Source organism: Hibiscus syriacus, unplaced genomic scaffold (genome assembly GCF_006381635.1).
Source record: "Hibiscus syriacus cultivar Baekdansim isolate YM2019G1 unplaced genomic scaffold, ASM638163v2 tig00110940_pilon, whole genome shotgun sequence".
Taxonomy (NCBI): domain Eukaryota; kingdom Viridiplantae; phylum Streptophyta; class Magnoliopsida; order Malvales; family Malvaceae; genus Hibiscus; species Hibiscus syriacus.
In genome coordinates, this window is record NW_024062923.1 from 1 (window position 1) to 105,426 (window position 105,426).

At 34.7% G+C, this 105,426-nt stretch overlaps 9 protein-coding genes, 1 non-coding gene and 7 pseudogenes across 11 annotated transcripts; 3 read left to right on the top strand and 14 right to left on the bottom strand.

Moving 5' to 3' along the window:
• Positions 1 to 8,118: 8,118 nt before the first annotated feature.
• On the top strand, positions 8,119 to 8,190 carry TRNAM-CAU. The gene has a single exon. It is a non-coding gene; the product is annotated as a tRNA-Met (tRNA).
• A 402-nt stretch (positions 8,191 to 8,592) lies between these two features.
• Positions 8,593 to 11,958, bottom strand: LOC120147448 (annotated as a pseudogene).
• Positions 11,959 to 26,153: 14,195 nt separating this feature from the next.
• LOC120147630 (thiol protease aleurain-like) lies at positions 26,154 to 28,094 on the bottom strand. The gene is made up of 8 exons (XM_039160952.1): positions 27,850 to 28,094; positions 27,644 to 27,765; positions 27,427 to 27,542; positions 27,253 to 27,326; positions 26,911 to 27,175; positions 26,709 to 26,840; positions 26,504 to 26,639; positions 26,154 to 26,421 (listed from the first exon to the last, which is right to left on the bottom strand). The coding sequence occupies exons 1-8, from the start codon at positions 28,038 to 28,040 to the stop codon at positions 26,384 to 26,386; spliced, it is 1,074 nt and encodes a 357-aa protein (XP_039016883.1). The 5' UTR covers positions 28,041 to 28,094; the 3' UTR covers positions 26,154 to 26,383.
• Positions 28,095 to 32,165: 4,071 nt separating this feature from the next.
• Positions 32,166 to 33,779, top strand: LOC120147450 (annotated as a pseudogene).
• A 460-nt stretch (positions 33,780 to 34,239) lies between these two features.
• Positions 34,240 to 36,061, bottom strand: LOC120147626 (annotated as a pseudogene).
• An 11,784-nt stretch (positions 36,062 to 47,845) lies between these two features.
• Positions 47,846 to 49,253, bottom strand: LOC120147451 (annotated as a pseudogene).
• Positions 49,254 to 53,199: 3,946 nt separating this feature from the next.
• On the bottom strand, positions 53,200 to 54,923 carry LOC120147623 (annotated as a pseudogene).
• Positions 54,924 to 60,349: 5,426 nt separating this feature from the next.
• Positions 60,350 to 62,063, bottom strand: LOC120147628 (annotated as a pseudogene).
• Positions 62,064 to 62,560: 497 nt separating this feature from the next.
• On the bottom strand, positions 62,561 to 63,121 carry LOC120147452 (trimethyltridecatetraene synthase-like). The gene has a single exon (XM_039160833.1). It carries the CDS (start codon positions 63,119 to 63,121, stop codon positions 62,561 to 62,563), a length of 561 nt encoding a protein of 186 aa, XP_039016764.1.
• A 33-nt stretch (positions 63,122 to 63,154) lies between these two features.
• On the bottom strand, positions 63,155 to 63,538 carry LOC120147453 (flavonoid 3'-monooxygenase-like). The gene has a single exon (XM_039160834.1). The coding sequence runs from the start codon at positions 63,536 to 63,538 to the stop codon at positions 63,155 to 63,157; it is 384 nt and encodes a 127-aa protein (XP_039016765.1).
• Positions 63,539 to 69,579: 6,041 nt separating this feature from the next.
• On the bottom strand, positions 69,580 to 71,252 carry LOC120147625 (trimethyltridecatetraene synthase-like). The gene is made up of 2 exons (XM_039160949.1): positions 70,309 to 71,252; positions 69,580 to 70,226 (listed from the first exon to the last, which is right to left on the bottom strand). Exons 1-2 carry the CDS (start codon positions 71,230 to 71,232, stop codon positions 69,597 to 69,599), a joined length of 1,554 nt encoding a protein of 517 aa, XP_039016880.1. The 5' UTR covers positions 71,233 to 71,252; the 3' UTR covers positions 69,580 to 69,596.
• A 4,395-nt stretch (positions 71,253 to 75,647) lies between these two features.
• On the bottom strand, positions 75,648 to 77,435 carry LOC120147627 (trimethyltridecatetraene synthase-like). Its single transcript, XM_039160950.1, has 2 exons — positions 76,478 to 77,435; positions 75,648 to 76,394 (listed from the first exon to the last, which is right to left on the bottom strand). The coding sequence occupies exons 1-2, from the start codon at positions 77,399 to 77,401 to the stop codon at positions 75,765 to 75,767; spliced, it is 1,554 nt and encodes a 517-aa protein (XP_039016881.1). The 5' UTR covers positions 77,402 to 77,435; the 3' UTR covers positions 75,648 to 75,764.
• A 3,863-nt stretch (positions 77,436 to 81,298) lies between these two features.
• LOC120147682 (guanine nucleotide-binding protein subunit gamma 3-like) lies at positions 81,299 to 82,840 on the bottom strand. The gene is made up of 5 exons (XM_039160992.1): positions 82,694 to 82,840; positions 82,061 to 82,113; positions 81,902 to 81,946; positions 81,771 to 81,815; positions 81,299 to 81,657 (listed from the first exon to the last, which is right to left on the bottom strand). The coding sequence occupies exons 1-5, from the start codon at positions 82,838 to 82,840 to the stop codon at positions 81,351 to 81,353; spliced, it is 597 nt and encodes a 198-aa protein (XP_039016923.1). The 3' UTR covers positions 81,299 to 81,350.
• A 4,045-nt stretch (positions 82,841 to 86,885) lies between these two features.
• On the top strand, positions 86,886 to 88,024 carry LOC120147593 (annotated as a pseudogene).
• Positions 88,025 to 88,273: 249 nt separating this feature from the next.
• LOC120147412 (copper transporter 5-like) lies at positions 88,274 to 88,923 on the bottom strand. The gene is made up of 2 exons (XM_039160789.1): positions 88,415 to 88,923; positions 88,274 to 88,369 (listed from the first exon to the last, which is right to left on the bottom strand). The coding sequence occupies exon 1, from the start codon at positions 88,842 to 88,844 to the stop codon at positions 88,419 to 88,421; it is 426 nt and encodes a 141-aa protein (XP_039016720.1). The 5' UTR covers positions 88,845 to 88,923; the 3' UTR covers positions 88,274 to 88,369; positions 88,415 to 88,418.
• A 2,054-nt stretch (positions 88,924 to 90,977) lies between these two features.
• On the bottom strand, positions 90,978 to 91,351 carry LOC120147611. The gene has a single exon (XM_039160939.1). The coding sequence runs from the start codon at positions 91,313 to 91,315 to the stop codon at positions 91,007 to 91,009; it is 309 nt and encodes a 102-aa protein (XP_039016870.1). The 5' UTR covers positions 91,316 to 91,351; the 3' UTR covers positions 90,978 to 91,006.
• Positions 91,352 to 92,605: 1,254 nt separating this feature from the next.
• LOC120147638 (proteasome subunit alpha type-6-like) lies at positions 92,606 to 95,945 on the bottom strand. Of its 2 annotated transcripts, XM_039160957.1 has the most exons (9): positions 95,732 to 95,941; positions 95,541 to 95,635; positions 95,357 to 95,438; positions 94,835 to 94,931; positions 94,559 to 94,617; positions 94,293 to 94,375; positions 93,672 to 93,767; positions 93,521 to 93,580; positions 92,606 to 92,879 (listed from the first exon to the last, which is right to left on the bottom strand). In XM_039160957.1, exons 1-9 carry the CDS (start codon positions 95,805 to 95,807, stop codon positions 92,787 to 92,789), a joined length of 741 nt encoding a protein of 246 aa, XP_039016888.1. In that variant the 5' UTR covers positions 95,808 to 95,941; the 3' UTR covers positions 92,606 to 92,786. The 2 variants fall into 2 exon arrangements, with proteins under 2 accessions (XP_039016888.1, XP_039016887.1); XM_039160956.1 differs by having other exon boundaries at positions 95,357 to 95,635; positions 95,732 to 95,945.
• Between the last annotated feature and the right edge of the window lie 9,481 nt (positions 95,946 to 105,426).

The following is a 105,426-nucleotide window of genomic DNA, read 5'->3' on the forward strand; positions in this document are numbered from 1 at the left end:
AATTCTGGGGCTCACTGCTCCAGATCCACTTACTATATCAATGCGTTCCACAGGATTGCAACCCTGCAGAAATTAAATATTTTATCAGTGCCCGAAAAGCACATGCAACAGATCAAATACAATTACTGCAAAGTATGCTCAACTTTGGAAATAAGAAAGTTTAAACAAATAGCACCTCGGATCGGAAAACCAAAACTCATTCCAGTATTTTATTAAACATAAATTGAGTTCTTACTTCTTATAATGTCATTCCGCCACAGTAGGGCATCATTATATTCACTCCATTATTCTTTTCCATCATAATAATCTTACTTTCCATCTTAAATCATTTCATCTATGAATAACATCAATTGATTTGAGCTTATTAATTGTGTCATATATATTTTTAGTGACAAATTACTCATAACTCATTGACATTGTTACTCCATTATTTCACATGCCAGACTCAATATTTTCCCTGAAAAACTCATATTTCGGTGCTATGATAAAAAGGGCATGGTTTTTATAAATATTTTAACAAATTTATCCTCAATTTTCTTAGGAGTAAAAACCGTCAACTGTTTTATCATGATAAAAACCTCCATTCTCCTTTAAGCTACAGTCTAAGATATAGTCCATCTGATTCGAAGTTCTATGCAATAGTAGGCCTTACTAATTAAACTAGTAACCAAACTAAGAACACCAAAACTGTTCAAGGTGTTGCTATTTACAAATACAGTCAAACAACAAAAAACATTTGAAACATAAAATGCACCAAAATCTATATAACATGATTATTAAGGATTTAAGGCATAATATATCTCTAACTATATGACACCTTAAACACAATTATAACCAAAAAAAGGAATTTCCAAGTCCCAAAAACCCCATATGATTATATGAGCAACTGAAAATGAAAGCTATCTCAAAGTGGGAATCTGTGCAAAATCCCTGCAAAAGGACTCTTTGTTACTTAGCAAAATATCGACCTCACTGTAAGTTCATATGGTGCAGAAACTACCCTCACAATCAAAATTTTAACAAGGGTAGTTAGGTCTTCTCCAGATATATATATATATATATATATGCAAGGCGACACAAATTAGCACATAGGCCGCAGTTTTATTTGATTTTCCTTTTCTTTGTGATTATTAATTCATTATTACTCCTCCACCAGAAACTAAGAGTTTCGTGCTAAAACACGCCAGAAAAAAATCAATTAAAAACGGTAAAATTCCAATCCGTCGTGTTATTATGCCGGAAATGCCGAAATAGAAAATTTTCTATTGCTTCGATATTTCAAGATTTACACACAAAATAAAACAAGCAATTTTGAAGTTCAAACAAGCTACTAATAATGCAAGTTTTTAGCGAATTTACATTTTCAAACAAGATATAACCGTTCAATCAGCATTATCTTCATCTGTTTCCTACTCAGATTAAAAAAATAAAATAAAATAAAAGTTAAGGTGATGATAGTACTTTACCTTACGATAAGTAGTGCCATCGGGTTCGACAGTCCAACCGGCCTCGTTACAAAGAGCTTTGAGAACTTCATTGTTATCGCAGTGCTTTGGAAGCTTATAGTTACCGTACATCCGGAGTCCGGCGAAGATCTTCGCTGCTATTGCTCTTCTCCGTCGCTCTCTCCGCTTGTTATTCTCTCTTTCTTTCCATGTCGGTAGCCTCGTACCCGACGTTATTTCAAATCAAAGGAAAGAAAAATAGATGCTATATGTATCGAAAATGTCCAGAAAAAAATTAATTTCTGGTTAAAAAGGAAAAACGAATAATAGAATTTGATTAAAATTAATCAAAAGATCAAAGAAAAACAATAGGAATCCTGTGTATGATGAGTCAAGAAAAAGGTGAATTAAAAACGATGATTTTCTGCTGCAACGACGGCCTTTCAAATGAAAGTGATCGGAGAAGGATCTTTAGTTTTCGAAATTGCAGATCGACGGCCGGAGATACAAAACGCCGGCGTTTACTGACGGGTGAATTGATGGGGAAGTGTAGAAGCAGATTTGATTGAGATCTAGATGGAAGTGGATTCGGATCGGCGGATTAACGGGTGGACCGCAAACAGACCGGGAAACAGCAAATGTTTTTCGGGTTGCTAATGTTGGAAACCCGGGAGGAAAAACGGAAGATGTTTTTTTCTAGGAAGCTTGAAATGGTAGCGCTTGGAAATTAACACGGATTTGCGAGGTGGTCAGCTAAAACTGCACTGATTATATATCATTGCCCTTGGTATCTTTTTAATTTACAAATTTGCCATTGATACTTATTTATCAAAGGGAAAGTTCAAAATAGTCACTAAACTATCCCAAAATGATTTTTCTGGATACTGAACTTTCAAAAATTACAAAATGAATATTAAACTTTTGAATTTATTACCTCTCTTCGGGCTGAATGTGACGCGGATAGAGATGACTACTGTACGAAGGAAAAAGTATGGGGTTCTTTCTTTCCTTTCCCTTAGTCTGTGCATTTGTGCTCAAAATCATTTTTGTTTTCCGATTTCTTCTGGTTTAGTTTGCAAAAATCTTTGCCAAATATGCACAAATGGATGATCGATACTGGTTGATGTTCATACATTGTCATAATGACAATAAACTCTTTTTTCCTTGATCTTAAAAATAGCATCATACGAAGCCAAATTTTTAGTTCTAAAGAAACCTAATGTGTGCGCTGTGCATAAAGCTTTGGCGTCTATGCAAGAAGATATATTTAGCATTGACAAATACGGTTTCATCATGCAAATGCCAAGCTAGTTTTAGCATTACAAAAGGAAGCATACATACTGTAACAACGATTAGAGGGAGTTGTGGCTTATCTGATACTAGTCTTCGAGTTTTTATTGCCCATGTGGGTTAAGATCCTGCTGATCAAAGCTTCCTTCTTCCCATTAACAGGAAGGTTGTGTGCATTTAAATAAATTTTCAAAGCTGCTGCTGTCAAATTGTTCAACTACCAAATGAAGAATAACGAGTATGATAACCATAAGAATTATGACTGCTAGAAAATCTATATTCTCAAAAAGGGAAAATTATTTTTTCTTCTGAGATATTATCACAATGGCCAGTCGGTAGGCCGAAAGATTTTATCAAAGACCAGAACGGGATGAAAGAATTTGAGAATACAAGCCAAATCCTTATTACCAAGCTAAACCTTCCTCATCGGGTGCCGTCTCATCAATGGTCTCAGGAATGTCGTCTTCTTCTAAAGCTAGAGCCTGCAATACTGCATAATGTCATCATGAAATAGTGACCAAATCAACAAAGTGTAACACAAGAACAAGATGAGCAACTTGGTTGTCCACTTCAACAGAAAAATAAAATAAAATTTGACTGAAATTTTATTACTATCAAACCTTAAATTTACCCAATACTATCTGACAAGCGGTAACTATACAAACTTGCACGTGCAGAAGAAAAAGAAATCAATTGAAATTTTGTCAATTCATGATTTAACTTTGTCCGTATATGTATTTATATTCAGAGTGGTAAGCAAATTGCAGTTCCATGATACAACTCCAGAGTAACTGTCGTGTATTCACAACTTCAATCATGTTGAAACAGAAATCAGTGAAAAATCTGTAAAGCAGCAGCCTTTTGAATTTGATCGTCATCAGCTCGAGGTGTATCATCTTCTGTATCTGGAAAAATCTGTGAAACATCCCCAATTCAATCAGTGGTAACATGAAAATCTTTTAGCATAAACTCATGATATTTACTTGACTCTTCCTCATCTCTGATGTCATCAGAGTATGGAAGGTATATCATGTGCATTCCAGGCGGCTCCACTTGAGCACCAGCACTAGTAACCTCATCCTGTGAAGTTTCAAGAAGATCAATAAACACTCACAATTGTCACTATAAACAAAAATACAAAGGAAAAAGTCCCATTTTATCCTTCAGTTTTGAAAAGCATAATTTGCAATTCTAATTGTGTCATGTGTCGGTGTGCTTAGTCCACTAATGGTGCTTATATTATCTCAGCATTTAATGATAAGGGAAAACAGAAATAAACAAGAAGTTGACAGCATATAGCTAGACAAGCAATGAAGAACAATTTCCCAAATACAGACTTTCACATGAATGACCAGATATATTAAAAATAAAAACATGAATGACCAGGTTTATATTCCCATATAGCAAGAAGTTGAATTTAGAATTTAACAATATTGTTGGTAATATTCCTCCACAAGTAATTAATATTTCAACTCTGGGGATTTTTTCCTTTGGCATCAAATCATCTCTCTGGCCATCTTCCATGGGCCTTTGGCTTCCAAACCTAGAAGGATTATATCTTGATATGAATCACCTTGTTGGTCCATTCCCAATGTTTATTCTTAATTCATTCAACTTATATTTTTATTTTCAATAAAATATTGCCAAATCAGAGTAGTGCAGCAGAAGCGTGGTGGGCTCATTACCCACATGTTCTAGGATCGAAACTTAGCTCTGATATGTTGAGTAGGTTGGCTTCATTCTTTACTAACTTTCATTTTTCCTTTTTCCTTCAACACTTTACTTTTTAATTGAACAAACTTTAAATTAAGTCCTCAGTAAACGAGCCAAATGATCAGAGAGTGCAAAGTTTGGAATCTGCACCTCAAGAGCTCTAATGATGTTCCTAAACTACACACACTCTGTTGATTCAATTTGGTATACTTGATTCGTTTTATTAAAATGTTATACATAGTCTTCCAAGTTCGGACGAGGGTCAAACAACAACCATTTCTACATTAAAAGCCTAATAAACAACCTTTGCCTATCCATGCCCAAAGGAAAACTGTGACCCCTTTCTTGGTTCAAACCAATGTAAAGTCGGAATCTATGGATTTACACGTTCCGTTTTGGAGGTGCAATTGACTTAATTTGATCCACTCATTAGATATCATCAAAATGAAAGAAAAAGACAGATTTGTTTGCTGCATTACCCGTAGCAGGGTTTAGCTTTGGAAATAATTAGGTGATGGTGTGATACTTTTTCTTGGTCTTTCTCACCACTGCACCCTTCCATCTTGAATTTATGTTTTGCCTGTTTTACGCGTCCCTGTTCTGTCGCCTAGTCATCTTTCTAGTGTATATAAAGAATGCATTATCTATCTACCAAACTCAATTGTGCCTTTTTTGTTAGCTTCACAAAATCAAATGGCCATCACTTTTCTCAACTTAGTTCTTCTCATCATCTTCCATTCTTCTATGACTACTTTCTCTCTGAAATCAACCACCATAGTTACAGACCAATCAGCACTTCTTGAATTGAAAAACCATATCAGTCACGACCCTGAAATGTATTAGCAACTAATTGGTCAGTCTCCACCCCTGTTTGCAATTGGTTCGGTGTCAGTTGCGGATCCAAGCACCGCAGAGTCACAGCTCTGGACCTCACCGGGTTGGGACTCGTTGGCACCCTTCCTCCCCACTTATTAGGGAATTTATCATTCCTTTCTCTTTTTTCCATCAGGAATAATAGTTTCCATGGCACATTACCTGTCCAGTTATCCAATTTGCACCGGCTGAAACATTTAGTCTTTGGTAACACAGCTTCAGTGGAGAAATCCCATCGTGGTTGGGATCTTTAACTCAACTTCGAACTGATTTGTACCAAAACAGCTTCCAAGGTGTTATCCCATTCTCTTTAGGCAATTTGTCAAAGCCAGAGAAGTTGAGCTACCAGATTATAGGTTCAATACCCTCCTCCATCTTCAATATATCTTCGTTGCAGGTGTTTTTTCTATACAATAACATGCTCACTGGTTCCATACCCTCTGTTTCACGCGATTTACCTTCGCTAAAAATATAGATTTCTCCTCAATAATCTCACCGGTCATATTCCAAAGGAATGTTTGATCATCTTCCAAATTTGAAAATCCTGTTCTTGAGTGTTAACAGGCTTTCTGGTGGAATTCCAGCTAATTTATTCAAGGGCAGAGAGTTGCAAGTTTTATCCATATCGTATAACCAATTGGAGGGGAAGCTACAAGGAGAAATTGGCAATTTGAGTAAGCTTCAATGCTTAGCTATTGATCATAATCACTTCCAAGGTAATGCCTCCAAGCTCACTTTGCTTGAAATGTCAAGTAATTACTTTTCGGGGTCCATTCCTAATGATCTTGGGAATCTACGAAATTTAAGGTCACTCAACCTGGAGGAAAATAATTTGATTTCCTTGGAAATGAGATTTCTCTCTTCTTTGACAAACTGCAGAGGCTTAGAAGTTGAAATTCGGCCACAACCCATTGATTAGTGGTGAACTCCAGGTTTGTTAGGGAATCTCTCAGGTTCTCTTCAGATCTTCTATGGTTTTGGTGCAACATTAGTGGTAGGATCCCGAGTGAACTTGGTAACTTAAGTAGCTTGATAAGGGTCGAGCTAGCCAACAATAAATTGGCGGGATCCATTCCTCCCACAATCGGAAGATTAAAAGAGTTGCAGGGTCTTTCTCTTGAGGACAATAAGTTAGAAGGAGCTTTTAAGAGCTTCGATGTTGAATGTGAAGTTCTCCGCAATATTCGTCACCGGAATTTAATCAAAATCATTAGTAGCTGCTCTAATGATTTTGATTTCAAAGCCTTAGTGCTTGAGTTCATGCCTAATGGGAGTCTTGATAAATGGTTGTATTCCGATAACCATTCTCTGGACATCCTACAAAGGTTGAACATACTGATACATATTGCATCCGCTCTGTAATATCTTCATCATGGTAATGAAACACCCATTGTTCATTGTGATTTGAAAACCCAGCAATGTTCTGTTAGATGAAGATATGGTTGCACGTTTGAGTGATTTTGGAATTGCAAAACTCTTATGCAACGAGGACTCGATGAATCAAACCATGACAATGGCGACAATTGGGTATATGGCACCAGGTGATATTATTTCTAATTAAACCCCAAGTTTCATTTTTTCCCTTTATAATGCTAGTTTATTTATTGAATTTGTTTTTCACTATCATGATCATTCAATAATGATGATGTTCTTATGCATTCATACACAGAGTATGGAATATGGAATTGTTTCGACAAAAGGCGACGTGTATAGTTTTGGTATTCTTTTGATGGAAACCGTCACGAGAAAAAACCCACAGATGAAATGTTTGCAGGAGAAAGAAGCTTGAAGAGTTGGGTGAAAGAGTCGATATCAAATCCGCTAATTCAAGTTGTAGACATGAATCTGCTTAGCACTAATGGGGGGAACGTTCAGCAATCAACAACTGTGCCTTGTTCATTTTGCAAGTCGGCTTAGAATGTTCAGCAGAAGTACCAGATGAGAGGAATGATATGAAGAGATTGTGATAAAGCTAAAGAAGATCAAAGTGAAGTTTTCTAGATGATATTAAACGGAAACGATGAAGAGGTTGTTTGTTAATTTAACTAAAAAAACATGAGATTTATTTCCAAACATATCTTTGATAATTATTTATCAAGCTATTTGAGCTTTGTTTATGTTAACATCTTTTCTTGGTATCAGGTTCGTGTCCATTACGCTGTAAAATGAAGGAGACTGGTCAGTGCTGGTGAAGGTCAACATCTTTTGTTCAATCATGCTCTGCAAACTGGTTGTATTATAGGAGTTCAATGTTCAATTCAAATAGGACAATGCATTCTACATTCTAACATAGGTAGAAGTGAAATATAGCATTGTTAAAGTGTTTTTTTCATGGCTGAAAAATGTGTATTCATGCCTGTTATCTATTATGTTAAATATTTACTTAAATCTATTTAAGTACATATTTACAAGTTCGTGATGTAATTTTTCAGTATTTCAATCTAATAGTACAAGTTATTGTTTATAGAACAAATTCAAAATTTTACAAATGAGCAAGATTAAAATATAAAGCTACAAATAAAAATTAAATATTATATAAAAAAGATTAACCATAAATTATACTATGAACATATATTTTTTTTCCTGAGGTTCATTCATAGGAGTTAAAAAGATATATATTAAAAAAGTTTAAATAAAAAATTATAATGATTAAAACAGTTAAAAATATAAATTATTTTTTAATATAAACATTGGGATTGATATAAATGTTTTTTAAAGAGTGTTACTGAACAAAAAAAATGAGAATGATGTCAATTTATATAATTAAATAATATTAGTTTCAACAACATACCAACATATCAGAGTGGCGCAGCGGAAGCGTGGTGGGCCCATAACCCACAGGTCCCAGGATCGAAACCTGGCTCTGATATTTCAGGGGAATTTTTCTCTTTCTACTAGTTATGCTGTTTTCTGTTTAATTTTGCTAATTCTCATTTTTTGCCTTGTAGCAAGAACTGTATTTTCACAATTGCTTATCATGTCTGTTTCCTTTTGCCACAAATTGCTTGTCTAAGCAAATACATCTTTTCTTGAAAATTGGCTGTAACTGCTCGGTTTCTATTCCCATCTTCCCGCTAGTGACCATTCTGTTTGGTTGTACAGGTTGCTAGGCCCGGCTAGTTATTCCTTTGAACAAAATTTGAATTTCAGACCAAAAATCCTCAATAAAACCAGCCAGATGATCAGAGAGTGCACAGTTTGGAATCTGCACCCCAAGAGCTCAACCGATGTTTCTAAATTAGAGATATTAAGCCATTGCACACCCTGTTGATTCAACTCGGTATACTTAATTCGTTTTGTTAAAATGTTATACATAGTCTTCAAGTTCAGACAAGGGTCAAACAACAACCATCTCTACATTAAAAGCCTAATAAGCAACCTTTGCATATCCATGCCCAGAGGAAAACTGTTACCTCTTTCTTGATTCAAACCAATGTTATCATTTTCATCAGAGAAACTTACAGCAACCTAGTGAACATCAAAAGTAAACACAAGTTAAAACAGAACATAAATGAGCGGCCCTAATGTTTATAAAGCGTTTCAAAGAAGATGAAGTACATGATTTACATTCAACCCTTGCATGCATTGCATTCTGTATCTCTCTATTTTCAACTCTCTCGGATCAAGTTGGTTGGCTCACTCAAAACATACTTTGGTAGTTCATACTTGGCACCTGTAAAAAAGAGTTGATAAGTTAGAAGAAATTTCAAGCTGGAAAATGTGACGTTTGCTAAGTTAATTTTTCAAGTTTGGTTATAATATATCAAAGTTCGAGTCAAAAGAGTAAATTTACCTCTTTCATCGTAGCAGACAGTTAAATCAGATTGCACTATGACCCCTGCACTGTCCACAATAGCTTGAGCAAGGGTTAAATCAGCTTCGGCAGCAGCTCGAAGTGCATCCCAGATCTCTAGCGTCAACGAAGTTGACATTTACAATCCAGATCCATGAGAAGTAAAGCAAATTAATTACATCATACAGATTAAAAGTAAAATTGCTCTACTAAAAGTAGGCTATTAAGAAAACCATACCTGTCAATTCACTTTCAATCATATACTTCTAGTGTTTCAATTCTACAGTAAACTACATAGCATTTTAGCAAAGAAACCAGATTCTTGTTGAGAAAGAAATTGAAGAGATACAGCATGTGTTATTTATTCCTGATTCTTTTTAAAATCATTTTATTGTTTGAAGTTCTTCCTTGGTTCTCTGTTCTTCTCCATTTCTATTAAAACTCTCCCCTTAGTTTCTCCGATTCTTTTCTTTGATTTCTTTCAAAATATCCTACTTATGTATTTGCCTACCTTGGAAGACATCATCCATCTTGCAATCATAGTCAATAATTAGAATCTCAATTGCTGTCACCAAGTACTGAGAGTTTGTACTTAGTCTAATGATTTTAAAAAATCCTATAAGCTTCAGTAAGACCTGATTTTGATTAAAGTGAGTGTAACTAAAAAGTCGTTTTCCTGGAACATGTGACATAAGAGTTATAAACTACGTCATCTTTCACTTGGTACAACTTACTCTGCCTGTGTATTTAACTGGAAGTGAATTGACGCTGCTATCAGAATCTCCTAAATATCAATGTTTAGTTGACAATCACATACGTGGAGAACATTCTAATGAGACCTTTAGTTCCCATTAATAACTCTACTTTCATCAATCAACACTAAAACAAGTTATCTTTAACGTATAGTTTAAACCCTCTCAGAATTCATGTTTAATGGACTGATTTGTGTTCCAAGATTGGTCTAAATTTCCAAAATTACAAGATTTTCAGCTGTTCATTAACTTCTTTGTCTCAGTTTTCCTTTTATTTCCTTCTGGGATATAAAATTGAAAGTAGCCCGATTAGTAAAAGAGTTGGCCTACGCAGTTTATACTTTTCAGTTTTAGTTGATTCCCATGCATTCTTAAGTAATATTTCAGATAATCTAAGCTCTTAACGTTACATATGGGGGACAAGGGGCTTAATGGATGTACAAGAATACACATGATTGCATGAATCCAAGTATATAAGTTATAATTTCATATTTAAAATCCAGGGTCTGATTTCAGAACCAACTTGAAAGGAAGTAGATCAATTCAGTCTGATTCAGTTTTCCATAAAAACATATCCAAACATGACTAGCTCAGCATATTGGTGGGTTAGTTGCTTATAAGAATCATTCACTCAGTGCTTCAGTATTTTCTGAGTTACTCATTAAGTAAAAATGACAAGTTTTCTCTATTTGGTCAACTCAAGATCAACAAAATTTCTTCTCACCTATAAAATTGATAATCATGGATAGATACTCATAATCTTATGCATAGAACCTAACAGTTGATTTCTAGTAACAGAGTCATTAGCGGTTATATGTTATAGGTAGCAATTACCTTCCCTTCCACCATAATGAGGTGCAGTGTCCCAGAACTCTTCACGCATCTGCACAAGTTGAGACTTCGTTATCGCTGAGGATGTTTCCAAGGTTTTGGCTTCCGGATCTTTTTCACATTCCCTATTGGATCCAAAAGAGTTCACTGTATCATTTACTACACGTAAACTTCAAATGCAAATCTAAAAGCGTGAGTTCATATTGCATGTTTACCAGAAAGAATTAGTTAATTAGTTCACAGATGTTAACAAGAAACTAACCACCCAAATACACAAGCACTACTTGTTTTGAAGATACCAAATAAAAGTTTCCTACATGATAAGAATTGGGACCTTAATCAATGGATTCATATAGCCACCCTTAAGAGGTGGCGTTCAGCGAGTTTGAGATTAGAATTCACATCTAATCCCTTCTCCTCACCCCAAACCGAGACCTTCTTTAGACCAAAACAAAGTTCCTATATGATTATGAATTGTGCTAACTGATCCGCCAATATACATATGACAATAACAAAATGAAAATATAATCAAATATAGCCCATTTCATGCAGCCAATACCTTTTTCTCCTCCTCCTTTTTGTAGCATAATTTGATCATGAATCTCCAAAGTTTCAAATATTGAATCTCAATACAAAAGCAAAATAGTACAGTAATAAACTAACTAACAATGCAGTTTCTTGCAACTCCAAAAATGCCATATTTCTTTATTGAAAAGCTGAATGGAAAACATTAGAAAATTCAGAACTGCTGGGAAACAAATTCAGTACTAATAGCAAGCTAATGATCGAACATTCAAAAAATCATCCCAAATTTAGCAACTCTCAGACCCATTTTTTTTCCTTTTTTTCTGAAACAAAAATAAACAAGTAAATGAAATTCAAGCAGCAGCCTTTTAGCTGCTTAGAAAATATCAGAAACTTTTTCCAATTAATCTAGAATTTGACTAGTTTAGCTCAATGTTTTCTCGAGCTCAAACAATTCACAGATGTTGTCATTGTTCTGTAAGCTTCCAACTTTCCCAACGATTTTCATAGCAACCAAGAAAAAGACCAAAGCAAACAAAGAAAAATAGCCTCACCGTCACCTTTGGCCGGCGTCGATCCTGCACATCCCATTCTGCTTTTCTTCTAAAACCCCAAACCAAAATCCCACAATTTCCGAAACCCAAAAAAGGAAATTTCTGTTTCTTTTTCAAAGAAAATTTGTGTTCATTGAAATTTGATTGAAGTCAAAGTTTATTTTGAGAAGAGAGAAAAGGAGAATAAATGTGTTCCGGTGTTAAAAGGCTCGGTTTCCGGTGAGTTGAATTAAAGGAGAAATTTGATTTATGATTGAGTAAATAATTATGTAATAAAAGGAGAAAATATATATAATAATAATAATCGTGAATCGATTGAGAGTGGTGGTTAGGGATGGCAAAAAAACTCGAATCCGACGGGGAAAATCGAAAACTGAATTAAACCGGTCGGGTTCGGGGATGATAAACGGGGACGGGGACGGGGACGGGAAAACCCATTTATTTTAAACGGGACGGGGACGGGGACGGGTTTGGTAATCCCCGCCCCGATTACCCGATTACCCGCCCCGATACCCGACCCGATAAATATTAAAAATAATTATTTATATATATATAATATTAATAAATTTAATTTAAATGAAAAATATATATTTATATATTTAATTTAAATATATATATATATACCCGGCCCGATTCTAGGCCCAATACCCGACCCAATACCCGGCCCAATACCCGTTTAAATAACCGTTTATGCTAAACGGGGATACCCGTTTCCCCGCGGTTTTCCCTGATTACCCGACGGGGATCACCGTTTAAATCCCCGCGATTTTTTAAACGGGGACGGGTACCGGTTTTTTAAACGGGGACGGGGACGGGGGGACCAATACCCGGCCCGAACCCGGCCCGTTGCCATCCCTAGTGGTGGTAGGCTGTCATGTTCCTTCTCCGTGACTTTATTTTTCGTTTTTTTCTTTTTATTAATTTTTCTAACTTTTTCTTGGGCTTCAATTCATTTATTTTGTCCTTTTAACTTTACAAATAAATCCATTTAGCTTTAATTTCTAACAATTAAGTCCTTCTCAAAACTTTTTCCCCATTTTTGATAACGCCTAAATGTATAGGAAGCCCATAAATTATGCTTAGGGTAAATAACAAATGGTCCCTCGAGTATAAGATGTTGCTTTGCTGAGTCCCCATACTATTAAAAGTTACAAAATGATCATTCGACTATATGATATTATTTTGTTGTGTCCTTTAACCATTAAAAATAATAAAATGGTCACCTGACTATTCATTTGTTTCAAACTCGTCCTTTTTCGTTAAGAAAATAGTAACTGGCTGAGCTGGACGTTAACTTGTTGACTTGGATTTGATAAAATCTGATCACATAATCGTTGAATTGTATTTTGTAGATCGACTCTCCATTTACATTATGTTGTTGAGCCAGTGCTTGAAAGCAACAACGATGCTACTAGACATCATTAAATATGATTTATTATATCACAATCACATGTTTAAAGTCTAGCTGAGACGACTGTCAATTTTTTTAACGAAAAATGACAAGTTTAGACAATTTTTATAACTTTTGATAGTCAGTGGCCTCAACAAAATAGCGTCCTATAATCGAGGAACTATTTTGTAACTTTTAATAGTCGGAATACTCAACAAAACAACATCTTATAGCCAAGGACCATTTATATGTTTTACTCTTATATTTATTAATTTAGTTATATATTTTTTAATTTAACCATATACTTAAATTGTAATTTCATATTGGGTTATATTGTCATCTTTGTCATTTAATTAAGAAGTCTTAAAATAAATGAAATTTATCTAAAAATAAACATGTATGATATCTGTCAAAATATATTTATACGAGTATAAGTCGAATAACAAACGTATATTAGTTTTATTTTTAATCATTCAATATATGCATGCTTAAAAGATAATATTTAAACAATTGAAACTGTGATAGACTTTTTAAATCTCATATTGTTTAGATATAAGAGATTGTTGTTTAATATAATATTTAAACATACATTTATCAAATGATTGAAGATAAAATTAATATATGTATATCATCTTCACAGTTTAGTTTATGTAACTACGTGTCTGTGACACACTACGTGTGGTTTTTTTAACAAAATTCATATAATTTTTTTATATTCATCATCTCTTCTTTTTGTTTCATTCATTTTAGTTCAATTTGTGCTTGTACATAAGCATGACACACATCTTTATCTTAAGCGATAAAAAATAATTTAAAATAAATTTTATTTTTATTTTTTTTATTTGATAATATTTGAGTAAAAAAAAGCCGATCATAGACGTACGGTACATTTATGTGTATCAGATTTCTTAACAAAAACGTCCAAATTAGGATTATATCCAAAAAATGAATGAAGTGCCAAGTACTGCAATACGGTGGTTCTGCGTGCGGCGCCTAAAAAAACGGTTAATATACGGCGTGACCGGTTAAACAAGTGACCGGTTAAAATTTAGACCGGTTATGTTATATTATTTAACCGAAATATTATAAAGTACAATAACATACTAGGTAGAGCGCTTATATAATGTAATAGGTAGCACTTATATTTACCTATTTTATAAGTAAACCGTATATTTATACCGATAGCATTGCAATTTACCTATTACATTATATTATATTGAAAGTGTCCATACTTTTTATAAAAGGATCGATACTTAACAGTGTTTCATGTTTTCCACCTACAATATTAATTTAATAATTTCATTTGCACAAAAATTATTTGATTGTTTTGATATTTTATAAAATATATTTAGAATTTTTAATTTAATAATAATATATATCGTAACGTAAAAATAAATCATTAGACGCCTATAATTACTAAATTAATATCTTAAAACTCACTCAAAAGATAACCTTAAATTAATGTTTTCCACAGTGAAAAAGTATGGACACTTTTATAAAAAGGATAGACACTTTACAATATAACCACTACCTATTACATTATATAAAACGATACCTATTACATTATAAGGGCTACCTATTACATCATATGTTTACCTATTATATTGAAAGTGTCCATACTTTTTATAAAAAGATCGATACTTTTTTTAAAACTTATGTAATTTATGTTTCAATTTTTTTAACAGTGTTTCATGTTTTCCACCTACAATATTAATTTAATAATTTAATTTGCACAAAAAATTATTTAATTGTTTTTATATTTTATAAAATAATTTAGAATTTTAATTTAATAATAATATATATGTAACGTAAGAAATAAATCATTAACGCCTATAATTACTAAATTAATATCTTAAAACTCACTCAAAGGATAACCTTAAGAACACTTGAAGAAGCAAGAACAACTATCCCAAGCAATCAAAACGAGAAATCCCAACATGATAACAACTGAACATATCATATCAATGTTCAAACTCAAGTTGTAGATTTTGATTTCCTTTGCTTGGCATCATAAGTATCAACATCACTCCTATTGTATGTACATATAAATATTTTGAATGAAGGAAGAAAACGCGTTACTTCAAATTACCGACACTTTTTAAATGGTATCGACACATTTTTATTCCAATCTGGACATAAAGTACCGACACAACATTATAAGTGTCGATATAGGTTGTAGACCTATTCGCTCATAAAACCGGTATATTTATACCGGTTATATTACAAAATTATCTATTACATTATAATTATGAGTTCCGATGTGTAAAATGTCGACACTTTTTTAAATCGTATCGACACATTTTTCTTCCATATGGACCTATTTTATTATAATATGTTGAAAGTGTCCATACTTTTTATAAAAAGGATCGATACTTTTTTTAAAGATATGTAATTTATGTTTCAATATTTTTAAGTATGTTTCATGTTTTCCACCTACAATATTAATTTAATAATTTCATTTGCACAAAAAATTAGTTGAGTGTTTTGATATTTTATAAAATAATATTAAGAATTTTTAATTTAATAATAATACCGTAACGTAAAAAATTAATCATTAGACGCCTATAATTACTAAATTAATATCTTAAAACTCACTCAAAATAACCTTAAATTAATGTTTTCCACAGTGAAAAAAGTATAGACACTTTTATAAAAAGGTATCGACACATTTTTATACCGGTTATATACAAAATTATCTATTACCTTATAAATCTGGGTTCCGATGTGTAAATGTCGACACTTTTTTAAATGGTATCGACACATTTTTCTTCCAATCTGAACATAAAGTACCGACACAATATTAGAAAGTGTCGATAAGGTGTAGACCTATTCACTCATAAAACCGGTATTTTTACCGATTATATTACAAAATTATCTATACATTAAATATGGGTTCCGATGTGTAAATGTCGACACTTTTTTAAATGGTATCGACACATTTTTCTTCCAATCTGGACATAAAGTACCGACACATATTAGAAAGTGTCGATATAGGTTGTAGACCTATTCGCTCATAAAACCGGTATTTTTATACGGTTATATTACAAAATTATCTATTACATTATAAATCTGGGTTCCGATGTGTAAATGTCGACACTTTTTTAAATGGTATCGACACATTTTTCTTCCATCTGGACATAAAGTACCGACACAATATTAGAAAGTGTCGATATAGGTTGACCTATTCGCTCATAAAACCGGTATATTTATACCGGTTATATACAAAATTATCTATTACATTATAAATCTGGGTTCCGATGTTTTTTCAATCGACACTTTTTAAATGGTATCGACACATTTTTCTTCATTCTGGACATAAGTACAAACACAATATTAAAAAGTGTGAAAACTTTGTTGTGGATATCGAAAACAATGCTATAGTCATGTGTTTCGATACATTTGCAAGTAGATGTAAATATATTAGTATTGATATTTCAACAATCCTCAAATGTATATGTACATAGAAGCGAATATGGAATAATTAATGAAAATATACACACAATATAATCACACCAAATTATAATACACAAGAATGTTCAAATAATGTACCGACAAACAAAATTAATCCGATGAAAAGGGTTGTTTCTAACGAAGTCCGGAACATTAGAGGCCTTCAACAAATTTTCCAAATACTCTCGTATGTTTCCGCCTTTTTCTGAGGACATACATAAATAATTTCAATTATCAAACTAATGAGGTGCAATTTTACTAACATAAATTAAATTCGCATAAGCATGAATAAATTTGTGTCATACCTAGAGCTTTGTCGTTCGAATGGGAAGCAGCGTCAAAGGTATGTGGACATATGTAATTGTATTTCTATAAACACATAAGTTGTTAAAATAATCAATGTCTGAACACCTGTTCAACTGGAAAAACATATTGCATAAATGCAACTTACCGGATTATAATCATTTTTTTCCGCTGAATCATCGACCAAAAGTGTATTTAGCTCGTTAAAATCTGGACACGCGTTCCAACATCATTGAGATATTTACAGTAGGTAACAGAATCGTATGTTTTGCATTTTTTTTGATCCTGTTCACAAACAGTCGAACATAAATATGTAGGAATCATAGACAACGAAAAGTCAGCAAACTGTAATGACATTCATCTTACCCACACGAATAGAAAATGCTCGGAAAATACAGGTAGTTTCTCAAGTACACGGTCGACGTTATGCCTGAGATTGTAATCAAGTTTGAATGTTAACATTCAAATGTATATTAACGATTTTGACTACAGTAATTCAATTGCCTCAAACATGTTCTAACCTCATCTTTGAAGACCAAAGGGCAACAACAAAATTGTCGACACAAAATTGCATAAATTCAATAATCCTCTTCTGAGGACAACATCTACAACATGAAGAAAATGAGATTAAAGTTCTACGCTTATGTTAAAATAATGGATACAAATATAATAGAATTAAAACCTGGCAGTCTTGGGATGTAGGCAAGGACACCATTGAGATCAAAATTAAAAGTTTTCTTGAAGGCGGCGTTGCAGACACGATATACTTGTTTGGATCATCATCTTCATCATCATCAACATCATCGTCATCATCTTCATCGCCAGCTTCATCGTCATCATCATCATCATCGTCGCTTCATCTTCTGCGACCGCTTGGTTGTCCACATCTGTTTAAAAGAAAAAAATAAAGTTCAGAACGTGTAATTTAAGAAACATAGATAATGAATTACCTAACTCGTTTGATGTCGTTGACGTAATTTGTTACGCAACATGGAGACTTCACGTTGCAATGATGAAATATCGGATCGCATTCCACTCACAAGGGAATCATATGCTCCCGAAAATTGACCATGTATTCCATCACGGTCTTAATTGTGACATCCTCTGCAACTGGAGCTTCTTCCATCATTGCGTCTCCACTTGGTTGCTCTTCTTCATGGCCAACGGGGTCCATTCCTCCCTCTCTTGATCTAATCCGACCTCCTTGACACGCTTCCAACCGAGTTTTTCAACAAATCATATCCCGCTTTTTTAATAAATACCATGTCAATCTTGCGGGTTAATCGAACAGGGGCGTCATGCGAAAAATCAACTTCCTTCTTCTTCAACAGATGGGTGATGACACATCCATATGGTAGTGTAGTTGAAATTGTTGCTTCCCTTTGTGACCATATACAATTGTATTAATATGAGTTTTGCATGTTTGGAGCCGTTTTGGATTTATACTTTGCTATCCCCAAATAATTGCTGTCTCGAAGCGTTGAATGTTTTCCCCCACTAGGCCGGATATACCATGTGAGCATTTTGTGAAACACTCTCGACTCTACATCGAGGTGATTGGGCTATTTCTAGTAACCCGTTTAATTGTAGACCAATCTACACCATTTTCATCTGAATCCCCTGTATTCTACAGCTAAACCCTCCGCAATCGTTTCTGGAGATATATATATATCCTTCCCCATGTATGTGTATTAATTCCTATTATATTAGTCTTATTAGGCTCGTGCTGTAAGGAAGCATTGTTTAGAAGACTCTAACTAGGTTGGATAATATCTTGGTTCTACACCAAGGAATTCAAGCCACCCCAAGATGTAAATGTGGTTTAAAACTAAATGCATATTATCATCAAACAAGAACCCAGGTCAATGACACGTTCGGGACGAATCTTCCTTACTTTAAAACTCGTATGCCATCTTTGTTTCTCCATGTCGGATCTAAAGTTCAGTTTCGAAGGACCTGATTTCCTCAGAAGAATCGTTTGTTATAGAAGGAGGTGGTTGAGAAGAACTGGGTTGAGAAGAGCTTTGAGAAGACCTCGCTTCTGACGCTGACGTTTTGGAGCCATTTTGGTTGGATGCTACCCTATTACAATGGAACACAAACATTCAGGATAAAAACTCCAATATAGAATCAATCAAACCCATAGAATATCGATAATTTACCTGAATATCTGATCGTCACTTATGATAACGTAGAAGAAAGAGGAAGATCTGCCTGCTTGTATTTATGTTTAGGGTTTCTCGATTAAGAGTACTATATATCGTAAACGATGGAAAACACTGATATTTAAATTAGTATCGACACAAACTATTAGTGTCGACACATTATTTAGACATATTCTCTCATAAAACCGGTATAATTGTACCGGTTAGATTGAAAAATTACATATTACATTATACTTTTGGTTCGATGATTTTGGGATCGACACTTTTTATATATGGATCGACACTTTATGGGTGCACCCTGTTTTCCATTAATTCTGGAAAAAATATCGACACAAACTATATTAGTGTCGACACATTATTTAGACATATCCTCTCATAAAACCGGTATAATTGTACCGGTTAGATTGAAAAATTACATATTACATTATACTTTTGGGTTCGATGATTTTGGGATCGACACTTTTTATATATGGATCGACACTTTATGGGTGCACCCTGTTTTCCATTCATTCTGGAAAAAAAATATCGACACAAACTATATTAGTGTCGACACATTATTTAGACATATCTCTCATAAACCGGTATAATTGTACCGTTAGATTGAAAAAATTACATATTACATTATACTTTTGGGTTCGATGATTTTGGGATCGACACTTTTTATATATGGATCGACACTTTATGGGTGCACCCTGTTTTCCATTCATTCTGGAAAAAAATATCGACACAAACTATATTAGTGTCGACACATTATTTAGACATATCCTCTCATAAAACCGGTATAATTGTACCGGTTAGATTGAAAAATTACATATTACATTATACTTTTGGGTTCGATGATTTTGGGATCGACACTTTTTATATATGGATCGACACTTTATGGGTGCACCTTGTTTTCCATTCATTCTGGAAAAAAAATATCGACACAAACTATATTAGTGTCGACACATTATTTATACATATTCTCTCATAAAACCGGTATAATTGTACCGGTTAGATTGAAAAATTACATATTACATTATACTTTTGGGTTCGATGATTTTGGGATCGACACTTTTTATATATGGATCGACACTTTATGGGTGCACCTTGTTTTCCATTCATTCTGGAAAAAAAATATCGACACAAACTATATTAGTGTCGACACATTATTTAGACATATCCTCTCATAAAACCGGTATAATTGTACCGGTTAGATTGAAAAATTACATATTACATTATATGGATCGACACTTTATGGGTGCACCCTGTTGGCCATATTGTAAATTTGCCTTTTACTTCCAAGTATCGACATGACCCTAATGTGTATAAGAAACATGTACAACAACATACTGCTAACTTTTCTCATCTCATTCATAATTATATTCACATACAAAAATATAAATCGTATACAAAATTATAATCTTATACAAAATTAACTCGACATTTACATCATTGCATCCTTTTGTTATTCTTATGTAATATTGCAGCTTTTGTTATCTCATGTCTTCGTTCATTTTGATTGTGGCTTACGAGATCATTTAATACTCGCGATCGATCCCAGTCTCCAACAACCTATATTCAAATTGTCAGAACGTTAAGTATTGTCAACTACAGCATTCAATCTACGACTTTTAACAATTTTACCACAACCAATTTTTTCTATCCACTTACAAATCACCAGTTGCCCCTGTAGAACCGATCGATTCCATCCACATCATCACATACATGCCGCAATCATATCTGTTACAAAATTTGAAAACCACACATGTCAATTATGATGAATACTGCATAAATTAAGCTTTCTATTTGTGATAACATCTCATACCCATTCAATTGCTTATTCTTCTTATGCTCCACAAATTTGAAGTTTTTCAAGGGATACTTTCCTAGAGATCCACATGACTCAACCCAAATGCGTTTCTTATTATAAGAATCTAATATTTTAATCTGCATTAAAATAGAAGAAGTTATGCACCAAAAAATTATGCATTATAATTTACATAATGTCCTTTCATACATACATACATACCAATCTCTTAGCATCCTTCACTCTCTGTTTAGCTGCTTCAGTTGTAAACATACTATCATATTGTTACAACATGATCTACCATATCCAACACCAACATATACCAGTGTGAATTATGGTAGTTTATTGTGATCATTATCTGCAACAAATTTCACACCCAATTTGACAAAATTCAACATTCTATATCCGAAAACATCATTTGCAATTGGTATGGTGTCTTACCTTCTCACAGTCGGTGAATTTCACATAGTTATCCAATATGACACCCCAGAAGGTAGAAATATTCTCAACACTTTCTTTATTGTTGGCTTCCAACGCCTGTTGCTGTAATTACGCAACAAACATTATTAATTTACCGTCTATAACACTACTTTTCAATATTTATTAATTTAACTCACCACTAAGAGGTATGGAAGGTAGCCAATCCTCCGGTGTGACTTTTGAGAATCGTAGCATATGGTCCAGGCGAGCAAATCGATAACCTAACAAAATTAATTACACAATCAGAACATATTCAATAAGTTTTATTTATTTTCTACTTTCTACTTACCACACCGCCAACCCATTCTGTAGGCTTCAACGTTGCAACGTCGTATACAGTAGCGAATTGATTTCCCATTGATATTACAGAATATCTGTATGAATCATTAGGATTAATATCTTGTCATGAAATATTTAAATATCACTCACAAAACAATATATTTCACTTACCCCGATTCTAACTCGCTATTCCATAAATAATCACAAATTGCAGCTTCGATGTCATCAATTCCGGTTGGAATGTCCGCTTTTTCAACCTACAATTTTGCATACAAATTTTTGTCACAACAACATAATAAAAATCAAATTAAGTATTCTTTTATTAAACTTACCTTCTGCTTCTTCTTCTGGGGTGCAGGACATTCCGAATCCAAACTGCTGCTATGACACTCTCCGGTGTATAAGTGACATCGACTTCCTTCCTCCTCATTTCTTCCATCTCTTCTTCTTCCTCCTCCCTCTTTTCTTCTTCATATTTTTTTCAGTTCATCGTACTTTTTTCTACATAGCTCTTCATATCTTTTATTTCACCCTTCAATTGAGCTCCTTCATCCGAGTATTTATCACCACCCCCTTCACCCCCGTAAGTTCACTCCTCAAATCACAACCTCCTTCACCACTCCCTCAAATTTTTCTCCCGTCACCATCTTAATATCACCCCTTAACACCGAAACTTCTTTCACCACTTCACCCCTCAACACCTCTACTTCTTTCACCACTCCATCTATTTTTCCTTCCACTACCCCCTTATGCCTCTCGAGTTTCTCTACGACTTGATCAAGTTTCTCTTCGACTCTTGATTGTCTTTGCATGATTTCAAATTGGATTTTTTTGATATCAGCCAATTCAGACATCAAAATGTCGAAGTTACTCTGTTTTGCTTCACCGTCGTCCCACTCACCTTCATCCCCCAATACAACCATCCCTCCTTTCTTCTCTCTGCCTCCACTGCCTCCTCTACATCCTTGCCAATACCTTCAAAAATTAAATTACAATATTAAGACATTGATTATATTCTTAATATTATTTAATTACATTTATTACCATTTCTTGCTTCTTCCCTCTATCCAACTTCAACTTCACCATCACTCTAACCACCTCTTCCTTCCCCCATGCACGGATGCGTGCCACTCCGGTTCTTTCATAAGCCGGCACTGCCTCACAGCCCGACCAAAAATCGAACAGTGCAACCTGCATTTATAATAAAATTTATATTTTTATAAAAACACAAAAAGTGATTCAACTCATTTACCTCTAAGATTGCTATGCGCCCTTTGAGGTATCTCTGGCTGCCCTTTTTAAAGGTGATAATTGATTCAATCAATCTCGAATGGATATATTCAGCCCAATTGAATTCACCCTTCAAGCCTTCATCGCAAATGAGCTTCATATATTCCTTGTTCGTTGACGTATCACCCGTTGGACAAAGAAATATACCGACAAGGTACAATAGAACTCGGGCCTTCAGCTCATCCCCCAAGTAAGATCCACTTTGATATCCTCTTCAACTTCAGTATATGTCACCTTATGATTCAAACCATATTTGGAGGCAAGTGCTTTCCAGTTCTTACTCCTACAGACTTCTATAACACTTTTGCCTTTGTTTTGTACCCCCAATACGGCTGCAGCAGTCGATACCCCCAGAGGGAATGAATAATCACCATACTTAGCCATACATTGACTGACGTCAAATTGTGCCATCAAGGATCGACACAATTCCCTCCGAATAGGTCGATCCCTTACTCCGATCAACGATCCAAAACCTATTTCTCCAAGCACATTCAACTGACCCTTCTCCTTAAGGTGTTTAATTAATAAATTCACCCTTTTAATGCTGCATCTTGTCGACACTTCCTACATTTTTTAACAATATATAATGTTATAGTTCTTATATATTTTGTATCAACGTATTTACAAGTTTAATGAATACCTTATTTTCATGTGCTTTCCTCCGTTCTTTGTATTCTTTACTATCATTCCTTGACTGTGTGATGTAAGGTTCCTTTTCAGCATCACTCATTGAATTCCATTTGGACCTCACATCTTTTTTCACCTAATATTAAACATAAACGTTTCTTAATCAATACATTAACACTAAATACTAATACTACTCAATGTCAATTTCATTTTACATACCGAACCGCTCTGTGTGCCATCTCCCTTCATCCTTTTGCATTCGGCCATACTGTTAACATTTAAAATTTGTAATCAATTTAAAGTTTATCGATACTTTAATCCAATTACCATTTCAACAATAATAACAAAAAGACATTGATACTTACTAGAAGTACATATATCCACCCTTTGGTTGCTTTCGAGTCTCGGCCTCAATTTCAAAGTCATCTGCTCCACCAACAATTTTCCAACCCATTGACTCCATTTTTCCTTCATATATCAGTTTACGCAAATCAAATTATTTTGTTACATACACTTTTCAATATACAAATATAGATAACTACTCTTGTGGTAAAACGGTTTTCTTCAAAAGAATTTGAATGGCCACACCAAAATGTGTCGGCACATTTATACAACCTATAATATCATTTTCTACCTATAATATTTAATAAAAGTATCGACATTTATATTTTTCCTTGAATATCTATTTCTACCTGCAATCGGTCCCAAATGCTTCCTTACTCCAAAACCCCAAACAACACATAAAAAACCCTATCGCGATTACTGTAATAATAAAAAATTAGGGTTTCGACAACATACTTTTCAATTCGACTGCAGCAACAAACAAACAAACTTCGCTTTAGAAACGCCTTCTGAAATGCAGCAACAATTACTCTTCGATTTCAAAACTCGTCCGTTCTATCTTTTTTCAGAGGATATTAGCTATGGCCTTTATATTTTCATCGGATATGTTATTTATATTTAATCGATACAAATACAAAAGTGTCGATACTTTTATGTCAGGTGTCGATACTTTCGAAATGATAATTACCTATTTATTTGAAAGTGTCGATAATTTATTACACGTACTTACGAAAGTATCGACACTTTCAATATATCCGGTATCATTTTACCGGTTTTATCATTTTGATACCGGTTTTATCATATTTTTACCTGTTATATCGTTGTGGATCGATATATTTTTTTAAAGTATCGACACATTATAGGCGCTATAACTGCTTCTCTTTTAAATTCACAAAGTGTCGATCCTTATATAACGTATCGACACTTTTAAATTTACCGGTTTTATCATTTTGTTACCGGTTTTATCATATTTTTACCTGGTATATCATTTTGGATCGATATATTTTTTAAAAGTATCGACACTTTTTAGGATTTAAAACTGCTTTGAAAGTTATGTAATTTATGTTTCAATTTATTTAATAGTGTTTCATGTTTTCCACCTACAATATTAATTTAATAATTTAATTTACACAAAATTTTATTTGATTGTTTTGATATTTTATAAAATATTATTTAGAATTTAAATTTAACAATATTAACCAAATATAATAATAAATATGTTTTCAACAGTGAAATGAGTATGGACACTTTTATAAAAATGATATATACTTTTTTGAAAGTTATGTAATTTATGTTTCAATTTTTTTAATAGTGTTTCATGTTTTCCACCTACAATATTAATTTAATAATTTCATTTACACAAAAAATTATTTGATTGTTTTGATATTTTATAAAATATTATTTAGATTTTAAATTTAACAATATTAACTAAAGATAATAATAAATATATTTTCACAGTGAAATAAGTATGGACACTTTTATAAAAAGGATAGATAATTTACAATATAACAGGTAAAAATATGACAAAACCAGATTCATTATGACAAAACCGGTAAAATTTACTTGATATGTTAAACGTATGGACACTTTTATAAAAAGGATAGATACTTACCGATAACCAAAGTTTACCGGTTACCAAATTTTTTAATAGTTTTTCATTTTTTCTACCTAAAACATTATTAGTTGTCAACATAATAGGTACCGCTAAACCGAATTTATTAAATACATTTTAATGTATCCGGTAATGCTGTATATTAGCCGTATATTAACCCGCATTTCCTGAGACAATCCCGAAAGCACACCGTTTGGTTGACAGAGTAAAAAGACAACACACAATTATTGTTAGTTTTTTTCTATTTTAATATTATATCGTTAAAAACTTAACGGATGAATTGAGTTTTTGTTTTATTTTAGTATCCGTAATTAAAAGTTTAACAGATGGACTGACGAAAGCATAACTATGGTTGACGGACGACCAATTTGAACAGTGGACCATAAGAGAATGACGAGTTGACCAACATAGTCTAGTTTCAGGCGCATTGGATGGTCAACGACAGAGATCAGAGGATGAAGAAGTTGAAGAGTTCATCGTCGATTTAGAAAAATTGAGGTATTTTCTAGTGAAACAGATACCAGAATCACGTTCAGAAAATCATGTTTGGACTTTATCGACTGACGGATACGACGATCAATAATTATAGACGTAATAGTCGACGAGTCCGTGCATTAAATTTTTAAGGATGAGATACTAAGATGAAATAAAAAACTCCAATTGATTTCCATTGTTGGGCAAACTATTACACAACAAGCGTTCAAACAGAGAGAATTTACACCATGTCTTTCTTGTGTACAAATATTGCATCCTACATACGTATATCTTTGAACTTTATTGTACATGAACCCATCTGTTTCAACTAGACCGTGACCCTGAACACCGACTACAACTCAACGTCCAAGTAACGACCTGATCTGAGGCTGTTTAATCGATCGGATCAAGCAACAACCGGGTACGATGCACAAGTTGCTACACCTGTTTATGATGACGTGAAAAAGTTTCAATCTCGTACTTAGAAGAAGATAAAATGGAGATCTAATGGGGTTGAGCTTCTTACCACACATGTTCTTGCCCATCTCCATCTTGAAGTAGCCATTGTTACCCCATTCTGCGCCCCACGAGTTCTTAATGAGCCAATAAGGAACGCCGTTTTCAACTCCGTATCCGACCGCAAGGACGGCGTGGTTCACATCCTGCCACATACCCCCATTGTTAGGTCAACTCCGAGCATACAAGTATCCCTTGATGAAGAAGAAGCTTACCATGGATGTGCTACCACATGTGTTGCTGGTATAAACTCCGCTTTTGTAGAAACGGAAACTCGTGACGACTTCGAATGCCACACTAACTGGTCGGATCATGGCGACTGCATGCTTTAATTCATCTTCAGAACCCTGTTCGTTTATACATTTAGATTCAAAAGCGGCTAATACCAGATGGGAGATGGTGTTTTTGTGAACTTACCAGGGTGATGTTGACAGACTCAATGACCTTAACACCAACATTTTGAGGAGAGTATTTGCATAGACCATTCCTAGCAGTGTAAGGGTACGACTCCTCGGTGTCGAGGCCACCGTTGTATTTGATGTATTCGAAGGCTTGGGACGGCAATCCACCGTTGCAGCCGAAGTTATTAAAAGCTCCTGCACAGTCCACGAGCTGCTGCTCGGACAGAGAAATCGATTTCCCGAATGCTTGATGGTAAGCTGCCTCGAGAGCTCCGGTTGTACTGAAAATTTATACAATTGAATTACAACAGATATCTATACAACGTGACCTTAGTTGCCTGGTGAAACAGCAGCTAACCTGAATGTCCAGCAAGATCCACAAGAACCTTGGTCTTTTACAGGGCTGACTATGCCGGCTTCCCTCCAGTCTTTCTGCACATATCACACGCAGAGTGTCCGAATTATGTCCTAATATCGAACTTCGGAAATAATGTCGGATGGATATCAATAAAAATGGTTAATTTTTTTTTACCGATTCGGGGAGGACGACGCTAGTCAGCTGATGATCGCCCTTGGTGGTGGCAGAGCAGTTTTGAGCAGCTCCCAGTCTGTGTTTCTGAAACTCTTCCCATGTCCAATCCGCAAACTCTTCATCATCGAAACACAGATCATAGATAAACTCTTCATCAACTGAAATAAACTCAAAATTATACCCAAAAATGGGAAAAAAACTAAAAAAAGTAACGTACGGTTGACAGCAAGAGTGTAAGGCAATCCCTTGCTGTTAGTTGATCTGATTAAATCGTAATTGTCTTTAAAAATCTGAAACCGTAGCTTCATCTCCTCCACGTTTTCGTACCTCCTCCCATGCCTACAGAAAAAGAAACCCAGAATTTTCATCTCAGTTTAGCACTCTTTTTTTCTCTCCTTTTAGTTCTAAAGATGATCGTGTTACTTGTAAGCAAAACGGGCGAAGGAGATAGCATGGCGACTACGACCGATGACACGAAGAACGGTGGACTCGAAGCCGAGGAGACCGTCGGATACCATCAGGATGGGGTTGGAGTCCTTGAAGGTTGATGCGGCGGCGGTGGCGGCGGAGCATAGTAGGAGGACGATGGAGGACACCAACGTTAACGGAGCCATGATTAAGTTCTTTTTCCCTTTGCTTTTCTTCTTGTTGGTGATATGATTCTGTTGTTGTGGAGGCAAATTTAAAAGAATCTCATGATCGACAAACGTCTCTCTCTTTTAAATGGTCAAATTCCATCAACTGTCCTTGTATTAAAAGTTTTTGGTGAATTTAGTCCTTACTATAATTTAGTGACTTTTTATTAGTATTTCACTTTGTTGGACGTCCTTATCTTGAATGGGTTCTGCTTTGTTTGTTATTTTCAACCTGACGTATTTCCTTGCGTCCAATTATCAAACTATCTAACGTGTTCTCTTATGAAAAAATCACTTTAATTTTAAAAGTTTTATAATAATAAATTATTGTTATTTATTGAAGTTTCGAATTCGAATATCACATCTGACCGAGTGTATGACTATTTATTATCAAATAATTAAGAAGATTTCCCACAAATAATGACGGTGGTAAAATTTAAACTTTACCTTACAAGCTCAAATTCTTGAATCTCAACCACTTATACCAATACTTGTTGACCGTTTAAATATATATATATATATATATATATATATATATATATATATATATATATATAGAGAGAGAGAGAGAGTACCAAACAATGACGGATTTAAAAATATTTTTTAGAGCGTACACACATATATTAATAATATAAAATTTATAATAGGATGGACACCATCATTAGAATATATAATTAACCAAAGAAAATTCAAGTTTCAGGATATGTACAATTTTTTTAAAGTAAATACCATTAATATAATAAGTAACTAATCGAATAAAATTTAGATTTTAATCTGCCATTGATACCCTAACAATGAAAAAGTTAATACTATTGTATTAATAATATTATTTTTAATGAAACAAGTAATATGACGTATTCAAAACTGTGAAATGATAATATTTTCTAAAAAGAGGACCGTGGTTGGGGCGGCGCAAACTGCGCGACCGCGCAGGTCCTCAAAAAAGCTCCCAAAAAAGTATATATATAGTGACGTTTTTTCAATAAACGCCACTATAGATGGACCTATTGCGACGTTTTAAAAAAACGTCGCTATTATTGCGGTTTTATTGATAAAACGCCATTATATATGGATCTATCGCGGCGTTTGTAAAAAAAAACGCCACTATTATTATCCTAAAATTGAATATATCTAGAAAATAGAGACTCCTTTATAAGAATTTGTATAGGATCCCTAAAAACCCTGTCTCGACCCTGTCTCTTAATCACACAAGTATAAAAAAAATATATAAGGAAAGGGAAATAAGGTCATGGGCAAGACGTAATCATCCGAGTACCAGAAGAATAGATTGGAGGGGGGGGGGAATAATGTATGGGCATCAATATTTTTTTTGTACTCTCGATTTTTGAGGTTTTTTTTTCATTAATTCGAATTGATTCACGTCGCACATTTTATTTTAATGAATAAATCTTTTTAATTTTTTACACAACAAAGACTCAAATATAGAATTTTACTAAAACAATATTAAAATATTTACCACTTAAACCAATCTCGTTATTAAAGAAATTAATACTTCAGGACAACAAGACCCAACTCTTTGGACCTGAGGGACAAGTATTAGCGCATTATTATATGATGATGGGCCATGGAGAATGAATATAGGCAGATATTTATTATTTTCAAATATTTCTTTGAATACCTTTTAATTTTTTATTTTAAATGACAAATAATTGACGTTGATATTGACAAAAACACGAAATAGTTTATGATTGTTTAACGGATCCATTAATATTTTTTATAAATTGGTTTAATTTGATAAAAAAAATTATAAATTCGATAATTAAATAAGACAAAGGGTTAAAGGATTAAAATGATATTTCTCGAAAATTTGAGGGCCAAAAACGCCTTTAAACCCTTGAATGATTCTAGTTTCCAGGCTACTTATCTGGGATGATTTGGTTGGACAACCAACACACACTTGCTCTTCAATGCCCTCACTTAATACGACATTTTCGATGGAATTGATTGATATTATTAATATATACTTACTAGATAAGTTTCAAATGCAACTTTGATTTTCTCGTCCTCAATATAGTGACTGAATTGACGTTTTACAGCTTCTTATATTTATGTTTCGGTCCTCCAATTATACTTTTTCTAAAATTATATCTGATGTTATGTTTCATTTCTGTTTCAATCACCCCTGCTATTACGTTCCACAGTTGATTTAACATAAATGATGACGTGGTGTGGTGCAGTAAAATTTTTTATCCTCAAAATTTACACATTCTATCTTTTTTATCCCTGATCTTTCTAGGTTTCAATTTCAGTCCTTAATAATACTTTGAAGTTTTAATGGGGGTTTAGGGTGTGAGTGTTTAGAGTTTTAAATTTAGGGTTTTAAGGTTTTGGTTAGTGGATACATGATGTGAGGGTTTAGGTTCGATCAGAATGGGTGCTTGCACGCTCAGGCTAGGCGCTCAGGGTTTGAGTCGCTTGAGGGGGGACAAGGGCGTGGTTCGAATCTCTTGAGGGTGAAAAATGGAATAGTGATAAGGCAGACTCAGTCCAATGAAGGATAGTTTAGTTTTAGTTTTTGTTTCGTTTTAGTACTATGTTCAAAATTTAACGTTAATTTTTTAAAAAAAGTAAAAGTTTAGTACTAAAACGGACCAAAATTGATAGTTCAAGTACTAAACGCTTAAAGTTTTTAACAGTAGAGGTACTAAAATGAGATAAAAAAACTAAACATTAAGAATAGTTTTGAAAAAAATGAAAGTTAAAATACTAAAACGAATCAAAAATGATAGTTTAGATACTAAATCTATAATTTACCCTTAATTCTAATGTATACTAGATTTATTAAATATGTAATAAGGGATAGACATGAATTGAGTTTGGTCATATTTTTTATTGATTTGACTTCGACTTGAGTATAATACCATTCACTCGTCATTTGATTCGATTTTGATTTAGGAAAATTCCACCTAGCTTGAAACTCGATTTAGTTTTTGAAGTAAAAACTCGTAAATTGACTGACTCGATCCAATCTTACACAACATATATAGATCTAATAGAAAAAATATATAAAGATATGAATATCATATCTCTAAATATATAAGAGATATGATACTATTTTCTAATTGAGCCCTTCATCTTTATATAATTAATTTATCATCCCCGCAAATTCCTCTTTAAAATGTCAACAACAACTTTGTTTTTTATGTACAAAATCAAAGAAAGCAGTGTCTTTTGGTGGAATTGTTTTGAATTTGTGAAGAAACCATGCAATTATGCCCATTGAACATTTTTTTTATATATATTTTGTTCAAATGTAATTGGTCTAAAATGACTTTCATTTCATTCATACGAGACGCGGTCGTCATTTTCCCCTTACGTTGACAATATTGTCCGTTGACTTCTTTACGTGAAGACATTACATTACAATTTACACGATGCCAAGTTCTGTCTCGTTGAGGCATTTCCCCTTTTATCATTTTAATAGATGGAAAGATTAATATTAGATGAAGACATTCATCTGGACATCGAATCCACGAAAAAGAAAATGATGGAGAAAAAGTCTCCAGTTCACGCGGTGGTGATCAAGCTGATGATGATCCGCATGTGGTTTGATCGTCATGCATACAGTATACTTTCATCATATTCATATCCATGTCAACCATCATCTTTGATCAAATCTTCTGGAAGATAAATACGTTATTGTTATTGCAACTATGCCAAGTGGCAACCTCTTTCGTTTAAGAAGTCCAGAAACAAACGCAGAGTTTCCGAGTTGATTAACAAGAAAAAAGTAGAGATAAAATGGTCCTCACCCCGGGTTTACCAGCTGGTACACGCTGTTCTCTTCCTTTCTGCAAGATTAATACCTAATTCTCGTTTTTTAATTCAATAAAACAAGCCCACACCTTTGAATTTTGTATCGTTATTGTTACCTTAACGGGAGTCGATCCTGGGAAAAGCACAACCACCATCCGACTGTGCTTTCATACAAATGCCAGAAACAAGCTTCTCCTTTTCATGGAAAATAAGAATGGGAGTCAAAGGGGGCAGCCGCGTCATTTTGTTTTGAACCTACTTTTGTGGACTTACCTATTCTTCTCGACATATAAATATATATATACACAAATGTCAAACTCTTGTATGTATGCATAGAGAGCTGAATTTGCAGATTCTGGGGGGAAAATGACAGTGGTGAAGATTATTTTGAGATCCATCATCCCGACCTGTTCGAAGGGTGTCGTGAAACCAGAAGGGAAGCCGAAGAAGGAAGATTCAAAGCAAAGTTCATCATTCACAAGGTTTGCCATGTTAGACTTGAGTTATCCAAGCTCCTCGATGTTGTCGGAAGATTTGTCGACCTCGCTTGTCGGTTCCAACCTTCATGTGTTTACGCTTGGGGAGCTAAATGTGACAACACAGAGCTTTTCACCGGCGAATTTTCTGGGTGAAGGTGGGTTTGGAAAGGTTCATAAAGGGTTCATTGATGACAAGCTTAGGCCTGGGTTGAAAGCTCAGCCTGTTGCTGTTAAAAACCTGGATCTACAAGGCCTGCAAGGACACAGAGAGTGGCTGGTGAGTATATTATATGTGTATCTTTTTCGATCAATATTTTGGTTGAGGTTTGATTATTGAGAAATGTTTGTTTTTTCGAGCAGACTGAAGTGATCTTTCTTGCACAATTGAGTCATCGGCATCTGGTGAAGCTGCTCGGATACTGTTGCGAAGAAGACAATAGGCTGCTGGTGTATGAATATATGCCTAGAGGCAGCTTGGAGAATCAGCTATTCAGAAGTATGTATGAATAAGATATCTCTGCAAATCACCATTTGTTAATGAAAGGAACTAATGATCCGAAACTGACGTCCATCGATCTTCCTCGGTGCAGGGTATTCGGTTTCTCTTCCATGGGCGACCAGGATGAAAATTGCTCTAGGAGCTGCCAAGGGTCTTGCTTATCTCCATGAAGCAGAAAAGCCAGTCATTTACCGTGATTTCAAAGCATCAAATATCTTGTTAGACTCTGAAAGTGTTGTTGTTTTTTTCCAAGTTCTTACCTAAGTAACATGGATTTTCCTAGTTTATTGATGTCCATGTTTTTCTTTTCCAGGATCACAATGCCAAGCTTTCGGATTTCGGTCTCGCGAAAGACGGTCCAGAAGGGGATGACACGCATTTTCCACCAGGGTTATGGGGACAGAAGGTTACGCTGCTCCTGAATACGTCATGACCGGTCATTTAACGGCGATGAGTGATGTGTATAGCTTCGGAGTGGTACTGTTGGAGCTTTTAACAGGGAGGAGATCTTTAGACAAGAACCGTAGCCCAAGACAGCAGAACTTGGTAGAATGGGCAAGGCCGATGTTGAATGATCATAGGAAACTTGGCCGGATAATGGATCCAAGACTCGAACGATCATACTCGGAAACAGGGGCACGGAAGGCGGCTGCATTGGCCTATCAATGCCTTAGCCAACGCCCAAAGCAAAGACCAAAAATGTGTGATGTGGTCCAGACATTGGAGCCACTTCAGGACTATGAAGATATCCCAATTGGTCCATTTGTTTATACCGTTCCATCCCAAAGTGGTTCACCAAAGGAGGACAAGGACACTAAGGAAAGTGAACCAAAAAAAGAGTTAAAGAAAGATAATGGAAATCATCAAAGAAACCACAAACTCCATCATGGACATCGGCATCAAAACAGGTCGCCGAGGATGTCTCCGATCCACTCGAAAAGCAAGGGGGACAAAAGAGTATAGATTAACAAACCTATAGATCATACTGTAAATAGGGTTAATTATACAGATTAGCAAAGTTTTTCTTGAACCCAAAGACATGCATTACTTACATTGATTCATTCAAATACAAGAATTGTGTTCTTCTTTGAATGATGGGAAGAGTTTTTCTTGAACACAAAGTTTTATTATTTTTGTGAAATTCATTTAGTTGAACATGATTAATTTTTATTTAAATCGTTAAACATAAAATTAAAAGGCGTTTGTATTTCACAAGAGCCGATTCAAATCAAACATAATGTATTTTAAGTTCTGATTTGAATAGATATCGATCTTTCTCGAATTTCTTCTTTTTAATTCAAATTCTTTCAAATTAATTAGTTTCGTACTTAAAACCTTACAAGATCTTATCAACGTAAACGGACTTACATACTCATAGACACAAACGAACCATCAAACTCGAGCATGTTTTACCATCTCTACTCCCGTGGTGTCATCCATGCATGCTTGTCTGTCTCTATTTTTAGGGTTCTAGCATACTCTCTAAATGATAACATTTAGACAACAATAAAATTCCTATATTTAGAATATATTTATAAACATCATACAATAATATCAGATCTTATAGAGATGTAGAGGGAGGCGAGGTTCCATGACAGCAACAAGTGGAAACTTCCTTGGTGTTGTCATTCCATAAGTTTCCTCCATGCTCAAATCTTCTGCTTTAGTATCATCAGGCAATTTCCAGTTGAAGCCATGCAACAAGTTTGCTAAGCTCAATTGAATCATCTTTAATCCAAGGTTGTAGCCAGGGCACATCCTCCTCCCAGCGCCAAATGGCAACAACTCGAAATTCGTTCCCTTCACATCGATGTTCCTCCCTAAGAACCTCTCAGGCCGGAATTCCTCCGGTTGTTCCCATAGGGACGGGTCTCTCCCTATGCTCCATGTGTTTACGAAGACTCGAGTTCCTTTGAGGATATCGTATCCGGCAACATTACAATCTTCCATGGCCAAGTGCGGTGGAAGCAGTACACAAACCGGATGTTTCCTCATTGTTTCTTTCATGATTGCATCTAGGTAAGGAAGTTGTGGGATATCTTTTCTTCTACCCATCTCTCTCTGCCGATCACTTTGTCGAGCTCTTCGGTTGCCTGACTGATAAGTTGTGGTTGTTTGATGAGTTCAGAAATTGCCCATTCCACGGTTATTGCTGAGGTCTCTGTGCCCCCGGCTATCAGGTCCTAGTATCCGATAAGAAAATTATACATCGATATCATGCATATTTTGCTAATTCTTTGCTAATATAATGAATATGGAAAACATATTTACCTGCGTGAACCCCCTGAGATGATCATAAGTGAGCTTAACGTCAAGATCAGGATCATCAGCTAGCTGCAGCAGTAAATCCACCATGTCTTGTGCCACGAAATCCTTTGCTAATTCTTTCTTTTTTCGCTTATGTTCATCGAACACATGATCGTGAAATCGGTCAAGTTTTTTCTTCAAAACCTTCATTCGCTTTTTGTAGCCCTGCAAGTCCAAAAAATCTAGCCAAGGTATCCAATCTCCAATATTGAATGCACCATTCAGAAAGAAAAACTCATTTATAATCTCTTGAATCTCTTGCAGGCTCACTATCGAATTCGATACAACCTGATCAGCACCGGAAACACCGAAGTAGTTATTTCCCAACACCATCCTGCATATGACACTGAGTGTAAGACGGAAAAGGTGCTCAACAAGCACAACCGGCTTCCCTGATAATCCATACAAGTGGTATAAAAAAGCTGGTATTTCCTCAACTCGGATGTACTCGGAGGACTCGAGTCTTTTGGCATTGAACAGTTCATTCATGAAAATTTTGCGGCCCAGGCGCAAATGTGGTCCATATGGAGCAAGCCCTATATCGGAGTAGTTGTAATTAACGTACTTGCCAGCAGCAGTTAGGGGTCTAGAAGCAAAGACTTGGTCATGGCTCTTCAAAAACTCCTTAGCCATCGCTGGAGATGATGCAATCACTACAGGGTAAGAACCAAATTTGAGGTGCATCAATGGCCCATATCGTTGGGATAGTTTATCAAGAGATCGATGAGGGAGGGTACCGATGAGATTAAGGTTGCCGATGATAGGCCAGGGTTTTGGACCCGGTGGAAACTTTAGTTGTTTGCACCGACAGCCGATGAAAACTCTGGAGAGGAAGACTAGAGAAGCCAGCAATGCTATGAATAGAACAAGCCAAGACGGAACCTCCATTGATTAGATATGGGTTCAGTGAAGGGGATGGCGAATAATTACTCCTTCTCAAGGTTTAAATATAGAATATGTATCACCATAATTATGGCATAACATAATTTTTCATATATATTACAAAAAATAGTTAATTGCACATAAGGTCTCCAAACTATGACCCTTATTCTAATTGGTCTTTAAATTTTAATACATTTTATATCAGTCTTCAAACTATAACCCATCTAAGATGGTGCATAAACTTTAAAACTTATATATCAATCTTCAAACTATAAGTATCATTATAAATTGATATTTGACTATTGGCTAAAAATATTAATAAAATTTTGAAGGTCCTAATTTTTTTAAAGGTCACGAGTAGGGATGACAATTTAACCCGAAACTGAAGGTTTCGACCTGACTCGATATGATAGGGTCGATTTTTTTTTAAAAAAATTCGAGTTCGGATTAGGTCGGGTTTAATTTTTTAAGGGATTGAGGCAGGTCGGGTTTGGGTGGAGGGTGAAAAAACTCCGACTTGACAGATCCCAGAGATAATAATGTAACTTCTTTAAATAAATTTATGGATAATTGTTATAATATGTCATATATGTTTATTATTTTTTTAATTAAGTCCTTATATTATACTGGGTCGAGTCGAATTTAGACTCTAAAAAATCGGGTTGGATCGGAGTTGGGTGGAAGATATATATTTTTTGGGTTGGTTTAGGTTGACCAAAAACTGACCTAACCCGACCCTTTGTCATCCCTAATCACGAGTTGGACTTTGAACAATAAATTATTTTTTAACTAGTTGATGGAAGTATCAAAATGTAATGATATTGATAGTTTGAGGATTGATACAAAATATTTTAAAGTTTATGCACCAATGATATAGACGTTTTGGGGGACTGATATAGAATATTTTAAAATTTATGGACCAATTTAGAATGAACCTCTTGTGTAATTATCTCTATAGAAAATCAAGCTCAAACTTACATCACTAAATGTGGATGTCATACGGACGATAAGACAAGAAAATGGCCAACACAACAGGCTACATGTTTGACAAAAGTTGTGGATAAAATTAAAATAGCCTGGAAAATGATCATATATAGATATCTACTACAGTAATAGTATATACAAATTGTGGTGACAATTCAATTGCTAAATGTTTGTAAATATGTTTTGTTATTTTCGATAATCATGTTTGCTTTTTTGTTATTTAATTTAAATTGATTATTATCTAAATTTATTATTGAGGTGATATTTTTAATTTAGTAAAAAATGCGAAGAAACTAAAGGGACCAATAAGTAAATAAGGAATTAAATTGGATGTGTGAAGACTGAAAACTTAGAGGATGAATCTATAAAATTTCAGAGACAAAATAAAATTTTAATAAAAAATATATAATAATTTTAAAATTCAAAGAGACGACTGTAAGTATCCCTAGGTCAATCCCTGTCCATGGGGGAAAACAAAGACGGAGTTACGCCTTGACTTGTTAGAGTCCATAAAGGATCAATTCAAGGACGAAACATGATGAGTTCTCATCGATGTAGATTGAAACCAAGCAGAAATTAATAAATGAAGTTAAATTGGTTTCTCTAATGTAATTTTTGTACAAAGTCTTCATTTCCCAATTTTCTTATTCTTTGATATTCCCATCAATACTTATTCTCAAAATATAATTTTTAAAAATTAAAATTTATAATAGTAGATGATATGATTTATTAAATAACATTATAACGTAAAAGATAATACGAAGAAATATGTATCTTATATGATTAGAGAAAATCGTTAGATTGATCAATCAACTCACACAATAATATTATAAATATTTAGATAGTATTTGGTTTATTTTTTGAGGTAAAATGTTTGGAAATTGTTGAGTTAATCGATCGATGGAATCGGCCAAGAGGGGGTGAATTGGCAATAAAAATTTTGGTGGAAGCTTTTGCAGAAAATTGAAATTAATTGCACAGCGATTTAGAGTGGTTCGACTTTCTCAACCAAAGTCTATATCCACTACCTTAGCTATCCACACTAAGGATTTTCCACAAATTCACTAATTTGTCTTTCTTTTGAGGACAAAGAGTAACCTTACAAACCCTCAAGAATTATACCCCAAATTCTTGAGAACACTCTCTCCCAAAGAGAACAATACAAATTTGCAAACTTACAAGGAAATCCTCACAAGGTAGATTGTTTGCACAATTCTAGAACAAAGAAAAGAACACTAAAAAATGAATACAATTGAGTACAAGAAGTGTTCTTGAAAGCAAAATGAATATTGAATGAAAAATAGGATTGAAATGCACAAACTTAAGGTTTGATGTTTTCTCTTTGATTCTCTCTTGATTCTAGTTGCTTGTTGTTTCTTGTTATTGATCAATGGCTTCTAAGCTTGCTTAAATACACATTGAATCACTTCTGAACGTTGGGGATCATTAATGAAGTTATTGGAGCCGTTTAAGTGTGAAAACAATTAATATTTCTGCTTGGAGCGTGGGGGGAATCGGTACCCCTGATGGGGAATCGATTCCCTAAGTGTAAAATTCAAATATTCGACCGTTGAACAGTGGGGGGAAATCGATACCCCTGGGGGGAATCGGTTCCCTCCGAGCATACTGGAATTCTCGGAGCCAAACCATTCAGGGAGAATCGGTACCCCCTTGGGGGGAATCGGTTCCCTCTGGACAAACTGTAATTTTTAGCTTTGAAACGGTTCGAAATATTTTGTAAAATTGTTTTGAAATTATTTTAAGATTAAAACTTAATTTTACACTTTAGTAAGGATTTAAAATGAACTTTGAAATACTTTGAGTAATATTTTGATATTCGATTTAATATATCTAATATGCTTAGAAAAATCATTTTCAAAATTAAAATTCTTTTAATTTAATTTGTTATATCGAAACATCAAAATGTTTTCAACAATCTCCCCCTTTTTGATATAACAAAACATTTTAAGATTTTCTAATTTCAAAATGAATTTTGATTTTGAAAAATACTACTCCCCCTTACTCTAACACTACTTCTCTTTAAAACGCTTTTAACATTTCTCCCCCTTTTTGTTAAATCAAAAAGATTCGTAAAAGATTTTAAACAAAGTTTTAAAAACATTTAGCCAATTGATTATATATATATAGCTTAAGCTGCTAAGATCACAATCAAGAGAAACGTTAGCCATTAGTTTCATAATCAATATTCATAAACAATGTGACATGGCAAAATTGGTCATAATGCAACTAATATGGAAATGATGCAAAAATTAATAAACATTAAGCTCAAAATGAAAGTTAAAACCAAACCTAATATATAAGCATGTAAGTTCAAATATCCAATTATCCATCAAATTCAAACATCCAAAATAAAACAATCCATGAACATCAAAATGTTTCACAATTCAAAGTTTTGAGTTCGGGATGATAAATCCATTGGCCCGTTTCCTTATCCTTTTTTCATCTTGCTTTTTTCAAGGAAGTAAGATTGATTTGGTTTTGAAGAGGGATAGGAATATCAGAAGAGACCCTAAGACCGAGTTTGATAAACAAATTACTAAGGAGACAACCATAAACCAATGTTTCTATATTCTTGGAAGGAATAGTGTTTATAGAAACTCACTAAATATGATATGTGGCAGATTAATCTTCTTTTTATGTTGGATACAATATATCCACCGTATATCTATGTTCCTAAGGGATGAGTACCTACCTCCGGATGGTCTAAACCACCAGAGATCATATAATGAAGGAATCTATCACGATAAGATCTTAGGGTACTCTCACTATCCTTAGACTTATAGGGTGAATCCACAGTCTCTTTTTCATTAAACCTGAGTTATCTAGTCCAAAATGGGTAGCGATTGTGCCGGAGTCAATAAAAATGAATTGTCCTAAAAGATAGGATCGAATTCCTATAATTTTATATCGGCGCTCGTTTTGGATACATACCACAATGGAATAGAAAAATGCGGACTGATTGATGATAAACCAAAGGTTTGAGTTTAAAGAGTTTATCAAACTTCTAGGATTTAAGAGTAGGAAGATATTGGAAGTCCATATCTTCTATAGCTTGAATCGAAGGGATACGTTCTTCCCGGATTTTGTATGACTCAAAACAAGTATGGTACTATGATATAGATATTGTCTACGACCAGGTACGTGAAACAAGAGTTCATAATGGTCATATTTGGGTTATTTGGATTGGGTGGAGGAATAAGAGGTAGGTTTTGACTTGAGCGACTAGACAATGTCCTAGGTCGTTTAGGATTTGACATGGTTTAAGAATCGGAATAGAATATGTAACCTGCAAATTTAAACACATGTATGCAATATAAACAAACCCAATACTCAAATGAGTTCTCAATATTTCAAGGTTCTCTAAACCGAATCCTAAAGGGCAATGTTTTGAAAAACTATTTGGAAAATAATGTTTGAAAAACATAATACGTATAGTTTTTATTAAAACAACATAATTGAATCAAAAACATCAATTAAAACAACAATTTTTGAATTTTTTATTTATTTCAAAATTTAAAGATAATTTTGAAAAATTGAGTGTTTTTGATGAAATTGGTTGTAAAATCATCATATAACCAATGCCCGATGTAATGTTCATCTTAGAACTAATCAAAACTAGTCCTAAGTTCAAAAATCAATGAAATAGAGGATTTTGAAATATTACCTTGAAATTTTGGATTTTATGAGAATATGATGTTGTTTGCAAGGATTTAGTGATGTTAGCAGGATCATAAGTTGAAGAACTATCTAATTCCGACTTGTATTTGATGATTTTGGCAAAAGTGGAGATTTAGAGAGAAGAGAGGGTTTTGAGAGAATATTGGGTTCTGTCTGTGTTAAAACCAGAACCCCAGGGGGTATCGATTCCCTAAAGGAGGGAATCGGTTCCCATTCAAAGGGGGAATCGGTTCCCTTATGAGGGTATCGATTCCCTTTGCCAAATATTTAAAAAATCTGTATTTTAAACATCCAATAGTGCTAAAATAATTAATCCTAGTGGTATTGGCAACTCATATTTCGAAAAATAACTATGTTCAAACAATCAAATTTGTCATTAATATCATTTGAACAAACAATTAATTTTCACTAATAATCATAAACTCCCCCTAACTAAAAGCAATGAATACAATCAAAAAATTACTATTATGCATTTTTCATTTATTCTTAAAAGTGCTAAAAACTATTTTAAACACTAAGTGAAGATAGGTCAGTTAAAACTAATTCTCTCCTAAGTGTCCAAAATCTTTCCTTGTCTAAAGGTTTTGTAAAGATATCCGCTAATTGGTGCAAAGTATCAACAAATTCTAGAACTACATATTCCTTAGTGACATGGTCTCTAATGAAGTGATGTCTTATTTCAATGTGCTTAGTTCTAGAGTGTTGGATGGGATTTTTAGTGAGACAAATATCACTAGTATTGTCACACTTGATAGGAATAGTACCTACTTCAATTCCATAATCAAAAGTTGTTGTTTCATCCATAAAACTTGTGCACAACAACTACCGGCTGAAATGTATTCCGCTTCAGTGGTAGATAATGCAACACAATTTTATTTTTTTGAAAACTAAGAAATCAACATATTTCCAAGGAATTGGCAAGTACCGGAGGTGCTTTTCCTATCTAATTTGCATCCTCCATAATTCGCATCAGAAAAGGCATGCAAGCTAAAGCTAGAGTCTCTAGGATACCATAGTCCTAAACTAGGAGTGCCCTTAAGGTATCTAAAGATCCTCTTAACAGCTAGTAAATGTGATTCCTTAGGCCATGATTGAAATCTAGCAATAAGCAAACACTAAACATAATGTCTGGTCTACTTGCAGTTAGATAAAGTAAAGATCCAATCATAGACCTACATAATTTAACATCTACACATTTACCTCCTTCATCTAAGACAAGCTTTGTTGAAGAGCTCATTGGAGTGTCATGAGGTTTTCCATTTCCAGTCCAAACTTCTTGAGTATATCTTTGACGTAGTTAGCTTGATTGATGAAGATACCATCTTTTCTTTGCTTGATTTGGAGTCCCAAAAAAAATGAGAGCTCCCCCATAATGCTCATCTCGAATTCACTTTGCATTAGCTTAGAAAATTCTTGGCAAAGAACGTCATTTGTAGAACCAAATATTATCATCAATATAAATTTGAACTACTAATAAATCTTTACCTTTATGCTTTAAAAACAATTAGTATCAACCTTCCCTTTTGAAAAACCTTTTTCAATTAAAAAATTTGAATATCTTTCATACCAAGCTCTAGGAGCTTGTTTTAAACCATAAAGTGCTTTTGTCAATTTAAGAACATGATCCAGAAATTTTGAATCTTCAAAACCTGGAGGTTGTTCCACATATACTTCTTCCTTTATAAAACCATTTAAAAATGCACTTTAACATCCATTTAATATAATTTAAATTCATGAAAACATGCAAATGCTAATAACATTCTAATTGCTTCCATCCTAGCTACGGGAGAATATGTTTCATCATAGTCTATGCCTTCTTCTTGAGTATACCCTTGAGCAACAAGTCTAGCCTTGTTTCTCACTATATTACCACTCTCGTCAAGCTTACTCCTAAATACCCACCTAGTACCTACAATAGATTTATTACTAGGCCTTTCAACTAATGTCCATACTTTACTTCTCTCAAATTGATTTAATTCTTCTTGCATAGCCATAATCCAATGTTCATCATTTAATGCTTCTTTAATATTCTTAGGCTCTATGCATGAAATAAATGCAACATAATTACAAATATTTCTAAGAGAAGATCGAGTTGTTACCCCTTTTGATGGATCACCTATAATCTCACCATCCTTGACATAGTTGTACTCTCTTGGATAAGATATTTCCCTTTCTTCAATGGTTGGATTCTCAAGAGGATCATGAGTTACCTCATCTTTTGTTTCTTTCTTTGATGATGGTTCTACAACGTTATGTCTAACTTCATTTGTATTTATAATACCTACATCATCATTCACACAAGAATCCTTCCTCGGAAGGGGATTATCATCGAAAACAACATGTATAGACTCTTCTACAACTAAAGTTCTTTTATTAAATACTCGATAAGATTTAGAATTTAAGGAATAACCCAGAAAAATTCTGTCATCACTTTCAGCATCAAATTTGCCAAGGTTTTCTTTACCGTTGTTCAAAACAAAACATTTACATCCAAAAGGATGAAAATAACTAATGTTAGGCTTTTTATTTTTGAAAATTTCATATGGAGTTTTCTTTAAAATTTGCCTAATCATTACTCGATTTACAACATAACAAGCGGTATTTGTGGCTTCCGCCCAAAAATATTTTGGCAAATTATTTTCACAAAGCATGGTTCTAGCCATTTCTTCTAAAGTTCAATTTTTCCTCTCAACAACTCCATTTTGTTGAGGGGTTCTAGGTGCTGAAAAATTATGGCTAATACCATTAGAATTACAAAACTCAATAAATCCAAGATTTTCAAATTCAGTGCTATGATCACTCCTAACACTAGTTATAGAGTAACCTTTTTCATTTTGGATTATTTTTTAAAATTTGATGAAATGTTCTAATGCTTCATCTTTAGTACTTAAAAATAGAACCCAAGTATATCTAGAATAGTCATCTACCAAGACAAATGCATATTGTTTTCCACCCAAGCTAGTAGTCCTAGTTGGCCCAAAAAGATCTATATGAATCAATTGTAATACTCTACTAGTTGATACGTCATTAATGGATTTAAAAGAAACTCGCTTTTGTTTTCCTTTAGCACAAGCATCACAGATTTTATCATTATCAAATTTTAGTTTAGGCAACCTTCGAACCAATTCTCCTTGAACTAACCGTTGCAAAACACTCATGCTAGCATGTCCTAGTCTCCTATGCCATAACCAACTATCATGCTCATCCTTAGCAACTAGGCACAAATTAGTCATATTAATAGAATCTAAATGCACCATGTATATGTTTCCTATTCTATGACCAATAAGCATAACCCGATTAGATGCAATGTCAATGACTTTACAACTATTAATATCAAACATGACATTGAATCCCTTATCACAAAATTGACTAATACTCAATAGATTATTCTTTAATCCATTCACATATAAAACATTCTTAATTTGTATGGAAGGGGTATTACCAATAGTACCAATACCTTCAATGTGACCTTTTGAATCATCACCAAAAGTCACTTTTCCTCCATTTTTGGCATTAAGCTCAATGAACTGGCTTTTGTCTCCGGTCATGTGTCTTGAGCATCCACTATCAAGGTACCATGAATTTGGATTTGTTTCCCATGCCTTGTAGCAATGCTCATTTTCCTACAAACATAGATTAATTTCTAATTTTTGGTACCCAAATTCTTTTGGGTCCATATTCATTAGTTTCCAAAATCCTAGTCCCCTTAGGTATCCATTTGTGTAGGATATCCTTATCTTTAGTAGTAATGATCTCTTTAAGAACCCATATACTTCTAACGATTTTTCCATTAGAGGTTTTTTGGGGACCTCTATGATTGTAGTTTTTAAAACTTTTTCTAACAAAGTTGGATTTTGAATTTTCTCCATTTTCAAAACGTTTTGTTCCAACTTTATCAAAAGAAGCTTTAAGATCATCAATTTTCTTTTGATGATCATCATTGACCTTTGAAAGTAAATTTTGCAAATCCAAAATTTTCTTTTCAAACTCTTCTAGTTTGATTTGCAAATATTTGATTTTACTTTCAAGATCGTTGTTGGTTTTGGATATGAGTTTATTTTCATTTTTCAATTTTGAAACATCATTTTTATATTTTAAAAAAAAATTTCTCATAATCCGAAGCCAACCCATTATATTCCTCTAATAGCTCATCATAGGATAAATCATCAAAATCAGACGAGTTAGAGGTTACCTTAAAATCTTCCCCGAATGCCATCAGCACAAGTTTGCTACTTCTTGTTCCTCTTCATCGGAACTTTCTTCATCGCTCCATGTAGCCACATGAGCCTTGTGCTTATTCTTTGATTGACCATTTCTCTTCAATTGTGGGCAATCATATTTAACATGCCTCGACTTTTTGCATTCATAGCAAATGATCGGGTCCTTCTCTTTTGGTTCATTTTTTAGGCCTTCATTTCGTTTGAATTTTCTCCCTCGGTAAGGTCTCATCATTTTTCTGAACCGTTTGGAAAACAATGCCATTTCCTCGTCATCGTCATCCGAATCACTCTCATCTTTTGTGGATTTGAGAACAACTCCAATGTTTTTCTTCTTATCCTTCTCCTTTGGTGTCTCGTCAATTTATTGAGGTCCACCTCATCTTCAAGCATCATTTCATGAGTGAGGAAGGAACCGATTAGTTCTTCAAGAGTTAAGGACGTTAGGTCCTTAGACTCGATGATTGTCGTCTTCTTTGATTGCCATGATTTTGGAAGTGAGTAAACTAACTTCCTCACAAGCTTTTCATTTGAAATGATCTCTCCATATGATTGAGACCATTGACAATCGTTGAGAATCTATCCGTCATAGCTTTGATATCTTCATTTGGTTTCATCCTGAAATTTTCATAGCTATGCGTTAGAATACTAATTTTAGATTTCTTTACCTCATCGGTACCTTCATGAGTGACTTGAAGTTTGTCCCATATTTCTTTGGCGGTTGTACAAGATGAAACTCTTCCGCATTCATCTGGTTCAAGAGCACAAAATATGATATGGATGGCTTTGGAGTTGAGCTGGAACATTTTTGTCTCTCATTCACTCCACAATCTTGGATGAGTAAGAGGCTTGATGTATCCTTCTTCTACGACATTCCATGCTCCCATGTCACTTGCTTGAATGAAGTACATCATCCTATTTTTCCAATAGGCATAGTTAGCCCCATTGAAGAAATGAGGCTTGTTGACGGGCATCGAATCGAGACCGGAGTCGAAGTTTGATGTAGAGGCAATTGATGACTTTGATTATCGATGTAACTCTTCCCGAATCGACTCAAGAGGCGATTAAACCTTCAAATGAGTTAGGCTCTGATGCCAATTGTTGAGTTAATCGATAGATGGAATCGGCCAAGAGGGGGGTGAATTGGCAATAAAAATTTTGGTGGAAGCTTTTGCAGAAAATTGAAATTAATTGCACAGCGATTTAGAGTGGTTCGACTTTCTCAACCAAAGTCTACATCCACTACCTTAGCTATCCACACTAAGGATTTTCCACAAATTCACTATTTTTTTTTCTTTTGAGGACAAAGAGTAACCTTACAAACCCTCAAGAATTATACCACAAATTCTTGAGAACACTCTCTCCCAAAGAGAACAATACAAATTTGCAAACTTATAAGGAAATCCTCACAAGGTAGATTGTTTGCACAATTCTAGAACAAAGAAAAGAACACTAAAAAATGAATACAATTGAGTACAAGAAGTGTTCTTGAAAGCAAAATGAATATTGAATGAAAAATAGGCTTGAAATGCACAAACTTAAGGTTTGATGCTTTCTCTTTGATTCTCTCTTGATTCTAGTTACTGTTGTTTCTTGTTATTGATCAATGGCTTCTAAGCTTGCTTAAATACACCTTGAATCACTTCTGAACGTTGGGGATCATTAATAAAGTTATTGGAGCCGTTTAAGTGTGAAAACAATTAATATTTCTGCTTGGAGCGTGGGGGGGAATCGGTACCCCTGATGGGGAATCGGTTCCCTAAGTGTAAAATTCAAATATTCGACCGTTGAACAGTGGGGGGGAATCGATACCCCTGGGGGGAATCGATACCCCTGGGGGGAATCGGTTACCTCTGGACAAACTGTAATTTTTGGCTTTGAAACGGTTCGAAATATTTTGTAAAATTGTTTTGAAATTATTTTAAGATTAAAACTTAATTTTACACTTTAGTAAGGATTTAAAATGAACTTTGAAATACTTTGAGTAATATTTTGATATTCGATTTAATATATCGAATATACTTAGAAAAATCATTTTCAAAATTAAAATTCTTTTAATTTAATTTGTTATATCGAAACATCAAAATGTTTTCAACAGAAATAATTGGAGAGATTAAGCACTTATGGAGTAGGGTTATAGCATAACGTGAATATGATACATCTCATATAGGGATGGGCATGAGACATAATCCATTTGGTTCTCATTCGATCTAATCCTATCAGGTTATTTTTTTAAAAAAAATTGGATTTGAATCGAGTCTGGTCGAATTTTTTAGAGATCATGTTCGGATCGATCAGGTTCAATTTAAGGTGAAAAATATCGATATGATTTGACCCAAAAAATTATAATTTTACCTTAAATATTTAGGGATAATTGCAATAAGATCATTCTATATATTATTTTTCAATTAAATCCTTAATTTTACCTTAAATATTTAGGGATAATTGCAATAAGACCCTTCTATATATTATTTCAGGTCGGGTTGGATTCGAGTTTTATTTAAAAATGGATGGTCGAATAGAGGGTGTATAATTTTTGCATAAGATTCGAGTTGGGTGGAGAGTGTATCTTTCTCAGGTCGGACTGGGTAGGATTGATTGAAAATCTGACCTAAACCGACCCATGCCTATTCCTACTTATATATCTCACAATCAAACAGATAATGAAACACTTATTTCAAAAGTTTAAGCAAATAAGAAATGAACAAATCGAAGTTGTTCAAGGGTAATTAAACGTGGGTTTAGGCGTGGTAAGCGAGTAAGATGAATTAACACGTTAAAGCAAAATGAATAATTACCGGAAGATATCTGTGCTACGTCAGAAGCATGAGTTTCAAACAGAGAAGCAATGGCACACATACACTCAACCCAACTTGTATAATACTAATCTCATGTGCATCATTGAATCGATGGTTAAGCACTTATGGACTAGTTACGATATCAAGGAGTTATGTGGAGTTCAGATCTTATAAGATGAAGAGGGAGACGAGGTTCCATGACTGCAACAAGTGGAAACTTCCTCGGTGTTGTCATTCCATAAGTTTCCTCCATACTCAAATCTTCTGCTTTAGTATCATCAGGCAATTTCCAGTTGAAGCCATGCAACAAATTTGCTAAGTTCAATTGAATCATCTTTAATCCTAGGTTGTAGCCAGGGCACATCCTCCTCCCAGCGCCAAATGGCAACAGCTCGAAATTTGTTCCCTTCACATCAATGTTCCTCCCTAAGAACCTCTCAGGCCGGAATTCTTCAGCTTGTTTCCACAGGGAGGGGTCTCTCCCGATGCTCCAGGTGTTTACGAAGACTCGTGTTCCTTTGGGAATATCGTATCCCGCCACTTTGCAATCTTCCATGGCCAAGTGTGGTGGGAGCAGCACACAAACCGGGTGTTTCCTCATTGTTTCTTTTATGATTGCATCTAGGTAAGGAAGTTGTGGGATGTCTTTTTCTTCTACCCATCTCTCTCTGCCGATCACTCTGTCTAGCTCCTCAGTTGCCTGTCTGATAAGTAGCGGTTGTTGATGAGTTCAGAAATTGCCCATTCCATAGTTATTGCTGAGGTATCTGTGCCCCCACCTATCAGGTCCTATAGTATCCGACGATAAAATTATTCATGTATATCATTTATCACTAGTGTTTGTGTTACCTCTCAATTCAAGAAGAAAATATATTTTTACCTGTGTGAATCCCCTGACAGCAGCATAAGTGAGCTTCACTTCAGGATCAAGATGAGGATCGTCAACTAGCTGCAACAGTACATCCACCATGTATTGTGCCACCAAATCCTCTGCTAATTCTTTCCTTTTTGCTCATGTTCATCGAAAACGTAGTCGTGAAATTCAAGTTTTTTCTTCAAAGCCTTCATTCGCTTTACGTAGCCCTGCAAATCCAAAAAGTCTAGCCAGGGTATCCAATCTCCGATATTGAATACACCATTCAGAATGAAGAACTCTTTTATAATCTCTAGAAGTTCTTCCACACTCACTGTCGAGTTCGATACAGTCCGATCAGCGCCGGAAACATCAAAGCAGTTATTTCCAACACCATCCTGCTTATGATACCGAGAGTAAGACGAATGAGCTGCTCAACAAGAACAACCGGCTTCCCTGATAATTCATATAAGCGGGAGACAGAAGCTCGCATTTCCTCAACTCGGATATACTCGAAGGACTCCATTCTTTTGGCACTGAACAGCTCATTCATGAAAACTCTGCGGCCCTGGCGCCAATGTGGTCCATATGGAGCAAACCCCATATCGGAGTAGTTATAGTTAATGTACTTGCCAGCAGCAGTTAGGGGTCTAGAAGCAAAGACTTGGTCATGGCTCTTCAAAAACTCCTTGGCCATCGCTGGAGATGATGCAACAAGTACAGGGTAAGAACCAAATTTGAGGTGCATCAATGGCCCATATCTTTGGGATAGTTCGTGAAGAGATTGATGAGGGAGTGAACAAGCATAACCCGATTAGATGCAATGTCAATGACTTTACAACTATTAATATCAAACATGACATTGAATCCCTTATCACAAAATTGACTAATACTCAATAGATTATTCTTTAATCCATTCACATATAAAACATTCTTAATTTGTATGGAAGGGGTATTACCAATAGTACCAATACTTTCAATGTGACCTTTTGAATCATCACCAAAAGTCACTTTTCCTCCATTTTTGGCATTAAGCTCAATGAACTGGCTTTTGTCTCCGGTCATGTGTCTTGAGCATCCACTATCAAGGTACCATGAATTTGGATTTGTTTCCCATGCCTTGTAGCAATGCTCCTTTTCCTACAAACATAGATTAATTTCTAATTTTTGGTACCCAAATTCTTTTGGGTCCATATTCATTAGTTTCCAAAATCCTAGTCCCCTTAGGTATCCATTTGTGTAGGATATCCTTATCTTTAGTAGTAATGAGCTCTTTAAGAACCCATATACTTCTAACGATTTTTCCATTAGAGGTTCTTTGGGGACCTCTATGATTGTAGTTTTTAAAACTTTTTCTAACAAAGTTGGATTTGAATTTTCTCCATTTTCAAAACGTTTTGTTCCAACTTTATCAAAAGAAGCTTTAAGATCATCAATTTTCTTTTGATGATCATCATTGACCTTTGAAAGTAAATTTTGCAAATCCAAAATTTTCTTTTCAAACTCTTCTAGTTTGATTTGCAAATATTTGATTTTACTTTCAAGATCGTTGTTGGTTTTGGATATGAGTTTATTTTCATTTTTCAATTTTGAAACATCATTTTTATATTTTAAAAACAATTTCTCATAATCCGAAGCCAACCCATTATATTCCTCTAATAGCTCATCATAGGATAAATCATCAAAATCAGACGAGTTAGAGGTTACCTTAAAATCTTCCCCGAATGCCATCAAGCACAAGTTTGCTACTTCTTGTTCCTCTTCATTGGAACTTTCTTCATTGGAACTTTCTTCATCGCTCCATGTAGCCACATGAGCCTTGTGCTTATTCTTTGATTGACCATTTCTCTTCAATTGTGGGCAATCATATTTAACATGCCTCGACTTTTTGCATTCATAGCAAATGATCGGGTCCTTCTCTTTGGTTCATTTTTTAGGCCTTCATTTCGTTTGAATTTTCTCCCTCGGTAAGGTCTCATCATTTTTCTGAACCGTTTGGAAAACAATGCCATTTCCTCGTCATCGTCATCCGAATCACTCTCATCTTTTGTGGATTTGAGAACAACTCCAATGTTTTTCTTCTTCTCCTTCTCCTTTGGTGTCTCGTCAATTTTATTGAGGTCCACCTCATCTTCAAGCATCATTTCATGAGTGAGGAAGGAACCGATTAGTTCTTCAAGAGTTAAAGACGTTAGGTCCTTAGACTCGATGATTGTCGTCTTCTTTGATTGCCATGATTTTGGAAGTGAGTAAACTAACTTCCTCACAAGCTTTTCATTTGAAATGATCTCTCCATATGATTTGAGACCATTGACAATCGTTGAGAATCTATCCGTCATAGCTTTGATATCTTCATTTGGTTTCATCCTGAATTTTCATAGCTATGCGTTAGAATACTAATTTTAGATTTCTTACCTCATCGGTACCTTCATGAGTGACTTGAAGTTTGTCCCATATTTCTTTGGCGGTTGTACAAGATGAAACTCTTCCGTATTCATCTGGTTCAAGAGCACAAAATGATATGGATGGCTTTGGAGTTGAGCTGGAACATTTTTGTCTCTCATTCACTCCACAATCTTGGATGAGTGAGAGGCTTGATGTATCCTTCTTCTACGACATTCCATGCTCCCATGTCACTTGCTTGAATGAAGTACATAATCCTATTTTTCCAATAGGCATAGTTAGCCCCATTGAAGAAATGAGGCTTGTTGACGGGCATCGAATCGAGACCAGAGTCGAAGTTTGATGTAGAGGCAATTGATGACTTTGATTATCGATGTAACTCTTCCCGAATCGACTCAAGAGGCGATTAAACCTTCAAATGAGTTAGGCTCTGATGCCAATTGTTGAGTTAATCGATAGATGGAATCGGCCAAGAGGGGGGTGAATTGGCAATAAAAATTTTGGTGGAAGCTTTTGCAGAAAATTGAAATTAATTGCACAGCGATTTAGAGTGGTTCGACTTTCTCAACCAAAGTCTACATCCACTACCTTAGCTATCCACACTAAGGATTTTCCACAAATTCACTATTTTTTTTCTTTTGAGGACAAAGAGTAACCTTACAAACCCTCAAGAATTATACCCCAAATTCTTGAGAACACTCTCTCCCAAAGAGAACAATACAAATTTGCAAACTTATAAGGAAATCCTCACAATGTAGATTGTTTGCACAATTCTAGAACAAAGAAAAGAACACTAAAAAATGAATACAATTGAGTACAAGAAGTGTTCTTGAAAGCAAAATGAATATTGAATGAAAAATATGCTTGAAATGCACAAACTTAAGGTTTGATGCTTTCTCTTTGATTCTCTCTTGATTCTAGTTACTTGTTGTTTCTTGTTATTGATCAATGGCTTCTAAGCTTGCTTAAATACACCTTGAATCACTTCTGAACGTTGGGGATCATTAATGAAGTTATTGGAGCCGTTTAAGTGTGAAAACAATTAATATTTCTGCTTGGAGCGTGGGGGGAATCGGTACCCCTGATGGGGAATCGGTTCCCTAAGTGTAAAATTCAAATATTCGACCGTTGAACAGTGGGGGGGAATCGATACCCTTGGGGGGAATCGGTTCCCTCTGGACAAACTGTAATTTTTGGCTTTGAAACGGTTCGAAATATTTTGTAAAATTGTTTTGAAATTATTTTAAGATTAAAACTTAATTTTACACTTTAGTAAGGATTTAAAATGAACTTTGAAATACTTTGAGTAATATTTTGATATTCGATTTAATATATCGAATATGCTTAGAAAAATCATTTTCAAAATTAAAATTCTTTTAATTTAATTTGTTATATCGAAACATCAAAATGTTTTCAACAGAAATAATTGGAGAGATTAAGCACTTATGGAGTAGGGTTATAGCATAACGTGAATATGATACATCTCATATAGGGATGGGCATGAGACATAATCCATTTGGTTCTCATTCGATCTAATCCTATCAGGTTATTTTTTAAAAAAAAATTGGATTTGAATCGAGTCTGGTCGAATTTTTAGAGATCATGCTCGGATCGATCAGGTTCAATTTAAGGTGAAAAATATCGATATGATTTGACCCAAAAAATTATAATTTTACCTTAAATATTTAGGGATAATTGCAATAAGATCCTTCTATATATTATTTTTCAATTAAATCCTTAATTTTACCTTAAATATTTAGGGATAATTGCAATAAGACCCTTCTATATATTATTTCAGGTCGGGTTGGATTCGAGTTTTATTTAAAAATGGATGGTCGAATAGAGGGTGTATAATTTTTGCATAAGATTCGAGTTGGGTGGAGAGTGTATCTTTCTCAGGTCGGACTGGGTAGGATTGATTGAAAATCTAACCCAAACCGACCCATGCCTATTCCTACTTTTATATCTCACAATCAAACAGATAATGAAACACTTATTTCAAAAGTTTAAGCAAATAAGAAATGAACAAATCGAAGTTGTTCAAGGGTAATTAAACGTGGGTTTAGGCGTGGTAAGCGAGTAAGATGAATTAACACGTTAAAGCAAATTGAATAATTACCGGAAGATATCTGTGCTACGTCAGAAGCATGAGTTTCAAACAGAGAAGCAAATGGCACACATACACTCAACCCAACTTGTATAATACTAATCTCATGTGCATCATTGAATCGATGGTTAAGCACATATGGACTAGTTACGATATCAAGGAGTTATGTGGAGTTCAGATCTTATAAAGATGAAGAGGGAGACGAGGTTCCATGACTGCAACAAGTGGAAACTTCCTCGGTGTTGTCATTCCATAAGTTTCCTCCATAGTCAAATCTTCTGCTTTAGTATCATCAGGCAATTTCCAGTTGAAGCCATGCAACAAATTTGCTAAGTTCAATTGAATCATCTTTAATCCTAGGTTGTAGCCAGGGCACATCCTCCTCCAGCGCCAAATGGCAACAGCTCGAAATTTGTTCCCTTCACATCAATGTTCCTCCTAAGAACCTCTCAGGCCGGAATTCTTCAGCTTGTTTCCACAGGGAGGGGTCTCTCCCGATGCTCCAGGTGTTTACGAAGACTCGTGTTCCTTTGGGAATATCGTATCCCGCCACTTTGCAATCTTCCATGGCCAAGTGTGGTGGGAGCAGCACACAAACCGGGTGTTTCCTCATTGTTTCTTTTATGATTGCATCTAGGTAAGGAAGTTGTGGGATGTCTTTTTCTTCTACCCATCTCTCTCTGCCGATCACTCTGTCTAGCTCCTCAGTTGCCTGTCTGATAAGTAGCGGTTGTTTGATGAGTTCAGAAATTGCCCATTCCATAGTTATTGCTGAGGTATCTGTGCCCCCACCTATCAGGTCCTATAGTATCCGACGATAAAATTATTCATGTATATTCATTTATCACTAATGTTTGTGTTACCTCTCAATTCAAGAAGAAAATATATTTTTACCTGTGTGAATCCCCTGACAGCAGCATAAGTGAGCTTCACTTCAGGATCAAGATGAGGATCGTCAACTAGCTGCAACAGTACATCCACCATGTATTGTGCCACAAAATCCTCTGCTAATTCTTTCCTCTTTTGCTCATGTTCATCGAAAACGTAGTTGTGAAATCGGTCAAGTTTTTTCTTCAAAGCCTTCATTCGCTTTACGTAGCCCTGCAAATCCAAAAAGTCTAGCCAGGGTATCCAATCTCCGATATTGAATACACCATTCAGAATGAAGAACTCTTTTATAATCTCTAGAAGTTCTTCCACACTCACTGTCGAGTTCGATACAGTCCGATCAGCGCCGGAAAAATCGAAGCAGTTATTTCCCAACACCATCCTGCTTATGATACCGAGAGTAAGACGAGTGAGCTGCTCAACAAGAACAACCGGCTTCCCTGATAATTCATACAAGCGGGAGACAGAAGCTCGCATTTCCTCAACTCGGATATACTCGAAGGACTCCATTCTTTTGGCACTGAACAGCTCATTCATGAAAACTCTGCGGCCCTGGCGCCAATGTGGTCCATATGGAGCAAACCCCATATCGGAGTAGTTATAGTTAATGTACTTGCCAGCAGCAGTTAGGGGTCTAGAAGCAAAGACTTGGTCATGGCTCTTCAAAAACTCCTTGGCCATCGCTGGAGATGATGCAACAAGTACAGGGTAAGAACCAAATTTGAGGTGCATCAATGGCCCATATCTTTGGGATAGTTCGTGAAGAGATTGATGAGGGAGTGAACCAATGAGATTAAGGTTGCCGATGATTGGCCAGGGTTTTGGACCCGGTGGAAACTTTATTTGTTTGCACCGCCGGCCGATGAAAACTCTGGAGAGGAAGACTAGAGAAGCCAGCAATGCTATGAATAGAACAAGCCAAGACGGAGCCTCCATTGATTAGATATGGGGAATAATTTCTGCTTCCCAAGGTCTAAATAGAATATCCATCACCATAATTATGGCATAACATTTTTTTCCCATATAGGTTATAAAAAGAGTTAATTACATTAGAGGTCTCAAGCTATGAGTGTTATTCTAAATTAATCTTTAAACCTTAAAACATTATACAACCCTAAACTATGACCCATTCTAAATTTGTGTCTAAAATTTAAAAGATTGTATAGCAATATTCAAATTATCAATATCATTTATTTTATTTTTGAAGGTCCTATAAATTTTCTAGATGGTCATGAGTTCATTCTCAATACCTTTAAAAATAAATGAACTTTTTAATATGTAGACGGAATGATCAAAATAGAATGTTATTGATAATTCAAGAATTGATATTAAATTTTTAAAGTTTAAGGGTCAGTTTAAGATGTAGGCCATAGTTTAGGGGCCGTTTGTTGTAATTGTATCCATTAAAATTTAACCTCAAACTTACGTCACTAACGTGGATGCCAAACGGACATAAGAGAAGAAAATGACCTACACTAAGCAACTCGGTGGACAAAAGTTGTGGATAAAATTAAAATAGCGTTAATTAGTGGATAATGATAATAAATAAATATTTATGACAATAATTGGATATAGAAATTGGAATAATAAACCCTAGTCGTTCACTCTTTTTCTTTTTTCTCCTCTTTTTCTTTGTAATTTTTCCTATTTTCTATTGATCAAATTAACTTTTTTTCTCTGATTTTGTTTAGCTACGGTGATATTGATTTTGATATTGGTTATTGATCATCAGTTTTTTTTTTCTTTATTTTTTAGTTTTTTAGGAATTATTATGTCTTTATGACATGTTTATCTCTGTCTTTGTGACACGTTTATCTTTGTCTTTTGACAGTTTTCGATTTTTTTGTCGTTGTTTTCGTTTATCTTTTTTAGGGTTGGATTTGACATCGTCACGATTGTTCAAGATGACGCTTATTTGTTGATCATCATTCTTTTAATAGCTCCATCCCCTTTTGTGGTTCATTTACTGATGCAATCAAATTGTTATATCTAGGTAGCTAGTTTTTGTATCAATGATTGTAGTAAAATTTCCTAATTATAATTTAGTTTACGCTTACAGTTATACTTGTAAATCTTAATTATAATTCCAGATATTTTCTACATTTAATAAAACTAGATGATTTCTATATAAAAAATTGTATATAGAAATTCTAGTAACAATCCAATTGTTAAATAAGTTTATTAGTGCTAAATAAATTCTACTTTTGAATACATATATGCTAAATAAAAAAATTTAATATGTTTGACATATTCATAAATTTATGAATCAGATTGAATCACAGAACACATCAAGTTAGGGTGAAATTATCATTCCTAGTTAGGGGTGAGTAAAATTCGACTAATTTTTTTTTAATTTTGATTTATTCGAGTCAAATTGAATTATCAATTCGGTTTCTAAGTTTGAGTTCGAGTTGAAATTTGGAATTTTCAAGTTACTCAAAAAACTAAAAATTTGACTATATTTTTTACAGTTTTATGATTTAGTCTATGATTTTATTATTTCGTCAATTCCACATTCATTTTAAGTATATTTTTAACTATATTGGATCACATGCTCCTAAATTCTCGTAGATACATATGTATTTTCAATTTCTCTTTTCGACAACAACTTTTCTATTTTTCAATTTAGTTCCTCAATTTTTTATAATTTTCTTATTTCTTCAACTCGTCTTTTATTTTAAGTCTGTTTTTTATTAAATTTGAATCACATGCTCATATACCACTATAGAATACCTATGTAATTTCGATTTTTATTTTCTTTACAGAAAATATACTCTTTTTTATTTAGACCCTTAACAATGTATTTTACTTAATTTGATATTTTAATTGCAACTGTTTGCAAATTCTTTCTTCTTGTCAATTCATTGACTTATTTATACCATCATCAATATTTTACCCAAAATAAAGAAAAAATATAATATTGTAAATATATTTTATAATTCTAGATTGTATTTGATATATTAAATAACATTATAATGTGAAAATAATATGAGATATATATATCTTATATGGTTGGAGAAAGTCGAAAAATTGGAACCAATCATTACCATAATACTATAAATAATTATAATAAAATTAGCATAGAAACTCGAATAATTCAACTCAAATTTTTTAACTTTACTTGAATCGAAAAAGTTTAAAGTTATGCTCGAGTTGTAAAATACGACTCGTCACCTCAAATAACTCGAATAGTCATTGTAAGTGACTCAAATAACTCAAATTATAATAAAAGCATCATTGTGTTTGTCTCGTCGACCCCATTTGTTCGATGTCCTTGGATTTTCATTCACCGTCGCCGTTTATAATCAGTGGAGGTTCGAATAGTCAGGTTTCGTAAAAACCACATCTCTGTCGATATTTTTCAGAAACAGACGCTTGTAAGTGACTCCTAAAGGAAATCGGGGAAAACAAAACAACATACATTAAAAAATTACCTCGATCAATCTTAGGATTTCATGCATATCATACTAGTTGTAAAATAAAGTCGTGGAATTACCTTAATCTATTGTTCAAAAATCCAATTGTGTTGTCTCTTATTCTCTTTAGATCTTTAAAGTGCTGCCTTTCTGAAAGACTATCACCCTCTCTGAAAGACTATCACCCTCTACAAGTATCCACATGCGAATGAACGACGATTGGTTATAGAGTGTTAGTTCTAATGCTTTTTCTCATAAAACTATTTTTTTGGGTTTTTTTGGTTTTGGACGGCTGTAGAAGATTAACCTCTAACCTTGATCATATATCACGTATATATATGACTTAATTAGGGTTAATTAATCCTCTGATTTTTTTAAATCATATTTAATTTAAAACACTTTTAAATAAATAATAACATATTTCTTATCTGATAAGAAAATCAAATTCATCCAAATACTAATATTATTTAACTATTTTATTTATTTAACTTTATTTCTAAATCAAATCAATAAATAATAATAAACAAAATATTCTATAAAAGTAATATGAATTTAACTTATTTAAATTTGAATAATAAATAATATATTATAATATAATTTAAAATAATCTCATTATCTTAAATTATCATTTATAGTAATAATCACGACCATTCTTATCCATTCTAAGTGTGTGACCCTATATAGGTTCAGTTAAAGTTGGCAGTAGATAAAATTACATTTGATCGTACAAGTCATAAGTGGCCTATAGCAAGACATTATAACTACCCAAGTTAAATGAAAAGCTCATGATCTGATACAACCTTAATACAACTTATGTCATAATCCTTTTATCTCAGATATCTTGATAGAATATAAGACATGGAAAATGTCAATCTTATATCGCTCTATCTTCAATTTCTCGATACCCAATTGAACTGATTAAATAAATGATATTGATCTCTATCAACTCATTTAAGCACGACCATACATTTTTCAGTTTCAATCATTGAGGGCCCCTGAGATATCACTTTTACATTAAGAGGGATAAATTTCATCTTAATTACTCACATCTCACTACATGTTTCATGTCATGTTCAAGCATAACCTTTATAATTGTCTGATTAATTACAATGTTTCATTATGCCAAAATGTATAATCATTATGTTGAGAATTGTAGTAATATCAGGTTTAGGGATTTAATGACACAACTTTTTTGAAATTAATATAAAACTTTAATTCATGTATTAATCTCAAAACGAGTCGATTCAATATTTGTTCTCAACAAATACATATGAATTTGGTTTGAACATTCACATATTCATCTCATGAATATCTATCAAATTTCATACCAATCTTATTTTTATTATTGTTCTCACAATAATAATCGATTAGGGATATTTATAACAATTAACAATATTATTCAAGGATATTATAATAAAATTGTATGCAAATGATAATAATAAAATCCAATAATCAAATATCATGTCCATACAATATGCCTAAGACACTAATTCTAACAACTCCTCGTGCCTTAAATCTTTTTCTGAAAATTTTTCGTATTTTTTTGACCACCGGAGGAGGCCACACGCACCCCACGTGTCGTCGTGCACGAGTGAGCTTCGTTCTGCCGGTCTAACTCCCTGAATCGGTCTAATTGAAATGATTTGATTGAATCGAACCCTGACCTGGACCGTTAACTATAGACTTTGATTGTTGATGTTGATCGTTAACCACTGAGTTTGACTTTGACTATTGACTTTGACTCATTGACTTTTTCTGAAGACTCATATCTTTATGTTTTTCGACATCATGAGTTCGTTTTCGCATTCCGTTTTTCAAATTCGAACCTGAAATCCATTTTTTATGTTATTTATTGCTTAAGTTATATTTATGGTAAGTAAAATGTAAGATTTTTTTTATTAAGCTAAGGTGATTACGAAGTAATATATGTTCTAAATACTCTCAACCATTTAACAATGAACGCTCAATCACCCTGCTACAGCCGCTAGTGCTTGAACCCGTGACCTCTAGGAACAACAACGACTCCTTTAAATGTGAGATTTTGGACTCACTTTTAGGCGTTATTTTCTGAAGGTACACTTGTGTCTCCGGACCGCTCTCCAGAAGATCTTGATCGCTTCTGTTCAGTTTAGTTTGATTCTTCCCGCTCATCTTGGGATACGTATAAATTTTGTTTAGTGATTTTATAGTTTATTTCTGTTTAATTGTTTGGCATCCGTATTCGAGGGTATTATTTTAGTTCACTTCACACAATAATATTATAAATATTTTAGTTAGTATTTGATTTATTTATTGAGGTAAAAGGATTTGGAAGTAATTGGGGAGATTAAACACTTATAGAGTAGGGTTGTAACATAACCTTAACATGATACATCTTATATATAGGGATTGGTACGAGATTCGAATTCGACGAGACGGATTTTTTAGAGATAATTGCAATAAGATCTCTCTGTATATTATTTTTCAATTAAAACCTTATTTTTTATTAAATAAAAGTAATATTTTTATTAAATAAAAGTAATATTTTTTATAAATATATTATTTTGGGTTGGATAGGGTTTGGATTTTATCTCAAAAGGATAGTCGAGTGGAGAGTGTATATTTTTCAAGTCGGATGAAGGATATATAATTTTTGGATCAAGTCGGGTTGACCGAAAACCCTACCCAATCCAATCCATGCCCATCCTACTTATATATCTCACAATCAAACAGCTAATGAAACACTTATTTCAAAAGTTTAAGCAAATAAGAAATGAACAAATCGAAGTTGTTTAAGGGTAATTAAACGTGGGTTTAGACGTGGTGAGCAAGTAAGATGAATTAACACGTTAAAGCAAAATGAATATTAGATTACCGGAAGATATCTGAGCTACGTCAGAAGCATGAGTTTCAAACAGAAAATCAAATGGCACACATACACTCAACCCAAATTGTATAATACTAATCTCATGTGCATCATTGAATCGACGGCTAAGCACTTATGGACTAGTTACGATATTTAGGGTTCTACCACAGTAAAATTCCTATACGTGGAAATACATACAACGATATCAAGAAGAAGGAGTTATGTGGAATTCAGATCTTATAAAGATGAAGAGGGAGACGAGGTTCCATGATTGCAACGAGTGGAAACTTCCTTGGTGTTGTCATTCCATAAGTTTCCTCCATACTCAAATCTTCTGCTTTAGTATCATCAGGCAATTTCCAGTTGAAGCCATGCAACAAATTTGCTAAGTTCAATTGAATCATCTTTAATCCTAGGTTGTAGCCAGGGCACATCCTCCTACCAGCGCCAAATGGCAACAGCTCGAAATTTGTTCCCTTCACATCAATGTTCCTCCCTAGGAACCTCTCAGGCAGGAATTCTTCAGCTTGTTTCCACAGCGAGGGGTCTCTCCCGATGCTCCAGGTTTTTACGAAGACTCGTGTTCCTTTGGGAATATCGTATCCCGCCACTTTGCAATCTTCCATGGCCAAGTGTGGTGCTAGCAAAGGAGCAACCGGGTGTTTCCTCATTGTTTCCTTTATGATTGCATCTATGTAAAGAAGCTGTGGGATGTCTTTCTCTTCTACCCATCTCCCTCTTCCGATCACTCTGTCGAGCTCTTTGGTTGCCTGCGTGAGAAGTTGCGGTCGTTTGATGAGTTCAGAAATTGCCCATTCCATAGTTATTGCTGAGGTATCTGTGCCCCCGCCTATCAGGTCCTATAGTATCCGACGAGAAAATTATTTACGTATATTCATTTATCACTAATGTTTATGTTACCTGTCAATTCAAGAACAAAAAATATTTTTACCTGTGTGAATCCCCTGCCACAAAATCCTCTGCTAATTCTTTCCTTTTTTGCTCATGTTCATCGAAAACGTAGTCGTGAAATCGGTCAAGTTTTTTCTTCAAAGCCTTCATTCGCTTTACGTAGCCCTGCAAATCCAAAAAGTCTAGCCAGGGTATCCAATCTCCGATATTGAATACACCATTCAGAATGAAGAACTCTTTTATAATCTCTTGAAGTTCTTCCACACTCACTGTCGAGTTCGATACAGCCCGATCAGCGCCGGAAACATCGAAGCAGTTATTTCCCAACACCATCCTGCTTATGATACCGAGAGTAAGACGAGTGAGCTGCTCAACAAGAACAACCGGCTTCCCTGATAATTCATACAAGCGGGAGACAGAAGCTCGCATTTCCTCAACTCGGATATACTCGAAGGACTCCATTCTTTTGGCACTGAACAGCTCATTCATGAAAACTCTGCGGCCCTGGTGCCAATGTGGCCCATATGGAGCAAACCCCATATCGGAGTAGTTATAGTTAATGTACTTTCCAGCAGCAGTTAGGGGTCTAGAAGCAAAGACTTGGTCATGGCTCTTCAAAAACTCCTTGGCGATCTCAGAAGATGATGCAACAAGTACAGGGTAAGAACCAAATTTGAGGTGCATCAATGGCCCATATCGTTGGGATAGTTCGTGAAGAGATTGATGAGGGAGTGAACCGATGAGATTAAGGTTGCCGATGATAGGCCAGGGTTTAGGACCCGGTGGAAACTTTAGTTGCTTGCAGCGCCGGCCGCTGAGAATTCCGGAGAGGAAGACTAGAGAAGCTAGCAATGCTATGGATAGAACAAGCCAAGGAGGAGCCTCCATTGATTAGAGATGGGTTCAATGCAGGAAGTGGGGAGTGATTTCTGCTTCTCAAGATTTAAATAGAATATCCATAACCATAACTGTGGCATAACATATTTTTTCTTGCATATATATATATATATATATATATATATATATATTATAAAAATAATTAATTGATGAGATGTCCCAAACTATTAACCCTATTATAAATTAGTCCCTAAAATTTAAAACATTCTATATCAAACCCTAAACTATACCATTTATTCTAAATTTTAAAACATTCTATACCTGTCTTCAAACTATCAATACCATCTCATTTTGATCCTTTCATCTTATAATTAAAAAATTAATTTATTTTTGAAGGTCCTTTAAATTTTTTAAATAATCACGAGTTCAATTTTCTATATCTTTCGTGTAATAAAATTTATATTATGTGTCCATCTATACACATATATTTTAATTATGAACATAAGGTGCAATAATTGATGCAGATTATGACTTGAAACATCATGTAGCTTATATGTATTCAATAATTTTATTATATTAAAAACAATAGTTTTCGGTCAATAAAAATTGAATAATTGTTCAGTTTCAAAGGGAAAATAGAATGAATGAGCAAAATATATTACCACAATGAGACCCTTGACATTGTCATTAGTGAGCTTAGCATCAACATCAGGACCATCAGCTAATTGCAGCAGTACATCCACCGTGTCTTGTGGCACAAAATTCTCTGATAATTCCTTCTTTTTTCTCTTATGTTTGTCCAACACACGGTCGAGTTTTCCCTTCACAGCCTTCATTCTCTTTATGTAGCCCTGCAAATCCAAACAGTCTAGCCAAGGTATCCAATCCCCAATGTTGACCACTCCATTCAGCAAGAAAAACTCCTTTAGCAACTCTTGGAACTCTGGCAGACTCAGTACCGAATTCGATCCGATTCGATCATCGCTCGACACACCGAAATACTTATCTCCCAGCACCATCATGCTTATAATACTGAGAGTAACACGCAAGAGGTGCTCTATAAGCACAACCGGCTTCCCTGATGATCCATACAGGCGAGACACAAAGGCATGTATCTCCTCAACTCTGATGTACTCGAAGTACTCGAGTCTTCTCATGCTAAACACCTCGTTCTGGAAAATTTTACGGCCTCAGCGCCACTGCGGTCCATTCGGAGCCCACAGGGTGTTGCTGTAGTTATAAGTAGTGTACTTGCCGGCTGCATTTAGGGGTCTAGAAGCAAAGATTTGATCATGGTGCTTTAGAAACTGCTGAGCCATCCCTGGCGATGATGCAACAACTACAGGGTAAGAACCAAATTTGAGGTGCATCAATGGCCCATAGCATTGGGATAGTTTGTGAAGCGATTGATGCGGGAGGGAACCAATGAGATCAAGGTTGCCGATGATCGGCCATGGTTTAGGACCCGGCGGAAACTTCAGTTGTCGGCGCCTCCGTCCGATGAAAATTCCGGAGAAGAAGGCTAGAGAAGCTAGGAATGCTAGGGATAGAACAAGCCAAGGAGTGATCTCCATTTATTAGAGATTGTTTCACTGCAGGAGAAGAGTTCCTCACATCTATCATAAATTTAGAATATTTATCACCATAATCATGGCTTGGTTACTATTAATTATGAACATAAGATACCCATGAAGATTATTTATTAAGGTAACATCAAGCATAAACATTGAAAAATAATATTTATTTTGATAATAGATATTATTATTTATTTTCTAAATAAACAAGCGTTAAGGAATCACTGTCGTGATACATATTATTTTATTTGGACTAATATAGACTAACATGTACAGATAATTTTGTTTATGTGCATGTTGATGTAGACACGCTGATTATTTGATTTGATAAGTGTGGGGATAGAGCTGTGATCAAATTTTATAAGATAAATATAAATATAAATAAATGTCTATTAAAATTTAATTATTAGTTTAAAATAAAAAAAATTAACGAAGTTAATAGATGTAACATCATAGACTAGTATGACACATAGTCGACCGATCTAAGGTGCTACACAGAATCACTGAAGTGGTTAACCAACTTATTCTCTTCTACTTCTCTGACTTTAAGGCAATAATTTCAATAAAACCAACCATAAAATAATATAATAAAAACTTGTTATAACAAAGAACTCTCAAAATAAATAAATAAATATTTTTAAAAAATATATAGACTCACTCATAATTGACTTTACAACATAATACATTACAATTGGGTTTATGAATATACATGCACTTTAAGAAACTTGATGACATACTCTGCTCTGCAATGGATCAGGACCTCGATCACTCTAAATCTTCTCGAACTGGCTGATCTACTAACCTGCCAAAGAAAACATCCGAAGGCTGAGCTAACTAGCCCAGTGCCACACTAACAGCTAAATCATACTAATTGTACATCACTGAAATGCTCAAGCTATCAAGTCTCACGCTATATGGTCTACTGATATGTTCTGCTTTGCTTTAGTGAGTATACTTGTATACTCACTCTCTACTCTATAGCAGACATCATGGTGCGACTGAGGGTTCTACATCTCAGAGCTCACACACCCCTCTAGTCTACCAAGAATGTAGCCCCCAGAATCTCTGCATCGGACACCACATTCTCGACTAGCTCACTCATTGAGTGTCAGACCTTGCGCCCAAACTAGTCAGCTTTAAGTGCCTTGTGCACTCCCTAAGGATATCTAGATTGAAACTATACTTTCGATTCTGCTATCTTTTCTAAAGGAACTCGGGTGTCCTGGTCGTTTTCCAAGCATTCAAACAAGGCTAATCTTATTTGATCATACTTTATTCTCGTTTCTACGTTTGGATTAAACATTAATAAATTTTCTCACTTGTAGTCTTGTTTGAGAGAAATTATAAGCTTTTGGGAAACCTCACTTACCTCTATACTTTCTCTTGACTTAAAGCTCATTTCTCAACTTGGGTATCGATATTGGCCTTACAATATCGATGCCCTCGCTTGCCTCTACACTTACTTGTGTTTTAAAGCTCAAACCATACCATTGGCATTGATACTGGCCTTACAGTATCCATACCCCCCTATAGTATCGATACCCTAAGGTATCAATACCCTTACATCTATTTCATCCATTTTAACCCAACTTTAAACACCTTCTATAGACCTTATTCTAGTGTTTTACACTTATTCGATCCCATTTATAGTCATACTATGGGTCTAGGGTCTCTCGAGAAATGTTTTGGCCAAAACAGACAGAAAGTATCGATACTAGCCTAAGAGTATCATTACTCCTGCAAAAGTTCTGATACTCTATATAAGTACCGATACTTTTAAACATTATGTTCTACCCAGTTTCAAATTCGAAACTTTCTGGGAGTTTCGAAACTATGACCCAAAGTTTCGATACTCTTGAAAGAGTATCGATACTCTTGCCTAGAAACTCACGAATTTGCCCAAAACGAAGAACAAATATCGATACTATCCCTATAGTATCAATACGCTACCTGCAAAAGTCATAAAACACATAAGAAAATGCTATATTTCAATCCCAAAGACCCTATTGAGGTCCCCAAACATTCTTAAAGTCTTATGTGATTACAAGGAGACAAACAAGGCTTTATATCATGCTCATAACATAAATCATGTAATCTACCATTAAATTATACTCAACAAGCTTCAACCATAATTCTCAAGCTAAAATCTTAACTTTCTAGCTAAAGCTTATTTCTAATGATCTACAACTTATATGAGGAAGTTTTAAGTGTGTTACATGGTCTTCCTGGTTGCTAAACTTCTTTTGAATCAACTAGGATTTACCTTACCTTCATCCTTTGCTTTGAAACTCTTTTTCACCTCTTTAACTAAACCAAACAAGGTAATGAATTAATACTCAAATAGAGGCTAGATTAAGCTTGAATACAACTCTTACAACTCAAATCTACCAAAAAACAAGCTTAAAACACTTGATTTCTCTCAACTCCCAAAAACCAATTTTCTAAAATCTCACCTAAAACTAAAGATTAAGGGCTTGAATGAAGCTTAAGGGATGAGGAATATGATTCTTACCTTGGTTTCTTCAAACTAGGTTTGGGATTCAAGAAATTTTTATCTTTTTGTTTTCTCTTGGGAATGAAGAAGAAATAAGAAGAGAAGGGGAAAGATGGGAGATATTTTTTGTGGAAGGTTCCCGTGAAATCTAGCTAAATAAAGGGGGTTTATAACCTTTAAAACCAACTATTACATTTTTGGTCCATCTCCTTTTTACCTTTACTTAAAACCATCACTTACCCTTAACCCTTGGGCCTTACTTAAGCTCAATACATATATAACCTGGTTCAACTATCTTTGGAAGTCTAATTGGCTTGACTTAAAGGTCTCAGGTTGACCCAAACTACTGACCCAAGTTTCGGGCATTACAACTCTCACATTCTACAATAAATATCGTCATCGAAATTTCCCTAGAGAAAGGTCTCACTCTAAAACTCTACTGGGCATCTATGATAGATCTTGACTACTAGAACATCTAACTCTAAGGGCTGAAAACTTGAACTGGGAAAGCTTATGGCACTCTATAACTCACTGCTAATACTAAATCTTTTCTTTACTATCCTTACTTAATCAGGTTAACTTACAACACAGCCTGATAACCTCTTTTATCCACTGGGTTTAGACAACTCTAAGACCTTATGGCACTTGCCAACTCTTCTACTAAAGTCGACCTCTAGGCTTCTGCTGCGCAACTTTGATCTAATACTTATCTATGCTAACCAAGTGCTTCCTCAACCTCATGGTTCCTTCACGAAACATTCTCTAGAGAAATCCTTATGTGCCCTAATGGTTGGCACGATCCTTAAACTATTGACTTCTCACTAAACTCTACTATCTTAATCTTGTCTTTCTTTCTAAGCTTAATTCATTGAAACTTACTCTTGAAACTCCTATCGCTAGAATCACCTGCTAGGAAAACTATAATCTCACGTCTACCCTCTCTATTGTGGCCTCAGCTCTCTACTATTGCAGATACAAAAGTACAACATACCTATTTAGGGCATGTATACTCATAAACTCTTTACTGACACTGACCTGCGAGCCCTAAGAACATCAATCCTGATGCTCTGATACCAATAAATGTAACGTCCTAGACCAATACGATACACAGTCGACTGATTTAAGGTGCTACACGGAGCCACTGAAGTGACTAACCAACTTATTCTTTTCTACTTCTCTGACTTTAAGGTAATAATTTTAATAAAATCAACTAAAAATAATATAATAAAAACTTGTCACATCGGAGAGCTCTCAAAATAAATAAATAAATATTTTTCAAAAATATACAGACTCACTCATAACTGATTTTACAACTTAATACATTACAACTGGGTTTATGAATATACATACACTTTAAGAAACTTGATGACATACTCTGCTCTGCACTAGATCTAGACCTCGGTCACTCTAAATCTTCTCGAACTAGCTGATCTACTAACCTGCCAACGGAAACATCCGAAGGTTGAGCTAACTAGCTTGGTGTCACACTAACAACTAAATCATATTAATTATACATCACTGAAATGCTCAAGCTATCAAGTCAGACGTTATCTGTTCTGCTTTGCTTTAGTGAGTATACTCACTCTCTACTTTATGGTAGACATCATGGTATGGTTGAGGATTCTACATCTCGGAGCTCATACACCCCTCTAATCTACTGAGAATATGGCCCCCAAAATTTTTGCATCGGACACCAAATTCTCAAGTAGCCCACTCCTTGAGTGTTGGACCTTGCGCCTAAACTAGGCAGTTTTAAGTGCCTTGCGCACTCCCTAAGGATATCTAGACTGAAACTATATTTTCAACTCTGCTATCTTTTCTAAAGGAACTCGGGTGTCCTGGTCGTTTCCCAAGCATTCAAGCAAGGCTAGTCTTATTTGATCTTACTTTATTATTGTTTCTATGTTTGGATTAAAGATTAATAAATGTTCTTACTTGCAGTCTTATTTGAGAGAAATTATAAGCTTTTGGGAAACCTCAATTACCTCTATATTTTCTCTTGACTTAAAGCTCATTTCTCAACCTTTTCTCAACCTGGGTATCGATACGGGCCTTACAATATCGATACCCTCGCTTGCCTTTACACTTACTCGTGCTTTAAAGCTCAAACCATACCCTTGGTATCTATACTGACCTTACAGTATCCATACCCTCTCTACAATATCGATACCCTAAGGTATCGATACCCCTACAACTATTTCATCCATTTTAACCCAACTTTAAACACCTTCTATAGAACTTATTCTAGTGTTTTACACCTATTCAATCTCATTTATGGTCATACTATGGGTCTAGGGCATCTCGGGAAACGTTTTGGCCAAAATATACTAAAAGTATCGATATTAGCCCAAGAGTATCGATACTCCAGCAAAAGTTTTGATACTTTATATAAGCACTGATACTTTTAAACATTTTGTTATGCCTAGTTTTGATACTCTTGAAAGAGTATTGATACTTTTGCTCAGAAACTCACGAATTTTCCCAAAACGAAGAACAAGTATCGATACTATACCTGCAGAAGTCATAAAACACATATAAAATGTTATATTTCAATCTTAAAGACCCTAGTGAGGTCCCCAAACATTCTTTAAAGTCTTATGTGATTACAAGGAGCATAAATAAGGCTTTATATCATGCTTATAACATAAATCATGTAATATACCATTAAACTATACTCAACAAGCTTCAACCATAATTCTCAAGCTAAAATCTTAACTTTCTATCTAAAACTCATTTCTAATGATCTACTACTTATATGAGGAAGTTGTAAGTGTGTTACATGGCCTTCTTGGTTGCTAAACTCCTCTTAAATCAACTAGGATTCACCTTACCTTCATCTTTTCCTTTGAAACTCTTTTTCACCTCTCTAAAAAAACCAAGCAAGGTAATGATTTACTACTCAAATAGAGGTTAGATTAAGCTTGAATACAACTTCTACAACTCAAATCTACCCAAAATCAAGCTTAAAACACTTGATTTCTCTCAACTCCCAAAAACACATTTTCTAAAATCTTACCCAAAACTAAAGATTAAGGGCTTGAATGAAGCTTACGGGATGAGGAATATGATTCTTACCGTGGTTTCTTCAAACTAAGTTTGTGATTCAAGAAACTTCTATCTTTTTATTTTCTCTTGGGAAGGAAGAAGAAAGAAGAAGAGAAGAGGAAAGATGGGAGATATTTTTTGTGGAAGGTTCCTATGAAATATAGTTAAATAAAGGGGGTTATAACCTTTAAAACCAACTATGGGAAAACTACATTTTTGGTTCCTCTCCTTTTTACCTCTACTTAAAACCATCACTTACCCTTAACTCTTGGGCCTACTTAAGCCCAATACCTATATAACTTGGTTCAACTATCTTTGTAAGTCTAATGGCTTGACTTAAAGGTCTCGGGTTGACCCAAACTGCTGACTCGGGTTTCAGGGCATTACAATAGGAGTTAGTTTTAGTGGTAAATAATTTAATATCACTTAAGCAAAGTCTTAAGTTTGAGTTTTATGTTTTAAAAAAAAAATTTATGGTACTCTCGCCCACCAAAATCAAGAGATGGATTTATGTAGAATTCAAATTTTATAAAGATGCAGTGAGAGACGAGGCTCCATGACTGCAACAAGTGGAAACTTTCTGGGTGCTGTAATTCCACTACCTTCTTCCATGCTCAAATCTTCTACTTTAGTATTGTCGGGCAATTTCCAGTTGAAGGCTTGTAACAAGTTCGCTATGCTCAATTGAACCATCCTTAGTGCAAGGTTGTAGCCAGGGCACATTCTCCTCCCTGCACCAAATGGCAGCAACTCAAAGCTTCGCCCCTTCACATCGATGTTCGTCCCTAGGAACCTCTCCGGCCGGAACTCCTCGGGTTGTTCCCAGAGGGAGGGGTCTCTCCCGATGCTCCATGTGTTTACGAAGACTCGAGTTCCTTTGTGAATATCGTATCCGGCCACTTTGCAATCTTCCATGGCCAAATGTGGTGCTAGCAATGGAGCAACCGGGTGTTTCCTCATTGTTTCTTTCATGATTGCATCCAAGTAAGGAAGCTGTGGGATGTCTTTCTCTTCTACCCATCTCTCTCTGCCGATCACTCTGTCTAACTCCTCGGTTGCTTTTCCCATGAGTTGTGGTTGTTTGATCAGTTCTGAGATCGCCCATTCTATGGTTAATGCCGAGGTATCTGTGCCTCCGGTTATCAGGTCCTGTTATCAAACCGTCATTTCCATCAATTACAAATAGCCAATAGGCATCATTTTAGAAGAAAAAATATATATAGATTCATACCAGTGTGAGGCCCCTGAGATGATCATAAGTGAGCTGAACGTCAAGATCAGGATCATCAACTAGCTGCAACAGTAAATCAACCATGTCTTGTGCCACGAAATCCTTTGCTAATTCTTTCTTCCTCCGCTTATGTTCATCGAACACCTGATCATGGAATTGGTCAAGTTTTTTCTTCAAAGCCTTCATTCGCTTTACGTAGCCCTGCAAGTCCAAAAAGTCTAGCCAAGGTATCCAATCCCCTATATTCAACACTCCACTTAGAAAGAAAAACTCTTTTAGTATCTCATTGAACTCTTGCAGACTCATTGTCGAATTCAATCCAAGTCGATCATCGCCGGACACACTTAAAAGCTTCTCCCCAAACACCATCCTGCTTATAATACTGAGAGTAAGACGTAGGAGGTGCTTTTTAAGCACAAACGGCTTCCCTGATAATCCATGCAAGCGGGACACAAAAGCGCGCATTTCCTCAACTCGGATGAACTGAAAGGATTCGAGTCTTTTCGAGCAGAACAGCTCGATCAGGTAAATTTTGCGGCTCTGGCGCCATTGAGGCCCATACGGAGCCCACAACATATCGTTGTAGTTATAACTAACGTATTTGCCGGATGCAGTTGGGGGTCTAGAAGCAAAGATTTGGTCATGGCTCTTCAAAAACTCCTTGGCCATCGCTGGAGATGATGCAATCACTACAGGGTAAGAACCAAATTTGAGGCGCATCAATGGCCCATATCGTCGGGATAGTTTGTGAAAAGATTGATGAGGGAGTGAACCGATGAGATTAAGGTTGCCGATAATAGGCCAGGATTTAGGACCCGGTGGGAACTTTGGTTGTTTGCTCCGCCGGCCGATGAAAATTATGGAGAGGAAAGCCAGATAAGCTAGCAATGCTATGGATAGAACAAGCCAAGGAGTGATCTCCATTGATGAAAGATGGTTTCAGTGCTGGGAATAGCAAACATTTGCTCCACGTAGCGGTATTTATAATGGAGATACTCAATCTTATAATTACAAACTAGGGTAAATTACACAAAAAGTCATCAACCAATTATTTCTTTTCAATTTTAGTCATCAAATTATTTTTTTTACAAAAGCATTATTAACGTTATCTTCTTTCCCTATTTTAATAATTGGCTGTTAAAATTTATGCTGCTCGATTTTTTTGTTAACTTATATGACATGGAAAAAATAATTATATTTAAGTCTATTAATTATAAGGTGAATATTTGATTCAATAATATAGGGATAATTACAGTAATATTTATATATGTATATTTTTCAAATAAATTCTTATTTCATTTAACAAAAAATGAAATTTTTTATATAACTGTGTTAGAATTGGGTGTCGGTTCAAATTTTTATCATATAAATTGAATTAATTTTTAATTTGAATATAATTCATTAACATGGATTGATTCAAGTGATAAGTAGTTTAATATCGCTTAAGCAAGTCTCAAATTTGAGTCTTTATGTATGCAAAAAAACTCCACAGAAAGATTCATCCAAAAAAAACTTGGTGTACGGCATGATTCAATCCGAATTAACACAAAACCCGAGACAAAAAGTATTGTACCCACACAAAACATGCTTTTAAATTAGTAGATAAAAAAAACAATTAAATCCAAACTAAATCAATTAAATATCAAATTAATATATATGAAAGTGACACTATCCAACACATAACATGATTAGACTAATTAATGACTAAAGCTTTACATGCCGGAAATTGATTGATACCTACGCCCAACCAAAATTTGATCCAGCATTAAACTTATTCTAATGTTTCTTTGTGATTTAAAAGAGAAAAGTTAATGTATTATATATGGGTAAAGTACAGTTTTACACACCTAACGTTTAGCGTACTCTCTAGTTTGGTCACCTAACTTTCAAAATTTTCAATTTTATCATTAATTTTTTAATATCACTCTTTTAGGTCACTTGACAATTAAGTCTTTGTTGTTTATTTTCTACGTAAATTCATGCTAAACCGCCTTAAAATTTTCCCTCATTTATTAGTGTTTAAATTATACATTATTTCATGATTAATTACTCATTGATTAGATAATTTTAGTTGCTAACTTGGGTCTTTTCATTCATTTTCGATACAGGACATTGAATTCCAGAAATTATACTAAGAACAACGAAATTGTGCAATTTTTTATTTTTCTAGATTCATGATCGGATTAGTAGGCACGACTTAGGACATGACACACCCGAAATGGTATCTAGTCAGCAGCTGATGTGGCAGGTGACGTGGTGATGATGTGGCAACTGACGTGGCAACCATTCAACAGCTTCTAGAAGACCCAGTCAGTAGTGGAGTGAAGACCAAAGGCTCACCCGAATTTTTGAATTCAAATTATGATTTATTTTAGGAATTATCTTTTTTAGTTTTAAATGTTCTCTTTTAGGTTTTTTAGGACTATAATACCTTATTAAGGTAAACCTATAATCATTGATTTCTTCAATCAAAATTCATTCAACTCTTGTTTCTTTCTTTAAGTTTTTATAAAAGTTTTTTTTTCTTTTCAAGTTTTTAGTTTACTTTCTTAAAATGCTAAGCATGAATTCAATCATGCTTAGCTAAGTTTTTCATAGCCAAATGCTAAAGCAATGACTCGATTCTAAGTCGTGAGGATCGAAAAGCACTTCATACCCCCAAGGGTTACATTTTCAGTTTTCAAAAATCAAGGATAGGTAATGGACCATCCTTTTACAATCAAAGCGATTTCATTTCAAAAGCGCACGTTGGAATTGAATTTCAATTTCGATTAATAGTTGGGAGGAAGCATCAGCCTGTGACACATTCGACTTTCTGTGAACACACTTAGCGGCAGTCCGCTAAGGGAAACTGAAATCGGGTTAGATTCTCAATTGAGACGATAGAATCCAAGTCGGGTTTTCTAGAATTTAAAAGCGTTGAATTAATAAGTGATTGTCGCTATTAACTCACAAAGAGTTGAGATCTGAAAATTGATTTTAGATTCTTGATTCATTTGAGAGAAAAACAAGTTACAGGGGTTGTGCCCTGTAGACTGTAACCAACATGAGCTTGGAGGTAAAATCCTATTCAATGATCGATTAAAATCGAGGCAAAAGCTTTAGCCCAAGGCTGATTTTTAACAATTGAATTTTATTTTCTTAATTTACTATCTTATTTTATTTCAATCATTTTTATTACTTCACTTCAACTCTCCAAAATCTCCCCTCTAATTTCTTTTACAAATCACGCCTGAAGCAAGATCAAAAGCGAGGAAATCGTCAAACTCCTAGTCCCTGTGGATCAACCTTTACTCTCACTATTCTACTTATTCTTATTTATTTTGTTGAGATTAAGGCTATTTATTTTGACATAATAACGACGTGTGTTACTCATTCTCAAATATTTGAAGGCCCTCTGATTCACCGGTTTTGGAGCATTTTCTTTCAAATTCAAATGGTCTAAGGTTGTGAATGATGAGAAAAATAATATATTTTAAGTTTACATTGATAAACGATGGAGATTACATATCAAACCAAGTTAATATAAAGCTTTATGTGCCGGAAATTGATTGATACCTACGCCCATCCAAATTTGATCCTAACCTTATTCTAATAGAAAATTTTATTGTAGGACGACTTAATTTAAGATTAAAAAACGAAAGAGAATAAACGTAACTGAATATATTATAAAAAACATAAAAAATTTAGTTGGGCACAATTTAAAATGTTAAGTTTTTAATATTTTCAGTTAAACCGAATGTGTTGTGAAGGAGGTAGTGTGCGATCGAAAAATATTAAGAAAATTTAATATTTTAAGTTGTTTCTAACAGAAAATATTATGTTTTTTTATAACATTTTCGGTTGTATCCCTTTTCTATTGTTCCTTAACCTTAAATTGGCCTGTCTTAAATTTGGTTTCATCCCTTAGACATTCCCTTATTCTAATATTTTGTTATGATTTAAAAGAGTAAAGTTAATGTATTATATATGGGTAAAGTACATTTTTACACATAACTTTTAGCATATCTCTAGTTTGGCCACCTAACTTTCAAATATTTCAATTTTATCATTAAATTTTTAATATCACTCTTTTAGGTCACTTGACAATTAAATCTTTGGTGTTGTTTATTTTCTAGGTAAATTTATGCAAAACCGCCTTAAAATTTTCTCTCAATCTCAAATTTTTGGAGTCCCTTTGATTCACGAGTTTTGGAGTATTTTTCTTTCAAATTCAAATCATCTGAGGCTGTGATTAATGAGAAAATAATATATTTTAATTTTACATTTGATCCAATGATGGAGATTACATATGAAACCAAGTTAGTATAAAGTTTTTATTCGAGTTTTGTTAATTTTAAAGAAACCAAATTGAGAAAAAAAAAAGACAAAAGGGAAATTTTTTGGTACTAGTTCATTACAAATGACGATCGACGATCATCAAACGATGGTGGAAAAGGATGCCAACTATGGGGAAGAAGAAGAAGACTAAAAGTTTAGGTCAATTTCATAAATATAAAACCCAAAAACATGCTGTTTTGATGTTGGCGTTGAACACTTAATGATCAAGTGATCAAAACAAGTAAATTCGAAAATTCAATGATAAACTAAAAAAATAAAAGATGAGTGACCACAATGGAAACATATTAAAAGTTGGGTGACTAATAGTTTACCGTCATCTGCAGATCTTTGCCAAATTTCTCCCTGTTCGTAGGGACAAAAGATGGTATTCAAGGTCATTAGAGACTGCAGACTTTTTGCATGATCTCGAAGCCGGTTGGAAACCTTCAAAAGATTTTAACTACTATTGAAAAGTGAATTCATAATTAGCACAAGTTCGAATTATTTTGTTGAAAGCGTTGGTAGACACTCGATATACTTTTAACTCGTACATATTATTGATACGAACCAAACTTCAGTACAATACTAGCTTCAACTAGTTTTACAAACACCCATTATAACTTTACTAAGCTTTCTCAAGTCTCTCATATATATTTTTCACTCACACACATACATTACATTACTTTAACCTAAGTCGAATACACACATACATATAAGAGAGATTTACCGTCTTAGTTACCACTATGTTCTTCCTTTCCGTAGTAAAATTCCTTCAATTAAAATAGTTTATATTCATAATTCTGACTGCCGGAGATCTTCGGAAGCTGCTCTCAACCCGTTGGGGGCAGCCTACTACCTTCTCTCCCTCTCACCCTATTACATATGGGAATAGGGTCAGATAATTTATTTATTTTAATTGTTTCATTAGATAGAGAATTTGGAGGAATAACTCCGAGGTACAAGAGTATTATTCAATATTATCCTTAGAAAAAACTAACAAATAATCAAGCTGAGATGAGTAAACTTAAGCATAGTCCTAAGCATTTTATTAGAATTGATGAACAAGAGCACACATTTTATTAGAATTAACACTGTTATTTTGTAGGTAATACCAAGGACATGGATTTATGTAGAATTCAAATTTTATAGAGATGAAGTGGGAGACGAGGCTCCATGACTGCAACAAGTGGAAACTTTCTGGGTGTTGTCAATCCACTAGCTTCTTCCATGCTCAAATCTTCTACTTTAGTATCATCAGTCAATTTCCAGTTGAAGCCATGCAACAAGTTCGCTATGCTCAATTGAACCATCTTTAATGCAAGGTTGTAGCCAGGGCATATTCTTCTCCCAGCACCAAATGGCAACAACTCAAAGGCTCTCCCCTTCACATCAATGTTCGTCCCTAGGAACCTCTCAGGCCGGAATTCCTCCGGTTGTTCCCACAGGGAAGGATCTCTCCCGATGCTCCAGGTGTTTATGAAGACTCGAGTTCCCTTGTGAATATCGTATCCGGCCACTTTGCAATCTTCCATGGCCAAATGTGGTGCTAGCAATGGAGCAACCGGGTGTTTCCTCATTGTTTCTTTCATGATTGCATCTATGTAAGGAAGCTGTGGGATGTCTTTCTCTTCTACCCATCTCTCTCTCCCGATCACTCTGTCTAACTCTTCGGTAGCTTTCCCGATGAGTTGCTGTTGTTTGATCAGTTCTGAGATTGCCCATTCGACATTTACTGCTGAGGTATCCGTGCCTCCAACTATCAGGTCCTGTTATCAAACCGTGACTTCCATCAATTAGAAATAGGCATCATTTTAGAAATAGAAAGAATGAGCAAGATATAGGTATATACTAGTGTGAGGCCCCTGAGATGATCATAAGTGAGTTTAACGTCAAGATCAGGATCATCAGCTAGCTGCAACAAAAAATCAACTATGTCTTGTGCTACAAAATCCTTCGCTAATTCATTCTTTCTCCGCTTATGTTCATCGAACACATGATCATGGAATCGGTCAAGTTTTTTCTTCAAAGCCTTCATTCGTTTTACGTAGCCCTGCAAGTCCAGAAAGTCTAGCCAAGGTATCCAATCCCCAATATTCAACACTCCGCTCAACATTAACAGCTCGTCTACATTCTCTTCTAACTCCGGCAGACTCGTTATCGAATTCGATCCAAGCCGATCATCACATGACACACTGAAAGGCTTCTCCCCAAACACCATCCTGCTTATAACACTGAGAGTAAGACACACGAGGTGGTTTTTAAGCACAACAGGCTTACCTGATAATCCATGCAAGCGGGAGACAAAAGCCCGCATTTCCTCAACTCGGATGAACTGAAAGGATTCGAGTCTTTTCGAGCTGAACAGCTCGTTTAGGTAAATCTTGCGGCTCTGGCGCCAGTAAGGTCCATACGGAGCCCACAGTATATTGCCGTTGTTATAATTAACGTATTTACCGGCTGCAGTTAGGGGTCTAGAAGCAAAGATTTGGTCATGGCTCTTCAAAAACTCCTTGGCCATCTCAGAAGATGATGCAACAACTACAGGGTAGGAACCGAATTTGAGGTGCATCAATGGCCCGTATCGTCGGGATAGTTTGTGAAAAGATTGATGAAGGAGGGAACCGATGAGATTAAGGTTGCCGATGATAGGCCAGGATTTAGGGCCCGGTGGAAACTTTAGTTGTTTGCACCGCCGGCCGGAGAAAATTCTGGAGAGGAAGGCTAGAGAAGCTAGCAATGCTATGGATGGAAGAAGCCAAGGAGTGATCTCCATTGATGAAAGATGGTTTCAGTGCTGGGAATGGGAGACATTTGCTACTCGTAGCGGTATTTATAATGGGGTTACTCTTATAATTACGAATTAGGTTAGATTACCCTATTGAGTCATCAACCTATTGTTTAGTTTTAATTTTAGTCATCAAACTATTTCTTTTACAAAAGTCGTCATTAATCGGGGATGGACGCACGATTTTATGTTAGGGGTGAACTTGAACTTTGAAATTTCAGGGGATGAACTTAAACTTATAAAATTTCAGAGAATGAAAATAGATTTTTAATAAAAAATATATAGAAAAAAATCTAAAAATATATAATAATTTTAAATTTTTAAGAAGGACGTCAGTCTTCACCCGTCCATTCCTATCATTAATCATTGATAATGGATTTACTCACTCTTATAATTACAAACTAGGGTAAAATACCCTATTAAGTCATCAACCTATTGTTTAGCTTTTATTTTAGTCATAAAACTATTTCTTTTACAAAAGTCATCATTAATTAGGGAGACGTAGGATTTTATATTGGGGGCAAACTTGAACTTATAAGATTTCAGAGAATGAAAATAGATTTTAAATAGAAAATAAATAGAAAAAATTTAAAATATATAATAATTTAAAATTTTCAAGGAGGAAGACTATCTCCACCCGTCCGCTCCTATCCTTAATCATTGATCATCAAAACTTTTGGTGCTTGAATATTATGATAATCTATATAATCTAAAACAATATTGAAACAAATAAATATTTTATTCCTAAATGATTTGAAAAAAAATGATATAGTTTCATCCTCCACCACGGTAAATAAGGAATGTGTCGCCTTAGTATACGGCTAAAATAAGACGCTATCGGTTTTGTTATTATTTTAAATAATAAAACCGGTAAAAACTGACCGGAAACATCATTATTTCGACCAATTATAATTACCTATATAGGTAAATGCGGTAAAAAAATCCGGTAAAACATCATTTTTGACCGAATTTTTTACTGTGTTTACCTATATAGGTAATTATAACCAGTTAAAATAATAATGTTTCCGGTCATTTTTTACCGGTTTTATTATTTAAAATAATAAAAAAATCGATAACATCTTATTTTAATCGTATACTAAGACGCCGCACGGGAGCGTTTCCAAAGGAACGTGCATGCATGGTGTAGAGAAGTAGGCAGTACTGTTATACAACATGCTGCATGCATAATTAAAACAAGATACATTTTTACACAGTAAATATGCTGAGCTTCAACATTGACGGCGCCCTGCTGTTCATGTGCTGATTTTGACGAATATTTAATTGTAGGGTGGGCATTTAATTCAAATTTAACAGGTTCTTATCTTGTTTAACCCGATAAGATTAAGTTTGGATTAGGTCGATCAGAATTTCAAAGAAAAAAATTCAATCAAATTCAAATTTAAGATGAAAAACAATTGATCCAATTTAAAATGATATAATTAATCTTGAGGTGGTAAATGGGTTATTCGGATCGGGTTTGGGTCGGATTATTTCAGGTCTAGATTATATTTCATTTAATTTTATTCGGGACATATCAGATTTAGTTCGAATGTATGGTAAATCGGGACGGGTCGGTTCGAGTTGTTTTTCGGTTCGGGTTGCTTTTTGGTTCGGGTTGCTTTCGGTTCGAATTATTTTCGATTTGGGCCAAATTGGATATGAATCCATATTGGGTCACCTAAATTTTAGATCGGGTATGATTCAGGTCATGTATGATTCAGATTTCAGATCAAATTTGATCATCATGTTCAGGTTAATATCAAGTATTGGGTTAGATAAATTGATTCGGGTAATCGGGTTCGAGTCAAGTTTACCAGGTCTATTCATGAATAATTGTTATAATATTTTTGTTAGGTGTGGGTGCAAAATTTTACTCTAAAAATTATATCATATTTCAAGTCTGAATGAAATTTTTCTAAATCCGAATCGAGTTAGTGTCAGATAAAAAGTATTATAATTGAAATGTATTTTAATGAGTTGAAAACTTGATCCTATCCGACTCATAATCAACTATAAAGTATATTATAAACATGTAGAATATAGAGTCTTTATAGACTTCAATATGCTCATCAAATCATTAAAAAATACCAATTCGATTAATGTACCAAATCAAGACACCTTGTATCCACGACAAGCTATGAAACCACATTTACCACACATTACATGATTATTACCCTCAAATTTGAGGTTATTTTATTTGGCATATTTATATGTCAGAAATTGACTGATAGTTTGATACCTACACGCAACCAAAACTTGATCAATATCACAGGATTTATAGAAGAAGAAAATGGATAATCTACATAATTATCACTTTCGCTTGGATTTTATATACATTTTCTCACTAAATTTTAAAAATATAATATTTGGTTAATTGCGTTTCGTTTTAATTAAGATGTAGTCATTAAAAATTAAGAGTAGTTAAGCCTCTAATGGTTTGCTAACGTGACACAGTAAATATATAAAATTAAAATTACATCATTTCCACGTAGATAATACGTGAATTAAGTTTTAGTCACTTTTCTTTCATATTTGTACATTTTTTACTCACCAAATTCAAAAAATATAAGTTTTGGTCGCTTATGTTATCGTTTTATTAAGTTTTGGTCACTTGGAGGTTGAATGGTGTTCGTTTGATGAAGTGTCTCGTTAGTGAAATGGTTTAATTTTTATTTTAACTCCTAAACTTTAGACAAAATATTGATTATGAATCTTTTTGTAAATTCAACTTAGCGTAGGGACAACATTTCAATTTATCTATTTTTTAATATTGTTTCTCCCCAACCCCTAATATTACTCATCTTATACATGTTTCTTAGACATCTCTACTCCATTACAACAACCTTCTTGTTTCTAATTATTATTTGTAATTATTTAGAGTCAAATTATGTGAGCTCTTAGTTGTAAGAAAATGTATAAAAAGAAGTACCGAAGATCTTGAAAATACAGGGAATTCGCCATTAAAAATCTGAAAATATTCACTACTACGGCGATGTCATCACCTTGAGTCGAGAAAACTAGAGTTTCTTCAATGGCGGCGTTATTGATGACATAGTACCAAGTTTCCATCTTCGACGTGTTATTGACTAGAGAATCCCTGTGATGCGAAAGTTCATCGAAAAAGTTCCATCGCATCTGAACATGATCGAACTCCACGACGTTTATGAAGATCAAATCGACGTTCACTTAGTACTGGAGCTATGCTCGGACAGTGAGTTGTTCGATCGGGTCTTCGCAGAAATGAGGTACTCGGAGGCCGGCACGGTGATGGTGGTGCGACAAGTTGCACAGGTCGTACAGGTTAAAAGTGATTCATAAGCCGAACATTGTTCAAAGGGATCTAGAATCGAAAATTTTCTTATTCTTGAGCAAAAGCAAAGATTCACGCTTTCTTAAGGAAAAATCATCGTGTAGTGTGATATCTTTGCGTTGAATTTTTCTGGTGGCTGTTGCATCTTACAAATCGTGATTGAAGCTGTTTTGTTCCATGTCGTGCCGATTAGTTGGTTTTCTGATTTTAAATATTTTCTTTATTTTCTATTTTTATAATTTTAAACAATAAGAATATATAAGCACGAAAATAACATCAATGTGAAATAAAAACATTCGAGAAGAATAATAATTCACTAAAACGTAGAGATCGTGAAGATCTCACATATATCATAAAATAGGTAAAAGAATGTTGAACTTTAGGTTTAGTAAGAAATTGTTCGAATGGATTCGAGTTTTGAACTTCTTTCGATATCGATCAAGTCGAATTTAAATTTTTTACCTTAAACTCGATTATTTTAAGAGCAAAAACATTTGCATTGCTTCTCAACAGTTACAACATGTGATCCTGTTTTGGCAAAATTTGGAAGACATTTTTCAGACAATTTAGCAGCATGGGTTACAACAGGTTTTTGTACAACTGCAGCAATCCCATACCTTGGGACATTTAAGACGAGCATTTCCATCTGCAAGAACAGCAGTTTGTGCACGGAGGAAGCCCCAAACTACAGCAATGTGGTTTAGGACAAGAGCAGCACCGCCATTTCGGAGCCCGGCAGCAGCTAGAACACGAACTGCAATCACATGCGCTGCACTTACATGAACCGCATCTACACGGCTCTTCATCCAAAGAGCTGCAGCAGTTGCAGGACATGCAGTCACATGATCTGCAGTTACATAGATTACAATCGCAGCGACTGCACCCGGAATTACAGCAACAGCAGAGGCATGGCGAGTTACAGCAGGGCAATCCACTGCCAAAGAATAAAACCCATGTCATAAGACAGGAGCTAATGCATATAAACATGCAGTTGCATTACCATATAATAAGTATAATTATATACATGGAAGGACAAGAAATTGGTACCAAAGCCATTTCCAAAAGCCACATGATTTTGGATTCTTACTGCTACTAGGAACAAAAGATAAAAGGTAAGGCTTACATGCTCTTTATAAACCTTAACTAATTACGAAATCGACGGCAGTTTTAGCACTTACGGTGGTATATAAGGATCCGAATTTGCCATTACGAAATCCGTAACCCTGAGAAGAAGAAGAAACAATGAACATAAACATTATCTGCTAATACACAGAATGTATCAATAAATAAGCAAATGGTCAACAAGATTGTATTCAAGATCATTAGAGACTGCATACTCTTTGCAGGATCTTGAAGCCGGTTGGAAACCTTCAACAGATTTTAACTCCTCCTGTTCAAAAGTTAAATCCTAGTTAGCATAAGATGGTTTTTTTCACATACGAGCTGATGATAACTATAATGTGCAGGCATTAAACATACCGTACCGAGATACGAAATCTATTCGACAAATTGTCATATAGGCTGATGCATACAGATTGGACCAAAGATTAGGAAATTCAGGGTCCTGGTGCAACCCAATATGCGTCTATCAAAAGGAACTAACAATCTAAAATTGCTAGTTTTAGCTAATTCAAAAGGTTTACATGATTCAGAGATTAACATAACATACATGAACAAAAACTGGTGGATGAGGGTTTTTGATGAATCAAATAAATCCAGTTTTCAACCAGGGAAATTAATTAATGCTAATAATTTTACGTTTATATCAATAACTAATAGTCCTTAGAGTTGTGTATCAATCTAAAGATGAACATTCTGCAAACAACAGTCTCCAGTATAAGCTACAATGTGAAGAAAAAAAAACACTACAACTGGTCAACTACAGCAGGTTTTGTTCTTTTTCATGTTCTGATTAAGTAATCTTAAGCATAATAATAAACAAAATGAGTATCTCAAATCAAAAAACACACCTCAAGAAAAGTAATCTCTCTCTCAAGCATCTGAACTTTAGCCTTTTCCCTTCGTTTCCCATACAAATCCGGATACTTCGGAGGTGATTTTGGACATGGTGGATGCAGAGGCTGAACAACGGAACCACCACCTGTTTTTGCAGCCATTAATTCCCCGGTGCAACCCAGATTCTCCGGTCACAACCAGAGAACAAAAAAAGTCGTCTTTGGTTATTTTCTTCACTATCAACCCCACTCCCTAATAAGCAATGTAGACAAGAAGCTGCAACTAATGTTGGGTGTGAAAGCTAATACAAAAGAGGGAGAGAAAAAAAGGGGTTTTTTTTTTGGGGGGTTTGACAGTGGCAGGAGCAGTAATTAACGTTTCTGACAAGGATAGTTACGACCCAGAGCTACAAATACCAAGCAAAAGCTGTAGAACAATGTAAATGAAGGGTTATGGTGGTGGAGACCTCAGACCTGTGAGGGCGGAAATGGTGAAGGGCTGCTTTTTAAGTTTCAAAACCCCAAAACAAAGTGACATTTAAAGTTGCAGAAGAAGAGATTAAAATGGTGATTCCAAAGAGAAACAAAGGAAGATAAGCATAATGAGGGTAAAAAGGGTGTCATCATTGTTAGATGAGAGGAACAAAGCTGTGATATTTCATCAAGACACAACCTTTGTGCATGGAAATGAATTACTACAATAATAGTAATAATAATAATGGTAAAGACGGCAGTGAAAAAAGCCTGCAACTCCTTGCACGAACCCATTTCTTTATAAAAGCTAAAGCTTCAGTCTTTCATTCTCAAAGGGATTTGGGTGGTGAAATGCAGAAGGCGGAGAAGCGGAAAGCACCATGTTGTACCCTCAGATTGCACGTGACATCTGCGTAGGAGTTGAAAAATACTTTTCTTTCTTTCCTTTTAGCCTTAATTCCTAAATAATTGCCTAAATTATCCCTTTGTGTTAAATAAGTGCCTACAGTTTTTTTTTTGCCCATTTGAGTATATAATGTTATAAATATTACTTTTTTAGGTGCCCAGATACCGTTAGAGTGACACATATTAACACCTAGTAATTTTAAAAAATTTATATAAATTTTAAAAAAAAATTATATATTTTTAAAAAGGAAAAACATAAATTTTGAAATAACCCCTAAACTTTAAAAACTTTCATTTCAACCCCTAAACCTACATCAATCGCCACCCTTTACCATCGAAGAAGCTCCACCCGATCTCCCCACCCCCCGGCGACCGTAACCCCTATGAAATCGTGATAGTTGACGATCACTCGACCACAAATCGACATTTTAAATCTCACAAACCCTAGGATGAAAATTATGATCCCACACGATTTCGTCGGTGAATCGACAACAATTACGACGGCATATAACTAGGATGATGTCAAGAACTACATTGGCGACGGCAGTGGTGACCGGATAAGACACTTGTGATGGATTAAGGTTAGGATTTAATATTTTGTGGTTGTTTTATAATATAAGAAAAGTTAAGTTTTTTTTATAAACATAATAACATTTTTTATATTTTTATAAAGAATAAATTTTCAAAATTATCAGGTGTTAACACGCAGCACTTAACAAGAAAAACTAACGGCGTTAACAACTTGGGCACCTAAAAATGTAACGTTCGTAACGTTAGGCACCCAGATGAGTCAAAAAATTGTAGACACTTATTTGACAAAAAAAAAAGCATAGTGTTTGGGCATTAATCCTTCTTTTCAATATTAAAAAAAGTCCTTTTTAGGGTTATTTCACTGTTCAACGAAGAATCAGCTCTTACTTTGGAAAAGAAATTTTTCAATGAGAAAAATAATAATATATTGAATAATTTTATTCTTAATTTAATGGTTGTCTCCTTAAATATAATCGAAATTTATGTTAATGCATGAATCAAATAATCTATGTAATAAAAAATTATTGTTATTTCTAGAAAGTCGGGTTCGAGTACTATAAATGTAAAGAGTGTGAACGTTAAATCCTAAAAGATTAAGAATTATCTTCAAACATATATTGCCTTGTACTTACCCCAGATTATTTAAAACAAATTATGTTGATATCGATGAAATTATTTTTATAAAAGATGTTGATGTTATGGATAAGTAGGGAGTGTTAATGAGTTGAGCACCTCGTGCGTAATTTGAATTTGATTCGGTTAAAATTTGATAAAAACTTGATTTAGATTGACTCAACTCAAATTTGAGCTTGACTCGAGACTTAACGAACTAAGTTGAGCAAACTCTAACTTGACTCGATAAGTTCGCAAGTAGCTCGTTAATTTTTTTTGTAATTTTAATAGTCTTCTTAAAAAAATTATTTTATTAAAAAATATTAATTTAGTAATAGATAATAAAAAAGATGATAAATGACAAATCTATTAATTTTCTAATAAATAAAAAATACTAAATTCTTAATTAATAATTATAATTTTACTACACCAAAAAATAAACTCTAATTATTATTTAATTTATTTGTGTATTGTTAGTTTGGAGTTTAGACATTTAATTTGTTTCATACACTCTTTTGATATTTTTTTGGTTAATTTTATTAATTTATGTTTATATTCATCTTTACATAATATTAGTAGATTTTAGCTATAATTAAAAAATAAGATAGAAATTTCAGTGAGCTTAATGAGCAACGAGCTTAATGAGCACGAGTCGAGCAACAAGTTTTTTAATGAGCACGAGTCGAGAAAAATTTTAACTAGCTTAACTAGCAACGAGTCGAGTCGAGCAACAAATATTTTCAATGAGCACGAGTCTAGCACTATCCAACTCGTAATCGCTCGATAAGCACCCCTAATAATGAAGGTTATAACGATTAAAAATATAGATAATCTAATTTAAGTATATATATATATATATTGTTTATCATTTGATTCTGATTTAATTTAGAGAAGTTTCACTTAATTCATAATTTGATGGGATTTTAGGGTAAAAATTCGTAAGTGACCGGAGCTTTGATTGTCAAATGTAGAACGTATATCTACTTTGTAATCACTTTAGTTTAATAAAATAAAAGGATATAAGAGATAAATAATAACGAATCGAGAAACATTTGGGCCAGCTTCAAGAAGGCACCTTTACTTGGTTAAGGACAACAATGGTCCATCAAGTAAAGAGTGAATTTCCAATCAAATCGAGTCAGAAAATTTTGAATTAATTGAATTCATATGTTTTAACTTTTTATGATTCAAATATTATCTTTTAAAAAGAATATAATCGAATCGAGTTTTACTCGTCCCTACATCGAGTCTTTTGCTCATCGGTCATTGAAGACTTGCTTGTTAGTAGATTTTACTACTCCGATATTCCTTTTTCCGGCCAGCCACCTGCCAAATTTTTGTCAAAGGTTTCAGAAACCCTTTTTGAAAACCTTGGCTCCTAAACTCAATCTACATGCAAAGCGATACCTTCACGTGGAAGAAAGAAAGGTCAAATATTATAAAAGATCCTTGAATTATGTGTTTGGTGAATTTAATGCCACTAATGTTATAATATTCGTCCTACTCTGTGACAAATCAGGGTTTTGGCAGGGGTGTGTCCCCCTGGAATGGTAAAATTGTTCCAATTCGCTCTAAAAATTATAAAAGTTATATGTGAGTAAAGCACACCCCTAGCCAATCAATTATGTGTTTAGTAATAAACGAGTCGACTTTTTTCTAAAAGATTATAATTCAGTCACTCAATTAAAGTCTTGTAATAAACAAGGCATTAGTCATTAAAATTGAAGCATACATATAATGTGACCTGATAATGACATGATTAGAGAAAATAAGACACGACCAATCATAAATAATCGAATTACAAAAAAAAGGGGGCTAGATTAGCCGAAAATGTATAATACAAGGACCTTCTTACAGTTTGACCAAAGAAGAACAATATGATCCAGACTTGTTGCACGCTTTCAGATCATTGGGTAAGGCTTATAGAGTGGCGCATGCGTTGCCGTTCTCATCTTCTACAAGCAAATTACTATTCAATCCACAATGCTTTGCCAATACGTATTTTACGTATTCTACGTATGGCAATAGTCAAACAACTTTGCCTAATCTTTCAACATAGAAGCAAAACAATTTCAAACCCTTCACTCTTCTTGTAATCACTCCAGACATTATATCTATAAGTATAGGTTGTCTCAGAGTTTACAGCTAAGAACTTCAGAACATTATATCTATATATATCATCCATGGCGACAAAAGCCAATACAATGCCGGTTATCAGCAAGCTGTACTGCTCCTCTTCTCAGGTGGTATTCGTGGTTCGGAGGAGACCACACGTGGTGAACGGAGGTGGTTTCGTGGTGACGAATTGTAGCCAGGTGATTGTTTTCCGGGTCGACGGTTGTGGCGTTCTCGGTACCAAAGGGGAGCTCGTTTTGAGAGACGCAAAAGGCGATGCTTTGCTTCTCATTCGTCGAAAGGTAACGTATCTGGGGTTTTCCTATTGTATGCATGCATTTGAATCAATCAACTCCAATGAAGAAGCTTGAACTTGCGGGCTTATTTTGCAGGAACATGTTAGATGGAAAGGTAAAAAAGAACATGATAACATGGAATTGTGAAGTGATCATCATGAGGATAATTGCTTCTCAAATTAGTCTCCAATAGAGATGGCAATTTATTCAAGTAACTTCGTATAATATTCATGTTCGAGTTTTTTATTCTTATACTTCAGGGCGGGATGGTTGAGGCATTGAGCATACATAAAAGATGGAAAGGTTACACATCCGACTACAAAGGATAAAAAAAGTTGGTTTTTACCCTGAAGGAGCCTCGTTCATGTCTCGCAAAGAACAATGCCATAAGAATCTGCACTGAACCAAAAAGCACCAAAAACTGGGACTATGAGATCAATGGTTATTTCCCCGAAAGAGATTGCAGCATCGTTGATTCTGTCGGCAACATTGTCGCTCAGGTAGTTCATATGTGCCGATGTTATAATACGGTATCGAGTATCGAGTGTTCTAAGTCTTAATTCGTGTGTGAATGACAGATCGGAGTCAAGAAGGAAGTGGAGGAGGTGATGGCAAGTAAAGATCTTTATCATGTAGTGGTGAAACCCGGAATCGATCAAGCTTTTGTTTTCGGAGTCATTGCTGTTCTTGATTACATTTATGGTGAATCTACCAAGTGCTGATCAAGGAATTTCCATGGGAGCTAAAGAAGAGAAGTCTTTAATTATCCATGTATAAGCTTGTTTAATACTGGGAATGCTTAATTTTGCTTGTTTCGTTCGATTTGTATCACTAAAAAAATTGGAATCAAATGAGCTGCAAATTCCATTCTTGCTTATTTATTTCAGGACAGAGCAGAGCATCAAGCTTTCTGGTTTGTGCAAATTCCATTCTGCTTTAGAAATCAACTGATAAAGCAGCCATTTTTAATGGAAAAAGTTAACAAATTTAAAGCTAAATATTCTGGGAAAAGGGACATTTTTTAGAACACGAAACAGTAGTTCATGATATTCTAACGGCAAGCAATTATGGCAGATGAATGCACATGTTTTCTTTGATTCGTTCCTTGAATCAAAATCAACTTAAACCAAGAAAATTATGAAGAAATAATCAGATCGGGAAATTAAAAAGAAGGATATTTGATTGAAAAAAGCCAAGATAATTGCTACATGATTCAAGAGCAAATTAAGTATTCGTGATTCTGGTACAGTATATAAATTGAAGGCGAATACCATTACTTGAATTGCTGGGGGGGGGGATAAACGGCGTCAAGCGCAAGCGCAAACGTTCTCCACCACCACTTTCTCGTCATCGGCAGACCGGAAAAGCAAGTACCCAGCAGTCAGACCCAAAACGGTGGCCAAGAAAACGCCTCCGTTGAACGACATGATGGCCAGCATCAGGAGGTACCCGATAGCCGAGTTGAAACCAAAGAGCAAGGCCGTCGCGAATTTAGCCGAATTGCGGTAATTAGGGAGGAGAGGAACGGCGGATCCGCCGCCGTAGGAAGGCGGAGATGGGTCGGAGAAAGCGAGGGATCTGAAGCGGAGGCGTCGATCTTCCATGTACTGGTAAAAGGAAGCGAAGATGAAACAAGCGAGTAAGGTTAGGAGGTAACTCAGCCATGAATCGGTCTTCCAGGAATCGATGAGGAGAGTCACATCCTTTCCCCAGTATAAGGTCATGTGCATCATCTTGTCCGAATTTTGCCGATCGAATGAACCCTAAAAACAACACAGACAAGAATGGAAGATGAAAGGAAGATCGGAAGGTGGAGCCCGGAAATGGAATAAATGTTGAAAACAATGGGAGAATAAAAGGTTTTTCTCGAGATAATTGCATAATATGTCACTAAATTATTATTTTTATCTTAAATTAGTTTTTAAATTTTAAAACATTTCATATGAGTCTCCGAATTATAACAATCCTAAATTGATTCCTAAACTCTAAAGTATTATGTATCAATCTTCAAACTATCGGTTTTATTTTATTTTTATCCTTTCATTAACGTTTCACTCCATTAGTTAAAAACTAACTAAACAATCTTAGTGGTTAAGAGATAACTATTATCTCTTGGGGTCTCGAGTTCATCTCCATTGCTTTCAACGTGGGTGCTCGGGGTGCTTAATGAGTTGAACAACTCCAATTTGATTTTGTCAAAGTTCGATAAAAATTCGATTCAGGTTGATTCGACTCAAACTTGAGTTCGACTAGATATTTTAACGAATGAGTCGAGTAAAGTCCAACTCGACTCGATAAATTTGTGAGCAATTCGTTAATTTTTTATATAATATTTTAGTAGTTATCTTCAAAAATAATTTCAATAAAAATTTATTAATTTACTAATAAATAATAAAAAGATGGTAAATTGCTAATATATTATTTTTCTAATAAACAAAAAAACTAAATTATTAACTAATATTTTACTATACCCAAATATAAACCCTATTTATTATTTTAATGTATTTATGGATTATTATTTTGGATTTTAGACTTTAAAAATTAAAATTGCTTCATACATTATTTTAATTTTTTTAGTTAAATTTATTAATTTATGTTTATATTAAATTATATATAATATTAGTAGATTTTACCAATAGTTAAGAAAATAATATAAAAATTTTGATGAACTTAAGGAGAAATTAGACGACCAACGAACATTAAACTTAACAAGTAACGAGTCGAGTAAAAATTTAACAAGTTTAACGACAACAAAATTTTTTAACGAACACGAGTTGAGTATTGTCTAACTCGCTATCGACTCGCTCGAATAAGCAACCGGCTACACTCGAAAAAGAACCCTAAACCTGAAATAGCACTACAACCGAGGTGGAAAATGTATGTATACAGATAAGGTTTCCCCAAGCTCTACTCCCTCTAATAATTTTATTTCTTTCAGGGGTATTTAATATAGGTTAGATGAAACCACTACAGAAAAAGTGCAGCAGACGAATCCTTACTGGATCCATTAATCCATGGAACATCAGAAAAAGGAATTCCATGTCAAACAGATAGCTGACTAGCAGAACCAGGAGCAGTGACTTGGCTTATAGGCAACGATTTTTCAAAAATGTCGCGAATTTTCACGTTCTTGTCAAAACAGGGGGGGGAGAGATATTTTTATTGCAACATCTTGCTGTTTGAGACTGCAGCAACAATGGCAGCTGACTAATCTTGGTTTCTTCCAAGTGGAATCTGTCCCACGTTTTGATTTTTTTTAATATGGTTTTTTGGTTAGATTTTGCATGTCTGCAGACATTCTCAGCGACCAGATTTGTGCTGAGACATAGAACACGATTAGTCTAAGCTAGATTCATCTGTTTTCTTTGTTTCTTGGGAATTTTTCTTGCACTTCCGTTTCCTGTCTTCATCTTCTTCTTTTCTGTTTACATTGTTCATGCCACAAGTATCCAAATCTTCTCTCCTTAATATGCAAAGCTAAGAGAAACCAGACCAAGCTTCACCATTTTTGTCAGCTTCGGACACAGCAAGTTACTTGGAACATCATAATATAAGCCTGGATCATGCTCAACTCAACAATAATGCATAAACAGATACAAAAAGAACATACCTAAATAGTCTAAAGCCGAAGCTTTTCATCATATGCATACATATATGTATGTATATATACTGGAAGCTCCATGGAATTCAGATGCCAAAGTGTAGAGCAATTTATTTATGTATATAACAATCTGATATCGAAACAGAACTCTGTTTCCTCCTTTCTTTTCCATGTTACTTACCGTTAAACTAGAATAATTTAAGCCTAAAAGGGGCAGTCAGACCGAAGAAGAGGCGCTACCGGAATCCGACCTGAGAGGTCTGGGTGAATCCAGGCTTCGACGAAGAATCCTTCCTATGGCAGAGATGGGGTGCAGCGTTTCTCTAAAGGGCTCGACGACCTGAACTCATTGCAGAACCTGATGTGGCGGTCCAGCGCTTCCTCGGTGGAGATAAGCGTTTCCGATCTCCGAGCCTCGTCCTTGACGGCCTCGATGCAGAGTCCACAAATCCAACGGCCCTGATAGCGTTCCCGGACACGGAGGATGTAAGAAAAGGTGCATTCCTCTGTGAAGCCGCAGGATTCGCATTTAACGAACTGGATTTCAATGGGAGCTGTCGCTTTGCTCGGTGGGTTTTGAGTATCTAAGCTTGAAATCGCCATTACAGGGAGCACAAATTGAATATTCCTTCTTTTGCTCTCTCTGTTTCTAACTTGTGTGTGAAATGTTTTCAGTTTAACTTTATTTTGGGGAGGGAGATGAACAGGTAAAGTGAAAAAGAGATTTATGTCATGTGGGTCTATTCTTCACATTATCTAATAATTATGTTAACTTTTAATTAACGTGGCGATGATATGATAAATTGGTAAAATTAAAAACTCTGGAAGATGGACTGTCACATTAGTATAGTAGATCACCATGTTATTACCGTAAATTGACACATTAGTAATGTAACGGTCAATAACAAAAATTATTTGTTAAATGATCACATTAAGTTTGTTTTCTGAGTTTGATGATCACATTGAAAGAAAAAAATAATACAAGAGCTGATTTTTTTTTCAAAAGTACAGACCTCTCTTATACATTTTTGCCTATTTATATTTTTTATCATTAAATGATTGGTGATAAGATTCATACATATATGCACACAAGAATAAACTTTTGACCACAATGGGTCTTGTTCTTTTTATCTTCTCTCATTCAGCTGATACCTAGTGCTTGGAGTAATTCACAATCATCACAGGTTTTTCTCAATCAAACATCCTCCCTGAACCACCATTTCCCACCTTTTTATGGCTCTCCACTTTTATGTAAACATTGTTGGGTCTTTTTCATATGATCATCTCTGTGTTTCGACTCATCATCTTCTCGCCAATACGGATTTTACTTGGTTTGTTTCTTCTAGCAGATGAAAGCTTGTAATTCAATGTCGTAAAATGAAAACAATATCTGTGGTTAAGGCAAACGAGCCATGTGCAAGATCAGTTCACTCTTCTTCCGATGGGACAAAAACCGAAGCCGGTAATAGAGGTGTGGCAATGGCAGCTTCCTTGTGGAAAACAGGGGCCTTTCACGACCATCATGGCATTTAGATAGCCGCCACCGGCAAAGGGAATCTTTTTTCTTTTCCTTCCATTTTGTTGCTTGGGGCCAGATAACTACAACTGATGCCTTGTGGTTTGGTAGCAAATGATTTTGAAGAGAGATACGGATGTTGCCATCTATTTCTTGTTTTATTTTGCGTTTGTTTTCAAACGCTTCTTTTATCCAACACCAAGCGAAAATTGCAACCTGTTTGTTATCGTCCGGGGCAACGAAAGAAACAAAAAGACCCACCACCACAGACCACCCCACTTGACCATATAATGACTATGGCCACCCCCATGAACATATTAAAGCACATGCTAATGCTCGTAGACCACCATCGACAGAAGAGAAAATTGATGCAGTAATTGACAGACATGCAACAAATTAGGACAATTATCCAGTAACGTGAATGTATTTAAAGGTTCAAGCAGTAATACAAAACATAATTGTAAGCTCTAAGCCCTCTTCCAATCCCACTCAAACATGATGGTCAAGTAAAACACGTTTGTTGTTTCAAATCATAACAGAAAGGTCTTTTAATGCTTACTAGTCGCGCTCGCTAATAGCTGTCAAATGTTCATCTATTTCCTCTGTCAACAACACTCTGAAAACTGGATTATCAGCTTTCACCACTCCTACCTGCCAAACATTAAAAGATGTTAATGTCAACTACAGTTCAAATACAGGGGACACAACAATTCAACCACTATCGGGAATATATTTATGCATTTACATTAGAGAAACAAAATCAACTAAACTAGACTGAGATTAAACTATAAGCAGCCTATCAAAACCAACAAAGGACATTTAGGCAGTGGGTTGTTTTCAAATCCCCATTGGCATTGTGTATCACTTTCTAGTAGGTTACATACGTGATTACATGGTAGTTAACGGTTAACCTTCGGCTAGAAAAGTTATGTATGGTGCATTCCACATGTCTGGACAACCTCATACTAGGTAGTTTTCAAATCCACATCGATATTGTGTTATAGGTCTTTTAACTACTGGCATGTCCATTTGGCTACAAATACAAATACATGTGTGGTGCATTTCACATGTCTGGGACAACCCCCTAGCAGGTTGTTTTCAGATTCACGTTGAGGTTATAAAGGATTCAATGGTAGTTAAAACCAGATAGCTTTGAACTACTGCTTACTGGTGTTTCCTTAAGCCAAAATATATGCTAATTATGCAGTTTATCTATAGTTGCAAACTTATAATGGCAAGATATCAAATACTGTAACCGCTAGCAAGTAGAAGGATCAGCTGAGTCATTATACCTCTATCTCAGTAGCCTTGAAATCTTCTTGAAGAACAGATTGCAGAGCAGAAATAGCAGTCTGCAGAATAGTAGTAATAGGAACAATTAGATAAATGCGGTCTTTGGAAACATCCTTTACCGTGCATAAAGGAAAAATAAAATATACATACCTGCACTGTTTCCTCATAAGTAAAAGCAGGGTCATTCTTCATCTTCTTTTCCAAGAAATTAATTGCCTCTTGCTCTTTGGATCCAGCACTGGTTGCCTGCAGCATATCAGTCAAAATTCATCCCACCGTCAAAATGCTTATCCTAAAATTAGTCAAAAATAATTTGGAATCATGTTATTGCACCTATCAGCTCAGATTGGAGAACAAACATGCTACTTTCATGCCCAAGGAGAAGTACAAAGAAAATGAAATAGTTTATATCAACTCGTGCCAGCAAACACCCATGATATGAATATATGATGGGTAGTGGATAGCCAGGTATGAGATTGCTGAACAATTCCCATTCTAAGAACTTTTTTCGGATGCGACCTTCCGAAATCTATGATTTTCTGGTCTTTCATTATCATAAACAATTTGTGGTTTGGGGGGGTTCAGCAAGTACATTACTACCTTCGTAACGCAAATAAAGGTCTATGTGAATAATAAGTCAAAGAGAAATATTAGAGAAAAACAGCAATGAATCCTAACTACGATAATACAATATGCTTCCAGAACAAGGTGCTGAGAACCAAAGTCAAGGATTCAAACTCAACGGGCAATAAAAATTAATTTGAAAACTACCTTGTGACCATAAAAATGGCCTGCTGGATCACACTTGTAGAGTTGGGGTCCCTTCTCTTCATCAATACCCAAAACCATAGCAACTTCACAGAAAATAGTAAGAAAGCTATTAACAAGTAAAATTTGAGAAAGTTGCTCGTACATACATTTGCATATAGCAGCTTACGTGAGTTAACAAACTGAAAAATCATAAATCTTCTATGACAAAGACAAATTATTAAAAACAAAACCAAATTTGTAAGATTTTGAAGAATAAATACACATACCAACTCCAAGAGGTCTCATATAGGCATGTTGAGTGTAAACCTGTGATTTGTCGGCAATCCTACATCAATAAAGCATGTTATTCTAAATAAGCTGTATGATCATTGAAATCACAAGAACCCCAAACATCAAAGAAAAGTTAATGAATAATTCAAAATAATAGTAATATAAAATGAGGTCAGTTACTGGTTTTTGACACAAGATTATATTCAGAACATAGAGTACATTGTCTGCAGTCTTAAGGGGATTTCAACTTAAGAGGATATAAGAAACCATACCATTTGGACAATACATCCACAGGCATCTCATATCCGTATCTGAACCGAAACTCGGCTGCTTCATTCCTTGCTTGCTGGACCAAGGTCCTCGCATCAGCTGCAGAGCAATAATGCCAATTAGAAAAGCAACCCTCTCAAAGTATTTGCATAACAATAAAGGAATTTTAGCCTTGAACATTAACCTAATGTAGCCATAAAAATATATTTGAGTTCTATGCTAAAGATTGGCAAGCAAATTAACGATAGAAAGTTTATCATTATGTGATGCCAGTGTTAGTAACAGTTAATTTATTTAGAAAACCATTCCGTTCTAATTGACATTTTCATAGCTTCCAAACCTTGGATGCAACTTTGGAGAAAATATTCAACCCTAATTTAGACTATTTTAAGTTTAAAATTAGGAATATCAACCCAAAATCCTTATTCTCCAGAAAACCCTAGTTTACTAGTCAACGTAACAAAAATCTTTCATATTCGATCAATCAAATACCAAATAAAAATGGCATTTCAACAAAACTAAACCTGTCATTCCAGTAGCCAACAATCCCAGGAACTTGGTAATAGGGAAAAGATGAGTGATACTACTCTGATCCAAAAGCTTGTCCTGCATTACATTATTTAAAAAACTTAAACACCCAGATCGCCAAAACCTTTTAAATAACCCCAAAAAGGAAAACCCATAAATAAATTGAAGGAGGGTACGGACAGGAACTTTCTTCTGAGTAACAACACAGACTGAATCTTTTCCTCGAACACCAATCGATGTGATCCCAGCTGCTTTCACTGCCTTAAACGCATACTCTGCTCAATTCATTCCAAAATCAAAATTGGTCCAAAGCTATTAATAGGAACCAATACAAAAGTAGGCGAGTAGAGTGAGTATATACATATACATACCGACTTGGAAGAGACGACCTTCGGGAGAGAAGATGGTGATATGGCGATCGTATCCGCCTCCACTTCCTCGACTCATTTTCTCTCTTGTTTCTTTGGAATTATTTTCTTTTTCTTTTTGTTGTTTATGGGATTTTGGTTGCAGAGATTCTTACTTATAAGAGAAAGCTATTTCCCCAAGAACGAAATTGCCAAGCGCTTTTTAGGCCTCTTTCGAGTTCACTCAGGGATGAAGAAAACTCACTTATTGGTCAAAAGCAAGAATATTTTTTTAAAGGGCAAAAATGCGTAGGTCTAATAATTTTGGGGGAAAATCAATCACTGTCGTGTGTTTTTTAATATAATTTTTTAATTTAGAAAATAAATTAGATGTGACTCTTGATTAATTTTTTCGTCATTTGATTATTACAGTACTAATGTGAAAATCTACGAAATTAATGTGATAGTTCATTTATCATGTTTGAGTTATCAATTTAACTTAGTTGATAGTTACGTTATTAATCATGAAGACACTTAATTTCATCAATGCCCGTTTAATTAATATCATATGTATATTTACATTATATATTATTATAACATATATTTATCTTAGTTTTTGTGATAGGCCCAGCAGTGGTCTTGTACACACGGCCTAGTGACCCAAATAGAGTCGGTCCAGTTAGGGTTTTGGAAACCCTAGCTCACACACTCCATCAACTCTGCAAGGAGTTATCACCCATGGCTGAAGTCCCCACGCCTCCGGTCATGCACGTAACTGTCACCGGATTTCACGGTAACCACCAACAACACGCAAGGATCTCGCACCGTCAACAAGCAAATATTAGTCATATTAGGAATCAAATAGGTCCAAAAATAGCACAAATCAAAGCTATAAATAAATGTAATCATCCATTTGTAAGGGGATTGGGATTACACGAAATAAAAGCAGAAATTTCAAGCAAATATCAGAGCGAAACCGAAACCTTTTTTGAGTTTTTGAGAAGAACTAAAGGTAAAGTTCGTACCTTTCCTCGTTTTGGTAGCTTGCATGTCGTTTTCCTCGTGTTATTCTCGATTCAAACCCCAAAAGGAGAAATTTTTGGCCAATGAAGCAAAGCGAGGCCCTTTTTCGAAAACCTATCTCCAGATCTAGCCCTCGGGGTTGCATTTTAGAAAAGAGGGTTTTGATTTTTTTTTGAAAAGAGGGTGAAAAAGCTTTCGAGATTTTGAAAAAAATAAAAAAAACAAACAAATTTTTTTTGCGGCCGTTGAAAGGCGACGGCGAGGCGGCATTAGGGTGGCCGAATTCTGGGCACCAAGAACCACAGCGTTTGTTCTTCATTTGTGAAGAACGTTGAGAGAAAATGAATGGGGGGAGGAGGACTGCGTTTTTCAAATGGAGGAAATGATAATTTCAGGTCAAAATTTGGCCTTTATACGATCCATGCGCCCGACCCGATGACCCGAGTAGATCCCCGTGTTTTTTAAAAATAGGGTCAACTACCCTTTTGATCCCTCGTTGATTTTAAAGAGCTATTTTGACCCAGAATTGAATTCACACCTTAATATTGCTTTGAATTTTTACTTCTAGCCTATGGTTCTTTCAATTTAGTCCCTGAGCAGTTTAATTCATTTATTTGTTTATATATATATATATATTTTTAAATTTTCTAGTTTTTTTCTATTATATTTTATTATATATGCGTATTTATTTTTATTAATACATATATGTTTTTTTCTCCTCTTTTTTTCATTTATTTATTATTACTATTTTTCTAATATTTAATTTTCTTATTTATATATATATTACTTTTTTATAATTTTTTTGTATAGACGTACATTATACTTATTGCTTTGATACCTTTTATGTATATTATATTCATTTGTGCATATTACATTTTTTTATTTATTATTTCGGGTGTGTATACATTAGTTCCATTTTTTATTACCATCATTATACATATATTTTTTATTATTGTCTTATTTTTGTTTAGTTGTTTGCCATGTATATATTATTATTACAATTTTTTCATTTTACTTCTTTTGTTTATCCTATTCATTTTTATCTTTGCCTCATTTTGATTTCATTTATTTCTTATTATTTTCTTTATCTCATTCGTTTTTACTTTCTCTATTATTTATTTGTCTTTTTTTCTAACACGTCTTTTGACTTCTAAAGAGTACATTTCCAATCAATCAGAGGTAAGTAATTCATATCGATATTTTACCTTTTAATTTAACTTTCAATTTTCTTAAGTAAGACAACTGGAAATTATATAGTACCGAAAGGACAGTTCAAGGGGTTTAATCTTTCCTTGACTGTAACCGACTCCCGAATCCGACACATCTTTGGTAAGACGCGGATCAGTAAAAATAAGGTATCCGGTCAACCCATTTTGTTTAAAATAAATGATCGGTGGCGACTCCAATCCATTTTTCAAGTCGAAGCCCAATTCTGGGGTCCAACCGAATGACGGTCAACGACAAATCACTATAGACTATCCATCAATATCTTGGACTGCTACATCAGTATCATGGATTAATACATTAGCATTGTAATGATCTACGACAAAAAACGTTGATTAAAGAGTCAAATTAGGCTTATTTTATGAGTTGGAGAGTTATATTGAGAAAAAATATTATGAGGGTCACACTGGCTTTTTTTAAATACAGGGACCTCTGATGTCTTTTTATCTTTTTAAAATTATTATAATTTCTTGGTTTCTTTCTCCTCTTTACAATTGCACCCTTATGTTACGGGAACATTTCGATACTTTGAAAAGGGGGGGGCTTCGGCGTCTTTTTCCAATTTTACTTTGGTGGAAATACGTATGAGTCCTCCATGTTTAGTTATGTCTCAAATCAAGCCTATAGGCATAATGATAAAATTAGTCCAATATAAATGGTTACTTTAATTCCTTTTTTTAATATTTTAGTTCTCAACATTTTAATTTTTCTATCAAAATAGCTCATGTTTGATAAAAATCGTTAGTTGATATATGATTAACACATATTATTGACATAATAATTTCACATGTACTTAAAATTAATGTCATATGTGTCACGTCATTCATGTTATATCAAACTTCCGTGACTATGGTAATAGTTGTTAATGATTAAGTTATCAATTTGTTAGCAAACGTTAATAGTAATGATCGTTTCATTATTAAATGATAATATTAAGGATAAATTATACATTTGGTACCTAAACTATCAATTTTGATCCATTTTAGCGCCTAAACTTTCAATTATTTCAAAATTATATCTAAAGTTTAATTTTTGTTTCATTTTAGTACCCGTTTAAAATTTAACGTTAATATCTGGGGGGGGAAATGAAAGCTTAGGTACTAAAATGAACCAAAATTGATAGTTTAGGTACTGAACACGTTAAGTTTTTTACGATGGGTACTAAAATGAAACAAAAACTAAATATTAGGTATGATTTTGAAAAAATTGAAAGTTTAGGTACTAAAATGGACCGAAACTGATATTTGGGTACTAATTGTGTAGTTTATCCTAATATTAATGGTTGTTTCATTATTTGTAAAACTTTAATGTTGAAAAAAGAAGTTTACTTATACTTTAGTGACCACTAATGTAATTTACCCTTTAAATATTACAATAGTAACCATATACGTCGGACTAAGATCCCATGCAAGATTCTGTAATTAGTTGAGCATTGAATTAGTTGTGAAGCATGCATCGTTGTTATTATATAAAATAAAATACAATCCCATTCGAAAAATGTAAGAGCAATACGAATAAGGTGGTCATGTCGATTCCAGGAACCCGATCACCCGAGTAATCCCAGATCCCTGCAAAGATGAATGTCTTCCGTTCCTTTCTGTCCAAAACAATCTCCTTTCGTTTTCCCATGTGAAGAAGAAGAAGAAGGGGGAAAAAAAGAGGATTAAAGAGAGATTTTTTCGTTAAACAATGGCGGAGGATTTCGCAAAGGCGGTGTAGGACGGGCTAAAGGTAGGGAATCGGATATACTTAGGGAAAGACAGGGCGGTAGCGCCACCGAAGCCGCTACCACCGATGGAGAAGTCACCTCACATTTACTTGCCATCGGCGCCGATGGTGTATGCGGTCATATTCGACCCGAGGATCATCTACAACACGGATATCCCAAGTTCCAGCCTCACGTGCATGGGAGGCTGGATCGACCCGCTTTGATTCCTCTCCAGATGAACGCCATCAATCTCGACGTTGATTGTGACGGCGACACGGCCTTCGTTCAGGTTTCTGGGACGTGGAGGGTTCATTGTGTTATGGGTAGCCGTTCTTGCAACTGTCGCATTGCCGTCCCGATGTGTCGCTGGTAAAAGAAGATATTATTCTCTTTATAGATCTCGAGTTTGTATACCTCCATCGTCAATAGGATGGATTTAGGTTTAAGCCTTTTTTGGTCTTGATCTTAGCTCAAAATGATTCCTTTTCAACTAATGGTGTTTGAAGTGCTTATTAATGGTGTCAAGCAATAATGTATTACTTGGCTAACAGGGTTCAATTCTAGGTGTTGAGGTCGTTCTTCCGACAAAATCATATTCCACTAAGCTAGTCGGAGTAGAAGAAAGTAAGGGTGTTAAGAACACTGCGAAACCAGAAGACGGAGTGTTTGTGAGTCCTCATATATTTACCATAACAATACCGAAGGTGCATCCATGTCTCAATGTTATGTATAATGTAACTCGGTTTTCTGTAAGTCTATTGTTTCTACTGATGAATGTTTGTTTTATATTTCCAGGTCGATGGGGGTACTTCTATATCGATTAAGCTTCAATTGTCTCAGAAATTGTCTTATAATGATGGCCAGTAGACTCTGACTGTGCCCTTCAGTTTTCCCGAATTTGTTAATCCTGCTATAAGGAAAATTCAAAATTGCAAGAAAAGAGAAGATACAATTGAATGTGAGCTCTGGTATTGCTACTGGAATGGTCCAGGCAACTAGTCATCCTTTTAAGGTGTATATTTGTGTTTGATTTTGTTTTTTGGGACTTGATTAATCACATCCTTTCTACTTATTGGTCAGTTAACCTCTTCAACATTTCAGGAATTAAGAGGTGAGACAGGGGAGATGGGTTTCTTATATGAAGCAAATGTTCTCACTTGGTCCGAAACCGACTTAAGTTTATCGTATAGTGTAGTGTAAGAACTCGAATGAACTTCTTGTCATATCATCTTTGTTGATACTTACATTACATCAGATACTTATGACCTCATCTTTTTGTGTACATCTTGGTAGGTTTCTTCCAGTAACATATTTGGAGGTGCCCTTTTTCAGTCTCCATCGGTATATGATTCGGATCAAAGGGATATGTTCTATGAAGATACTAAATTTTTTTTACTCATTTTATTATTATTATTATTATTATAATAATTATTATTATTATTAAAAAATAATTACAAACAGGCCCAGATTGGACCGGCCCAATTACAAAGGACCCAACTGGCCCAAATCAGAAACCCTAAAACCCAATTAGGGTTTTCTATCCAGCTGTCGCCGCTTTGCTTCTCCACCGTTGGATCTAGCATTGATCCAACGGTCCAGATGGCGCCAGACGAAACCCTAGGGTTATGATACCCTAGGGACTACACCAGCTGCCGCCGCTCCACGTCGCTCCAGCCGCTGCCACGCCCCAACCGAAGGCTCCAGAAGCTCCAACGCCAGCCGTCCACGTTATGGCTATGGGGTGAGTCACCACTGGGAGTCCGGTGACTCACCGAAGGGTATTCTTTTACCCGGTCCGATGGCCACACCGGTGATGGCTATAAAGCCATCACCCCATCTGCGAAAAAAAAAGGAGAGAGGAACAGAGAGAGACCAGCAAAAACAGAGAACAAAAACAAAGAACAATAACCCACAATCCGCAGTAAACCAAAACAGAAACGAAAAGAAAGGAAAGAAGCTTACCGAGGAAGCCACCAGACCTCTTCAAACTTCACCAAAACCTTCGAAAACCGAAGGTATTTCTTTAGATTTGCTCCGATCGGGAGCTATTTAGGAGAAAACCTAATGATGTAAAAATAAAAATTTTCCGGCAACCGGATGCGGTGGCCGGCGATGAGGGTCACGGCGGCAGACGGTTGCCGTCCGGTGACCGGCTTCCCTCCGATGAGGGAAGCTAGAGAGAAGGGAGAGCTTTTTCATTCTCTCTCAGTTAGAGAGAGAATGAAAAATGGAGAATGAGAGAGAGCTGGCCCGAAGGGCCAGCCGTTTCTGGCTTTAAATAGCCCTTCCCGAACGACGTCGTTTCGGGGAGGGCTATTTGTGTAATTATTAATAGTTAAATCCTTTCCGCAGTCATCCTAGTTTATAAACTTTCCATTTTAGTCACTAAATCGAGTTTATAATCCTTTTAATTCGGTTCTTTAATTTCAATTTTATTTATTTTAGTCATTTATATTAAAATAATATATATAGGGTAAATAATAGATTTAGTCCTATAATTTTAATAATTAATATTTTAATCTGAATAGTATGTTTTAATTTATTTTATTCTAATATCCGAATTTTATATAGTTTTATTTTAGTCACTAAATTAATAAATAAGAAAATAGCATGTTTAATCCCTATAATTTTGATTAATATTGAATTAGGTTTTTAATTTTAATTTACTATAATTTAGTCAATAATTTTAAATATTTTTATTTATTTTATTGCTTTTAAATATATAGTTCTAATTGTATTTTTATATTTTAATTTTACTTGTTTATATATTTAAATATTTTTATTATTATTATGTAGTCATAAATATATATATAATAAATAAATATTTTTTTTAATAAATTATTTTTAACATTTATTTTTCAATATCGAAGAAAAGGGCAGTCTTAATACAACTGGATGTCCTATTCTGGTATTTTAAAATTAAATATTATAAAAAATTATTATTTAATTTTATTCAAATTAATATTTATTAATATCAAAGAAAAGAGTTGTCTTAAGGCACCTAGAAGTCATTTTCCGATATTTTTAAATATTTTTTATATAATTTTGAAATAATAGGATTATAAATTAAATATATTTTAAATTTTTAAATTTTTAATAATAGAGACAATTTATAATTAAAAAGTACCAATTTTGGGCGTTGTAGGGGTGCTAATCCTTCCCTAAACGTAACCGACCACGAATCCCTTTTTATTATTAAAAAGAACGAATTTTTGGTTATAAACGTAGATCAGTTCAATTTTTAATTGATGTTTTCTTAAAACTCTTTTAAAAAAATAATTTTTAGGTATTCGACCTACCTGACCCTAAAGGCCGATGGCGACTCTCAAATTATTTTCAAAAACCATTTATTCACATCAATTTTCCCGCCAAATAAATATTTCGTGCCCGGACGAAAACGAGTTACGACAGCTTGGCGACTCTGCTGGGGACCTGGTCAAACTTTTAAAAATCAATTATAAATTGTCTCTATTAATTATAAATTAAAATTTCATATATTTAATTTATAATTCTTTTTTTATATACATATTATTTTTATAGTATTTATATATATTATTAATATTTCATTTTATTTACAAGTATTTTATTTCATTATTTATTTTTCTGTCAAAGGTTTGAACATTTCTCCTCACACACAATACTTGCATTGCATAACATAAGCTCTATAATTGAGTTTGTCCCTTTTAAGTGGGAGTGAAAGCGACGTCTTCGTGAGAATTTATTCTCCGTGTCAGACCTAGCAAGTAACTTTCGGGGTTCATATGCTCTATGTCTTCGTGAGAATTTATTCTCCGTGTCAGGCATAGAGAAATGTATCCCCTCGAATTGAACTCGATCCATTTTAGTCTGTGATGGACTAGGATTGAGGGTTAGCAACCCAAGGGGGCACTAACAAGGACAATTCGGGTACCTTTATTCTTAGATCTGAAACCTTACATATAATAAACCCTAGAAACTCTTCCAATCTGAAGTCATGCCGAAATTTTGTCCAAAATAGGTGTACACACAGGAGAAATGAATTCTAATTTTCCTGTTAATTTATTTTTTTACTGATTAAATTACATGTATATTTAAATTATTTAAATTATGAAAAAGCATGTTTAAATAAAAATAGTTAGGTAAATGTTATTATTAAATTTCTTTATTATGTAAACTAATTCATTTCTTTTTGTGTGTTCTTTATCTTTTCTGTTTGCATAGCATCATACAGGATAAAAGGCATTGATCTTTGTGTTAATTGTCTCATTGGAAAGCCTTCATCCATGGATAAAAAGTGTTCAAATCAAGTAATTCTAAACTCAGAAGTAAGACAGTGGGCTTAGGACTTACAAAGACAAGAAGGAGACAGTCTGCAGGATGATTATGTATCTGACTTGGCCAGTTATGCTCCAGTTTCGCTAAAAAGAAATGATATGCAAGATTTGCAAAGTATTTGGGAAAGTTGGGATTCAAACAAAAAATTACAGTTTTGTCAGACTTACGGAGACATCCCATATTTGCTCTATGTCGAAGTTGATGATGAATTACTCAGAGCCCTAATTCAATTCTGGAATCCAGGGTACAATTGCTTCACTTTCAATAAAGAGGACTTGGTCCCTACTATTGAAGAGTACACAACTTTGCTACACATCGAAGGGGTTTTGGAGAATCGAATCTATTCAAAGTCAATTAAAACTCAACCCTTTCGAGTTAAATTAGCAAAGATTGCCTGGGTACGAGAAGAATGGGTGGCATCCCGTACAAAACAAAAAGGCGAAAGCGAAGGCATTTCTTGGACCAACATTAAAGAACTTATTCAGAGTCATCCAGATACTAAAGTACGATTCGATCTATTTGCTCTAGGTATGTATGATATGGTCATCTTCCCAAAAGTATTGGGATATGTTGAAGCTGCAGTGGTAGATTTGTTTGAACAGCTACCGAAAAAGATTAATCCTACTTCTGCAATTCTAGCAGAGACTTTCAGATCGTTAAATGCTTGTAGAAAGCTAGGAGGTGGACGATTCTCAGGGTGTACCCATTTGTTATATGTTTGGATCCGTAGTCATTTCTGGAGGACAGAAAAGGTTTCATACCGACGCTTTAATATGGATTACTCACCATTAAAAGAATTTCTGGAGCAGGAATGGCCGAAAGAAATTAAGAAAGATATGTGGATTAATGCCTTTCGAAATCTGCAAAGCAATGACATTGTTTGGCGAGCCCCGTGGCAAATCCAAAGGGAATTCTTTTACAAATGTGGAGATTACAATTGGATAATGCTGCTCGGATTATGGGGAGGAATTGGATATGCACCACTTCTGGTCATAAGACAGTATGAAGGTCGTCAATTTGTACCTGTCACCGCTGGATTACATTCATCTGAGTTCGCATTTCACAGCAAAAATTATAAAAGAAATATCATGGAAGCCGTTACAGCTTGGAAAACAACTTTTTGTATCCGAGCTAAAGCAGCAAAAGAAATGTTAACTCCTGATTATGAGGAATGGAGATATGTCAGGAAAAATGAAAATATTCCTCTACCAGATCAAAATGAGGATATCTCTATAGAAGATCGCATTAAGGTGGTTCCATCAGAGATTGAAATCCTGAGAGCTGAGTTTGAAGCAGAAAGAGAAGGCTGGTCAAGAGAATTAGAGCAAATGAGACGAGATAAAGCTATGTTGGGTGTTGATATTGACTTTCATTCATCACAATGTGCAATGTTGAGAGAAAACAAAGAAAAAGTTGATGGTGAATTTAGAGCATTAAAGAAAAATTACCA

Coding starts and splice junctions, on each gene's coding strand:
- LOC120147630 (XM_039160952.1), bottom strand. CDS start 28,040: ATGGCTCCGTTAACGTTGGTGTCCTCCATCGTCCTCCTACTATGCTCC. Junction 27,543..27,643: donor TTACACTCTTGCTGTCAACC/GTACGTTACTTT, acceptor TCGATGATGAAG/AGTTTGCGGATTGGACATGG. Junction 27,327..27,426: donor GCGTCGTCCTCCCCGAATCG/GTAAAAAAAAAT, acceptor TGATATGTGCAG/AAAGACTGGAGGGAAGCCGG.
- LOC120147452 (XM_039160833.1), bottom strand. CDS start 63,121: ATGAGAAGACTCGAGTACTTCGAGTACATCAGAGTTGAGGAGATACAT.
- LOC120147453 (XM_039160834.1), bottom strand. CDS start 63,538: ATGGAGATCACTCCTTGGCTTGTTCTATCCCTAGCATTCCTAGCTTCT.
- LOC120147625 (XM_039160949.1), bottom strand. CDS start 71,232: ATGGAGATCACTCCTTGGCTTGTTCTATCCATAGCATTGCTAGCTTAT. Junction 70,227..70,308: donor ATCTCAGGGGCCTCACACTG/GTATGAATCTAT, acceptor GTTTGATAACAG/GACCTGATAACCGGAGGCAC.
- LOC120147627 (XM_039160950.1), bottom strand. CDS start 77,401: ATGGAGATCACTCCTTGGCTTCTTCCATCCATAGCATTGCTAGCTTCT. Junction 76,395..76,477: donor ATCTCAGGGGCCTCACACTA/GTATATACCTAT, acceptor GTTTGATAACAG/GACCTGATAGTTGGAGGCAC.
- LOC120147682 (XM_039160992.1), bottom strand. CDS start 82,840: ATGGCTGCAAAAACAGGTGGTGGTTCCGTTGTTCAGCCTCTGCATCCA. Junction 81,947..82,060: donor GCTTCAAGATCCTGCAAAGA/GTATGCAGTCTC, acceptor TCTTCTTCTCAG/GGTTACGGATTTCGTAATGG. Junction 81,658..81,770: donor GGCTTTTGGAAATGGCTTTG/GTACCAATTTCT, acceptor ATTCTTTGGCAG/TGGATTGCCCTGCTGTAACT.
- LOC120147412 (XM_039160789.1), bottom strand. CDS start 88,844: ATGATGCACATGACCTTATACTGGGGAAAGGATGTGACTCTCCTCATC.
- LOC120147611 (XM_039160939.1), bottom strand. CDS start 91,315: ATGGCGATTTCAAGCTTAGATACTCAAAACCCACCGAGCAAAGCGACA.
- LOC120147638 (XM_039160956.1), bottom strand. CDS start 95,807: ATGAGTCGAGGAAGTGGAGGCGGATACGATCGCCATATCACCATCTTC. Junction 95,636..95,731: donor AGGTCGTCTCTTCCAAGTCG/GTATGTATATGT, acceptor TGAATTGAGCAG/AGTATGCGTTTAAGGCAGTG. Junction 92,880..93,520: donor TCAAGGCTACTGAGATAGAG/GTATAATGACTC, acceptor AATGTTTGGCAG/GTAGGAGTGGTGAAAGCTGA.